This window comes from Thunnus maccoyii, chromosome 10 (genome assembly GCF_910596095.1).
Source record: "Thunnus maccoyii chromosome 10, fThuMac1.1, whole genome shotgun sequence".
Classification (NCBI taxonomy): domain Eukaryota; kingdom Metazoa; phylum Chordata; class Actinopteri; order Scombriformes; family Scombridae; genus Thunnus; species Thunnus maccoyii.
In genome coordinates, this window is record NC_056542.1 from 27481008 (window position 1) to 27588468 (window position 107461).

At 40.2% G+C, this 107461-nt stretch overlaps 1 protein-coding gene across 1 annotated transcript; it reads left to right on the forward strand.

Moving 5' to 3' along the window:
• The first annotated feature begins 18088 nt into the window (after positions 1 to 18088).
• Positions 18089 to 106873, forward strand: me1 (malic enzyme 1, NADP(+)-dependent, cytosolic). The gene is made up of 14 exons (XM_042425140.1): positions 18089 to 18644; positions 48469 to 48602; positions 52155 to 52304; positions 80557 to 80632; positions 83726 to 83887; positions 92147 to 92250; positions 101307 to 101416; positions 101538 to 101635; positions 102455 to 102568; positions 103225 to 103330; positions 104940 to 105082; positions 105211 to 105384; positions 105904 to 106002; positions 106163 to 106873. The coding sequence occupies exons 1-14, from the start codon at positions 18516 to 18518 to the stop codon at positions 106328 to 106330; spliced, it is 1767 nt and encodes a 588-aa protein (XP_042281074.1). The 5' UTR covers positions 18089 to 18515; the 3' UTR covers positions 106331 to 106873.
• Positions 106874 to 107461: the final 588 nt, after the last annotated feature.

Sequence of the window (107461 nt, forward strand, 5' to 3'; positions counted from 1 at the left end):
CAAGGTCAAAGGTCACAGTAGAAGAGTGAAACAACCGAGAGAGAAAGAGAGAGAGTTGTCTATGCTCCCAGCTCCGTGGCTTCCAAATAGAAAAGCAGTGAGTGATATTTCTGGTTGGGGTCGAGGCTATACAGTGTGGATAGAGGGGCTTTTGTGCCAGGTGTCACACCCTCACGGGAAGTGCTCCCTTTGCGCTCTGGTGTGGTAGATGGAGGATGCTTATTGGTTAGAGCTAGGTTTCAGGAATTTCATTAGTTGTGTTTGGGTGTAGTGGATGAGACCATGCCCACCTTCACAGCAGTAAACCAGTAAATGGGTGCGGCTCTGAAAGGAATACACCAAATTTTTGGGATAGACTTAGTGGTTAACTTTCATCCTTGATGAGCCATCTGCTCTGAATCACAGTATCTGAAAATGTAACTGGTGAGTTATTTTGGATTCAGTTTAATGATGTATTGTCTTGAAGACACTGGGTAACCATGACCTCCCTGATTTTTTTTTAACTCAAATTTCAGAGAGCACAAAACTTTTTCCCTATTGAAACTCTATCTCAGAGGACCTCAGTGCCCTTTTTGTGGTATAGCAGTATACATTAAAGGCTGCCTATTTCTCTGCACAGACCACACTAATAAACCAACTCAGAGGGCTGCAGTGACCCACAGCTCACTTCCACAGGCTTTATTTTGACAACTGAATGGTCTTTTAGCTTTGCTCGCTAAACAGACCACCATTGATATGATAGGAGTCTCTACCTCACTGCTTCTCTCTCACACACAAACATATAGTAAATAGTATAAGCAGTAATGGGACAGTTAGTTAAAGGTCTCGCTTAGATCCACATACAGTTTATAACCTTTTTAATTGTAAATATTTGGCTAAATGGTTAGCATGCCAGGTTTCAGAGAAGAGACTGTACATGATGAAAGGCTTGACTGAAGTCATACGTGCTCCTTTGAATCTCATGTGCAAATGAACAGACACACCCAGTCCTGCAAAGACGGACTTGTGAAGGCTGGTCAGAGAACTGCTACCCTCGAAAAACTTTGAACTTTCAAGAAACTGAGCTTTTCAGGAACTGAAAAACAACTGTCAAGTTTATGTCTGTGTGATGCACATGAATTTGAAATTATACAATGGATTTGAATGTCTCCTAAATCGATGGTATCCACAAAGACATCCAAAACACAGCATTCCTATCACTTACATGTTAACAATCTATAGTCGTGCTAGCGGATCTGTGAAGCTGTATTCATGGAAAGCAGGAACTACCACGGCTTGAAGCTGAAGCCAATGCGGAAGTACCTTAAAGTGCAATGACAGCCACAGCTGGCTCCAGTTGACTCCCATTCAAGAAATGTCAACTTCTCTCTAGAAATACTAACTGAATCATTTTTTTCAATGAATCATTATGGTCTCAATTGCTAAATTTGGGCCCTCTAATAAATGTGCTGGTGATCATTTTGGAGACTATTCGCTTGCCTACTGCTCTCCCCGGCTCAGGACTTGCACTAGTTGGACTATTTTGCCATATTTCAGTAAATTTAATGTTACTTGATTATGATATCTAAAATGCAAAAACTAGCCCAAGTGTGCACCACTCAGTGTACTCAGTAAGCTAGTGTTTGCTTTGTTCGCTAGCTTTCAAAAAGGCAACACTCTGTAGTCCTTATTTGGAGGGTTCTGGGTCCAAACGGAAAAGATGGCACCAACCATAAGCAGCAACTCTGGGCTTCAAACCAGCTCCAGTGACCTCACACCTCACTACGTCCATCTTTATATACAGTCTATGATTCACGCACAGAGGTGCTGAGAGCTAAAGGCTAAATTCAGGATGCTAACATGCTCACAATGATAATGCTAACATGCTGATGTTTAGCAAGTATAATGTTTACCATGTTCCATCACTTTAGTTCAAACTTGTTAGCATGTTAACATTTGATAAAGCACTACACACAGCTGAGGCTGATGGGAAAGAGATATCTCAGACTGGGCCAAAGTGGTTGACTGACCAACACAATCCCCCAGGAACAGCACCGGTCCGTTTGGTCCAATCACATTTCGACAGTCTAGAAGAGCTGCACGATCTAATTGTTTTATCCCCATTCAAGTTAGCCGGAGGGCTAAACCGGAAGTAGCTGGCTCGGCTGGCAAAAGTTGCTAGTGCGCTTGCTCTATGGGCCCAATGATCCCAGAAGATCCAGGTAATTTTATACCCGGAAGTCAAACTTTCTTGCCTTCATGCACCACTGAGCAACTTTCATAGGAATGAACGGGGCCCCGCCTCCAATGCTGTATCCAGTTCTCTTTATATATCCATGGACCAACAGAATGACACCGCCATTTCTAAAAACCTTGTCCTGGAAAATGATCTCCTGGGTTGTGGACTTCGGTCACTATATCAATTTGTTGGTATGGCTAAACAATTGAAATCCAAAGATCCAGTCACCATAAAAAATAAAAATACACAGATGCTGCTAGCCATCCATGTTTTTGTGAAATATCTGCTTAGTTTTTGTTTGGCTGTGTGATTCACTTGCCTGTTCTACTATTGCAGGTGATCATTAGCGCCTGGGAACACCTGAGGGGGTTCCCAGCCGGGTTATTTATGTCCTGGCTGCAGCACAGCTCACTCTCTCCCTTACTCCCTGCAACTCTCACTGTTTCGGTTCCGTTATGCTGTTTTAGTTTATCTTAATGTTTGGTTTTGCAACCTACAACACCCACACTCCTGCCCTCTTGCACATCACATACCAGTGGCTCTACTGATTTCCACACTCCATATTTGTAAATATTTAGTTAGCTTTTTCATTTGATCTAATTTGGTTGAGTTAATAAATTTATCCTCTGTTAAAACTAAACCTAGTGTGTCTCCTATGTTGTTGTGGCCAAAGAGCCGCATCATAACAAAATGGGGCTTGTCCACTTATGTTGTTTTGGTGAAGTTTGTTCTGTTTGTTTGATGTGGTTGTGCAGCTGATTAGGTGATTTGGTCCAGCTGCATGCTGGCTTTTGGGCTGCGTGTTTTGTGGCCAGGGCTGTTTTGGTCTTTGGTTTTGCTTTGGTTTTGCTTTGGTTTTTGGGTGATACACCATGTGCTTGTTTGTTTTTTCTTTTTGTCTCTCTGGAAGCATTGGTTTCTGACCCAGTGTCGGATTGTCGTGTGCCATTCTGACGGTAAGTATTATTATCCTGATATGCTGTATGCAGAGATTTCCACATTTGGCTCCAGTGGTGTTTCCCCTTTGGGTTGCATCCATTTGTTTCTTTTGTACTGTTGTGGTTAGTGTCAGCTGTTTTCGGACAGCTATCTTGGGGGCACATTTGCGTGATTTTCTGGGGTTGCCTGCTTGCAGCTTGTTTTACAAGTCTGTTGGTCTTCAGTGTGTAAATAAGTGCCGCAAGCCACATGAAGACTACGGGTGAGTTATTAATAAGTTTTGGTTAGGCAGTTTAGGGCAAATTCTCTGTTGAGGGTTGTCATTTTCCCAAGTGCGTGTCTTGCAGTGAACATGTTACTGTCTGTATCGGTAATTTGTAATTATGGCTTCCTTGTCAGGGTTTTTAGGGGTAGCTACGGTGGAGTTTGTAAATGGCTGTAATAAGGAGCAGCTAGTGCAAATAGATGACCATTATGGCATTATTGTTGCAGAGAAAAAATGTAGGGAAGAGATAAGAAATGAGGTTTTGTCATCTTTGTTTGAACAAGGGGTGTTACATAAAAGTGAGCTTTGTCCAGCTGTGATGGAGCCAGCGCCTGTGCTGGTGTCTGCACCAGCAGTTGTGCAGACAGCTGGTTTTACTTTTGAGTAAGAGAAGGAGCTGTTAGCCTTGCAGTTTGAGCAGGAGAAGTTACGAAGACATGGACAGGGAGAAGCTACAGTTGAAGAAACTTTAGCAGGCAGAGAAACTTGAGTTAGAGAAACTTCAGCAGTTGGAGAAGGACAAGGAGAAGTAGCTTGAGTTGGAGAGGTTGGAAAAGCAAGTTGAGATGGAGATAATGTGGCAGAGCACTGAAAAAATGAAAATGGAGTTAGAGCAGTCCGAATTGCAGTTAATCTGAGACGGCAAGCTTTCTCCCGGTGGGTCAAGTACAGAGAATTCTGCTTCTGTTGGTTCTGGTGTTGGTGTTGTTGTTAAGCTGCATTAGGTGCTGAAATTTAATGAGCGAGACCCTGATCCTTTTTTTCACTCTTTGAACATGTTGCAGATGTGAAAAATTGGCCAGATTCAGCCAGAATACTCAAGCTTGAGTGTGTCCTCACTGGGAGAGCTCAGGAGGTGTATTCAACTTTATGTGCTGAGGATGATTTGGATTATGCAACGGTGAAGCCAGCTGTATTAAAAGCAGATGAGTTGGTTCCTGAAGCATATTGCCAGAAGTGTAGAAATTGGGTGAAGTGTGATAAGCAGACATATGTGGAGTTTGTCCATGATTTGGCATCCCATTTTCACTGTTGGCGCTCAGCTGCAAACTTTGACCTTGAACTTTTGACTGTCTTTGTGAGCTCATTGTGCTAGAACAGTTTAAAATGCTATCCCTCAACATATTGCTACTTATGTAAATGAGCAGAAGCCTTCTACCATGCTTAAAGCAGCTGAATTGGTTGATTTTGTATTGACTCATAAGGGTAGTTTTTCAGAGACATGCTCCTGGAGTGATAGGAAAAAATGGGGATGACCGCTGTGGTAACTCCCTTGGTGGTGCAAAGTTTTTGCCTGGTTCCTTGCGTAAGCCTGCATTTATGGGGTGACCTGAGGGTGCCAGAATATGTAATTACTGCCACGGGGAGGCTCATTGGAAGAACGTGTCCGCTGTTGAGAGGTAAGTGTCAGTCACCGTAACCTCCGCATCATTCACCTTTGTCTTCATGTCGTTCACAGTCGTATGCTCCAGATGCGCTATGCTCTACAGTTTTAGAGCAGACATTGTTGTGTGTGGATTTGAGTACTGGTTCTGGTTCTGGCCTAATTCCAAAAACTGGTTCTGGTTCTGAGCTGTTCTTCGTCGATACTGTTGTGTCCTTGGTTGGAAGTGACAAGCCAATTAAGAATTACCCATAAAGCTGTTACATGACACGGGTGCTAAACACTCATTTATTGTGGAGTTGGTTCTGCCCTAATCTCCTGCTACAGAAACAAGGGATATTGTACTGATGAAGGTTATGGAGCTGGGCTTAACTTCTGTGCCGTGACTATATTGTGCTGGATTGTGAGCTGGTACAGGGTATTGCTCCTGTTGGGGTGTGCCCCTTGTTGCCACTTGATGACGTGGTTATGATTTTGGGCAACGACCTGGCTGGTAGTGCTGTGTGGGCTGATGTGCCACAGTCTCCTGTGGTTATTTCCAAGCTGCTAGCATCTGGGTAGCCGGATGAGAGTGGTTGGAGTGATGCAGGGGTTTTTCCAGCCTGTACCATGACGAGTGCGCAGAGCCCTAACGTGTCTGGCTCCAGACTTGCCTGATCCAGGTGTTTACTCAGCCTGCTCTGTGCCATGGGCTGTGACGTGTCTGATCCAGACCCACCTGTTTCAGGGTGTAGTAAAGGTATGGTGTTTGATGAAAATGTGGTTACACTGCCTGATCTTGCTCTGTCTGTTTTAATGGAGCATTGGGTGATGAGTCAGAAGGCTGATTCATGTCTGGTTTGTGGGATGAAGCTTTGCCGGTTGAAAAAATAAGAGACACTGCTCATGGTCATTTTGTCCAGGGAGATTTGACTAGAGAAAGTGGGTGCCCTGTGTTGGTGACTTTGGTTGTGAAGCAATTATTCAGACTGTTGTGCCAAGGAACTTCCGTGATGTGGTGTTGGAAATGGCGCATGGTGGTTGTGGACATTTGGGGATAAAGAAAACTTATGATCGTGTCTTGAGCTTTCTTTTGGCCATGGTTAAAGGGTCATGTATCCACATATGTCAGGACATGTCATACCTGCCAGCTTACTGTGGAGCCGAGTCAGGTTGTTGAGCCTGCTCCGTCTTCTCCAATTCCAGCCATTAGACAGTCATTTGGGCATTTGATCTTGGAGTGTGAAGTGGCACGAAAAGATTTGGAAGTTACAGAGGCTGATGTGAAAGATCTGTCTCCTGTACTTGTGATTGATTCTGTGTTTGCAGATTCTGAGGTTCCTGCTGTGCATTTGGATGGTGAGGGACCTAAAAACTCCTGATCCTGATGTTCTTGTCACATGGATAGTTACAGGATAAGAAAATATCACTTAACGCTGCTGGCTGGGATCTGTGCCTGCCACCAACTGTTAAAGCCTCAGGTCGTCCAGTTGTTGGCCAAAGTTTTTGTTCCAACTGGAGTTGAATAGTTGGCCTCAGTGGATTAAGTGAGGGATTGTTTAGTTTTTGTTAATTGTTTCTGTTTTGTTTTCTAATTTGTTTGGGTTTTGATTTAGTTATGGGATTGGATTTTGGATTTTTGGATTGCCTCACCTTGCTTCTCAGGTACCAGGGTTGCTGAGGATAAGTGGGGGCAAGTGGCGGTCTAAGGCCAGGAAGTTATGTGTGGATACTTTGTGTGTTTTTCTGTTTTACTTTATGAGTATTAAGTAAGTCATTTAGTTTAGGTTAGTTTGGCGGTGATCCTGTTGGGACCCTGTCTTAAAGTGGGGGTGGGGTGGGGGACGACACCCAGGATATCTTTTTGTTAGCTGGCTTCACTGAGCCTAACATTAACCGTCCAGATAACCTGTACTATGAAGCTGTTTATCAACTAGCTCAGTCAACTCGGGGTTTTCTTATCTAGCTACGAGCGCGTTCATGTGGAAGAGGCGGGGTTGTTAATTAAGAGCAACATCATCAGAACCATGAATGAAGTAAGAACAATTCTGTTTTAGGGACAGCAAAAAGTCATATTCAATGAATTGAAATGTAAACGATGGCCCGTAATCATACAACAAAATAAGAAGATATAGAAACACTAGAAATAATTTCCAAATATTAAAAGTAAGCTAAGTCTTAAAATGCATGTAGGTATTGTTATATATGACCTAACTATAGAGTGAATAATTTTTGCTATTTAGTTGGATGATGAAGAAACCATTCTGAATATGTCACATAAAAAACTTAAACGTAATGCCAGACTGTTTTTGCTACTGAGCAAAGAGTGGAAAAGTAGTTAATGATTGATGAGGTCTATCTGACTGAAATGTTGCATTTATAATTATGGGAACCAATTAACAGTGTGTGGATTATTTTTCTAATAAAAGACAATATTTTGTTTTTATTTACAGTTGTCTCATGTTATTCTTAGCTGCAGTGATGGAATCAGAGTGTAAAATCATTCACACTGTCAGTTATCACTCTGAGGATAAAATCAAGTTTGCACAGTTAAAATGCAGCACATCATTATGTGTTTAGTGTCGTTAACAATGTCTCTGTTTGTTAGAAGCTCTGTTTTTAAAACCCGAGTAGGAATAGAAAGTCTGGAACAATAAAATGTTTCTACTGACCTGTAGAAACATTTTGTCCTCCTTTTTACTTGTCACTTTATTGTAAACTCAGGACTTTTGTCCATGTCGGGATCCTATAGGAATGATGACTCTTAATTTCCAGTGAAATTGTTGTGATCCGATCTTCTGAGGTTAACCTGCTCCGGAGCAAGTTAGCTGTTCAGTGTAAGTTACCACTGATTTTGATTACTGATTTCCACAATACATGTGAATATTTAGTTAGCTTTTTAATTTGGTTAATTTGTGTTAATAAACATATCTTCTGCTTGGTGTGTCTCCTATTTTGTTGTGGCCAAAGAGCCGGGTCATAACAGGCAGCCAAACCGATAAGCTAACTACCATGAAAATAAAACCTCCTTGACAAATGTAATGAGCAGCTCTTTGATATGCAGATTAGTACACTAGACTGAGCCTGTCTTTTAAAACAGATCAGCATGTACACCATTATCATCATCCAGGAGTCTCTCTGTGTGTGGCCTTATGTTTACACTGACTGCCTATAATCCCTTCCTGCAAGAAAAACATAAAAATATCATTCCACATCACAAGCCTGCCTGCACCTGAAACATCCACTACAGATGCTGTTAATCCTCTCTTCATAAAAGCCTCCTGTCCTACAGGTAAGAAACAGACTGCCTGTTTGCTTTTTTCATGATTCAGGATAGTATTTGGACATTTGAGGTTTTTAGCCATGATTGATGGTCTTGTAATTTGTGCTCAGGTACAGTATGGTTGGTTCAGAAGCCAAAAGCACATGAAGGAAATTACATTTGGGAGATGAGCCATCTTTGAAAAGGAACTCAACTAAAAATAGTAGTCTACCTCCGTGCTCTTTTACTGACCCCTCTCTCACATACAGAGATCTTCTTATAATGCTACTGTACATACTGCACATGGCACCACTGCCAAATGTTCCTTGAAGTTCTAAGATGACGACTCATGTTTGAAGCAGCTCTTAATTCATTTCTGGTTAGAAACCTCTTCTTTTCTCATCTAGCCAACCATTGTCAAAACATTTAGCACAGCTGAGAAATGAGTGCTTGAAAAAGAGGAAGCAAAACAAACATCACACAGACCAACCCTGTCTCTTATCATGACAATAATGTGCACACACCAAAAAAGTCATGTTTTAAACAAAAGTTGCATAACAAGTTGAGCACATTAAATCAGTTTCTTCATTTGAAATAACCTCAACATTGTACACCAAACATATATTTTGCAGATTATACAGTAGATGCACCATCAGCAAGCCTCATTTGGCAAAACAGAGGAAAATGGAACCAACAATTCACGCCTGTTATTGAGCCGAGGGGAACAGATCAGTGCACCGAGATGAAACTGTTTGGACGCAAAGACACAAACAAGGAGAAATGTGACATTTATCTCTGACAGACCTCCTGTTTATAGTGAGGATTTGGACAGAGGAAGTGTTTTCATTTCACAGCGTGCTGCCAGAACTGGAGACATGTGAGAGGAGGGAGGCGTAGATAGATAAAGGTATTTGTTGAACTCAGATGTTGCAGATGGAAAACGGATATAATCTAAGAAGAACCATAGCTCATCCTTAAATGCAAATATGCACTACTGAAGACTCCCTCAGAAAAAAGCTCATTTGAATTTATTATTAATTTAACATTTAAGAAAATATAAATAATTTGTGATAAATTCACAAATAGACCTGTGTAGTTTTTGAACATTTGACATGTAATTAATCCATGTATGTGGTTTTTAACATTTTATTTGATAGAATTTGGGACATTTCTGACATTACATTTCTGTACAAACATGAAATTCACATGTGTAAGGCAACACGCACATGCAAGCATAAGCATGCAAACAAATGCTCTCATGTTTGCTTTGGTAGCATACAATAAGAATGAAGTGAGGAAAGCAGAAAAGAGTCTGTGTGTTTGCAGGGTGAAAGACAGAGGGACTCACATATTCTGCGAGGTCAAAAAGGTTACATAAACACACTGTGTGACTAGGTTAACACACTAATCTCTGTCCTCTTTCCTGGAGAAGAAAGGGGGTTTTGTTGAAGTGCAATGATGACGCCTCTTTGGCTCATTCTGCCAAATGCCATTTAGTTTGACTGGAGAAGCTCCGCTGTCTCTTTGGCCGAATCTTTGCTCTGTGATGTTCAATGCCTTGTTCAGTTCTGTTTGGCAAACCTTGACCTGCCTGCTGTACTGCTATTTCACTCTGCAGTTATACTCATGTCAGTGGCACACCTTGTTTTGTGGTTTCAGTCATTATTGAAAGCGAAAACACCACACGTTCATGCATGCAAGAAACACACACACCCATACTCTGTGCCAGAATAGGTCGACTTATTGTTTACAGGTTCAACTACGTTGTGAAGTTACTTTTAAAACAGATATCTTAAAGTCAAAATGAAATTTATTTCTCCTTACTTTTTGTGAAAGTAAATATAAACTATAATGATACTTAATGATATTTCTCCATTTTAAAATGGAGGATAAAACTGTTTTCGGACATATTTTAGTGGCAAAACTTCAAGCCCCTTGGATAGTTTGTATTAGCGTTTGGCCTTTAAGCCATCAGTCTCCTCATAACATTCAACATTTGGGATCTATTGTACAGCTAAGTTTGTATTCTGCTCAGAAAGTGGAAGCTATTAAGCTAGGCTAACTAACTTCCACTGGGAAGTGGAAACCTAGCTTGCCTGCGTTAGCACTGACTCCCACTCAATGTTATTTTTTATTCATGTTATAAGTCATCAGCAGCTCCTGCACAGCTCAGTGCTGTGTTGGTCATATATTATACAAAAAAAGGAGTCTAGCTAGCGTTAGTTGTCTTTCTTTAATGGGTTGCTAACGAGAAGTTCTGTAACCTCACTTTGTCACTATGTTGCCCAGTAATTCGAATCTCAATACGGTGGAATTAACAAACAGAGTCACAGAGAAACATAGAAAGCGCTGAAATCACAGATATGGCTTAACAACGACTTGAAACATCAGCCCCAAGCTAGTTAACTACCTGTGTGGCTATTGGAATTTAAGCGATATTACAAAATAATATTGCACCAATCAGGGAAAACTTAATTGATCTTTTTGGTAAAGACGATTTTGACCAAATATGTACACAAGTCAAAACAGGCAGCCCAACCGACAGCCCAACACTGAGGATACACATTATATACTGATTTCTTGGATGAAATTAATTTAAAATTGCCAAATTTAAAAACATACTGTACTGTCTAGTATATTGCCGTGTCATTGTTTCAGTCTCTTAGTTTTTTTTAACAGTGTTCCAATCTCTTATCAGCATGTTTGTGTGTTTCCAATTGCAAGATGCTGCAATAGTTGGACTTTCCTCTACTTTTTTAATTGCAGAAATTAACAAAATATGAAAGTAAAAAATAGAGAAAAAATAAAAAAAACAACAAAAATCTTTTTACGAGACCTAAACAAGTAACATGTGTAGTCACCAGCTGCCATAAAAAAACTAGGGCAATACCATCACACACATTCTTACAGTATGTAGTCTGTTAAGGCTCAGCAGCACCTTCCTCAGGATATGTTGAGGGTTTCCTAAACTCAATCTGGCCTATTATGATCAAGCTCCTTCTCGCAGTACACATATGTCAACTCAGCTTTCTCTAATAATGCAAGACAGAAAGGCTGCAGCTTAAAACTCTCTCTTTTTCCACCTCCCCAAATATCCATGGGCTCAAACAGTGGGTCATTATGGAGAGTGATCAGTGAAAGGGCCCATTGATTTGGGGGGCTGGGGGAAGGTCATGTATGGACTCAGAGGAGAGAGAGAGAAAGCAAAGGGCTGAGGGCAGTCATGTATGTATGGCAGCGGACTTGGAAGTGCAGCGTCCCTCAGGAACTCTTCCAAAACATCCACCCATTTCCTCCGGCGATACTGTAGGTGCTCAGTGGGCCCAACGCCTTTCAGCTTTTTTGTGTGTGTTTTGTTCAGGGTCCAAACAACAACAGTTATAGCTAAATAAAAGTACCTAAAGGGAGGAAATGTGGTTCTTGTTCACATTTTCCTCTGCCAGCAAACAAATGTGGATGCTGCCAGTTCTTTTTTGAAAACCTCAGGGAATTGTGGAATGGTTAACTATGGGAAAGGTTGTTCTGTGAACTCACTACGGAAATAAATCACACAGCGTTCATTGTAGATAGAGTTTATTGATCCAAGGTACTTATAATTTAAGAGGCTGAAAGGTCAAAATACCCTAGAGCTCATGGCAGGTGAGCACACCTTCATACACGTGAGGAGCTGTTTCACCTCAAGCTCTCGTGTTGCATTGACCTTTGACCTTTGTGTCTTTTCACCCATTGGCTCTATTTTCATCCTGCAGTCTGACTCCTCATAGTCTCATATTCATGTTCCTCAACTGGAGTTTTTCCTCCAACCACTGAGGCAAGTTTCACATTTCTATTCCTTTTTCCAGCTGTTCTCACTCTGCCAACTTTATGATGCAGATATAAACCCGCTGAAGTATAAGATTACATTTGTTTCAATACTTAAACACAAAAGAAACAGAGTGAATGAAAATTGATTGAAACATAGAGAATGATTTCAAAATCAAAACCTACAATAAAACAATACAAGAGGGCCCCATATGATTACAATATTCTCCACTTTCATTTCACTGATTGGGATTTCTCTTTTGCTGTCACTTTTTTTCCATTTCGCTGCTCCAGTTTTTAGTTTCTGTTCTGACGCTATGCTCTCATGTGAGCAAGTGCTACAGGATTACGTCCCCATCAGTCAACAGCTTTTGAAGTGACAATCAATGGCCAGGAAGTCAAACAGAGGTGCACCTCTATTTACCTTAATCCTGTTTTTTATCACTGGGCACAAGTACTGGAGGATGTGTGGCTGCGACAATAGCCCTTTACCTCAGGTTACAACAATCATATTTAATCATACATATACATCTGCTTTTAATTTTGTGGTAATTTCATGGTTTCACATTATTTTTATTCACTTTTTTCATGTTTTTGGGGGGTTTTTTTATACTTGGGATATTTTGTTGAATAATACTGAAAAAAATTCTAATCCCAGACCGCAATTCAAATATCAAAGCAAACTGACCTTTAATTAAATATTGGATAACAGCCAGTCATGTCGTCCAGTGATGATGGAGGTTCCTTTCTGACAACAGCAACATAAAAGTAGTGATAGAGTTTAATTTTATTTTTCTTAGCAGCACCCACCCTAAAGAAGGTGCGAGCTGCTCTCTCTTCATATCAGCTGAAACCTTCACATGAACTCTCTTCCCTATAGTTTATGCAGGCGGATGCCAATGCAAACAGAAAGGTATGGTTTCTCCATAGAGTCTGGCTGTAATTACATTTAATGACCACCTTTGTGAATCCTTTACCATCAGCTACAGTGCAGGAAGTATGACCAGGTGTTGCCATCAGTGTGTAGCAGAATAAATGGAGGTAAGAGAGAAAACCATGTGTTTGTGGCTGATTTGATTCTCAGTAATTGTATTTGTCTTTGTCTGCTGCCTCTTCCTCTTCCTGACCAGAAAAGCCCCACAGGGATAAACAAGAGTCAAAATACAGACGAGAAAAAAAAGATGGCTGTGTATGATGTGTGATCTATATGTGTGTGTGCGTGTGTGTGTGTGTGTGTGTGTGTGTGAAAGAGTCGGGACAGTGTCTGTTATTAAGATACCATAACAGGAGATTACAGCTATAAAACATCTGGTTCAACAGTGTCATGAAAAGTTGATTAAGAGGGATGATGAAATCAAAGGAAAGCTGCATGTAGCCTCACTAGTCAGCACATTTATTACATAATCACCAGTCATTCTGTTAATATAACAGCTAGATATGGCTGGAGAGACTTTTTTTTTTTTTTAGATTTTTTCCAGGCATTTTTGCCTTTATTTGAGAGTTTGTATGGCGAGGTGGGAGATGGGGGAGGGGAGGGGGGTGTGACTTGCAGCGGGGGGCTCATGGCCGGGAATCAAGCCGTGGATGTTGTGGTTATATGGTATTTGCCTCAACCATTAGGCCACCACGGCGCCCCGATTGGAGTGCCTTTTATTTTATACCATTACAACATAAGTAATGGCCATGTTTTATGTTCTCTTTCATCACCTTTCATCAGATCCAGCAGTTCAGCTCAATAGTAATCCTTGTCAGTGTTTCAGATCATGGCCTTGACTGTTGGCCACTCACCCACTGAAAACCAAGCCAGCTTCCATCATTACTCAACATGCAATTGAAGCCTTATCACTGCTGTACCTGTGCAGCAACTTTTGATTTCAAATGGAGTGGCTGCTCTAGAAAACATGGGGTGGCAGGAGGTTTTTGCAATGGCGAGTTAATATACTCAACTTATATGACAGTTATATGATCTCTTCCCTCTGTCACTTTGTCATCCTTGATTTCTCCTCACCAGTCTCTCCTGCCTCTCACTCTGCTCTCATTTTACATTTCTCTCCATCGCGTCCTCCTCTTCAGTTTTCAGTATTTTTTACTAAAGAAAAAGCTGGAAATATCAACACTTTTACCCTTCCCTTTCATTTTCTATCGGCAGGCTAATCCCACTTCTCTGAAAGGATCTCTTCTTCTACATTGCAGGAGCATATGTTTAATCAATCAACAGTGAGTGATATTTAAACTACTAAGTTGAAGTTTGTGCGCAGACTCCTACTCAAATTAACAGATGAGTGTTAGAAAAATGCTATATATTTATTTGATAATCAGTTTAAATCAAATGATCCTCTGGTAGTGCAGTTTCATGGCTTTAAGCCTTTTCAAAAAAAAAAAAAAAAAGCAAACACTCCTGGATCACATGTAATGGAATAGTTTGTTTAACACTGAAATTACGAAACTGCAGCTCTTTGATACTAAGACTGAGACTTAGTAAACTGCAGGCTGTTGAACTTGAAGTATGACTGAAAATTATATTGGTCTACAATTACACTTTTAGTAGCTGGAAAGCTGGGGGTGCAAACTCCATGTTAGGGGTGGCAGGTGACAGTAGAATTCAGTGCAGTGTGGGGGTAGAAATGATCATACAAAGGCCTGCACTGGAAGATCTCCTGGGTGGGTTTTTCTTTTGATTTACCTGCCTAAACATGGTGCTGTATTTTGCAAAATGGGGCCTGTACGTGGTTCATGAAAGCCTTTAATATACATTTGGTGTTCTAAACACCTGTCGTCTGGTAGTCCCGTCCTTGGGCACAGGAAGTGAAGGCTTTTACATTTTCAGCATCAGTGGCAGCTCTTAAACTGAAACGAGCAGAGGAGAACTGAGCGTGATCAATAATTGCTTCCACGTTTCAACTGATTTTCAATAAAATTTCCAGTAAAACACACCACAAACTGTTCTCCCTGTTTTACTGACAGATTACCTGTGGAGAAGTGTAGTTTTAGCCAATTTCTTGCTGTTGATCATAAAACCGTTTTAGAATCTTAATTTTCTCTCTCACTCTGTACAACACACGGACATTATCCTCAGGTTGACTGTTCCAGTGCTGTGACCACCTCTTTCCCTTCCTTGATACCAACATACTGATTTCATTGGGTGGACTGATGGTGCTTCCCAAACTCTCTCAGCATTCCTCGTGCCCTCCCACTGCCAACTGGCGTCCTGCCTAGACTTCAAAAATAACTTCCAGCTCCTGATACACAAACAGATGGGAGATGTTTGTCATCCAGATGAGTCATTCAAACACACAATGAAAACCTAATAAACTAGGAGGGACTGCTGCTGTATCAGGGTCCACTTTGGCTAGACTGCTTGATCAATATCAAATACTGACTCCTGCTACATAGCTGCCACGGTTGCTTTTATACCTTCATTATTCAGCCAATGATACCGTTTTCCATCTTTCCACACTAAATTGTTTTCAGGTTTGAGAAATTTTGTAGATAATGTGAAGGCTTACACTTGAAAGAACCTTTACCAGTTAGGACACTGCTCAAATGTTCTTTTGTTCTCTCAAAACACAATGGGTTTTTTCAAAAATGCACCTCCTTTAAAGGCCCTGAAAACAAGACTTCTCAATCAAATTGGATCCTACATTATTACACAATCGTCTGCCAAATTCATTCAAAAACAGTTTTGATTATTTCTCATGAACTGAGTTCTGTCTGTGCTGTTTCATCTGTGCTATTCTCACTGGTTTGAAGTGGGCAGGGTTGGGTTGAAAAAAGGTGACATCACCTATTTCCAATCAGAATTTGGCAACATTTTAATCACAGTGTGATGACAGGTGGTGGTGGATTATATGCTGATACTTGTATTCCACTATCAATCAAACCTGATCATACCACACAAACACAGGCCAGATGAAGCAGATAAACTCAGTTAAACTCTGGATAAATAAGGATGTTTTCCATCCTTGACTCTGACTTATTTAGTTATGAATATTTAATGTAATTGATTAATGTAAGCAACAGAAAGAGTTTTTGGCGATTAGACTCCGTTGATGTGAAGAATCTTCATAAAGTGTAAGCCCATATGAAGATAGGAGGTAGGACAGGATCCCGCTGGAGTCTAGACCCTGATGGTGGTGGAGTGAAGATAGCAGATGGTTGATGAACAAGGTTTTCTACATACTATGGAGGTCATAGTGGTGACTGGGAGGAGTTGGGTTGCGCAATAGTATGTCTCAAAGACTAAACGGCAGAGGTGCAGCGATATCTAAAGAACGGCATCTGGGGACTGATTGGCTTGAGGAACACGGGCAGAAAGATTATTGGTCAGCTATGGTGACGTAAGAATTGTGCATGAAAGGATTCTGACTGCGTGGGACAGCAGAAGAGACTGAGAGAAATAGAGCAGGGGGAAACACACTGCTTCATAGAGAAATACTTGAGGTTTGAATCCAAATTTTCAGTGGCTGTAAAATATCCAAGCCCTACTACTACTTTGTCTTGATCAGAAGCTGCTGTTGACAAGAGATGAAGATGGTCTTCCAGAGCTCAGTCAGGTCTGTCTATAACAGCAGCAGCAGCAGCAGTCTGATGTTGACTCTGAATCTGGAGAACAAAGCACCCTGCCACTGAGGCTGCTATCAGAGGGAAGCAGCGCAAACCCCATGTGACCCCATAAAAACCTCAGCAGCCTGTTGCTACTGCATTGGTAGCTTATGTTACTGATTCCTACCGGTTATGTATTTCCAGTGCAGCTGAAAAGAAGTTGAATAGGAGAATTTTTTTGAACAATCCAAAAGATTCATAGAAATATGAAGGCTTATCTTTATCTTTATCTTATCTGTAAACCTGCATGTTCAAAGGTGCATGGAGAAATTTATCAGAGAAAAAACAGATATCAATCTCTCCATTAATAGCAGTGTGACTACATTTGAAATACAGCCACATAGCATGGCATGATTTATTGGAAGAAAGGATGTCTGCTGCAAGTTCAGACATTTTCTCTGCAGTCTTAGAAATCACTGTTGGGACATTGCAGACTGATTTAAGATAAATGAGGGAGTAAGACACACAAAACAGTCTGCTGTAAAACAGTGTATGAAGAGCCAAGGCTGGATTTTTTTTTCTTCAACTACCTTCACAGTCTCACTCTCTGTTCTGCAGAGATGACTTTATCAGTCCGATCATCTTTACACACTTGGCATGAACTCAACCTTGACATAAAACCATACTCCAGACGTGCTGACCCAGGGTCCATATATCTCCCTTTATCTGAGTGACACACACTGACAGGGAATCCTTGGTACTGAGAACATGCCTCAAAACAATTTAAAGAAATCCAAATAAGTAAATAAATTGAGGAACTAAACTTAAATACTTGTGGTTCTACACAGATAAGATAATCCAGATGCAGGAGAAATCCATTTCCCTTTCGCAAATTCTCTAACAGGCCACAATTAAACAGAATTTATTGATCCTCACAAATCATCTGGTTTCAAGTGACTTTGTAGCAGTCACCTCATCAACACGAGGTATATAGACTGAGGGTTGGATGACCTTTTTCCCACTCCCTCCAGAATGACAGCGTATTACAGACACTCAAACTCACTGCTGCCTAATGTTGCATAACTCTCCTGCTGTAACAGTTTGAAGGCTGAAGGCTGACCTTGGCTTCAAATATCCTCACTCCTGTCACAGCCGTCAGAAACACTGCGCCATAAAACCATCTTAGTTACGTGTTTGTAACAAGTGTCATGACTTATCAAAAACTATTTGGAGTAATCTCAATCATGTATAGTATAAAAAATGTTTGTAAACCTACCAAGTTTACTCTCACTCCTGAGAATGTTACTTGCTCTGCTACTCCTGCTGCTTCTATTACTTTTGCTATTTGTAGCCAACTGCTATTAATATTATACTTACTGCTAATATGATATATAAGGCTACTACTACTACTACTATTACTACTACTATTACTACTCCATTAAGCAAAAATCGCCTACATGAATATGAGTATGTGGTTCAAAAAGGAAATGGTATGTAAGATCACTTGAACTCAGTTAAGCTATATATGTATGCTATTTCTTTTTCTGTCAAACCCCTTAAAATTATTTATTTTGGAAATTAAATGATTTCTCATATGGCTATTAGGAGGCTTGTAGTCTTATTGAGGCACTGTAAGGTTTCATTTAATGGATTTTAGAGAGATATAATGGCTATTTTCACATCAATAATCATGCAATCCATATACAGAACGCTTACAAAATCCCTAATAACTAACTACTGCTCCCATGAATCAACCAAATTAAGCCCTTGATACAAAATCCTTACAATTTGAAATAATATCATTTAAAATTATTTTTTAATCTCGTTTCAGTTGAGCAAGTAAGAGCACTTAAAATAAAATATTATGTATTTTAGTTAGTTTAGGCTGCTCCATACACTGCTCCCACCTGTTGCCAGGTGACACCACACGCAGGGACTTTGCTCATAGTAACTCTTTCAATGAATTATTGGGAACAATAAAACAGCCTCATTGATAAGGAGACTGCAGCTCTTCTTAAATACAGAGTCTATAGGCAGGCGCGCGGTCAGATGTGTGGTTGGACCTGCGCATCCACTTGTTGAGTTCACAACAGTTCACCGTCGCTCTGTTTAAAGAGGCAACAACATGGCACACGGTCTGGTCAGACGGGAGTCGGTGGAGACGGAGATGCACAAGTCCGAAGACAAAGGAAAAGCCTTCGTTTACACCAAGAAGAGGGGCTACGATGTTACCCGAAACCCTTACCTCAACAAGGTACGTGTGGTTACACCATAGTGATAGTTTCAACTTGTTTCTGTGAACGACTAGGTTGACAAGCTAGCTGCTGCCTTCGGGGACTGTAGGAAATATGAGAATTTTATGCAGAAGCACGGTTTAAACACGAACCTGGATATATATACATTTTCTTTAGTAGTATAATTAATGAGAATTAGCTAGTTTTTAGGAGATTGATACGCTCTGTCAACTAATACTGAATTAAAGCCACACCACAACTTTATCCCAGATGTAGTTCTAATGTTAAAGACCTATGCTATTGATAGCCAAGGGTGTTACATGTTGCCTCCAATTTAGAGACGTTCCTCTTCACCTTAGTCCATAAGCAGCAACCATCAAAAATATATGTTATTACTACTTCTATTTAATACACAAGGCTTCTGTTTGACTTATCAACTCCCGTGTGCGGAGTTCTCGAGGTGTAAGTGAACGCAGCATTAGCTAGGAGGTTTAGGTATCAGCTTTAGACGCGGTTATATTTAGATTTAAAGAGACCAAACGCTGCTGGCACTCAGAGGGGAGCTTTTGTTTGTGTTACACTGTAGCTGTGTAGTCGTTGTGTATTATTAATAATGAATGGTGAGTCAGGCCCATCTTCCCCTCCACAAGCACTGCAACATGTGATTCAGCATATTCTGACAAGCTGCTGTGAGCTCACTGTGGGAGCTGATATCATATCAAATAAATGAAGTCACCACTGCACTCATAAACTCTTTAAATATATCAGTTTAAAGCCTGCTTTTTACTTTCTCCTCTTAATGTAAAATGAGGAACAAGTGCAAGAAGTTGCTTAATCATGCAACTGAAAATACAGCTTCCTGGTAGATCATGAGGTAAGGGGATGACTTTGCATTTTGTGGGGAAAAGCCTGTCACTGTAGTCTGCTGGGATTTCTAATGTGATTACTCTGCCCAGACTTTGCTGTTCAATCAACCTGATGTATCCCCTCACCCCACCCTCACCCCCCTTACTGTAAATGCATCTATTACAAAAGAGCCTCTGGCAGCTTTTGAGCCTTTCCAGTGTTTTCTCCTGGTTTGTGTGCAGGGATGGGGCCCCAGAGGTCACCGGTCCAGGCTGTGGTGATAGGGTCTGGTCTCTGTCCATGGTGCTGACCATCAAAAGAATGGGTTGGATTCGAGCAGGGTCACTCTTACGTCAAGTGTGGCCTGCAAACAATGAGTGTAGTCTGGCGCTCTTAGTCAAAGTCAGGCTAATTTTAGAACCCTTGTACAGTCTATTTTTTTCCCTTCTGAGCTGTTTTCTGCTCTCTGACTTGCAAATTTTGTTTCATTGGAGAAAAATAAGTCTAGTTCTGGATAATCTATCAGTTATTGTGTTAAATTTTATACATGTTTCCTTATAAATTCTCAAAATCAATAACCAAGATGCTGCAGAACCTACAATTTTGTCTTTTTGTTCCCACTTGTTTCTCTATCACTTGTTCAAATGTTTATCCAGAGTCCAATCTTGCAGTTTTTTAGTGTAAAAGCTGTTCCAGTCTGATAAATGTTGCAGTCTGTTTAGGACAGCCCATGGAGCTGGCAGCTTGGGCGGTGTCAACACTGAGCTGATAAGTGAGATAGTGGAGTTCAAACTGGACAGTGTCTGTGGGGTGAGTGGTGGCGAGCTGGTGGCTGTACAGAGCCCTGTTTGTTAGCCAAGTTAATGACTCCACCCCTGAGACCACTGCATGTTGCGAATCAACCCAGTGTGTTTGTTTTCATGAATTTAAGTGTGTATAGTGTTGCGAGTGAGGTGAGGTGTGTACACAGATGCTGTATGACTAATCAGAACAAATTAAGGAAACCTTTGTTACCCAGGTGTGTTCAGAGAGAGAGATAGTAATGTCATGCTCTGTTGACCACCAGGTTTATTCTTCTTTTAAACCTAAACCTGAATAAAAATGAGGAAAAACTCTGGCACACTGTCTCATTTACTGGTGGAATATTTAAGTTTATGGCGTTTTGGTAGGTCTGACAAAACACCTAAAGGAATTTTAGACAGATATTATATTGCTGTGTATGGTGAGATGGTGTATGGGTTTTTTTTTCTCATTTTTATTCAAGTTATATTTCCCTCCAATGCACCTGTCACATATTCAGGTGTGCAGAGAGTCTTCAACTTTGTCAGTACACTAAACCTAAAATGACGTTGCAGAATTATAACATTAGCAAATAAGTCATTTTGCAATATGTTTGCTAAAAACAAACTGATAAAACAGACACGTCCACATTACATTTTATGTCGTGTCACACTTAGCAGTGTGTCAGCTGATTTCATTCAGGTACAAAATAGGTGGAGCTTCTGTTGTTGCAGCATAAATAGAGCAAATAGAGCAACAGCTTCATGGGAAATGTGGTTCCAATATGGAGACACACTAGCCTGCAGTCATGCCTGGGTTTCACAGTTTCTCTAACAATGACATACCCTGCACAACTTGCACAACTTCATGCAACCATGAAGTGCAATGCCTAACAGGTCCCTCTGCAAGGCTCTGTTTATGTTTGTTGTAATTCTTGTTTGTCTGTGATGCTAAAAGGTCATTGTTTTGATGTTTTGAAATGCACACCAAAAAAATCTCTTGTTTGTCATCTGGTAAATCCAGTTCCGTAAAGTTGTTTTCGGTTATCCTTTAATTTTCTGTTGATAAAGTTTGAATTTGGACAGCATTTTTCATCTGTGTTTGTCCTAACTGATCTGATGTGAAATAGTTTCTTTTTTAAACTCTCTCTTCAGACTATGAGGACGGCTGTTTGTAGTTGAGGACAATCTGGAAGCCTATAGCTTCGGTGCTTAAACCTGGCCCAGTAAACTGTTTGTTTACATCTCAATTTACACCTTGGGGCCCTGAATGGACCCAGTGTACAAGAGGGCTCTTAAAGAGGGCTAGATAGGTTGACCTAAATTCATGTGGAAGCATGACCGGTCTACAACTTGGATGTTACATTATGTTTTGTCTCTTTTAATGAAGGTCTGTTGTGAGCTTAGCCCCAGACATTCAAATCCGGGGGCTTTAGAGCACGACTGAAGTCATTGTTAAGTCTTTTAGCGTCTCTTTCTTTCTCTTTTCTCTTCCTCTGTTTCCTCAGTCTTTTTTGCGAGTGGTGTTTAAGAGTGAATATTACGAGAGCAGTAGGTCTTTGTTCTTCACTTTATGAGGCGGCTTTTCATCTCATTTTAAAGTTAGCTATCCTAATGAGCTCGCAATTTGTATTGTTACATTGTTTTGGAATAAAAGTGGAGTTTAATAAGATTAATTACATGAGTACAAGAACTGGGCTTTAAACTTTCGGCAGCGAGGATCTTAGGAGCCTGCTTTGATAGTTTGTACTCAGCACACTTGTTTGTTCAGACAGGAAAGGAATTATGAGGGGGAATTCTTAAAACCACGACTCAGTGCTTTACAAAAGGAAAATAATGAGTTTTTTCTATTGATTTTCTATATTTTGACAAACTTTAAAGTTTATGCCATAATTTTACGCAATTATAAAGTTACGCTGCCAAGCAGACATTTTGCTAATCTTGGTTGGTGGTTCTGTCTGATCAACCTGGCCTTTTCGTCAGTCAGCTAAAGCGACCCAAAACACAGGCTCCCTCAAATATACAGGGTTAGAGTAATAGCAGAAAGAAAGGTTTCTTATGCGGCCAGGTGAACCATCCACTGTCAGCCCTGTGCATGAACCGGGGCGAGGAAATTGGAGAAGAAGGTAGGAAATGACTGCTAAAGCATGTTAGTGGCCAGTCACAGGCAGGCTTCTGTGGCGCAGGCAGTGGCACATTGTTGCCCTGCTTCTGATTTCAGCGAGCCCTGGGGATGAGGTGTGTTTACCTCCCTCAGCTGGCCCACTTCACCTCTAACAGGAGCCAGTCACAGCACAACCTGCTAATTGATGCTGAGGGACGCAGCGCTGAAAGCAGCTTGTCCTCACATTGACAGGCTTCGATTTCCTTTTAATCTTTCCACTCCCACACACTAACACACACACACACACACGTTTACATGCGCAGCAGATGTATGTGCATACAGCTTCACCTTACTCTTTGATTAACACCGCCTCCTCCCTCTCCAGAGGTGGAACCGGATATTATAGGTGTGTTTTGTGTGTGCTTGCTGTGCAATAAAGAGATGAAGTGGGGTGCATGTTGTAGAAAGGGTTCTCTGTGGCGAGGACGAGAGTGCTGGCCACGCTCCACAGACGTCCTCTGTCTCTCTGCTTGATCACACATTAATGAGGCATCTGTGTGAATCCCGGCCCTCAGTGCGTCTCTCTGACGCTGGTTCCGCCTGCCGCGGCCTTGAAAAACAACAACAACAACAACCTCTCTAAAAACGCTCTTAGCACCCAATCAGGGATGCTGTTTCACCTCAAACACTGAACTGAGCAGTCGGTGTGTCGACGACCAACAGATGCCCATTCACTGGCTCTGTACTGTAGGCGAAGGTAGGTGCAACAAGTGCAGTCAATCATAAAGGTGAAGGAGAATGAGGGCTGGAGCTCCTGTCTGTTTGCTATCCTGTTTTACAGTTTCACAGCAACTGTCTGGCAGGCGCATTTTACTTGTTTGCACAGACACGTCAGACTTTACAGTAATGAATAGTAGACTTACAAAGACTTGCATTAAAAAACAGATGGCCCCTGAGTGAGAAATGGTGCTGTCATTCATGCTTTTAATGCTAAATCCTGAGAAATCTCAAATTGATCCCCTTGATTACACAGTAACAGTTTGTTTATTGAGGTTTATAAAATCACTAACATTATGCATCATTTGAACCTACGAATGGTAAATAAAATAGTGAGCCCATGTCCAGACAGCACTGCAATTGGATGCCCCATTTGTAACCACAGGCTCCACATATGACATTGTAAGAGGGCCTCTCAGATGAAAGACTTTAATTAAGGATCTGTGTTCTTGGCGAGTGCTGAACAGCAGTATATCTGACTGGGCATTGAGGATGTGCTGGTATGCCAAATGGCGACGGTCCTGATAACCCTCTGTAGCAACTGGAAGTCATTAGTCTCTTGTTAGAGTTACTCTGGTTTGGATGCTACACTGATTGACTTTTGCCCCCAGAAAAGATTTTTTTCCCCTCACTAGATTTGCATTTTCCTTTAACCAAGACCAAGATAAATATATTCAGCAACAAACAAACAACAGGCAACAAATATGCCTAGCTTTCAGTTCTAATGAAAATATTTCTGTGTGGCTCTCTGAGTCTTTGCCTTTGGGTATGTGTTATGCTTTGTTGGTTACCATACAATGACTGGTCTTCTGAGTTTCTTATGTAAGACATAATGTGCTCCAGCCGTTCTGCGTCACTGGTATGGCCTGATAAGGCCTTTATAGCAGCGCATGCACTCTAATAGAATTAGGTCACAATTGGTAAAAGGTGCAAGTGGACTCAAAACAGCTTGATGACCTGGCGCTGACTTTTGCCAGTGCAGACTGAGTCTGCAAGTTTGATTCCCACTGAGTCACAGTGTTAGCATGACATGAAGACAAAGTTTGTTTTCTGCATAGTCACAATGTTAAAAGCTTTGCTCTGACAGTTCTCACTGTTGATTATGATCTGTTTGTGCTGGCCAAGGTTCCCATGGACCTTTGGAGGTCCTTCTAAATTTATTGTCTCTCAACTTTCGGGCTCCCATACCCATCATACAATCAACATTTCACAGTGTGGGAAAGCCCTCTGATGGATGTTTGTGCTAAAGAAATGCTTTTAAAATAATTTAATTTCTTAAGTCTGAAGTGACTTGACAAAATCAGGCACAAACATTAAGCCCTTAATGATGTTAATTTTGACGAATGTCAAGTTTTATCCCAGGAGTCCTCAAAGGATTAGTTCAGTATTTTGGGAAATACACTTATTGGCTTTTCTGCCAAGAGTTAGATGTGAAGCTCAATACCGTTCTCAAGTCACGAACGCAGCGCGACATGTCTGTCATAGCATGGCCACAGCAGAACGCTCTATTTTTTTTTCTGTACACGCAGCTATGTGGCCCTCCAACAGGTGAAAACTATGTAGAACTGTGTAAAAAACGAGTACAAACTGTTTAAAAATGATTAAAATAAATACCTCAATGTACCAGAATGCGACGCAGCAGTGCAACCTTGTGGGTTTTTTTTTACATTGCACATTAAAATAAATCAGTCAAATCAATTTGTATCCATGATCTTGTAGTTGAAACGATCTAGTTAATTAATTCAGTACCAGTTAATATAGCCTACGCTTCCAAACCCTGCATAACCAACTGCATTATCACTTGGCAAAACTCAATATGCATGCAGTGATGGAGACGGAGTTGGTATAGCAGGTAGAAAACCTCGCCCTGCCCTGCCTACGTAACGTGTCGCGTGTATATCTGGTGTATTTCAGCTCTTAGCAAAAAAGTCAGTATGTGCATTTTCCAAATGTTAAACTTTTAATCAACACCTTTAATAGATTTCAATAGAATCTGATACCCACACGTATGTGGAAACATTGGTTACGTTGCCACTCGATTTTAATCTCAATCATGTTGTTGTGTGAGTGAGTTTACACAAAGAAGTACCATTGCACTAGGGAGTCTGACATCACTGCACTGTCTCTGGGCTGGGTAGAAATCTTGTGGAAATGTCATTATATGTATGTGTATTACAGGCTGTTTAAAGGTGGATGACAGTGGTTATGTGAGGTTGAACCCGATGATGTTGACAGTCAGATTACAAGCCTTCGTTTAACTGAGCGTCGAAAATGGTACAAACGTCTCTCTGTTCAGGCTTCATGCAGAGCAGCTGCACTTGTCAAACCCCCTCACTAGGTGGACCGCAGAGCTCCATGGAAATGTGTGTATAATATATGAGTATGTGTGTGTGTGTGTGAGTTGTCCCAGGTGTGGCCAGGTGTTTCAGGTCGACCGCACGCATTGCTGGTGACCAGACATTCCTCTGATGGACTGGAGTGAATCGGCCAGACAGAAAGAAAGTGCACCCTCGTTCCCCTCCAGTAACCAACCTGCCAACCCGAGAACACACACACACACATATATATACACGCAGGCACACATACATACAAACACATACCGTGACATGCTCATAACAAATAGATTGTCAACCTGCAGACACATACGTACTTTATCAGTGTTTTCTTCAAGGCTGTGTTAAATAAACTTGAGCGTAATATGATCGAACAGTCAATTCAACTGTCTCTGCACACACACTAACTTCTGATGCTGTTTATTCAGGAGCAGTTCCATCCACATGGCCCCACCTCCTCCAGCTCCGATTTTGTGTTTTTTTGTAAGTTAGCTCTCATTCATGTGAGGACAACGGAGAAGCCATTAGCCTGTCTCAGACAGAGAGATGGAGACAGTCTGCGCCTCATCACCTTACTATGAAGCTCTTCTCAAGCATCCCACCTCTTTCAACCCCTCCTGTCTTTTTCTCCTCTTCTCCTCAATGCTGCTTTTGTCTTTAATATTAGAGCAGTGGAGGTCTTGGCTTGTTTTAAGAAAGATACAGCAGCAAGAATTTAAGGCAGTATTTTGTTTCAGCGTTCTACAACATATGTATAAGCATTACGTACAAATGGTTTTCCCAAGGTCGGAGGGATGGCTATCAGTATGAATGATCCCGTGTTGATTGACATGTTTTGTGTAGTTGCAGCCTCACAAAAAGGAGAAGGAGGTTAGAGTTAATGGATGCATTATGAAGGGATCTGCTAATGGTCAGTATGAACAGATGGAATGATTACAGCAAGAAAAACCTATTTCAATGTTCATTAAGGCACCTGACTATTGTTTCAAGACAGACTTGAAAAATTGTGAACTCGTCCTTTAATTCATGTCGTTTAACAGTTTAAGAAAACATTACCATCAGCCATGACCTAACTCTACTAACTCTACTCTCATCACTAACAGATCCAACACAAAGAAGAAGCAAAATTTATGGCTATTTTTCTCTTAAGTGAAGAGTTGGACCTTTACCACTAAGCATGAACTACAGCATTACTGGTGACAATGTTACAGCCTTGTCCTGCTTTTCAACAGCAGAGATGTTTGCTTTGTGAAGAGATGGGCTCTTTTCTTTCACGTCTGGTTACATTCACTGGGCCAGCTGCCATGTAGGTGGTCATCTGGACAGCAGAAATTTCTGTCATCAGAGAAACTAGCAGTGACAACAGGGAAATACATTTCAGTGGGGTCGTTACCAGTGATGTGGCATGACTTTTCCATGAGGTGGGGCTATGGCCCCCAGGTAGCTCTGTGTATTTTGGCCATGAGCATGCGTGGTACAGTGTAGCAGAGAGCCAGCTGCTGGTGGCTAGCGGCTAGGCTAGCGGTTTCTAAAAGTTTAAAAAAGTATCTTTTGTTTGCCACTTAACTGCTTTCAACTCATCACCACAGTGCCACCACAATCTGTGTACGTTTCGCCTGCCTTCAGGGGGTAAATGTCATCTAAAAAGGAAGCAGCAATTGAGCCAAAAATCGCCCAATCTGACAACATTTTTTTGTAAAATTTTCCTCCCTAGATCCAGTTATTTTTGGCATGCGGTATCAACCAATCAGGTGCCACCAGGAAAAGCCAAACATATGACACACATACTGTTGTCGGGCAGAGAAAAGAAGCCTACGCTCTTCGGCACACAGACAAAGATTGTAGCCAGCACTTTTTCATTAGTCATCACACGTTTCTGTAATTATGTATGATTTATGTGAGAGTAACAACTGAAACACACACACACACACACACACACACACACACACACACACACACACACACACACACACAACTATAACAAAAACAATTTTTCATTAAGATATGTATTTCACAATTGGAATTGTAGCAGCGCCCTTAATGGACTACACGCCCCTGGTCGTTACAGTGTCACAGAGGTGAGTGGGGTGGACAGTAAGAGGAAGCTGTTTTTCCTGTTAATATGGAATTATTAATTGCCCTCTTCGGTGAAATATCCTCGTTTTTCTGAGTATTGACTACAGAATTAGACTGTTATTTTGAGACAGCCTCTGAAATTGGATTGGCTTTCTGTGAGACCACAAAGAGATTAATTGGAGATTTCCTCTGCTATTAAGACAGTTCAGCCAGAGGAGACTTCACCGTGCAAGTAAAGACATATGTGCTGGTTTAGTTTGCTCATTTTTTATATACTTGTGTTAGTGACAAGGATTTTACGTTACGTTTAGTTATTTTGTTTTAAGTAATGCTCTCTCCACATGACTCAGCTGTAGAATATTGTTGCTCCAGAGAAAGGACAGAATTAGGAGAGAGTTGTGACCACTTGTAATGTCAAACAGGGCTATCGAGGCATAAGCTGTCACTTAAACAAGGCAAACAAATGCTGAAGTGACATTGGCCTAAAGTAAGTGAACGTTAGGATTGTAAGCTTCACAGATTTGCTGATTTCTTCAGAGGCTTGGACACTTTCCCAGCAACACTCAGGCTCCTAAGGGACCTGGACTGTTGAGAATGAAAAGGCTGCCTCAAGGGGATCGGCTGCATTTGAGGAGTCCTACATGTCTGCTACCTCCACCCACTCAAGGCTGCCCACCCTAAGTCAACAGTAGCTCAGTTTTCAAGGCTGTTTGACCAACAAGCGTGTCTGTACATTCACAAGTTGACACCTCCTGATTTAAGGAGCCCTGCGCTTGCATATTTGCTCAGGATAAGGAATTTAAGAAGCTCCTTTTGGTCAGTCTTGGAGCTTGCTGTTGCTAGGGCGGTTTGGATAGCATGACTCATGAAAATGAGGAGTAAATTAGAGGAGGAATTGCTGTCTGCTCTCTAATGGCAGATTTGGAGATTTGCTGTAGTTCATCTTGAAGCTTTCTAATAGATAGCAAGTGAAGTCAGGGGAACTGACACACCAAACATCAAACACTTGTGGGGTCTTTCTTTCTCGTCATGCCGAGATCGCTCAGTTATTTTCCCCAGCATACATGCCCTGTTTACTGACCATTCTGTTTACTGAAAACAAAGAAGAGCAGTGAAAGTAAAAGTAAAGCAAAAATAGATCTAAAGTACAGCAATATGGCAAATATGCTGCAAACATACAGTCAAAAATATGGCATACAGCAAACTTAACTTGGTTCAGAATTTAAAAGAATTAGTTATTAGGTACAAACACAAACACATACATAGAAGAAGTCAACTTAGTAGTATTTCAATGGATATTCCCTTTACAAAAGAGTATTATTCCTCTACTTTTCTCACTGTTAGCAACAGCAGTGTTCAAGGTAAAAAAAATTTGCCATTATAGACCATTGATTTATTTCCTGTTGCCCCTGATTTCTAGATAACCACATATCAGGACTGCAATAACAAGGAATTTAGCTTTTTCTGTTACCTGGCTTTTTCACCTGGGTATGCTAGTGTAACTCAGCACACTGATATTTGCAAGCTCCCAAAAGTTTCTATTGATGCAATGGCCTGTAAGGTTTTCATCAGCTTGCAAATTTCTGTGTTTTCTGTGGACAACCTCTCCTTTTTCTTTGTTAGCTGCTTTTTGTCCTGTACCTGTAACCAGCTGGGGTTGGATGTGCACACTATTGACCTTTTTTACACTAATGGAAGCCGCTGGAAATAACCGCTAATTGCTGCTATATTGCATCAAGTGCTTAGTCCCACATTGGCCAAAAAGGTAACCTTGTCTACACCAAAGCAACAGCACTTAGCTAATATAAACTGAGGCAAACTCAGTCCCTCGTATACTCACAAATGGAGTGTGATGACATTTTTTACAAGAAGAAGACATGTAGACTTCTAGTTAGATTAAACAAATGGTAGACTAGGGGGTCAAGCTCTTTCTCCAAACCAAACATATAAAATAAAGTTAACAGCACACAGAGCTCTATTTCTGCCTTGACTAATCCTCATTTTGTTTGTAAGCTATTTCTCAGGGCTCTATCTGAAGGGATTATTAGCACACTGCAGTATGTTGATAGAGAAAACATTAGCTATCTTTTGATTAATGCGTTTGGCCCTCTGAACAAAGTTCAAGCGCCGTAGTCCGCGGCCTGCTAATGACCAAATTTGTTTAGGAATGAGAGTGCACATGCAGGCCTTACACGGCACATTTACTGAGAGGCATTCATTGGGAAAAGCTTAGTCAGGCTGTAAGATCCTGAGAAGAGACGGATGGGAGCTGATGTTGCTCTTTCTCTTCCTCCTGAGAGGAAGGGATGGATTTAACAGGCTTTATTCACAGGGCAATCCTCTTGAACCCTATGCTGCCCCTTTTAGCAGGAAACAGATGGGGGGCATCTGGCCTTTGCTGTGAAAATCTACAGGATTTGAACACAATAGTGCAACATGCTACTCTGTGGCTTCACACTGAATACCTACATATTCAGAAATAAGAGCTTACATGGACAGATGAATGACACTGACCAATCATTTAGCTTCATATTCAGTCTTAACAAGTCAGAATACAGCAGATTTTTCTACTACAAGCTGGAAAACGACTTTTGATTAAACAAAAATTCTTAAACAACATGATTCACATGCGGGGAAATGCCAAATTTTCATATCAAAGTGATTTTTATTTGATTTATCAGGTGCCAAGTTGTATCTTTGTGTTTAGCACAAGAATAAATGACTTGTGAGGTCATTTTTCAGAGTTACATTCCAGTTAGCATTATCACACCTTTTATTTTATTTATTATTAGTCATTTTCCCTCAAATATTTATTGGCATGTGGCCTTTTGCTGAACCTTACCATTATCTTTTCTTCAGAAGCAGATCGAGATTAGCCATTGTGAGACATGTACTGTACCGGAGTCTTGTCAAGAATAAACGCAAAATAACTTGCAGACAAATATTTGCTGAACTCATTAGCCTGCATTCTCCTTGAGGCACTGAATAGTTTCTATACTGAGGTGTTTCCGTTCTGCTCCACAAATGATTAATAGTGTCTTTATGTGTTTCATGTGACGTCCATACCCCATACGTTCCTGCAATTTCTCCTGTGCTTTTTATGAAAGATGGACAAATAGTGAATGTAAAGATTAGACACGGACTGTAAATTCTAACCTTCCTTTAGCAAACAGGTTCAAATCATTGACCCATGATTTACTGTGCAAGTATGGGGATATTGTAACCCAGACCCACTTTTCACTAAATTAATGTACAGGCCTTGTCACATACTGTAGGTTAAACACTGTGTACTGTATCATGCATTTATTCATGTAAAAAAAAACTTTTACTTTACATTCAGCCTATGCCTATCCACTTGTTTTTTCTCTGGTGATGATGATCATCCTCAGCACCGTTGTCTCACATCTTGTACTGAATGACCCATTTGTCTGATACTTCATACAGGTGGTCTGGTGTTTCTCCCTCTGGCAGGTTTATTGAGCTCAGTGTGCAGTCCTATCGGTCACTGAACACTGATGGTCTACTAACATGAAGAGGAGAAAGACAGGAGATAATGAGCTGTCTTTGATTGCCTCTAAGCCACTGCAGGATATAAGACACTTCAGTATGTCATTATGGAAGAGAGGCTAGATGGAAAAACAAGAACTATAGTTCACTTTAGTTTGTCAAAGGCCACTAAAGAGCAGAAATATCGAATAAACAACAAACACTTAGATTATTTAAAAAAAATGACTGTCATTAACTAAACATGTGGAGTGAACCACACATATACTGTTGAGCTCAGTATTGTTGGTTCTTTAGTCATTTGTATTATTACAGATGTCAATAAGACATTATATCTTTTCAAAATGTAGTAAAATAGATGACCTAATAGATGGGTGAAATTTATAATAAAAGCTGGTAATGTAATAATTACCTCATGTGACACATAACATCACGTCATCATAAATGACTGATGACATGAATGGCTGATACTACACCTCTTTTTTTTCATTTTTTTATGTAAAACCACATAATCAAAGTTCATTAACAGTATCCCAAAGCCCATTTTCAAGCATTTCCTTTGCCCCACTACTTTACCTAACCCTAACCCTGCTTATATTTCCATTTAAACATCCGTTGAACCGTTAGCACAATGCTAAGCTTTTAAAAAAAAGTCACTACTTTTAAAACTTGAAGTTCCTGCAGGGACCTGTGGTTGAAAAGTAATACTTCACCAAATCCCCATGTGTGTCATGGCTGTTCGTCGACACTCTCATAGGTTAAAGATGTTAAATGGATTGCAGAAACAAAAATGTCATCTCTCTCCCTTTCATATGGTGGTCTTTATGGCACTTGAGGAAACGTTTGAGTAACCATGAAGTCGTTACAGGAGATTCATTGTGGCCATTTGTGATAGAATTTCCAATAGAGAGGGAACTTCCCCTTTAACAAGATGTAGACCGGCTTCAATGTAGCTCTGGAGTGTTTCAAGGTTCTCCTCAGTAAGCCAACTGAACACACACACGCACACATTCACATACTCACTTTCTCTTATACACGCAAATAGAAGAGGCATGCACATTCAAACTAATTTAGACCAGGCTGTGCAGGGTTTTCCATTCTTTGATGTTGCACCTGCAGGCAGGAGCCACAACCCATCGATGAACCTCCCCTTCACTTTCTGTATACAATTAAGACCATTTAACAAAACCTTCACTCTTAATTTTCAATGAGCAAAAACACTTTACTTCAAGGCGGCCTTTATGAAATGGTTAGAACTATTGTCACTGTGCGGTTTGTTAGTTTTAGGTCTATCGTCGCTCTATCGTCACGACGATAGATGAATTGAAAAGTAATGAGGTGACAGAGGAGTGGTTTTTAAGGAAAATGGTCAGCACTGGTTGGTAAACTGTTGCACCTGTCATGTGTTGAACAGAAAGCCAGAGGGAAGGGGTCAGTCAGCGTATGATTCTTTGGCATGCGTTGAGTTTTTAAAAGGAGGAGTGTGTCGGGGGGGGCGGGAGGGAGGGGCCACTTGAAGGCCTTTTTGCGATGCCTTTAGGATGTGTGACAGTGCTTCACCTCTTTGGGAAATGAAGCACACACGTCTCTGACCTTCATTGTCACATCGCTGCTTCAGACTCTTTCAGACTCTTGGATGTTGAGACTGAAGCTTGGTATGCTCAGATTTGCTTTGACTGAAATATACTGAAGTATATGTCTAACTCAATTGACTTTTCAGACACTTTTGACACATTGTGTACATTCTCGCAAGTTTATAAGCATTTTTGGAAGCCGTGTGCTTACATTTGTGTTTGACCCGTTCTGACGGACTCCCAGTGAACATGTGCTAACCGTGTGTCGGCCTAACTGTTCCGCCTGCTCCTCTAAATAATCTGATGTGCTTTCCTGGCTCTACTTTTACAGGAATCCCTGATTGAGCTGTTTCCAAAGCAAAGCCACACTTACGATTCTATTTTTCATGCTTGTCCCTGTCTTAAACTTAAGCAGATATAAGATCAGCCAGCACTGTAAGCAAAGGACATGTATTTGTAGGGGAGTGGGCCAGAGAAATCACTGCTGCATGGGGAGGCGATGGGCATAGATTTAAAGCTGTTCGACAACACAGATGTGAAAAAAGTGACAAGCAGCCAGGCAGCAGAATTGGTTAGTGAGGTCACATCCCAGCTGAAGGGTCCAGGGTGCCGTTCCGCTAAAATAACCTCAGGAAATTACTTAACCTCTACTCAACCTGGCTGCAGAAGGTGAATTCTCAGTTGGGAAATGAAAGTATGTAGAAAGCCAGTGCAGTAAAAAGTTGGAATCAGCAATAATGAATAAGTGTTTAATGTGTCACAGTTGATGATGAAAGATATCCTTAAGATTATTAAATAATGTACTTCACAATTTTGTAATAACAAGAAATAATATAGATAATGACAGACATCCATCAAACTTCCAATTTCAAAATTTTAACAATAAGAAAGCAAAATGTTTCCGTTCCAAATATTTAGTTATTAACTTATTTATTGTTTGGTTGTTTTGTGCGATGTTCTGGAGCTGTCTCACCACAATTTAAAAAAAACTTTTTACAGAGCTGTGAGTTGCTCTTCCATCTTCATCAGGCACGCTAAAAAAGCAAGCAAGTTCAAAGATACAACTTGGGATACAACATGTGTATTGCTCCGCTGCGAAAAATAGTCCCCAACAAACACATACATTTACTCCAGTTTCAGTAACATATGCTAAAAACTACAGTGCCCAGCTGTTTTTAGGATTTTTTTTCTTTAAGCATTTTACTAAAATAAAACTATGTATGTGCAACACATTTTTAAAGATCTACATCCAGTAGTAACAAAAGCGGCTGGAGGCTGAGTGCCACAGACAGGGTATGGAAGTCAGAGAGTGCTGAGAAACAGACTGTTGCCATTATTAGCTAGATTAGTCTTTTCATGGGATTTTTTGACAACAGGAAAAAAAAACTAACATCTTAGAGTATACTTACTTGGCACAAAAGTCTAGAAAGAAATGCAGAATGGTAACACTATTTTGTTCATAGTTTTTGTTCATGCAAAATACTTTGTTACACCCTCAGCTCTACTGTATGTGATGAACATTATTTTCTCAGCATGAAACCCTGGTTAGAATCAGTATGTGGTTTGGTTTTGAGACGCAGCTCAGGTCACGTTTCTCTGAAGCCATATGCAAGTTCTTTGCAGCCGCAGCAGGATGACTCTGCTACGAGATGGATGGCCTTCTTATGTTGCTACTGTTTCCACTTGATTGCTGATGCCTATAGAATTGATATAGTGTAGGATGACTGCTATGACCATTTGGAACAATGAGTGCAGTGAGGCCATTGGAATTGCTTCCTCAAAATCAGGAAATGCATTCCTGTGAAGCGTGGGCCCAATATGTAGCTCTTTAAAAAGATGTGGTTTAAGTTTACCATGAAACCTGCAGAATTTGACTTTTTGAAACCCAAGAGCATGTGCAGGAAGACTCCATATGGGTGTATAATTTGGATGATTGACACCGACACCGATCCCGAGACCCCCCATGGTATGAGAGATATCCCATCATTCAGTGGATGATTGACGGCGACCGCGCTCTCAGGCGCACACACTGTCTTTCTAAGTGCTTCTTAGAAAAGAGAGGGGGTGGATGGTTGGAGGGGCTGTAAGAAAGTAGAGACAAATATTTCTGGGACGGGTCAACGGTTTGAGCACGAGAGTCAGTATTTGTGTTGGACAGGAACCAGTCCACCTCCGTTCAGAATCATGGTCACTGTATGTTTTGCAGATTAAACGCAGAGCGAGCATGAACACACATGCGTGCACAAACTGGCATGAATGAATGCATTCATTTCTCACTTTTATCACCCCTCCAACACACACTTACCCACCTACTCTAATGTAAAACGAAAGAGAACACATGAGAACACATCCTACGTCACTGAGCGGGGTTAGAGTTGACTGTCTCCGCTGTGCGCTGGAAACCACTAAAGACACTATTGACATTTAAAAACTTTGCTCTTTCTTTCCTTTCTCTCTTTCCACCTCCTTAAGAGTTTGACCAATATGGGATCTTGAAGGCCAACACCAACATTTGGGATTGAAGCTGCTTAACACATATTCAGCTTTTATAAACATTTTCATGTGGGAAATTACAAAAGAATCACAAGGATTCATTGATTACCTCAGAATGGTTGTTTTTATGTGATCCTCCAAAACATCCACATCAGAATCAGGTTGATAGAAGGGCTTCCCATAAAGAACCAATGTTGTGTTGATTGATTGTGCAATAACGTGTAAGAGGTGAAAGACACTGACAGGAACAGATCAGGTTCTTGATAAAAGGCTGCAATCTGCCCAAGCTTCATTCGTCTCTCCTCTTTTTAACTCTCATTCTCCACCTTCCCTCCACCTCTCTCCCCTCATACACTCTTGCTCTATCACCTCTCACCTCCGCAAAGCTGCAATAACTAAAAAAAAAAAAAAAAAGTTCTGTTAATGTTTTACGGTAATCTGTGAGGGGGCAGACCAAACCCTTCTGCTGTGGATGTGAAAACAGTGACATAGCAGCTCTGAGCTGGCTGTTGTGTTCAGTTGAGAGGAGGCTGGTTAGCTAGTGGTGAAAAAATAGACTGTGATCTAGCTGGTGTCATGTGTCTCCAGTAAAACTCTCTTGGGCCTCTCAGTTTACAGCCATTTATGAAGTGTTGATTTGTTGTGAAATCTCTGAATATTTTTAGTATTTTTCTCATGTTTATACTGGGATTCACTGCCACAAACAAGAAACTTGGAAAAGTAGCTGCATCTGCACTAAAAGTGAAGCATCATTGTCTCATTTTGTATCAATAAACCAACCTTTATTTTTACTGTAAATTAATCTGCTGGCGTTGGCGGTCTTGTTTGTTTTCAGTAAGTCTCATTCCTATCATAATGATTAATTAATACTAAAATCATGCAACATTTCATTTGTAGTAATTGTGAATAAAGGATGACAGCAATCCCTAAACTCACAGGGGTATTATCAGCACAAGAACTCCACTCTGGACAAACCCAGTGTTGTTGTGTTTAGGTGTCAAGGTGTCAACCCTGCTTCCCTCCCCCCATGTTCCATAATGATCAGTTCAAGGTCATTCAGTTCATTCTCTCTGGGCTATCCTGCTGAAAACACGGGATGAAAACAGCACTATATCCTGTCACATATACACTCGCATTGTTTAGAGAAACCAGTAGAAGACTAACTAACTATAAGACTGAATGTACTGTAGAAGAACTCAGTGACACACACACACATAGCACAGAAAGAGTTATGTAGAAAGATCTTTTTTGATAGTAGTATCAATTCGTTTCCTGAATTTCATGCAGATTCCATTTCTGACAGGTCTTTATTCTTTAATCAGACAACAATATTTGAGGCATGAGGCAGTCCATGGTAGAATAATGTAGTATATCCACAACACCGGAATCTAGTTGTTTATGTGGGATGGAAATTTGGGAAATGCTCTCCATAGTTTGTTGATTGGTCTGATACATATCTAACCGGGCTTGAGTGGTTGTTGTTGGATATTTGTATGGACTTCCACACAGCTCGCATGACAAACTGTATGGTATTCTGGCTGTGTTATGACAGGGGGCCCAAAACACAGAAATCAGTTGATATGACATTGATGAAATCTGAACTTCATATCGTTGGGTCCAGTGCGGATCGAATGTGCAGGGATGTAAACGTGTGTCGGGGTTGGAGATACTCAAAACGTTCATCGATGATTTGGAAAGAATGCTCACAGGAGACGACAGTGTCATTTCTTTTTATTGGTTAATGGTTCTTGTGTTCTGGGAAGATTACCTGCTAATAACTTCACTCCGTGGCAGATATGTGCATGATATACTGGGATACTCTTCTCGGTGCAAGTCACAGTTTCTAACTTTTACAAGTAAAGCTGGCCTATTTTTACCAAACAATCCTGCCTAGTTCAGCTTTAAATGATTCCTTTGCTCACGGCTCAAACCACATTTGAGCAGGAAACTGCCTCTGATAGATTCTGCTGCACTGTAGATCTGTCTTTTCTTTCTCTTTCTCTCTCTACGTGGCAGCACCGTACAGAGGCTGAGCTGAGTGTGGTGGTGAGTGGTCTGGTGGTTTTGCTGTTATATAACAGCCTGATCACAGCCTAAAAGAGCCGTGAATAGTGGCCCGTTACATCAAGTGAACCGGTCGCCCCACCAGCCAAACACCGGCGGCCTGATCAGTCTTTCTATGGCCTTCATGAAAAAGCGACCCTGCCTCCCACTCCCCACTTTGTTTCTTTCCTTCTTTCCCGCTCTTTTCTTTGTTTCTGTCACTCTTCTCCCTGCTGTTTCTCTCATCTTTGGATCTTATCCTCTAATCCCAGCTATGATAACTATGGGATGAATCTGTCATTCCACTGGGCTATCCACTCTCTTACCCCCACCAGCTGTTTTCACAACGTCTAGACACACATGCCGCTATTGATAAAACAAGAGGAGCTGCTGGACAATGAGGACGTCGTGCGGTTCTTCTTCTGCGGCAGGATTAAATAGACTCACAGCTCATCTATTTACACTCTGAATCAGGACACAAACAGGACAGTTGTGTGTGTGTGTGTGTGTGTGTGTGTGTGTGTGTGTGTGTGTGTGTGTGTGTGTGTGTGTGTGTGTGTGTGTGTGTATTTATGAAGCAGCAGAAGAATGCACCTGTGTATACATTGTGTGACTGCATTCATAAGCTTAAGGCTGCATTTGTTTGTGAGGACTTGACTTAAATCTGCATTAACATCACTATTTTTTTTTTTTATTGTGTGTATATGCGGGCGCCTGAATGTATGTGTGTGTGTGTGTTTATAAACACTGGAAAGGGGATGGAGGCGTAGAGGCGTATGACTCAGTCTTTCCTCCAGCTGTTGGCCAGAGTCTCCCCCAGTGTGGGTCACCAAACCAGTGAACTCATCAGGAGGCTTCCTGTGATAGCAAGTTACTCATTCAGATTCTGCTGACTCTCAATATTTACCAGTCTCCTGCATGGTTTAGTTTCCAAAATGAGCTTACTTTGCATGTCTGGGACACATATTGTATTCAGAGTTAAGAATAAAAATGTTTACGTGGGCATGAGTGAACCTTCCAATCCAAGAAACTTCTTTACTTTCAGGCCAAATCCAAATTCCTATCTCTATGCGTGTTTGTTTCTTGTTCTTGCATAGATATATATTTTTTTCTGCTGATTGCACCTATTGCTTTGATTAACTGAGATGCTAATATATGCTGCACATCTCGCTTGGACAAGCAGTCTTTTTGCTGGAGTCCTGTTCGCAGTGTGTGGAGAACACGTGGCAGTAATCGCGGGGTAGAGTAGATGGCGCTGATGGCAGTGTTTATGGGAAGAAGCTCAGCACTCCTCTGCTCCCTGTTTGGTCAGCTGCAGAGAGAGGTTGCTGGTCTGAGGAGGTCTGACATCACTAGCACAAGTGAATCCAGATACAGTGGTCTATGGCGTAACAGCAGTGTGGGCGAACTCTACCAGTATAGTCGACTTTCTCACAGTCCTGTTGTCCGCAAATTTTTAGCCCCCCCACCAGTTTCATTTCAGGTTTATTCAAAGTCAACTTTTGTGTTGGCAACCATCGGAGGAGCTCTATATTTTACTGCCAGCACAAATATTTTCTGCTGTATACCCTCCAAATGACACAAAATGCAGTACAATTAATCTCCTCTGACCCAAATTATGTCATTGTAAGTGACAGTTGAATAAAGGCAACAAATGAAGTAACAGGATGTTATTTTTCTGATAGCATAGTGGTTTCTTTTATTTGGGGAACTTTTGCCTCCTGATGTGTTTTAGTTGTTTCAGAGATTTGCAATCCAAACAGCTCGTCAGTGCAGCACTTTCTTTAAAACCTTGTTTGTTCAGTAAAGGAATAGTTTGAGTTTCAAGGATATAATCTTATTTACTTTCTTGCCAAGAGTTAGATTAGAGGATCTATACCACTCTCATGACTGGTAACAGGGGGAAACAGCTAGCCTTGCTCTGTCCAAAGGTAAACAAGATATATTGTGTTAATTAGTGAAGTTTAGAGGTTCTTGTAGGCTGATTTTGTTACTTTTGGACACAGCTAGGTTGTTGCCACCAGCTTCCAGTCTTTATGCTAAGATAAGTTATCAACCTCCTCATCTAAATCTTGGCAAATAAGTAAATGTGAAAGTGTATTTCTTAAAATGTGGCTTTCTGTGGTCCTAAATCATGAGATATTTCTTGAATATCCACAGTGTGATTCAGGGATTTGGGATCTTGCCTAAAACTAAAGGTGATCTTCTAGCATTTGAGTCACATGTCTCCAACTCTCCTTTTTCCTTTCAATGGATGTACTTTTATTCAATCCCACAACAGCCAATCACCTTGTGCCAGTAAGAGGAGAGGTGTGTTTGGCAGTGTAGACCAGCAGACAGACATCATCACATTCAGATATAAATATTTTGCTGCGGTCAGTAAAAATCAGACAGTGAAAAGCAAAATATTAAGCTCAGGAATGATTGTCTCTGTGTCACAGGGATAACACACCAAGACAAAACTGATCATGCTCTTAAGTTCATTTGAAAGTAATAAATAACTTTTTTTTTGGAAAAACATTCATTACTTCTGTAAATTTACAACATTAACTATCTGTTTAATAACAGAAAACATTTTGGTGAAGCGTGCATAAAAAGGTTTACAACTCCAAACACAAAGTTTAAGACTTGACTTGGTACTTTCACCAGGACTTAAAACTTGGACTTGTCCCATCTTTGTCCTCTAGACTGTGGATCAAACTCACCAAGAATAGAACAATTTCCTGTCTTTAAAATAAATGTTAATTAAAGACCTGCATTAACACTTTTTCAACCACTTTATTCCTTTTATGGCTTGTCAGTATGCCTGATGTGGTTTACCTACTTTTACTGTAATCTGCTTTTCCATTTACTTTTTTTCATTGTTCTGTTTTAACGTCATAAAACACTTTGGAACACTTTTTTTATTTAAGACGCCTCATAAATAGAGCAGACGTGAACCTGAATTATTAGGTTCAACGTTGAGAAAAAAAAAAAGCTGTGGTGGCACTAATGTGATGTGAATGCAATGCAGATAAATGAGGGGAAGCGGGGTTAAGATGGCTATCACTATACATCACTTTCAGCAAGTGGTTTTACCGATAAACAAGTCATACAAGAAGGCCATCTCTTGTAGTGCTCCGGCTCCCCCTCTTATGAAAAGAAAGCACTCCCTCTCCCACACAGCATTGAATAGAGAAGTGCTCTGTGGCCACACACATCTCTGCCAGGCCGTATCTCAGTGCCAAACATTTGAACCCTCTCCCTGTTGAAGGCCTGTGGGCTTTTGTCTCCGTGTCTGATCTGCGACTGTGGCTGAGAGTGGCTCAATGGGGAAAGGCCTCCCTATCGTGTTAGCTCAGGTCTCTCTCAATAGGGGCTGTTTCTCCCGGTGCAGAGGGCATTTCCATTGAAGAACACACAAGAAAAGAAGAGGGGTGGAGTGAGGGGAACATCCAACACTTTGACAGATTTTTATTTGGGAGTAGGATTTGTGTGTTTGAGGCTATGACTATGAGTAGGAAGGTCCCCTCCTCCCATTTTATCTGGGAATCTCACAAGCTCAATCAATCATGGCTTTGTGTGGAATTACATAATTTTAGAGTTTCCCAGAAAGTGGAAAGGTTTTTGAGGGTTTAAGATTTTGGTTCAAGTTTTTCTTTGTCAGCACATTGACAAAACTGTCCATTGAAACCAGTTATTTAGTCTCGTAGTGAGTCACAAACCATATTTATATTAAAAGAGGACAGAAAAATAACTGCTAAAGGAAAGAGATGATTTCATGTACTCCCACTGTGCTTAACTGCCTTATATGACCTTGTGTTTCCCTAAGATACTACCAAAAGTCTCAGAATTGCATTGAAAGTAGGGTTTTTTTCATTCAATTTTTTTTTCACTTGTCAACTGGTAGAGATTTAGTGTTGTCAGGTTTTACGATAATTATTGTTTGTATGATAATTTAGCCTTTTGTACAATGTACAATCAATAATTCTGAAAACTCCTCAATGTACGATAATTCAATAATAAAATCAGTTGATCTTTTCCATAATGGTGAAATTGTACAGAGCTGATTGGAAACCTGCCTTATTCATTACATATTAATTATGCCTGTAACATATAAGGTTGGACCCAAAAATTTCCCAAACTGTTACAAAAAACTATTATCATAAATCTTTCAGTAGTACCTTTATAATCCCCTTCAAAGTATGCGATACACTACCAGTTCTTCTCCCACTCCTGGAACCATTTCCTGTAGCCATCTTTTGTCATTGTGTCCAGAGCCTCCTGCGATTCTTCCTGGATTTCTTCCATGGCGGCAAATCTTCTCCCTTTCAGTCCCAATTTTACTTTCACCAAGCTGTAGGTATATGCAACCTGGTGACAAATCTGATAACTACACCTTACTACTGGAGTCTTTGTACAATTATTTTGATTTCAGCACTTGGAAGCGTTGTAAAGATTTTGTCATAGTGTTTATTACTGACGTAGCTGTCCCTTCAATATCTCTGGTTGCATTAGGTCGTCATAGGAAATTCTGCTAATCAATGAGCAAGCGAGATTGGCAATATTGCATTTACAGGATTTTTAGCATCATTATGACCTTGATTTGTCAGGTATATTGCTACGTTTGCAATTTCTACAGTTTTTGACTAAAGTCAGCATTTTTATGTCCTATAGAGGTATGCCAGCAATTTATTATTACTTTGCCACAAAGTAGGGAGACTTGCGAGCGACATACGTATATTAAAAATAATGGTCAAAATTGAAGCAGCAGAGGCAGAGATGTCGTGACTTTTTGTCCCTAGTACGGCTTGCATTCTGAAAATGTTTGATCCTACATTTCCCATAGTGCAAGCATGATAGCATCTTTTGTTATGCTGTGGTCACATCATAAGGTATGGATGGTAGAGAGAGGAAAGATTTCGATGATTACAACTTGCGAAGGTTCAGGTTATCAAAAACTCAACTTTTATGATCGCAGAGTTGGTTTTGTGAAAAACACTGCATTGAAAATATATTACTACTATATATACCATTTATATATCTATATCATATATATCATTTATATCTATGTCTTATCTATATTATATATCTGTATATAAATTTGGGTTTAGTTTCCTTGAATGAAGGACTTTTGCTGACATGAGGCATCTGTGTTTGTTTGGTTTTCATTCTCTTCTGTATTAATAAGTGCAAAGTCTGATATATTAGAGCTTTCAGGCGTTCAGTAATAATTTGTAGATAACCCTGATGACATCATCATTTCACTTTAGAAAGAGCATCAGGACCCATAAAACAGCTGTTTTCACAGACTGAATAGTAAACTGAACTTGTGTAAAATTGGTGCAGTGCTCCTTTAATGTTAGCCTATATGACCGGTCAACGTATAGATTTTTTTGGTGCTGTAGGAATTTGCATCAGATAAACTTAATACTTTTCACACAGAAAGTGAAATATGAAAAAAACACATCAAAGGAGAAAGATGTGTGAGAAAAGTTTGAGAACAGTGTGAATATTGTGATAAGGAACCTACTCCTTTGGGTGAAGTTAACCAAACAGTGGAATTAAGGAATTTAACTCTTTCCAGATCGGGGGAAACTGTAGCCTAACTGTAATGAAGGGAGTGGCTGCACTGTGAGCCTCCTTACAGGGCCACTGTTAGACAGAGCTATGTGTGGTTGTGGCACATGGAAATTAAAAGGTTGAGGTAGCAGAATGTTTAAGTTTCTAAACCTTTGCACTGAAAAATTGCTACAAACTCACCCTTTGAACTCCCTGGGAAGCACAGAAAGGCATTTTATCAGTTTCAAAGGACGTGTACTTTCATCTTTCTTGTTTAGCCATCTGGTGAACTAATTGGCTGTTTCCTCTCCTCCGAATGTTTGGGTTGGGCATGGCAGCAGTCCGAGGTTAAGGGGTGGCACTGCCCAGTGGGTAGATTACAGGTTTTGGTTGTTACCACGGCTTCTGGAACATGAAGCTGCGGGCGTCACATGTGTTGGCAGAGGGTGCGGGCACTTCAGAAGTGGTCAGAGACATGTGGAAGCTTTCTTGGGTTTATCCTGCCCAGCCCAGTTTAGGGCTCCCAAGGGGAGAGGGAGCAAGCGGAGCAGCAGTCGAACATTTGAAAACCTGTATTCAGACAAACAAACATAGGGATGGTTTGTGTGTATACATGAGTGTGTGGGTGTGTGTGTGCACTTTTTTGAGCTTTTGGCTGTGGATGTGTGGGTGTTTGTTACCACACTAGTAGAAGAAGATATATCAAAAAGCAGAGTCATGGAAAATGTTGGTGTGCAGTTTATTTTTCATTGCTAAAAAGCATTGATAAAGCTAGAAGGAAACTCTTTGAGTGTTGTGTTTTTGGCTTGTCGGGGTTCACACTTCCCACTTACAAGCCAATGAGTGACTGTTGACAGAATTAACAAGGAGTTAAAAATGTATACAGTATGAGTGGTGGGTTAGAGACTTTTGGTTCTTGGGGAGCAAGAACCAAAATGCTTTCATTTCTAACAAACCACATTTCAGTAGCAAGAGAAGTGAAACTCACAGTTCTTAATGTTTAGGAATTATTATGTGTGAGTAAAAATAGCATTGCTTGTAACTGGTGAAACAAACCAAACTAAAGGATGAAACATGCCAGAGTTCGAATGCACCGCTTCAAATATTCTTGGTTTGAAGCTCTCTTAACTTTTCAATAGTAAGATGAAAGTCTTGGATTACCGTTCTTGCAGTGTATTTACGCTGGCCGATGTTGAGAGAATGTCCTGTCTTGATGCTTGAGAAGGTTGACTGACAGACACGTTGACTGAAAGACAAACAGAGGGTCCAACAGACACCGACCTTGGGATTGAAGAGATTGGCAGCTCTATTTACATGCTGAGAACAAGGGTGTTGCAAAGCCAATACCCAAGGCAAAAGTCAGAGACGTCAAAACTGGCGTCAAAGGTTCCCACGCTTGCCCAGCCAAAGTCTATGAACCGTGCACTGCTAATCCTTTCTTGCCATGAAAGCACCCCCCATCCCCTGCTCTTTTCTCCCTCCTCACCAGTGCCCGGCCTTGACCCAACCCAACCAGCCGTATCTTCAATCATAAAGTCACTCTGCAGGCCAGGGTTTCCCCCACTGGACGGCCAAGCTGCCTGCTCCTTTGTGGGGCATGTTAATTGGTCATTTTGGGCCCAACTCCATGGATGGTATCTGTTTCACATGTGACACTGGCAGCCTTTGAGGGCCCATGGAGTTGTGTGGGTAATTATTCTTAATGAGGCATAGTGCGCTCTGGGTTCATGGGTCTATTTGTTCTCACTGACTGGATGTCACATCTGTTTTTATTCTCTCTATCTTATATCTTACTCTTATATTTTTCCTTTTTAGACCACATGTTTGACATAAAGGAAATTTATTGATTGATTGATACAGAGCCGTTTCTGACACAGTGCCTTGTCTGTTAAGGTAGAAAAGCGCTATATAAGTGCTGTCCTTTTACCATTTAACTGAAGTACAATATTAAGGACTTGTACTTCATTTGAGTATATTCATTTTATGCAACTGCTCTATTAATCCACTTAATTTCAGAGGAAATATAGTACTTTTTATTCCACTACATTTTTGACAGCTGTAGTTAATGGTTGCTTTTCATATTAGAATCTTACATAAAAAAAACAAATTAAATTCATTGCTCAATATTAACAAAGTGGTTGGCTTGTGAGGAAGAAAAAAAAGTATAGTTGTTGTCACATTTTATATGTCTATGAGTTATTAGCAATTCCATCAAAGAGATATTTTTCCTCTTAACTTCTCAGACGGTTTCATTAAACTTTGAAAAAAAAAAAAAAAAAAGCAAATATTAGAGAAAAGTAAAAAATAAATAAAATCACAAATGAATCACAGATGTCTTTTTTCCAACCCTATCAATCATATCATGACCCATTAGATTTACTTTGTGACTTTTTGGAGGCGCCCAACCCCTAGGTTGGGAACCATAGGACTAAACTACCAAACTGTATATAATGTAGTTCAAACTAGCTCTACGTTATTGCATCAGCTTTAACCATCTAATAATGTCTTAAATATATAAGTCACAGGGACCAGTTTTCTGCAGAGTCAATATGACTCTAAAAAGTTTAAGAACAGTTAAAAACACTTGAAAAGTAAAATGTAGGCAAAATTGTGTATGTGTGCTAATTATAGAGTAACATGTCCATGTCCTGCATAATAAGGGCTGTTTCTCTCTAAGGAAATGAAAGTGAACATGAATAAATTGAGTTTCTGCTGATTAAGGACTCATGCGTGCCCATTTGTGTGGGTGAATGTGTCTGTGTTTTGTTTTTTTTTAGCATCTTAGCATCAGTGTCCAAATTTAAGTTGTGTCAGAGACGGCCATTCCTCACACATAAAAAATTAGACAGAGAGAATGTCAGTATTCAGTGCTACTCCGAGTATATCTCAGCTAATGAAAGAGCAGTGTGAGTCTGTGTGAGGACTGAATCTTATTTTATAGCCTCATATTAAGCTCAGTTTGCCTCGTGTATTTTAAGACTCTTCTCTCCCATCTATCCCTCATGGTCAGCTGCAAGAGAGCAGAGCGGTGGTGCATCGTGGGCAAGCTGCTGTGCCAAACGAACACACAGTCTTAAGTGAACAGCTGGTTCTCTGGAAAATAGAAAATTTTTTGTGATAATTGGGGAAGGTTGTAATTCAGAGCTGCTTCTGTCTATTTGAGGTCCGTTAAGTACAGAGTGCGTTGAGCCTCAGTGAACGGCGGACGGATCGGGACTCGTACTTCAGTGTCTGAAATAACCAATGCTCTTGCTGCAATCATTCCCAGATAATTTAGTACTGTCAACTAAAAAATGACATTGTTTGTGTGGTTTAATGACATGTGGTTTTGTGTTAACTTATGCAATGCCATCCAGTACCTCCTGCTAATAGCTTGAGGACAGTAAACAAACACAAACTCATTTCTTTAAGATGTTGTGCCAAACAGGAAATGGCATGTTTTGGCTTGTTTCCATCCCCTCATTCCCTTCTTACTAGCCTTATTACCATCAGGATTCATTGAGATTTAATCTAAAATCACCAGTTTGGAGGCCGTATGTTTTTTTTTTTATTTAACATTATGTAACTCTTATAAGATTTGGAAGTGTGTCTGTGGTCAGCGCTGATGGTTTGTCTGACGTCAAGACCACCAAACTTAAATTCCAAACGCTTTAATCTGTGTCGTATGCTTTTCTACTTCCCTCTAGTATTGCGCCGTGTGTGATTGAGCACATTTTTTACAACCTCAGAACGGTTTTAACACAACCCGATACACTCAAAAGTGCCAGTGGCTTGGAAAGGCTGTAAATTGTGGTGGCCCGGACCAAGCATCCCTGGATTCGGTCCAAAACAGAGACGTTCACAGCGTGGCTTTACTTCTGTCTCGCCAGTCAGCAACAGTAGCTGGCATGTTGAGGGTGAGGTTTCACCGGGTCGCTGGTCTTTTATGGAGAGAGAGAGGATGAAAATGCCCACCATATCATGCCTCACTTGCAGAGAATAGAAGGGGATGCTGTGCCCGTTTCAGATATGGACAATGCTAGTGCTGGGTGCTTTTGGGATCAATCTCCCCCTTTTAAAGCAGAGGAGCTATAGCTGAAATACCTCAATCTCACACTGTCACCACTTTCTTGTGTCATATCAACTCACATCACCTCTCCCCAGTGGAGACATTGTCTTCTCTATGGAGTAACCGCATAGGTCGAAGTTCAGACTCTTCAGGGTTACAACCTTGACACTAAACATGTGCATGTTTTTCAATATTCCCTTTTGGTGGTCAGGGGTGACCAAGATAAAAGCCAAAGTAAAGTTAAGTGAAGCAGGTTATTAGTCTGGGCCTTGTTGCGTGTGTGTCTTTGAGGATGTGCATTGGTGGAAGCGGACATCACGCCAGAATACGAGCTAACAGCGGCCTCTCTGAACACAGATTAGCCGAGAGGGAGCCCCTCTGAGAGCAAACACCCCGGCAGAACAGAGGACATTTTTGACACGCTGCTTCTCTCATCAGTCAGGAATGTTTGAGTAGAAAGGATTGGTGGATATTTTCCTCAATATTCATTTGTTCAAAGTTCAGACAGAGTTTTCAGAACATAGCTGAGCGAGGGGTGTTAAATACCAAGAGAGCAACAAGAATGAGCATTATTAGGACTGCTTTACCACAAGGAAATTAAATATCTTGTTACCAAAAGTAATAACTGATCAGAAAATATAAAACAAGTTTTAACAGAGCTAAGAGTCTACAGTCATGCTAGCAGCTCTGTGAGGTTGTACTTAACAGTGCTTTGAGCTAAAAGCTAACATGTTCACAATGGAAATGCTAACGTGCTGATGTTAGGTAGCAGGTATGTTCACCATGGTCACCATTTTATTTTAGCATGTTCATATGCTAACATCTGCTAATTAGCACTAAACACAAAGTGTAACTGTGGCTGGTGGGAATGTCAAAAGTTTTGCAGATATTTGGACATAAACAAAAGTATTGGCCAGATTAAAATTTGGACCAGATGATAATGCTAGATGAAAAGTCAGGGGAACACTGAAGTGATTAGGATTCATCCTCTGGGCACAATGGATATCTGTACTAAACGTCATGGCAATCCATCCAAGTATTGTTGAGATATTTCACTCAAAACTGTAAATGTAAACCTGGTGGTGGCATTAGAGGAAAAGTCAAGGAATCATCAAAGTCATTAGGATCCAGTGAAACTAGAGGAATAGTCAGTTCATCTTGTGGGCACCGTGGATATCTATACCAACATTTATTGCATTCAATCAAATAGTGGTTGAGATATTTCACTAAAACCCCAAAATGTCCAAAAAAACAACCAAAAAAACCCCCACATAAAATGACAAACAAGAAATAGTAAATAGAAAGTAAATAGCAAAACTTGTGTAATTGATCTTGCTTAGAATCTTTTGCACCTTCAAAGGATATCAACAATTGCAATGACTGATCACAAGTCACTACATCCTGTCATTTCAAATTAGCCTCAGATTGTGTGACCACTGTACAAACATTATATTAAAATGCTCCACAGTCCTGTGTTGTATATCACCCTGTCAGTCATGGGGGAGACTGTTGACTAGAGGTCAGTGAATTGTATTGAGGCTCACTAGCTCAGACACAAAATCAGCTGGAAAACACAGTTGGCATTCAAAACACAACTGACCCAGCAAGACTAGCAAACACTGAAACCATTAATAGTTGATTGAGCAAGTCATGGTACCCACTGTGGGTATCCCTGTACATATTAGGATGGTGAAGGATATCAGGGGTGTTTTGTGTCTGTTTGCAGGGCATGGCATTCTCCCTTGAGGAGCGTCACCAGCTGGGGATCCACGGCTTGCTTCCTCCCTGCTTCATCAGCCAGGACATCCAGCTGCTCCGAGTGCTCAAGAACTACGACATGAAGAGGGACGACCTGGACAGGTGGGGCTGACGCATAAAACACAGGCAAAAACCTCTACACGGTGCAACTACCATGATGTACTACCTTCTTATCTTCTGTCAGAACAGCAGTCTTTGCAGAGTTGAATTTCAGCATGAACCCGTAGAGGATTCCCCTGCCTCCGTGCACACTGAGAGATCTTACATCTGGAAGCCTTCAAAGCACGAGAGACAGATTAGCGATCAGCCCTCAGAGATCTACATCCGTCTCCTAACACCATATATTTTACTGAACAAATCTCTATTCCTCTCCTCTGTTCCCCCTCCAATTTCTCCATCTCCTCCCTGTTCTCCTTCATGAGTGTTTTTATAACCTCCACAGTGACCAAATGAAAACTTCAGCTCAGTTTTGCACGCTTCATTAGGCACTTATGAGTTGTAGCTGTTAGCATTATGAAATGAATGTGCCACATGCTAACATTTCAGTCTGGGCTGTTTGATCAACGAGGCGCCACATGGCTGTATTGGGCCTCAGACTGAAGTCATAGCCTGGTTCACTGTTTTGAATTATGAGTCCAGTGCTGAATATTATCTGTCTGCGAAAGAGCCTCTTATTCTAGTCGCCATCTCTCAGACAGCCGTTCCATCAGCTGTCATTTCCAATGTCAAAGATGAGGGATTGCTTGACAGGAGACAAAATTTAGAGTCAACAGGAACTGGATAGCCTCTTTATAGCCACTTAATTTTCCAGCATAGCAACACCACAGCGTCAACATCTCAAGACTGTCATTATGAGCTTGTCAGTGTCATTCCCATGCCCTATCAGTGTCACTGATAATTTGTCTCTGGGCCCTAAGTGAGTTCCAACTTTGGGCTTTGCTCTTGTGGATTAAGGGCCGCTATTTGCCTGCCATTGCTCAAATCCAATGTGTTTACATACAGTCTGCTCCCCAACTCTCAAACCCTTCTTTGGTATTTACTGCTGGGCGCTGTCATTTCTTTTTTATGAGCATAACTCAAAGCTTTCCCTGCTTCCCATTTTATTTTCATCAGCTATCTAGACTCAGACTTTTTTCGCTGTTAAAGGAATTTTGTTGTGGTTTTTGAATTATTGTGACAAATTATAGCAAGCAGAACAGCACTACAAGTTCATTATGGTTTATGATCTGAGATGATGGAGTGACTCAAGTACCTACTGTGACTGTGTCGTCAACAGAGGAAATGGATGTTCCGAGGCCTAGCCAACTAAAATACTGCAGTATGTAAAATGGTACAGCGACAGGCAAACCTCGTTTTCAATGAGGTTGTTAGAAAACAGTAACAAACTTAAAATGAGCCTGACAGAGCACAGTTGGTTGATCACTCAGGCTAAAATAGAATATGATAGGGATAGATTATGTCCTGGCTGCCACAGTAGGCTGACTATAAAGGAAACATTGCACTCAGTAACACAGCAAATTTACAGCTTTACAAGCAGTGTGTACTCTAAATAATCCTGTTTCCTAGGTGTGGTGAGTGTTCACGCCTTTTAAGGCTAAGAAGGGAGAGGGAATCTTAAATGTTTGCCAGCTCAAAATCAAACAGCATCACACTGCGGTAATATGTCAGGACTTAAAAATAGTTTTGTTTGATGAGTCAGAACAATGATTGACAGTGACAAGTGAATCAGTGTTGCAACCAAGTTGATCTGAGAGAAAAAATCTTGCAAAAAAAAAATCTAGCATTGAACTCAAGCCAGTTGTCAACACAGTTCAACCCTTTTCTCTGTAATATCTTTTTTTACGTTTTCATTCTCAAGTTTGTTTAAGGAACTGTACTGCATCATAAAAGGCGACTTTAGTGTATCCTACATGGCTATTTTTTCATGTTTCATAGGAATGACAGTGAAACTCTCACATTCTCTGTGAAACCATCTCTCCATTTTCTGCCTGGTTGTCCTGGCAACAGGCCAGATATCCCAGATAGTATCTCTCTTCAGCCATGTTCCTCAGGTCTACCTGGGTGATCCCAAAATGTTCCCAGGTCAGATTGGATGAATACAGTAATTCCTCCAGCTAGTTCTTGGTCTACCTTGGATTCTCCTCTCAGTTGGCCTGGATGACCTCCAGAGGGAGGCACCCAGGAGGCAGGGAACTTGGTAAAACTTAAAGATCCCCTCTAGCCATGTTGTAAGATGTAAAAAGACTCTGTTTTAAAGAATAATTTGTATCTGATATGGTTTTCCCACAAAAAAAAACATTTACCTGGTTAGAATTTCTTTAAAATTACATCTACTCCTCCACAATCCACAATCTATGAATATGCAAATGTATTTAATTTCAGAAGTTTAACTGCTGGACGCAAGATGTCTCCTACTTCACTGTAAAGTCCATTCTCATTGTATGTGCGCTGGAGGCCTCAAGTGTCTAAATCACATGAATTAAGTTGCATACTGGACCACAATTGGCTTCCAAATTAGTTGTGATGTCACAAATGATGCTTGCATGTACACACCTTAAACTCAGATTTAACTGAGCTCAGAGAAACTTTCCCTCTTCAGCAGATGAATTTGAAAACAGCCTTCTAGTGTCAAACTCTGCACATACATCATTCAGCATGGTGAAGAGCAAACATCCAACTGAAGGGACAAGAAGAAAAACACATTTTCTGAATGAAGGGGACTTTAATAATGTAGTGTTTCACAAAGTAAGCAAAAATTCAACAACTTAACTCAAGGTCCACTTATTAGCTTTTAATTGCATCAAAGCCTTCTTCAGTGGATGGAGTTTGCCCAGTTGTCTTGGGATAGCTCAGTTTTCATTTCCATGACAATGTGGGTAAAAGCTCCAGAAAAGTTAGTCAGTGGACCTTGAAGTAAGAAGTAATACTTGAGTGTATAATCTGTGGTAAAATTAATTTCACCTCCTTACAGTAAGGCATACAGAGACCCCTCATGTGATATATTGCATGTGGCAGAAGCTAATTTGGTTCACCAATATGAAAATATTTCTCTATAAGAGCTGCTGTCACCACCGTGTATTGTGCAGCTGCTGTGGCCTCACCTATAGCAGAGAGGGCATGCATGCTTTTCATCCCCTCATCAAGAGGCACCTTGTGCTCTTGGCTTTATGGAAACTTCTCTGATTAGGAGAAGTCTCTGCCTTTCTGGCGTACTCTGCTTAATTTGGGTCGTAGCAAACCTTCAGTTCCTGATCAATCTACAATCAGAACAAATAGTTTGTTGGCTATCTGAGAGGCTGAATTTTAGTCTGTGAATTTTTCCAATCATTTGGAAAATAGGAAAAAAAAATCGTAGTTATTGTACACTCAGAGCAGAGTTATTTTCTTCTGTTTTCCTTCTTCCACACTTTTTTGCAACCCTTTTAGGGGATTTCTTTACCTTTACCCACCATTCCTCTCTCTGTTCTCTGACATATTCTCCCTCAAGTGTTTCCTTACAGTTCCTCTGATCTTGCCTGGTACATCTTGCTCACAAACACAGAATTTAACATCTGACTTTAATAAACGCCTCTGTGGTTCAGCAGGTATGAATCCTCAAGATGTTTAAGATTAACATACAGTGTTTTCCTCCCTGCTCCTCCCTGTCATTCCCAGATATGTCTTTCTGATGGGGCTCCAGGACCGCAACGAGAAGCTGTTCTATCGGGTACTAATGTCCAACATCGAGAGGTTTATGCCCATCATTTACACCCCCACTGTGGGCCTCGCCTGCCAGCAGTATGGCCTGATATTTAGAAGACCAAGGTGAGAGACACACACACATACAATTTTGCCCTCTTGAACTATCAAATACTACAAAAAAATTGTTTTGGCTCATTTCACACTGCTGTGAACAGGCAGCAGGCCTAAAGGGAGCTGCTGATTCTGTTTTCCCTCTCTGTTTCCACCCAGCCGGTCTTCCGCTACTTATTTATTACGTGTTTTATGGTATTGGTTGTTTTTCTTTTTTGTTACTGCACTTTGTATCAGCCAATATTTTCTTATACTTCTGTGGCCCCAGTATTCCACAGTTTTTCTCACCCAGAGTACACTAAAAAGCACCAAGAACATATTGAACAATGGAATTTTTAACAGTTCAAAATAGTGGACCAGATTCAAAACAGGCCAGTGGAGGACTTACCCAAACCTGTTATGCATAAATAAATCTTCAAAAAAGAGAGGGACAATCCAAATAGACTAAAGGATAACTAGATCCAAAATGCAGGTCCACCTGAACAGACCCTATAGAGAGAGAACACAAACACTGATAACAGCATGATGAATTATAAATTAACAGGTGACCATTGTTAAAAAGACCAACAATATAACAATATTGTCCTAAGAACAAATGTAAAGTTATAGAAACTAATACCAAAAGTAACTACTGTAATATTACTGTATATGCTTCAAAGACTAATTCATAGAAGTAGTTAAAAGTCCTATTTTACTCTTCTGTACCAACAATAAAACATTTTGCACCCAACTGAGCAATAGATAGACAGAAGATAATAATTTTCTAACCAGTTTAGTATCTGTGAAACAAACTCTGGTCTCGGTTCCACAGAAACAAGTGGACTGTACAGTACGGCTCTTCAAGCAGATCTAGTAAAGCCAGCAGCAAGTTGTCAAAAGATTTTGATGCATTGCAACAAAACCACAAGCTCAAGGACTCTTAAAGCATGTGTATGTTAAGTTGGATTTGGTCTTTGATGCTATGAGATCTGAACCAATTTTAGAGGTTGCGGTAGCCCTTTTTAGCTGGAGTTGTGTTAGACAGCTCAGCTGCAGGCAAACCGCTGTAAGCTGTTGAAATCAGTTCAGGGTTCACCTTGAGTGGATCTGGCTCAGATCCTAGCAGACAGAGGTTCATTGGTTTCCTTTCCTCGTCTTCTGTAAACACACTTCCACACACACTCTCTCTCTCTCTCTATCTCTTTCTCTCTCTCTCTCTCACACACACACATCTCTCTGCTGGTATCTGTTTTCCCTCAAATAAGTTCATCAGGTCCAATCTCTCATTATCTGACAGCAACACTCCCTAAGCAGTTACTAGTAGATATTGAATTGATAGAGCCTTCATTTTCAGTGCTGCCTTCAAGGCCACACTCTGTTTTGCTTGGCCCTGCCTCCCTGCATTTAACCTTACTCAGGTGGTTACAAGTGTTCAGTTTGTTTTTACTCTAATAAGACCAGATAGGAGGAAGACCACCCTGGTCAACTGCCCTTCACAGGCTCTTAAGCTCACTTACTGCTTTTAGCTATGTTCACTGACTCCTTTAAGAATCTAAAAGGATACGTATAATCCACTAATCCACACGCCAACCAACAGAGGTTAGCTAGCGTAGTTAACCACCAAGCATTTAGCTGTTTGGCATTTTTACGATGAAAGAATTTGGTAATTTTGTTGGAGTGATATCAGCCTATATCAGAAAGATGTGTTTGTCCCGGTTTCATAATGACATAAAGAGCAACTATAAAGTTCTGCTGACTATTTCCCCCTGTCGTGCACCCACTCTTCAGCAGTGCCAGAATTGTCCAAACACTTCATTCAACGATGGCTTCATTTGTATTACCACCACTGGTGTTTCTGATTAGCTGTAAAACCCCTGTTTTCCTAATTGTGTCCCAGCAGTTTTATTATAAATGCTTACCTTGGGTATATTTAAAATACTTGGAAACCTAAGTTCTCTCATGCACATAACTTTGTTACCCAACAGCTCCCCATTTCCCCATCCCCGCAGAACTATGTGGAAAATATTCTTAGCATGCTTCCCTTCCTCTCACACTGAGTTGGCTGGAGGAGTCATTTTATACACTCCCTGAGTCTCACAGCACAGTGGGCCAGGACCTGCTGCCAGAGCCCCTGGATTGGGAGTTGGGCCTCTAGGAAATGTGCATCAGGGGGTCTTCTACAATATCTGTGATCTATTTAAGTTTTCAGCCAGGCTTTTTTCTCTCTGCTAACCAAGCCTATGAAAAGGGAAACGCCACGGACCATGACACACATGAGCTGCCAGTGTGGCTGTAGACTCTGAGTTTCATATGATCTTGAAGGATCAGCTTGTGTCTCTTATCTTTGCTGGGTGGGTGTAAAGTATTGTTCTGTTTCCATTTAAATCTATGGATAGGGCTTATTACTCACCAACATTCTCTAGAAATCCTCATAATGAGTTACTGATGCCACTGTGCGTGTGTGTGTGTGCATGCGTGTCTTCTAGCCGGACCACCATAGCAGCAGATTAGGTCTCTAATCACTGGCTCTCAGGTATAAAGGCTTTCTGTGTGGAAGCAGCAGCCTCTCCTTGTCTTGTCTGACTTTACCAGTTAATCTGCCTCATGGAGACTAAACACTCCGACACCGGGCTCTGTACCAGATGCCAAAGGTCAAGCGCCATTAAGTGTCAAAACACGGCTGATTCACTGATCTTTAGATGGGGCAGAGGCAGGAAGGAGAGCTGGAGAAAGGGACACATTCACATCATCAAAAGATTAGCGGACATGCTTAATTTTATTGGTTTGTAAGCTCATGAGCGGATGCAGTGTTTGGCAGAGAAAGTTGGTCTGTCTTCATCACACAAAGTTTGTTTCTGTTTTCACCATAAATGTGTGTTGTGTGCTTTGCTTGACAGCTAAAAGTACTTATTTGTGATAAATGATAATGTTTTGTTGCAGAAAAATGATCCCAAGTGTTGCATGAAAGTAATTAAGGTTTACCTCAGTCATTTCCAGTGTCACCGTGCCCTCTGTGGTGCATTGCTGCAGAGTGTCTAAATAAACTAGTAATAAGCCCTTTTAAAGTAAGTCCTGCTGTTCAAGGGGCTCTTGAGGTAAGTGACATAAACCAATTCATCTTGCTGATGGAGATAGATGATCATTGGTAGCCCATGAGTGGATTCCTGGTTGAAGGTCAAGGGTCAGTAACTCTGTGCTACTACAGCTGTCTGTCAGGAGCTGCAAAGTAAGAGGTAGGCATTCTTAAACTCCCTCGAGAGGGAGGGTAAAGACCAGATGCTGTCTTTTTCTTCTTGCATCTCTACTGTATAAAAGCTGTGCATTTTACCAGTGGTGGAAGACATATTCAGAATCAAAAGTACCAATGCAGAAATTTAAAAATACTACATTACATAAGTATTTGTAAAACTTGCGCAACACTTATATGTGAGTACAAGTAAAAGTCCTGCAAGAAAAATCCTACTTAAGTGAAAGTACATAAGTATTATGAGCTTGATGTAGTTAAAGTATTGCAGTAAAAGTAGTAGTTTGGTCCCTCTGACTGATATGTTATTATATATGACATAATTAGATTATTAATACTGAAACATCAGTGTGTAAGCAGAATGTTACTGTTGTAGTTGCTGGAGGTGGAGCTAGTTTGAACTAATTTATATACAGTTAGCTTGTTTACTCCAGTGGTTCCCAACCTAGGGATCGGGCCCCTCCAAAGGGTCACCAGATAAATGTGAGATGATTAATGGGAGAGGAAAGAAGAAAAAACAAGATTCTGATACACAAATCTGTTTTCAGTTTCTGGACTTCTTCTCTAATCTTTGATTTTTGGTGAAATATTGCATCATATGAACATTCATTAAAATGAAACCATGTGAGAAGTTTTGAGGGAAAAAATCACTCGTTTATGGAGCTGTTAACAACTCATAGACATCTGAAATTTGACCCCGACTTTTTGTAAGATGTCGAAAGCCATAAGGGGGGAAACCACTGGTTTCATCTTTAACAATGTGTTGTATTTTAAAAGCTTGTTATATTATCCATTGTGTCAAATCTTCATCTGAAAAAGAACTAAAGCTGTAAGATAAATGTAGTGGATTAGAAAGTACAGTATTTCCCTCTGAAATGTGGAGTGGAAGTGTAAAATAGCATAACATGGAAATATTCAAGTAAAGTACAAGTACCTCAAATTTGTACTTAAGTACAGTACTTGAGTAAATGTACTCAGTTACTTTCCACCTCTGGATTTAATGCCTAAGATGCAAATTTCATGTTATAAACGGGCTGCAGCTACATTTTGTACTTACTTGTCTGTTTTATGCTGTTAATGTTATTTTATTTTTTTAAATATGGCATGTGTGACCAATTTCTTGCAACCAAACCAAAACAACAACAACAAAAAAAACCAACCATGGAATACATCAAGAGATAAGACATACTTGAGACAAGGCCTAAATTTCAAAATAAAAGTTGATGTAATCACTGATAATTATTCTGGCAGATTTTCACTAAAAGTTACACATAGTACCAGTTGCCAAACCTTCCACGTCTCCCAAAATACAGAGGATATGACCTCAGTGACCTTAGTGGTAGTTACAGACTGTGTGCCTTTTTGTAATTTTTCTGTGCATTTTTGTATGTTTCATTTGAACTGAAGTGACATCTCCACTTTTCCAAGTCCCAGAGCACTGCCAGGCAACTGATTTAGCAACTGCCTCAACTCAGATTTCCACAAAAATTGAGATCAATGGACAGATTGAGTGAAATTTACAGCCTTCCCAGAGGAGTCGTCATACTTTTTTTTAAGAGTGTTTTAAGTGGAATGTTTGTCCACTTATGTGCTGGAACGTTTTGTGTTGATGTTTAGTACACGTAAAGTCAACACGTAATTGTGTACATTGATTATACCCCTTATCCAAGCAAATTGAGCTTATTGAGCCTTGCCAGACCACAAAAAGTAAAGCCTAATTGTACACTGGCTCTGCAAGACAAATTTTTCTTGATTCATATCACAAAATGACCATATTGGTATCATTAGCACCCTAGTATCATGCTGTATCATATTAGTATTTACCATGTATGTAGAAAACCATAATATATCTGTGTGAAACCACACAGAAGTAAAGCTGTGTTTGGTTCATTATCAACTAAATAAAAGATGTATTGTAATATAACCTGAATACAGCTGTACTTTGAGAGGCTGGTGTTTGATTAAAACACAGGATAAGCTGCTGGAGGTTGTAAAGGCTGAATGAAAAGCATCAGTTGAAGCCGCCCTTGGCCACCTCTGAAGTGGCACGTGCTGGATGATGAAGCGTTCCAACCTTGCAGATTAAGGGCTTTTGAGCGTTGACCTCACACCACTCAGGCCCACACACAGTGTTACACTGCAAGTGTGAGACAAACTTTCACTTGGATAGATGAGCATTCTCGCCTTCTAGATCATTAATCTACAGATAATTGGTGAACTGTGATGACCTGACTACAACCATGAATAAGAAACAACCATCCACATAACTTTAGACCAGAGAGAGTTTGTTCCCTCATTGTGACTGATTGCATGACTTTCACTGATGTATTTGTTTACCACATTTTTAGTCTTTGGTAGACCATGAGAGAAGCTCAGAATTTGCCTTTGTTGAATAGGAGAAGCCTTGGAGGAGTTGGGAGGAGAGAGACGGAGTGGAATTACACTGACCTCATGAGAAACGTGGCAAACATTTGGGATTAATTCCACCCTGGACTTTGAGGACCTTGTATAACAATATGGAGCTCATGTCCGAGGTCTAAGTTGTAGAGCCAGTTAAAGCAAAGAAACTTTAGGGCACAGTAGACCTTTCCTGCTGTATCCCTTAGTATAATAAATGAGTGTATTAGTTGATTCCCAACTTAAATCCACAGCAGTGTTACGGTTTACTGTGTAAACATGGAAAGTAATCAAACTAAATATATGTTTTGAATAACTGTCTTCTTGACTAAAACTACCTGGCTGAATTGCCTGTGACCCACAGTGCCACTGCTAATTCAAACTGCCATAACTTTCCATGATTTAGAGTGGTGTAGCATGCCTGCAGAGCAAGGTGGTTGGATTTGGCTCTCTGGGAGAAAGTCCAGTTTGTTTCATTGTGTCTCTAAGGAACAACCATGAAATCATTGCAAACATATTAATTTAGGTTTTGGTTGGTCTAACGGCTTTCAGTCTAAAAACGGCTTCCTGCCCATCTGGCAGCTTCTGTGTCTCTGTCTCCTCATCTCAGAGATGTTTGGCCTTAGTCAGACTCCGTTGGTCTGATGCAGACAGGTTCCATGAAAACAGTGGATGTCACGTCCCAGCTTCATCAACTGACCTGCTGTCACTCAGGTTGAGATTTTAAATGAGATGAATTGAGTATCTGCTATTAAAAACATTACATAAACCCTATGAATGCCAGACAGGCAGAGAGTTTTATTGAAATTGCGTAATTTGCATTATCATAATTTAGTTGTCTCTGTTTTTCTGAGCATGTGTGATTGCTCCAAAGTCCAGCTTACATTAAACTGCATGTTTTGTGTCTGTTCCAGCATAAATATCTGTTCTGCAAATCTCGTGTCTTGTGCTCTCCTGCATGATGGCGCCCCCTATCTTTGCATTACTCTCTTGACAAGCTGTTTTCCGTATACATAGATGGAGAACTTGTTTTCATAAAGCCATTCGGTTGTGTCATTTTAAATCATACATGCATAAAGCAGTAACGTCACCGTTCTATCATAGGCAGGCAATCAAACTAACGGCCAGACAGCAGCCTGCTACACAACACAAGAGCCATAGACTTCTAATGCCTTCTAATGTGTCCTTCTTATCTGATGTACCAGCAAGGACACATGTGCTATCCTGCACCTTAACTTGTTGAACGAGCCACCAAACTAACATTCACCTGAGAAAACTACACTGCTAACATCAGTCTATAGGCTAGATAGCCAAAACTTAGCAGCTAATGTAACTTTTATCAGTTTACATGCTCAAAGTGAAGTACTTGTTGGAAGGTTGAACAGCATGTGAACCCCACCCAAACCTTTACAACTTTGAAACTGGGAGGTTGTGTCTGGCAATTTCTGTAACTTGTAGAAACCGACAAATTGACGTTGATGTCCACTGCGCAGGTGTTGGCCACTTGTGTCATTTTTTGTGTGTACAAGTGAGTGCAACACCATGAATGTCTTCCAGGAAAGACTGTCTGACAGTGTGCACCGTTATTTCCATATTTAAACAATTATCATGTCTCCTTCCTCTCTATGACAGCAGGTTTTTCGGTGAGTGTGGCCGATTGGTTTTGCTAGTTTGTTTCAAGCATATACCCACCTATAAAGTTTGTTTACTTTGTCTCTAGGCTGCTGCCCCTCCAGAGGATGACACAAAAAGGAACATTTCTAATATTTCCCCCTCCCCCCCCTTTTTTGGACTTTAAGACAGAGTGAACAAGAGCCGCTGAATGATGCATGAATACAAAACTCTCCATCACTGCTAGAGACCAAATTACAGAGCACAGTTGTTTGGCTGCTATCTCCACATGGTCTCCACTGGTCAACTTTTGGAACACGGTAGTAATATTTCACCAGCCCACTCTGGAAAATGGGACTTGCTGATCTTCCAGTGAAGCTTATCTGATACTCTGTAAATCACACTCAACCTGGTTTGGAGCTTTAAAGCAAACCTGAAGGTGTTGTAGGAGCACATAGCAGAAAATTCATTCAGCATATGGCACACAAGTTGGCAACAAAGTTAGATTGTCTCTAATGGCTTTAGCCTGAATTTTATTGTGCATTAGAAGAAGAAGAATAAATTAGAGGAAGAAATTTGATGGATTGGATACTCATCATAACCTCAAAATGCAATCATTTGTACATTAGAAATACAAAAGCTGTCCTCTACAGTCATAACCTGAACTAGTATGGATGTAGCTTTCATTTCCCTGCCTCGAGTAACTGTGGTAGAGCTATAAAACACAGAAAGATGTTGGTGAGTTAAATACAATGCCTTATGGAATAACCCTGTGTTTGCAAATGTTGGCCACTTCCACTGCTTTCTTCTTATGCACTCTGTATGTTTTAACAATGTTATCTTTTCCCCACAATTACTGCTGCGAGGTCCCTAAAACTCCACAAAAACTACAAATTGAAATGAAGCTATATCATTTCTTTATTATCCCTGTCAAAGCTGAAATGTGTACGTATTGCTTGGGTGCCAAAGCACATGTTAGAGTGGCTTTTTAAAAGCTAGTATAGGAGGGTTGCCAGAGGCTCAGCAGTCATTTCACGCCACTGACCTGCCCTGGCCTCATTCCTGTGTGACTTATAACATCCAGATGGGTGTGTGTGATGTAATACAGTGTATGTATGTAATGCATAGGTATGTGTGAGGGGTATGGAGAGTCACACACACTGTCGGAGGTCGGATCTTGGTCATGTGTGGACAGATTTGTGGTTAGAGGTGGGTATTGCAACGTCATTATCAGTAGTAGTAGTAGTAGCAGCAGTAGTAGTAGTAGTAGGGGTAATTGAAGATCTAAGTTTGAAGACCAAATTTATCATAACTTTGGACAGACTGCTTTTCTGTCACAACAGTATCAAAATCCCATTCCTGTGTTCAGCTGGGACTAACCATTATCACTATAGAAAATTGAAGGAAACACAAGAATTGAAAATTTCCATGAATAACAAAAGTGACATCAGGTGCAGTAAGACACCTGCTGCCGGCTGTAGCTCACCATTTGTTAAAAAGCGATTCCCTCACACTCACAGCTCACCATTTTTATTAAAGGAATAATGTGCATGAAAGATAAAAGATTGAGTTAAAGATTGATAACATTTAGAGTGGCAAATCCAGTGCTACATCTGCTACATCTGAGTTGTACACATACAAACACCACTACCATCATGCATGGAAAAGTGCTTCAGTAATTTGTTAAATCCAGCTTTGTTTCCCCCTGGATTGAATGGAAACTTCAAACAAGAAATTCCCCCAGTCACAGTCCAACCTTATTGGCACGTTGTCATCTACAATCTCTGGTGTTCATTTTCTCCTTTGAATGGGGTGTAAAACACTATAACAGCTTGATGCAAATATTATGAAAAATGCAACAACAGCCCAATCAGATGCAAACTGCTGCCACCATGTAATTTCAGTAATGGCACGATGGAGCTGTTTGGACTGTGTGGATTAGTGAAGATGATGAAGCTTGACAGTTTGTGGTCATTGAGCCTAACTGCCCATCTGATTTACTGAAATGCCTGTTTTTCCAGGTGTGGCAACTTCAAGCCCCAGTTCCAGATGCAACTTTGTTTAGTTCTGTTACCAAGGATTACTATGGGAGCCAAACAGAGAATGAAGGAGACTTCACAAATTAGATTGACTAAACATGTATATCATGTCAATTTATGTAGCTGTAAATTATAGTAAAACAAAGGTGAAGCTGATGCTTTGGGTTTAAAAACACTATTTGGTAACAACTTGTTTTTTTGGGGGGTGAAATGCACTTGTTAGCTTTCTTCCCGAGAGTTAAATGAGAAGATCAATGTGTCTGAATACTAAGAATTTAGCTGGAGCCAGGAGGTGATTTGCTTAGCTTATCATAAAGACTGAAAGTAGGGGGAAATGGCTAACCTGGCTCTGTGTCAAGGTAAAAAAAAAAATTGCTTAGCAGCACCTCTGAAGCTCACTCATTTATTTGATCTTTTTCTAAATTTAATATAAACACAAACAGAAATTAAAAAACAGCCAGACCAGCTGTTTCTATTTGCTTTCAGCCTTTGTACTATACTTGGCTAATCTTCTTCTAACTCCTGCTTAGTGTAGAACATAGACAGATAGCAATCTTCTCATCTGTCTCCTGGCAAGAAAGCAAGCAAGTGCTCCTCCAAAAATGTCAAACTATTATTTAAACCTAGTTGTTACCAAATAGTATTTTTAAACCCTGATCTTTTCTTGACCTCAGTGAAGTCATTTTTTGCATACATCTGGCCAAACCTTAACCAAAGTGGTGGAGGATCAGAAAATGCTTAAATTGGTTGTTGTGAACAAGGTACTTTGTCTTTTAGTTTTGAGGACTTTTCGTCTTTTTTTGGGAAATATGGGAGTTTCAAAGAAGACATTTTAGAAAAAGCCATTTATTAAGTACATGGAGGCATGATCTATTTAGGCCAGTTTCACCAGTATTTTTCAGAGTTCTGAAACTGGGTCAGCCTCATATTGACATGGGACACTCCTCAACGCTGATAACAACTAAGTCAACAGATCATACAGCAATCACCATCCAAATGCACCACTTCCATATCTGCAATTAGATAAGGCCATAGTTCTGTAAAAGATCTCCAGTATCTGACACTAATATTTCTTAATGGCTCTGCCTCTTATTTGTCAGTTCTCTCCGCTTAGTTAATGCATGTGGTGAGAAAGCTCTAAAAACGACCTTAATTAATTTTAGTTTTGACAGCTTCATCAGCTCACAGCTCAGATTTGGCTGTGAACACTTGCAGTCCTGTCATGCATTTGGCTTGAGGTTAGAAACTCAACACGTGAAGATATCCATCTGCACTCACAGGCAGTCTGAATCAATCAGAAAGTTTCCAAACACGTTTCTTGAGCTCTACTTCACTTGAGCTCTAACAAAGACAATCAGGGAACTGTTTGTTTGTTGAATAGTTTATTGGCTTTATTCAAGTGTGTAAAATACATCAGTCTTTGTTATTTTGGTTTCTTGCTCAGTGGTAAGTCTTCTCTCTGTGAGAATGCACGCATATTAGCTGCACTCTGTGACCTGTTCTTGTTAGTTCCTCTGGTGCTTACATTAGAGAGCATTGTATATATCCTCAATAACAACACGGCAATACATATAACTGGTGGAAAGTCAAACAGTTAATTTTAGTAGCTTGTGTGTGCTGGCAGCTTCCCCCCAGTACTTCCATGAATGGGAATACTGATATCTGACATACAGGAAGTGAGATAATAAAGTGCCTCAGACAACTAATACTTCTAATATACTTTTATACTCATTTCAAAGGAAACTAATTACAGTCTGCTAATAGATGATCTACTAAAAAGGTTACAAACCACCACTTTGAACTGTATATTAAATCACAAATTGCATGCTTTATACAAATAAAATACAATAATTCATATTTACTGGCATGCATTATTATATTGTACTTCAAAAGCCATGTATATTTTGTTTTATATTTGTTTGACCATGTTTTAAATCAAAGAATAAAGAAATAATTAGTCTGTTCTTTTTCATGTGCTGGAAGGATTTGCTATTAAAAGGTTAAATTTGCAGAATATTAATTGCTAATCCAATAAGATTTTTACAGGCTTTGTAATAATGTAAATGATTAAATAAATCATTGTGTACTCAAATTCCACTGTACAATGAGACTAAACACACAATAGGCTTATTAGGCAGGGGTTCAGATGCTAAGACCTGCTCTCTCTGTGTTAAATACATTAGTGCAACAGCAATGTTTCCAGCACAGCTTCTTTCATAGTGAGTAGGTCTGCAAATTTGTGGTGCTTGTTAGCAGATTTTCCATACATGAATAGGGATATTTTGGCAGAGCACATGGCATTTTAAGTCAGATCACTGAAACTATTCTGCTGTTTCGTAGTATTCATATTTCCACTGGTGCATGGCGTTGTCTGAGGTCAGTTGGACTTTTATGTTGTGTAAAATGTTTGTTATTCAGACTAGAAATTCATGACATGGGATGGTTGACAGTTCTGGATGTACATTTAAGTTCATGCACATTATTCCACAGCGAGCATGCAGGGTTTCACTGTTACTTTGCAAGACTATTAATAAACACAATGGCTCTTTGGAAAGATAAGCACTCCAACATTCTTGTTATGTCTGATCTCACTGCGTGACGATTGTTTTCTTTTCTGTGGTGATGCAGAGTAGTTTACCAGCCCTCTGTCTGACCTCTACATGAATGAGGTTTGACCCAAGGTGACTTCCCTTTTTGACTCGCTTTGATCTGTTTCATTACGTGAGACCTGACCTCTCCCCTGGCACCCTGAACATTCACTTTAATTTAGGCCTCAGCATTACATCAGTGAGAGCTACAGCTCTAGTTTCCTTATAAGAGAGTAGAAAAAAGTCACAGTCAGGGCAGTTACATGTTAACAGGGCACACATTCTTCTCATATGATGGAGGTAGAATCGTAGTAGAAATCATTATGAACCTTTTAATAATCACACTATTTTAATGGAATGAAATGAATTCTTATGTAAATGTAGAATATGTACAGTGTTGATATTTTGCACTTATAGGCTTATATTGACCTTGTCACTCCCCACAAAGAAGCACCAAGCTCAACATAGCAGAGATTGGAGAGTGACAGTGAGTCAAAGTAACTTTTTAGCTCATGAAATCCTCAAAATTGGTTCATTTTTACCTTGTGCCATCCAATATGACCTAAAACCTACCCCTGGTTTGGGCGCTACAGTCTGTTTTATGTATTCCTTGTATTTGTATCCTTAAATTAATTTGTACATTTTAATATGATAAGTGAATATTCATTTTATATCACCAATATCCCATGAGTAATGTTCGTATTCAATATGATTGTATCCAGTAAAAAAACTGTAGTAAATGAGCCTCAGTGTCCAGGAGGAGCTGTTACAGAAAAGCAGGCCTGACATTCAGGTTCTTCAGACATTTATTCAGATTAATGGATTACTTGAGTGTAACAAATGATTACAATGTATGTATCGATGTATGTGAAGGCAACCTGGGCCTTGCAACCTACTTCAATGGTCATGGGAGCATAAAAATGTACAGTAAATTACACGTATTTTAATACTGACTGTCTGTATTGTAAAATATGACGGTTTTAGCTTCTCACATGGTGTCATATAGTACATGAATTATCTCCTCAGCTATAAGCCATGGAGAATATGATAGTCTTAAAGCATTTCTCAATCTGTTTTACAGTTGGGACCAGCAGCTCGCTTGTTGCCACCCCAGACATCTCTAAAATTGAATCCATATTTTTGTGTGAATGTCAAAGTGAGTACAAAAGGCTATAAATCATTGTCATCCATACAGTTCAAAATGATTTTACAATATTCTTATAATGTGTCTGCCATTTTCAATGAGCTCTGTGTCTGTTTTCCATGAAAGGATGACCTATTTGAATTTAAGAGGATATATAGTTTTCCTTTATATGCATTCTGTGATCCAGCCTGGACCGCTGTTACTAATAAACACGCTAATACTGCTTTTCGTACAGTCGCTTGCCGAGACTAAACCAATTTCTTTTGCAAGTGAGTTTGCATCCCACACAAAGTCATTGGCATGCTCAAAATGTTGTTGACGTGTGTGAAAAGGCGAATGAATGGAAAACCTGGTTGCACAAGGCTGAAAATCATCTAATAGCCAGCTGGGTTCATCAGGTCTGTGGCTCTGATTCCTTTAGCAGGGCCTTTGTGCTGGAACGGGGCTTTTCCTGCTGCTTCTTGACCCTGAGTTATGTAAAGATCGCTGAGAGAGAAACTTGACATCCACAGCAGTTGTCTGGACACCCGACTGTCTCTCTTTCACCCAAACAGCTTCAGTAGACAGCAGGTTTTGAACCCCCAGAATCTTGCACTGTCTGGTTGCTATTTTCATCATCGGCAGGTTGGCGTGTGTCAAAGATTCCGTGTCTTTTTATGTTTTGTCTCAGCATGTTACCAAAAGTCATGAAAAGCCGATCAGATTGGCTAAACTGTGTTCATTTTGGCCTCAAAGTCTCTTGAGTTTCCCTTCTCCTTCTCGTCTGGAAAGGCTTCACGAGGGGAGATTAGTTGTTGTGTGGAAGCCTGGGCTGATTTCAGTGGGCTGCAGTGGAATGAGATGGGGGTGGGTTATGGTTTTCTGAGGCCAAGGACTGGAACTGGTTCTCACTTGTGTAAAAAGAGAGGCTGATTCAGGCAACGTGTTGAATACTTGCAAAGTGATGGAATAACGTCAAAGTCAGAACGTGCCATGGAGAGTGGGAGGCAGAGGAAGAAGAAGAGTGCATTGTCTTTGGAGGGTCGTACGGAGAGGGGAGGGTGTGAAGGGAAAGGAAAGAGAAGGGACTGGAAAGAGAATTCCTGCCCGTCACGTTTCATTTCCAAGTGATGAGAGCTCTGTGTTGAACAAAAATTACTGGGTTGCTTCTCGCTGCTATGATAAATTCCTTGAAGAAATACACAAAAAAACACAGCCCGCAGACATCCTACTAAAGCGTCTTTTTCCTGACTGAACAATCAAGGCTTAAATGTGCTTATCCAGAGAGAAACATAAAAACAGAGAGGTGGATTATGGGCTGGATAATTGTGTTTGTTGAGTTGATACCAAATTATTCACCCACTATTCGGATTCCTTTGTCGTTGCTATTTTTTTTTTTTCTTTTTGTGTTTACAGAGCACTTTTTCCTATTCCCAGAGCTCTGTTGCATATTTAGTTTCTTGACAATCATCTGTTCCATTGCAATTAGTTATTTTTAAACTGGGCAAGGTTTGCGTCAGCTCAGGCTGTGGCATGAACATGGTTATTGATTGGTACTGCCAGGACCCCGGTTTTCACTGAGTTTTCTTCTTCTCCTCTATTGGTTTAGTCAGTTGCTTGGCCGCTTCCTATGTACACTGCAGCATGAGTGTGTTATTTGTGATTCCAACAGCTTTGGCCTCACTTCCTTAATTGCCTTGGAAATGACTAGTATGAACAAAACCAAGGATACAAGCTAAGTAATAAAACTGACTCACTCTCTTATTATATGGATACTTCTAGCTTAAATTCACTTGGTCTTAAAATATGTATATGATCAAGTCATTGCAGTGAAAAATTGTCGTCTCTGTGGAATATAATCTACACAGAAAAAAAATGTTTCCATGGAAAGGCATTAACGTATTAGATACCACTCAGGAAAGGACGCAAGAGAGTTGAAACCAGTGGTCTCATTGCTTAAATATTGTGCTGTCAGTCTTTTCTGCAGCTTGTGGTCAGATACCACATCCAGCCATAGAAATTACTGCGTCTCCTTCTATATATATGTGTGTTTGTGCATGTGTTGGTGTGCTGGGCTGTCTCACTTTGTGCTGTGTTGGGCTTCAGGCACTTCGCTCACCTGACAGGAAGACAGAACTATGTCTGTTGACAGGGGAAAGTGTGCTGCTGAAGTTCCATACAAGTTAAAAGACAGAGCCAAAACCAAAACACTGTTTATCCTCGTATCATGGCCAGATATGAAATGTTTGGTTTACCTTGACAGGGGTTTGTCCAAATTGTTTATGCGTTCTGTGCAGTGTAAACAGGACTCCATTGTTGCCACCGAGAAGCTAAGATCCCTTGTCTCTATTTGTCCCTACTTTGACTGCAGAGAAACCAAGGTGGAATTAAAGTGTTGATGGTTGTTATACATGGTATTAAGTACATGTTCCCACGCTCCTTACTATAACTAAACGTGAGAACTAACTCAAAATCAAAGGACTAGAGAGGCAGTGATGTACAGTCAGTGTTGATATATTACATTTTAGTCTCTGGCATTGTCACTCCCTGCAAGGAAGCAGCAAGCTCGGCTCAGTACACCAGGGAGTGGGGAGTGACCATAATAAGGTGATGAAATCCTCAAAATTAAAAAAAAAACTGTTAACCTAATCCCTCCTGATGTGACCCAAAATGTATTCTAGGTTTGAGTCTTACAGCCTGTTTTTGTATTTGTTGTATCTTGAATTAATTTAGACATTTCAACTAGTTTGGGAGTTGAAGAAAAGTTTGGAAAGTTTTGGTTGGAAGAAAATTGAAAATGTCCATCCATAGTTCTGTTTGTCTGTACAGTATCTCTGTGAGACCAAACTTTTACTAAGAGCAGATGTGTTGTTTAACTGAATGAAAGTGTCTCATCAATCAGTTTGTTTTTAATCCACTGATTGGATGCCACATCGCAAGATTAGTAGAATTGATACATTTGAATTTGTGCAATGATCGAATTCGTCAAATATTGTTATTTTAATTATTTGAAATAATATTTTTAAAATGTATGATTTTGAAACTGTCAGACTGCATTAAAGTTAGAGTCAGTGATTCTAATCCAATACACTTTTTTGTCAAATTCAGCGAATATCTCCTCATGTTCTGCTAGCTGTCCATTCTGTGTGTGTGCTGAAAATAATCTGGTGTTAATACCCAGCACTGGCTCTGTAAATGGGTATGTAAACACAGTGGCTCAGAGCGAGCCACACAACGCTATTCCAGCCAATCAGCAACAACGGGTGCTCATGCTCATGCACAGGACAGGGGGAAGTCATCAGAGCAGCTGTCTGTGTGAGGTCTCCCGTCTCCAGCACCTGCTGAATGATGGGGTATGGCTGGCAAACTGGAGAAAGGGAGGTCATGGCCAATTCACATAGAAAGTGTTTTCTCAGGGAACAGATACATTTCTTGCTGTATATGTTTTTAACTTATTAACCATATCAATAGACCAATGAATACAAACACTGTTGATTTCTTCCCATAGGGCCGACATGCAAACTATTTTGGTTCAGTAAATTTCTGCCGTCAGTCAGCCTGGTGAAGGCAGTTTGTCCGGCCAGTTTGTCCATGCTCACATAAGATGAATTTTTTTCCCGCTCATGATAATGTGTGAGAGGAACAGAAGTGACTCTACATCATTATCACTCTATTTCTCTTTTGTTCGTTGCCATGGCAATGCGTGTCCATGAATTTGGGGGGGGGCGGAGCTTCCGAAGGAGCATGAAGGGAAGGGTGTATTTATTTGGATGTTTAATTCGAATATCAACATCTTCCTCCAGAATGACTGACTCTGCCTTTAATAAAGCCTTGTCCGAAGTTTTTACACAGTTTATAAAAGGTGGACAGAACACATTTATTGGTAACACATGGTGGCACATAAAAATTTGTGGTTTCTTATTGTGTTTCAAACTCTTTTGTCTTTGTTTGTAACCACTTGAACCCTAACCAAGTGGCGAGTTTAGTAATCTATTCTAATGAAAGTCTAAATATTCATGTCTTGTTATTGGCAACTACATGTTTTTGTTTCTGTGAAGGTCAGTTGAACTTCCCAGCTTTAATGAATTAATAACTCAAATATCCCAGCAGCTGGCCTGGCACAAGGATCCAGTGTGTTAATTTTGGAGTGATGCTCCAGTTTGAACCTGTTTTGAAAAGCTATGGATCTCCACAAGGGAGTTCTCCCATTGAATAAATGTGTTTCTTTTTCTGTCAAATACAGAGTCTATCTTGGAAATACCTCTGCTGTTATATACCGTAAGTTTCATACGGTGTTAGGAGTTATTAATAGAATATTAATTCCATGTTCGCAGCACTAGCTTCTTCTGTTCGTGCACCCTACTGTGGAAGTGCTAATTGAGTGAGTGTGTATCACTAAGACAACCCATGAGAGTGACGTGGGATTACATCACTGAGAGCTAAATGTGTCTCACGATCACTGTGCGAGTGACGGTTGGTGTACAGTTACTGACATACCTCCATCTGAGAGACACATAGCATATGGTGGCTTGCGTAACCTTTCTCGTTGCATAATCTTTAAGATACAGTATAGTATGTCAACAATGTCCAGCGGCTCTGAGTTAATGAGAAAGTAATTAGTCCAACAGTAACAGTTTTCTGGGTCCAGACACAGCTCCAGCTGGCTGATGGCTGGTACAGGTACAGAGATAAACTACATGTCTCATTGCTATTTCTGTCCACAGCACAGTTAATTGTAAAGTCTGAAGATTTAAAATTGTGTAAGATCCAATTATACTGTGTTGTAACAGAAATAAACCCTATAAATTGACTTAAGGTTTATAGTGTACAAAGAAATTGATTACATACTACACGACTCTCCTCAGGAGTTTACTCAGTTGTGGAAACGTAAATGTGCAAATGCCCCGGCTAAGTAATAGTTTTCAGTCTTTATGCTAAGCTAAACTAACTGGCTGCTGGTGGTAGCTTCTTATATAGCATGCAGACATGAGAGTGGCATCGATCTTCTCATCTAATTCTTAGCAAGAAAGCAAATAAGCGTATTTCCCACAACGTCAGTCTATTCCTTTAAGGACCACAAGTTACGATGAGGGGTCACAAGTGCAAGTTGCTTACTTTTAGGGGCTCAGAAGCCAAACAGGCTGGGAACCAAATAATCTAATAGTCTTAGGAGATGATGGGCCGTATTTTCCTGAAATAGGGTGCAGGAGCAGATTCAAGTCTTAATTCATGGCATATGGCGCCTGTGGGTGTGACCAACACATTTTTGCAATTTTCCTGACTATCAGCACTGGCGTACTCTGGGCTCAGCCAGGCGCAACGTGAACTGAATACAGTATTAGTGGGAGGAATACAGAATCAGCTGGAGCTCCTTTCATTCCCTCTCAAGGCATCAACAGGTGAAACGCAGGAGAGAGTTCACCTCTGTAAAGCACCAGAAGTTCCAAAATACAAATTCAGGACACCCCAAATATTACTGTACATCAATCCAAATATGATGTCAGTGGTAGAAAGAAAATAAAACTGATGTGTTCTCAAGTGTCCCACTGCATATTTTGTGTAAACAATTAATATAGGATAATTTATACATTTCAAACTCTGCACTTCTACTCCTCTGCTTATTTGAAAGCCCTCACTTATGCTTTTTAGTCTATACAATATTCTTAAATAAACATACAAAATCATGTTTGGAAATGTGCTAGTAAGTGTTAGAAAACTGTGCAAATTCTATCACTGTTCATGATGATGCACAGCCCCTCTCTCAAATGAGATGACCCCACAATGAGATGAAACACGTGTGTCATTCCAGCTGCTGTGTGATGACAGCTGTTTCATAAACATGGAAAAGATCCACATTCTACAAGTTGTTGTTTGAAAGTCACTCATCCAACAGACCGTATTTCTGAACTCCAGGTCACCAGATCACACTCGTGGATGATATTATCAGTAAGAATCTCCCTTAGAAATTGTGTTTTGATTCTCATGTCAATCTGCAATAAATGAAAAAAGCATGTAGCAAATTGAAAGGGTCAAAGCTTAAGAGAAATGGAATATGTTTTGTGATTTTGGAGACATCTGCGTTCATGCACCTCTGCCAACACAAACCAAGGTAATTGCCCTGCGTGTGTGATAAGAGGTGGTCTGAGTAGGTTTTATCGCAAACGAAATTTCATGCCAAAATGAGCACCAAAATTGCAACGTGCTGCCTAATCTGCATAAACACAGCCTCAACTGCCCCTCTCCTTCCATATTGGCACAAGCGAGCTCCTTTGGGGCCAGGGAATTACCGAAAGTCACACAATTATTAACAGTCACAGACAGTCAATCTCCTAAAAACTTTTGATATCTAATATTCCTTGAATATCCAATAGATGTTTCATCTTTTGTTTTTATTTTCTTGATTCTAGAAAAATACTATAGCTTAATAAAAACATGTGAAGACCATAGACTGTAAACATAGACTGTAGCATCACTCATTGGTTTGTTGACTCCCGTTTTGAAGGTTGCCTTTTGACTGTCGTCATCTTGGATTTTTGGAGCCAGAAGTGACCACATTTGGACGAGAGGGTGGAGTTGACCCTAACGCTAGCTGCTAGCTTGGTTAGCATGGTGCATTTACAGTCATGGTTAACTGTGCTAATGCTAATGCCAATGGTAATTTTTTCCAAGCTAAAAACAGGCTGAAAACCATTGAAACAAAAAGTAATTACCGGAAAAAAACTGAACATCCAATCCTTAGAGTCTTTTATTACAACCACACACTGAACAAGACTTTTTTAGGTGCCCAAAATGTTACAATTAACTTTCATGAACTGAAAACACACTGAAATAGCGACGGCTATGGTCACGCCTATACTCTTTGAATCTGGGGTTACACCATGGTTACGTTACCTAACCAACGTTGTCGCTGTGGCAGTGACTTGCCTGTGATGGCACCCACCTGTCACTCAGAGTGGCCATGTCCTTAATTATGCATAACTTTAACCCTTAATTAAATTGAAATGGGTGAGTTATATAAAAATTTACCCCCATGCAGTTGTCATGAACAGAAAAATTAGCTATAGAGACCAAAACTGTTTTTTGTACAAGGCTGTAAACATGTTTATTTCTGCTGTAAAGTTGGGCATTTTAACATGGAGGTCTATGTGGACTGACTCGTTTTTGGAGCCAGCCTCAAGCCATTCGAGGAACTGCAGTTTTTGGCACTTCCGCGTTTGCTTAATTTTTCAGCTCCAGAGGTTGCTGCTCGGGGAAGACATGGCTTTAATGTAGCCCATAGTTGGGATAGTCATATTTCTATTCTTTTGTTTTGTTCTATTCTTTATTCTATTGTTGTAATTATTGTCGTTGTTGAGCTTCTCTGTATCCTCCCCCCCTTTCTCTCTCAACCCAACTGGTCAAGGCAGATGGCCGCCCACCTAGAGCCCGGTTCTGTTTTTCCTTGTTTTTCCTTGCCACTGTAGCCAAGTACTTACTCATGGGGGAATGTTGGGTCTTTGTAAATAAAGAGTACAGTCTAGACCTGCTTTATGTGAAAAGTGCCCTGAGATAACTTGTATTGTGATTTGGCACTATAAAAATAAAATTGAATTGAATTGAAAATTGAATTAGAACTTTGGCTTTGCTTCTAGACAATTAAATTTGCTCTCTGTGACATTTCTGAAGCATTTGCAAAATCTCAGGCATTGGTAGGCCTACCTCAAGTGAAAAAGTTCAAGTTACTCACAGTAACAAAACATAAATTGTCTGTTATCATAGTTGACATTTACCTCCTCCCTCTGAGCAGAGTCACACTGCAAGATGTTGGCTCCATTCAGCTCCAATTAGGCCCTTCCAAATTTAGAAAATCAAGGAGAAAATACCTTGTCATATTTTTTCTCCGGGGACACAGACCAACAATAAAAACTTGTCTGTCATGGCAGATTTGGAGCTTAATTAGTTGGAGAAATCTCATAGTGCGTGACTGTGACCCTCAACACTATTTTCACAGTCTTTTCTCAGTGATTTGTGTCCATTGTGTCAGTTGAACCTTATGTGGCTTGCTAAATGAGGGTATCCAGCGCAGTGAAGATTAAGTTTATGAGATGGGGGTGAAGAATGGTGACTGGCACTGTTTTGTGTGGACACGGGTCAACGATTGGAGGCTGCCTTCCTCATGGGGCTCAGTGTGTTTTAGGGTCACAGTGTGGAAAGCAGCTTTTCCTCCTGGCAGCCCCCGCAGCCTTTCCACAGTCTCTGGGGTGTGTTTTGTGTTGGGCTGCAGGTCAGCGGTAGTGCTGTTTCAGGCCATCAGGTTGTTTTCTTTACCCTCTCTGTTCTTACCACACTCTCGTACAGGAGGAGCCAGACATGGCTGCTCAATGCTTTGTGGTCCTCCTCTCATCTACAAAATGAGGTGACTGCTAGTCAATGTTGTTATTTCATCAGCAGCAGTCTAAATCACATGCACACACACATTTCACCTATTAAAAGCATCAGTATAAGGGGAAATGTCTTGTAGTACATTGGTTCCTAGCATGGGGAACTTCTACAGTTGCTTGGGAGTATGTGGTGGATAGCTCAGCTAATTTGAAAAAGTAGAAAATAAGATTTGAGTAGAAAATATATCTACATATTAAGTCAACTGTAGCACCTGAACACAATATCAGTCCCTTCAAAAATGTTTGATTTTGCACTGGCTTTTCTCAGAAATTGTGATACAATTTGCAGTGTTTTACGTGTGTGTGATTTGTCCGTCTTCCACCTGAATCCTTGCTGAATGTTTTGGTAGTGTAGATGTAGGTGTAACTTCTGACAAAAGAGGTTGCTACTGTAAAACATGAAGAAATGTGTGTTTCTCCATTGACAGCAGTCTATAGACTAAATGTTACACAGTGCATGTAATTTAACAACCCTGGGGTGAGAGTAAGATGAATGAATATTTGGAGAGCTTCAAAGGTTCTAAGCAAACTCCCTGCTGAGGCCCTGGGCTCTTGGCTCAACATTAAAATCCCAGGTGCCTTCAGTATTCAGTTAAAATAGTCAGCTAAAAGTAATGTATAGGTTCAGTAAATTAGATTAAAGTATGGATAAATGGTTAAAATAGACCATTATCACTAAAAGTAATGGATCAGTGGTTGAAATAATTAGCTAGAAGTAGGATAAATGGTTTTGGCAGTGTAGATGTAGGTGTAGGGGTACTTATGACTTCTGACAAAAGAGGTTGCACATGAAGAACATGAAGGAATGTCAGTTTCTCCATAGACTAGATGTTATGCAGTGCATGTTGTGGTTTTGCTTTTTGTAACCCTAAAAGTATTAAGAATCAGAATTTTTCCTTTAACGCGTCACTCAAATCCCAACCCTCAACTATCCATAACCCCTTGAAGAAGTGCAGACAGACCGAAATGACTTCATTTCACAACAATGTTCTCACAACAAGTATGCGAAACACATCTCTCTCTCTCTCTCTCTCTCTCTCTCTCTCTCTCTCTCTCTCTCTCTCTCTCTCTCTCTCATCTTTCATTTTCCTCGCTCTCTGACTCACACACAGGGCCATGTTTACAGATTGTGGACAAAAAGCTTTCATGTTATACACGTACCCTTGACAGCTGCTGTATACTGTCAATGAGCCATTAAGATTTTTCTTCACTATGGCAAAATTCTTGCTCTGAAACTGCTGCCATTATCTAACAAACACTGATGATGGATTTAAAACAGCATCTCCTGACATTATGAGATACTGTAGATAAGCTCTCTGCTGCTCTGGGTACTGTACACATGTGTTAGAATTTCTGTAAGGAAGGAGTTGGTTTTTGTGTATGTTTTTTGACTTACAAAACACTCAGCCCTGCAGCTCTACTTCATTGTACTTGACAGGGTCAAAGGTCATGAGGTCGACGGATCCCCTGAATGCACAGAGTGGCAGAAAATGAGAATTGGAGTAGGAGAGGGAGAAACAGTGAGCTGAACCTGAACTGTTTTTGGTGACATTCAAGTTGAGTAAGATTAGGAGTTACCGCCAGCCTGCCTGTCTGCTTTGATCTATCTCATAAGGTTGTTTTGCAACAGTCATATTGCGGGGTCAATCTTTCAATCACAATGTCGCTTTTCCTCCCAAAATTCTGTGCTGTTGCTCCGAAAATAATGCTGTTGCTGGCAGAGGCTCATGTCCTCCTGGCTCCAAATAAACACACACAGCAGGCCACACATTAAGTTAAAAAAGTTAGGTACAGTTATTTTCTTTTTTAACATTAATGCATCGTTTTTTTAGACTTAACAAAAAGTATGCATAAGATTGAGGGGCAAACTAGGTTAACTAAGAGATTACTGAAGAATTTAGAAACCCAGTATGTGCTAGGGACCTAGCCAAAAGTAACAGGAGCGTATTGTGCTTCACCAGTGCATCCCTTTTCAAACAGCATAGAGCCTGCTAATTCTTTTGAGACTTTACAAGAACTGTTGGGGTTTAATAGCATGTTATCCAATCTGAATCCAGTACCAAATCCCTCATTGAATCTATTTATGTTTAACATTCTACTTTTGAAAGGAACTGAAATCTAAAATAAATAAAACTCAAAAGATTTAGTTGAAATCTGTTGGCTAAGAAGTCATACATGGTTTTGAATGGCAGCCTAAATATTGTTAACAACCTGCAGTTACAATCTGAAAATGAGATAAGATCGAGTTTAATTAATCCTGAAGTATCTTTTTGTGCCAAAGATGCTCAGTATACTGTTCATAATAGAAATACATATAGACATAACAGCACAAAATGTTTGTTTAAGATATATTGGACACATTGAAATAACAGGTGTAGCCTTCTAAATTTATCATGAGCAACTTACTCCAAATACCTGAGCTCCTAGTCCAAACTATTAAGTTGATTAGCTTATATTATTGAAATAATCTGAATTACAGTTATGAATATATGAATTACAACTGGGAGATTCTGACCCCTGACATGACAGACATGACATGAAAGATTTATTACTCTTTTGGATTTGTTGGAACTACAAAATCACTCTTTGGTTGAATCTTTGGCCAAGTACAGACACCAGCTTGCAGAGAAAACACAAATGCAGATGTGTGTCATTGTACTGCCAGAAAAGTTAAAAGTTGTGTAAAACGTCAGATGCCAGATGTCTTTGGCCTAGTGACCTCTATATGATCTGCAGAGCAGGGAGAAATGAGTCACTTCTAAACATTTCACAACATTCATATCCATTCTCACAGTTCTCTAAAGCTATGTCTCTTGCTATATTCATGTGTTTTGCACTTAAATGCAAGCACTACTGTGAACATTGGTAGTAACAGAGAAAGCAAAAAGGTGTAATGAGTGTGACATCACTCTTGTTGCTATGGGAGATGTGGCTTCTTTGCATCTTTCTACTGAATATTTTTTGTCCAAAAGATAATACTGCCTGTTTCCAGGACTATTATCACACTTTATGTGGCTTATAGAATAGAAAATAGAATAACCAGAGTTAAGAGTTGTTCAAACTGAAAGCATGGCGTCTCTAAATGCTGAAATGGCTGAGAAGGCACCGTCAAGTTCATAAAAGTATGTGAGCTCATCCCAGTTGATTAGAGATCAGAGAGGACACAGTGTTTACCTGTGGAAAGCAAACATGCGGAGCTCTGGGGCCACTGACAGACTGCCCATCAACTGTGCCCATACACAAACACACACACACACACACACATTTGGGCAGCTATCCTTGTTAGGACATTGCATTGACTTCCATTCATTGTGAACAGCCTAAACCTAACCTTAACCTAACCTCAATTCACACCTTACCATGTCTTTCTACTGAACCTAAGCACTGTAGAGTTAAATGTTTTAAATGTTCTTTTAAAATTTCTCTTCACTGTATTTGGATCATCATTCAGTATTTCTTCTAGTTTTATGTGGCTGCCTGATGTGTACATGTGAAATGTCCACATGTGAATTTTATATTTTTTTTCTACCATGGCTCCGGGTGTTAAGTGGAAACCCATGCAGACAGTGTACCCTACCTCATCCCTGAATTATCAAAGCATTTTTATGTGACACTTTTATGTCTTTCCTTTCAGTGCACTTTATTTTCCTCACACTTTTAACAATGTTTCATACTGTTTTCATTTGACGTTTCCCTATTGTTTTCTCCCTCTGGTATTGACCTGAGGTGGGTTTTTACTTCATGAACTGATTCTTGCAAATAGTGATGTTTTTACTGTCAGTGGCACATGGAGGAGATGCTGCCCTCATACTATAACCAGATGGGTTTGCTGGGAAGGAAAGACGCTGCAGCTGGACCCCACACATACAGATTATCTTTTTATCCTGGGATTGTCCTGGAGCAAAGGACATCGATGCCAGGGAGTAAGAAATGGAAAAAGGAAGGAGGGTGATAGTAAGATGAATGAATATTTGAGGAGCCTCAAGGGTCCTAAGCAAACTCCTGGCTGAGGCCCTGGGCTCTGGGCTCAACATTAAAATCCCAGGTGCCACCAGTATTCAATTGAAATAGCCAGCTAAAAGTAATGTATAGGTTCAAGAAATTAGATTAAAGTATGGATAAATGGTTAAAATAGATCACTAAAAGTAATGGATCAATGGTTGAAATAATTAGCTAAAAGTAGGATAAATGGTTTTGGCAGTGTAGATGTAGGTGTAGGGGTACTTCTAACTTCTGACAAAAGAGGTTGCTGCTGTAGAACATGAAGTAACGTCAGTTTCTCCATAGACAGCAGTCTATAGATGAGATGTTATGCAGTGCATGTTGTGGTTTTGTAATTTAACAACGCAAAATGTATTAAGACGCAAAATTTTCCTTTAACCCATCACTCAAATCCTAACCCTAAACTATCCATAACCCCTTGAAGAAGTGCAGACAGGCCAAAATGACTTCATTTCACAACAATGTCCTCACAACAAGTATGAAAAAAGAAATTTAGCACATCCTATTTATCATGAGCTACTTATTCCAAATACCTGTGGTCCTAGTCCAAAACTATTTAGTTGATAGGATTACATCATTGATATGTTATGATTCAAGTTTAGTGGGAGATCCTGACTCCTGATCTTGGAATGACAAAGACTTATCACTCTTTTGGATTTGTTGGAACTACAAAATCACTCTTTGGTTGAATCTTTGGCCAAGTACAGCCACTAGCTTGCAGAGAAAACGCAAACTCGACAACAGCAAAGTTTTATTGTGGTCTGGCGTCAAACTTTTCTTGGAATTAATGTTGATTAGCAAGTTTTCACATTTACACACCAATTGTCACCCGGTTTTGCAAGCAAAATGCTCGCAATGTTGAGCCCTGCTGGCCATGGTGCATCTCAGGCAGCTCGTATTTGTGTGCACAGATGAGATGTGTGCAGATGTGTGACATACTGCCAGAAAAGTTAAAAGGTGTTTAAAATGACATATGCCAGATGTCTTTGGCCTAGTAACCTCAATATGATCTGCAGAGCAGGGAAAAATTTGTAATTTTGAAAAGTTTTACAACAGTCAGTGTTTTTGATCAGTCATACTATCTTTCTGTCTCTTCTATCCCTTCTTACACATTCTTTATTTCCCTTTATTGAGTCCAATGCGGAACATTTGTATCCATTCTTACAGTTCTCTAAAGCTATGTCTCTTGCTATATTCATGTGTTTTGCACTTAAATGCAAGCACTACTGAAATGCACTGTTAAAATGCAAACACTACTGTGAACATTGGTAGTAACAGAGAGAGCAAAAAGGTGCAATGAATATGACATCACTTTTGTTGCTATGGGAGATGTGGTTTCTTTGCATCTTTCTACTGAATTTTTTTTGTCCAAAAGATAATACTGCCTATTTCTATTTCTAGGACTGTAATCACACTTTATGTGGCTTACAGAATAGAAAATAGAATAACCAGAGTTAAGAGTTGTTCAAACTGAAGCCTGAGCATGGTGTCTGTAAATGCTAAAATGGCTGAGAAGGCATATTCAAGTTCATAAAAGTGTGTGAGCTCAGCCTAATTGATTAGAGATCAGAGAGAGGACACAGTGTTTACCTGTGGAAAGCAAACCATCTAACTGGAGTCATTTGGCCACGGCACTGTCCATCAACTGTGCCCACACACACACACACACACAAGTTTGGGCAGCTATCCTTGTTAGGACATTGCATTGACTTCCATTCGTTGTGAACAGCCTAAATCTAACCTTAACCTAACCTCAATTCACACCTTATCTTGTCTTTCTACTGAACCTAAGCACTGTAGAGTTCTTTTAAAATTTCTCTTCACTGTATTTGGATGATCATTCAGTATTTCTTCTAGTGTTACGTGGCTGCTTCTACTGTGGTTCTGCGTGTTAAGTAGAAACCCATGCAGACAGTGTACCCTACCTCATCCCTGAATTATCAAAGCATTTTTATGTGACACTTTTATGTCTTTCCTTTCAGCGCACTTTATTTTCCTCACACTTTTAACAATGTTTCATACTGTTTTCATTTGACGTTTCCCGATTGTTTTCTCCCTCTGGTATTGACCTGAGGTGGGTTTTTACTTTATGAACTGATTCTTGCAAATAGTGATGTTTTTACTGTCAGTGGCACATGGAGGAGATGCTGCCCTCATACTATAACCAGATGGGTTTGCTGGGAAGGAAAGACACTGCAGCTGGACCCCACACATACAGATTATCTTTTTATCCTGGGATTGTCCTGGAGCAAAGGACATCGATGCCAGGGAGTAAGAAAAGGAAAAATTTAGGGGGGTGATAATAAGATGAATGAATATTTGGGGAGCCTCAAGGGTCCTAAGCAAACTCCTGGCTGAGGCCCTGGGCTCTGGGCTCAACATTAAAATCCCAGGTGCCACCAGTATTCAATAAAGTCTTGGTCAGAAGAAAGGCAGAAAAGAAATAGCAGCTTAACTTCAAACAGCCTCTGAGGTAGAGCTTAAAAGCTGTTTTCCTTTTAAATCCTAGATAAGCAGTTATTAAAGTAAGTAAGTGTTCATGAGTTGAATTCTTGTGTTGCTATTGTTTTTGCAAAGATTATTTCAGTGACATTTTACTTTATTGGATAGCTGAGATAATAGAGCACGACAGGAAACCTTTTAAATATGTAAAATGTGTGGTCTAATTTATTTGCTTTTATTTGAGAATCAGTGAAGCGAGACAGGAAGCAAGGAGGGAGAGAGGGTTGTGACATGCAACAGGGGTCCCCCAGCTGGGAATCGAGCCGTGGAAGTTGCGATTATATGGTATGCGACTTAACCATTAGGCCACCAGTGCGCCCACCTCCTAACTTTTTTCTATTTGTCACTCTGTGTTCCAGGGGACTGTTCATCACTATTCATGACCGTGGCCACATCGCTTCACTGCTCCAGAACTGGCCAGAAAAGGACATCAGGGTAAATCATATCACTCAAACTGTGGAATAATAATATAATATTCATGTTGGTGCAGCACTCCCACATTACAGATTCAGTCTATCTATGTTTTTCTTTATGCAGAATCAAAAGTCCTTACAATACCTGAAATTTTTGGCCTGTTGGTCAATATAAATGTTGAGGACAAAGATACAAAACTAATCATGTCTCAAGTAAATTATATATATATATATATATATATATATATATATATATATATATATATATATATATATATATATATATATATATATATATATATATATATATATATATATGTATATATATATATATATATTGTTTTGTTTTTTTTACACACAAAAATAAACAGCAGGATACAAGAAACACATCAAACTTCAAAATAATTGTTTGCAAAAAAGTGAAAAGTGAAGCAATAGAAGTGCACAACACATCCAGCAACAACACATATTACTATGATAATGGAGTTCATAGAGTAATGTCGTATCCAACAATATTTCATTATTTCCTGAATGAGAGGTCAGTCCTAACCCCTCTCTCAAAGAACAATGGAGGCTTGGAGCTTTTTTCCTATCTTTATTCAAGTGTGGTCTTTCAATTTGAGAGCATAATTTATTGCTTTCACGCTCAGATTTTGTCATTCTTTCCCTCAAAACCTTGCCCTCACACTCAGATAGCCCCTGCTTTTGATTAGATTTGCTCTGCTTCTGCTCAACCTGTAATCTTGCACTCAGATATATTGTTGCTTGCACAGATTTCCTGCTTCAGCTTCAGCCCTTCCCCTCACACTCAGACTGCTTCTGTGCGCTCGTCAAATGTCTGCTCTCAGATTTCTGCTCTGCTCTCAGATTTTTTGTGCAACAACCTTGTCAAAATCCCCCGACCAATAGAATGGCAGATGTAGTGCTGACCAATGAAGTGATCTCTGCCTCCTTGCATGCATCTTTCTTTACGACTTTTGGAATAAAAGCATAGTTAATGTATATACCAGTGTTTTCTTTTACTTAATAGTTACATATAATAGTAGTCGTTTAGCACAACAGCCTCCTGTCGGTGTGCTAAAGGAGAAAACGACGTCACCTTCATGACTCAGGAGTGTGAGTCTAGCGGATCGCCAAAGTCAAGGACCTCGTTATGTTTTTTATTTAATGATGCTATTACTTCCTTCAAATTTTAATGTGAAAAAATTCAGATTTTTTTGGCTGTCAAGTGTTTTATGTTACGTGAGCACTGTTGCCAGGCAACTAACTAAGGAAAAGGGCTGAAGCTGGAGCAGGAAATCTGTGCAAGCAACAATATATCTTAGTGCGAAAATACAGTTTGAGTGCAAGCCGAGCAAAGCTGCGTGCAAGCGGGGGCTATTTGAGTGCAAGGGCAGGGTTTGAGGGGAAGAATTATAAAATCTGAATGTAAAATCAATAAATCATGCTCTCAAATTAAAAGCTCTTGACTAGATAGAAAAAAAAGCCCCATAGGAGAGCCTCACGATTTCACATGTCAAAGTTTAATTAGATGAATTCTGCGTGAAGCAAGAGAGGCAGGTCAGTTCACACTCAGAAGGTTCCACATACAGATGTGGTCTGGCATCATAGCTAAATACTCAGCTAAATACTAATGTCAGTATGCTAACTGGGACACAATAAGAATGCTAACATGCTGATGTTTAGCAGGTTTTAATGTTTGTCATCGTCCTCTTAGTAGTGTATTATTGTGCTTACATTTGCTAATTAGTGCTAAACACAAAATACAACTGAGGCTGATGGGAATGCCATTACAGGTATTTGGTCATAAATCAAGGTATGCAACAGTTTTAAATTGTAACTCGATAATTGGGCTAGTTGTTGAGATATTTCACTCCAACTGACATTTCCATTGCTAGAACCACTTCGCTAGTGTGGCTAGAAAAGTACTGAAGATAGTTATCTAAAATGACTGAGCATTCCGTTTAAACTATCGGTACTTTACTCGTTACATTGTGAACTGAAGGCAGTTGACTATGGAAACACTGTAGGATAAAAGCATAACCCTGGCTAGCTTTTTTGATTTATATTTAATGTTGATAAAAAACTCTATGTTTTTATTCCTAAAAGCTCAGTTACCTCACACCAGATTGTCATTCACAATAGTGAATGTACCAGTGATCTCGTGGGGACATGTGGATGATTTTGGTATCGGTTCTCATCACTGTAAGGGTAAATTGACCTGATGTATTGGCCAATTTCCCAAAAGCCTGAAATATTCTTTTAATCTTGTGTATAGAGCAAGTACTGTATGTGCAAGACATAATCTAGTCATATGCAGAATGACGAAACCAGCAGGCATTCCTGGCATGTCAAATATACCTGCAGCCTCAGCCACCTGTTCACAGCTGTCAACAGCAGGGCATTTACCTGAGCGCTGACATGCTGCCTCTCATTGTCAGGGTGGTCTTATCGTAAATTCACCTAATATGCCCTACTTTTAACATTTCAATAGAGAGAGGGCAAATGGGAGCCAAGGTAGTCATCCACTGATAAGCCTTGGCAGCCTTTCTGTCACATATTAACAGAGTCATAGTTAAAAAAAGAAGCTGCTAATGGTGTTAAATTATGGTCATTAGGCATTTTAAACATTCCTGTGGGAAAACTAATGACACTCTTAAACCCTCTTAGATTGTGAGAGGAACAAGGCTGTAAATTTATTGAGCCAGATCTATCTGCGTCACACTGATTGTGGAAAAACAAATTCAAATCAAACGCTTCTGCTGGCGATATTAAGTGTTACACAATTGATTTTTTTCATGCTGTGGAGTGAGTGGAAATCCAGGAGTGTGTAGGAGGGCCTGGCTTACTCTGAGGAAAAAAACATGTTTCTGGGTAGCTGGGTGGACTTGTTTTGGTAAAGTTTTGAGTTAAAAGGACATGGAGACAGTGCTGTTTTATTTACCTCATATTTAAATAAATCTAATCTGATTATTATTAATGTGATATCTAAATATTATTAAAGGATTGCTCTGATTTCCTCTAATCAACATGACACAGTTTTCTAGTCAATTGATGATTAAGGTTGTTGGTGTGGCTTCTGCACTTGATGGCTGACCGTTTGGTTGATTGACAGGCCGTGTGTGTGACGGATGGAGAGAGGATCTTGGGACTGGGAGACCTGGGCTCCTATGGCATGGGCATCCCAGTTGGCAAGCTGGCCCTCTACACAGCCTGTGGAGGTATGCCACCACAGCAGTGCCTGCCTGTCATGCTGGATGTGGGCACAGACAACGAGGTAAGAGCTGAAGTCAAAATAAGTAACAGACCACTTACAGAACTTTAAAGGATAAGGTGCATCATTTTTCAAGTCCATCTTAAAACAACAGTCTTGTGTCCATATGAACAGTAAAAGAGGTTTTCCTCGCTGTAATCGTTCCTCCTGTTCATACTGGCTAATAGAAGATCAGCTTCAAATGTGCTTTCAGTGTAAGTGATGGGGGCCAAAATCCACAGTGTGTCCACACAGTCATTTAGTGCAAAAATGCATTTGAACATTTATCTGAAGCTCATATAAGGCTTCAGCAGTCAGAGTTAGTCATATCAAGTGGATATCTGCCACATTTACAGTCTTTTTAGCATCAAATTCCCTCTTCGGGTTTCCTCAGACAGTGTTTCCCTGTTGAGCTGCGGTGGAAGTATAGTAACAAAAAGAGACTTTGGCACTAAAAAGACTAACATTGAAAGATATCTACAGCAGCAACAGAAGGAAAACTGTGGATTTTGGTCCCCATCACTTATATTGTAAGTACATTATGAAGGGATCTTCTAATGGTCAGTATGAACAGGAGGAATGATTATAGCAAGAAAAACCTAATTCATTGTTCATTTGGGCACCTGACTATTGTTTTAAGACAGACTTGAAAAGTTGCTTAAAGAACCCGTCCTTTAAGCAACTTGTTATATTATGTTATCTTTATAGAATGTCATCATTACATATTACAAGCTATAACGCTTAAAAAATCCAAACCTCATTTTTGATACTATTTACGTTCATTTATGTTCAACATTTTCTCTGCAACAGCCACTCAGTAATTATGTCTCTGTGGAGTAGTTTTTATTGGTAGTGACGGAGTCCAGCATTCCTGTGCTGGATTCAGATTGCTTACCTAAGCATGAGGTATTCACAATTTCATCTCATTTTATTTCAGCTCCAACACCTCTTAAGCTCACCAACACCTAATATTTTGTTTGTTGAACATGTACACAAAGCAACTTGAGGTTACTCACCTGGCCAGGAATTAGTCTGCTACATAGTCCACCATAAAACTGCAATTTGTCATTTTTACACTTAGGTTTTTATAGAATGTTAATTAGTGAACCTTTATTGGTGCTGTTAAGTTTTTATGGAACATGTTAAGTAGTTGGCCTTTATAGGTGCTGTTAGGCGGGTTTTGTTACCTTTGGACGCAGCCAGGCTAGCTGTTTCCCTCTGTTTTCAGTCTTTATGCTAAGCTAATCAAATTGGCTGCCGGCTGTAGCTTTATGTTTACCTTTCAGACATGAGAGGGCACGATCCTCTCATCATGTTTTTTCAGAGAGAAAGTGTGTTTTCCAAACTGTTGAACTTTAAATACAGTTGGAGTGCAGAACTTTTAGTCGTAATGTAGTTTTTGTTAGTCTGATAAGAAGTACACTGAATACTTTTTTGTATTATTTTTTGTTTTGCGTTACTTTTTTCTTCCTCATCTTCCACATCAAGGTCAGAGATAGAGTAGTAACTACAGAGAAGCTGGAAATTATCCCTGTGGGGCAACTGGCTCATTATTGCCCCAAGCAGTAATGGTCAAGTGTGCTTAGTCTTCTTGCTCACCACTTAACTCCACTGCCCCAGACCTTGAAACTCAAAATATTGCTACATCAAATTAACATGCCACGAGTACATGATATGCCAGTTGGGAAATTCTCTTAATCCAGTATAGCCAGGTAGGCTTTGCCTCAGAAATTAGCCAAGAAAAAGAAAACAAATCTCACACTTTACAACCAGGAAACACCCTTCACATAAGTGAGGTAAGCAGCTCCGTTGATGGATGTCAGCTGGGAAAGCACCTCTCCCCTCTGCCAGCCAACAGAGCTGTAGTTACCCACCTATGGTCCCTGTTCTCTGAGTCTTGGACAGATGATCCAAACTGCGGGCAGGGCAGCACGTGTGTCTGCAGCCCTAAACAGACTAAGAATAGTCTGTGCACACTTCTATATACAACTCTCTGTGTACTGTATCCATGTCTTGTCAGCCTCGGCCAAGGGCGTGGCAGCCTCAGATGCCTGTGCGCCCGACACAGCTAAGCAAAGCCTGTCAGGAGCAGTCCTTTATTTTCCAAGACGGTCTTCAGATGACTCAGACTCTGGAGTTCATTTTCAATCCAAGACATGTCTCAAGCAGATTAAGGATGAGTGATGTTTCTGAAGTTGGATGAGTTTTCTAATAAAATAAAACCAGAAATGTAAGGTGCAGAGAGAATATGGAAGAATAGTTAGATTGCGCAGGGACCAATATTAGGTTTGTACAGTTAGTGGCATCCTGGACAGCCTGGGTCACTCTCAGACAGCACTTACCCATTACACACTTCATCAAAGTTCTCGGGCTCACAGCAGAAATCTTTTTTAGTATAAATAAAGAAACACTGCACTCTTCCCGGAAAGCCCATAAAAGATATTACATTAGTCCTCTTCGTGGAACTGGATTTAGTGAGCAAAATTGTCTCCCACTCATCCAAGTCCTCCACCTCAACTCTTTATCTTTAAAGGCAGACTTACTGCAGCTCTACCTTTTGACCTCTTCCTGTACTGGCATCTCTAAGCATTCTAAGTTTCCATGCTGAGTCTACTGCTCTGTTTGAATGAGTGTGGTTTAGGGTGATAATATCTGCAGAGTGGCAGATTGGATTCTTGGGTGCATGACAGCAGTTTTAGACATTTATGGCCATCACAATACAACTTTAACAAGCTGCCTTAGAGTCTTTGATCAATACTTGCCTGTGCCCTCAATCTGCTTTATACCGGCTGCCAAAGGAGGAAGAAGTGTGTGTGTGTGCGTGTGTGTGTGTGTGTTAGTGAGCATGATGCAGAGCTCATGGATGATCAGTCAGTAGCCATAGCAGTAGCACTGATGGACTTCAATTGTAACTTTGAATATGTTGAAATGTTAAAGGAATAGTTCAGCATTTTGGGAAATATGCTTATTCATTGTCTGTTCTGTGTGTTCAGTGCAGAGCTAGAGGCACAAGGTGATTAGACTAGCTTAGCATCAGGATTGGAAGCAGTGAGAAACAGCTTGCCCAGCTGTCTTCAGAAATACAATAACCAACATGTCTAAAGCTCACTAATTAATATGTTATATAAATATAAAATTATAATTTGTGGTTTTAGGACAGGTTACCTGCTATCCTGCACTCAGTGAGTGAATCATTATACTGTAGCTGGAGACGCTTCACAGGCGTGTATGTAAGGTGTGATTTGCTGGGGGGGATGGTGGGGATTATCCCCCCTCTGGTCTATATATCCCTGCCTCTGCTGAGTTATTTTTATCCCTTGTGGGGACAAAAATGTATCCCCCTCATAGTCATTTATGCTGCTTCACCCAAAGACCATATAAAATATCTAAAATAAAAATAGGCTATTTAAAAAATAAGTAAAGCACAGCAATGTGAGGATAGTCATTAGTGCAAACAACAATAAAATCATAAATTGACTTTCCCTGTCAGTGCTCATGTGACAGTAGAGATGACACTGCTAGGTGATGATGCAGTAAATGGAGCAGGGGTTGCCTCCTTCCCTGCTCAGAGATTTGCAGAGATGTGGGTAAAAGAGGGGCGACATGCTGCGGATGACCCCTCCACAGGAAAGCATAAAAACAAGACAGTAGTCATCAAAGCACGCTGTTTTCTTAATTGCAGATTTCTGCAAGGTGTGTACAGTCAGTGCCTTACTTTAGTGGATCATAACATACCGGGTATGGAATTAATCAGCAGATGCTCCAGTTCAAGATGAGACCAAACTTTTCCATTGATGTCAGTTTTTGAGCCATGACAAAGGCCAAAATATGGCCTGCAACAGACTAGGTAAGCCTTGTTTTTAGCGCAGCTGATTGCTGGAAATGCATTTGCTATGTCATATTGCATATCTTAAAAAGGCGAGGACTGCTGCACATATGCACAGGGACAAACTTGCCTGCAAGCACACACACATATGCATGTGTACTATTGCTGCTTTTGCAACTTTTAAGAAACTAGCTCTAAAAGAGATTTTACTGTAGTCTGCCTGGCTGTGTCTTACTTTCCATTTTTCTATTATTCTAAAGAGATGACAGGCTAAATGAGATGTAATGGGATAAATGGACCGGCTGTGTGTGTATGTGTCTTAAGCCATGTGGAGTGACTGGCTTCATATGGGAGGCAGACTAGCCCACTGCCCCTTGGTATCCCGCCTCATTCTGCAGCCCTGACTGTGAAGGCATGATAGGAACAGATGGGGGTAGAAGGCTATGAGGAGGTAGTAGTAGCTCAAGATAATTATTAAAATGACTGTTATTATGGGATTATATTTGTCCTTGAGTGGATATGGGGGTAGAGAGAGAGGCAGGCAGGCAGACCTCACGATCAAGATTAGATTAGTGATCATTACTAGCTAATACACTAGTGGGTAATTATATGCCTGCATCATTTGTATAAGACATTGTGTTTAATCAAATTATAGCCCATAAAGAGTTGAAGTCTGTTTTTTATATATGTGAAATATGAAAAACAGTCAGAATTATTATTGCTTTCTTGCCAAGAGTTAAATAAGAAGACTGATACCACTCTCATGTCTGTGCAGTAAATATGTTGCTGGAGCTAGCAGTCAGTTAGCTTAGTTTAGCATAAAGACTGGAAGCAGGGGGAAACAGTTAGCCTTGTCCTGCCAAAAGTAACAATATCCACCTAACAACACATCTAAAGCTCACCAATTAACACATTATTTTTTATTTGTTTCACCCCTACAAAAATTCATAAAAAAAAGAAGTGTTAAAACAACACTTAGTGGTTTTATGGGGAGGTTATGTGCTTGTTTCCAGCGTCATATTTATTATACAGACATGGGGGTGGTATCAATCTTCTCATCTAATTCGCTGCAAGAAAGGAAACAATTTTCAAAATGTCACATTATTCCGTTAATCCATTATCTGATCATGAGGAGGCTGAACGCCTGTGAAATGTCTGTTTGGTTTAAGACGTTTATGAAGCGAGCGACTCTTTAGTCGTTATTTCTTCTGCAGAGGAATGTGGCAGCTGTGTAATCTCATGTGAGACACAGCAATAAACTTTCACTACCTGGACAGCTCTTATCTCTTTCTCACATACAGTGCATATAAAAGACACAGATGTATCTGCAGGGAGAGAAGCACAGAGACGCTGCATGTAGAAAAACTTTCTTCTTCAAAACACGTTAGCAGGAAGTCCAGTTTTTACTGCAGCATTCTGTTATCTCCCTGGACTCTGTCTGTCTTTGTATCCCTGGGCCTGATGTCACCTGGCGTAACCTCAACACACACACACTTACTCATGCTGAAATAAGAGCCACTGATGTCATCCTGGACAATATGCTGTTTGTGTGTGTGTGTGTGTGTGTGTGTGTGTGTGCAGTGGGTGGGCTTTCACAGGTCCAGGCTAGTCTTGATCTCTGGTCTCGTTTTACTGCTTCTTTAATTCATAATTAAAAAAGGCTGCAGTTATATTCTTAGCTCAGAAAGTTGAGTTTTATACCCTCTCATCAAAAGTCTAGTGCCACAAACACAGATTATATATTATTTTCCTGAACTTTAACAGTCATCGGTTCGGAAAAAGGTGCAAGTGGAAGGTGAAAACGGAGCTTCTGTGTCTCCAGCAGGCATGAACTGTGAAGCCATACACGAGGACTAATCCCTTCTGATAGAAAAGGGGCTGTACAACACAAAGGACAGCTTATCCAATCAACAGTAGATAATCTGGGACACAACGACAACTCATGTCAACAGTTCAGCACAGTGTCAACGAGGTCAGTCCACTTGAATCTCCTTCGTGAACAAGTCACTTACAGTGCAGCTCCAAAGGCAGTTTAGTCCCACAGTTTCCAATTGAAGACACATTAGCAGCATGAGATGAAACTCCACCGCAGAGCTGAGCAACTTCTCATGACTCTTACAACAGTTTTGTTCTTTCTCCTCACATGCTGTTGCATCATTTTGTGAAATTACCACCAAGCCCTCTCTCTAATATCTGCCCACTTTCTTGTGGGATCAAATGCAAATGTTTTGCTTGTTTTTGTAAGTTTAATTTAGCCATCTCCTGACTATTACTGTCCACTAACTGCCTGCCAGGAAATGAGACATCAGCTTCAAATAAATATTGCTTTAAATAAACATTTTAAATAAACCTTCTTGGACATGGCAGCTCTTGACCCTGCCATGGAAAGGTGGCTGCTGCCTTCTCCAAGTCATGCTCATCTTAGTGGCACCCTGTAATTATCCATCGTCAAAATCTCTGGGAAGTAAAAGTTGCCTGTCTTAGTGAGGCATGTCAACAGCTCTCCACCCTTTGGGATCGAAATTCCCTGGAAGCCAAAGTTTGCAGAGTGCAGCAGATTAATATTGTGAGTCTATCTATCTGCTTGTTGTACGGTTGAGACACAGCCATGTTATGTCAGGCAGGTGCACCATGTCAAACATCTGATGAAATAAGTACAGACAGCCTAAAGCAAAGTCTGTAAGCAGTCTATCAATGCTAGGAGGCATTTACTCCCACCTAATTCATCAGTCTTTCTTCATCTCTGTGTCACACACACACACACACACACACACACACACACAGACACACCTTCCCATCAACCTCTGTTCTTAATTTTCTCACTTCCCTGCTGCATCCTTCTCGTTCTTCAAAATACTGTGGTGCAAAGGTCAAAGTTCACTGGTGCTCCTCCTTCATCCCCTTCAAGCTGAGTGTTAGTTCATCCTTTGAGGGACTGCTTTGTTGATGTAAATGTAAAAAACAGTGCCCCAACCTTGTTTGCTACAACCTCTATAGTCACATATTTACATTCCTCATTCTCATTCATCCACCTGTAGAAACTCAATGAACTTTCCTCTATTTTGGCTGATGGAGTGGCGGAAATGTTAGAGAAAAATAACTTTTGAATAAAGCCAGAAAATGTTTTGTTTTCAAGGAATGTATGAGCTGTGAATGTTGCAAAATTATACCTACTACCAATTGTTCATTATTACCAGAGATGAAGCAATGCACACATCCAGTGTAATGGTGATCTCTCCTATAAAGCACGTGAAATTGATTGACATTACAGTAAAAATAACATTTGCATCAGGGTAATGGTTTGCTGTACACGGAGACGTGTCTGCAGATTGTGTGTGAACTAACAGGAGCAGTCGGATCACACATGTGGTTCACATTATAGCAGAGGTCTAAGGTCTACAGAGACACGGGTACATCTGTGTGAGGATGTGCTCACATACTGTATATATCTCTCCTCTCTCTTTAATTTTAACATCTATCAAATGTCAAGACTAGACACAAAGCACAGACACAGACTCTTCAATCTGTTTCATTCCCTGAGTTCTTCTGTTGTTCCTGGTACAGAGGGGTTTCTTTTCTATATGAGCATGCATGAGATCCACAATTACACACACCTCATTTTTTAATTGATAGATTGATCATTGATGTATCTATCTTTAGAGTACAATACAATAATTTGATTCCTTGATGTCATCGGCCTGTAAACTGAAGTGGGCGGGAGAGTACAGGGCTAAATGAATCTTAAGGATAGAGTGACTGACCTCTGACCTTTCTCTCAGAATAAGGCTAACAAGGTTGTTTCAAAATAAAGACGTAAAAGCCTACGCTGCCCACAGGTTTAGGTTTCACAGGTTTTTTTATTATGCACCTGCAAGATCCTTGAGCAAGATACGTCACCTACCTGCAGAAAAAAAAGCCTCACAGTCCTCTTGCATGCCCTGGTGTTTCTTTTAATTGGTAAAATGTGTTCAAATGAACATGAGAGGAAATTATGTCATGTTGGTAGTCACAGCTTGCATTTCACAAATTTAGTGAAACAGGCCTCTGGATCTTTACCAGGCAGGAAGGATTTTATAAAGAGATGCTTTTGAGTTGCATTATGGGAAGTAAGGGATCCAGTGTTTTTGGATCTCTCGCAGTCCCACAACTTTATGGAAGTGCAATACTAAACTCCAGGACTGCCCTTTTTAAGTCTTAATTTTGTTCCCTATTCACTTGAGGTTCCATAAAAAGGCTTTACAGTGCAGTTGACACGCAAGAGCGATACAATTCAAAGTCTTAAAGGTTGATAATGAAGTCTAAATATATGTAAGCACAGTTTGGTAAATTTAGTGGTCTGTTTGCAGTTCACTTACATTACATTACAGACTTTCTGTGAGATTTTAAACATTTCTTCTTGTAGAAACATGGAGTCTCACATCTGTCAATCTTCCCTCTGCCTCCATGTGTTTTTCCAGGCGCTGCTGAATGATCCTCTCTACATCGGGCTGAGGCACAAGAGAGTGCGAGGCCAGGCCTATGATGACCTGCTGGATGAATTCATGAAGGCTGTGTCTGACAGGTATGATCGTATTGGTCTTCAATTCATCATTTGCCCACTTCCTTTAGGCAATCTGTTATTGTAATTCCAGTACAGACAGCACATGGAGCTCTTAAAAGAAAACATGTTAAGCAGTTTAGCATTGTTATGCTTGCAGTATGATGCAGCCAAATCTTGTGGGAGTCATGGGTCTGGAACGTAAGTCACCGGTAATAGTTTCATGGCAACATCGGCTCATTGAAAAGTGATCAGAGTGTCTTGGTAACCATCAGAGCTATTGATTTCATTGGCATGAATCTCTCTAGACAGATGTTTGAGGACAGCTAACCAGCTATTCAGAGGACTGTTGAACTGTCAACAACTGTACCACTTGTATGAGTTTAACTCTTGGCAGCATAAATTTATCTCTTCTGAATTTGTCAACAATGATCTATCAATAATATGACTTGTTTATTAGTTCACATAAGTTGACATTCTTCGGGGATGAGATGATTTGCTTCTCTATTTGTTTGAAACAGGATATTTAGGGATGTAATACTTGATCAAGCATTGAGAATATGATCATGTAAACTGAGATAGTTGGAGGAATAGTGGGGGAGTCATGGTTTGTGGAGGAGTCTGTTTTTTTTATCTATGTTGACTCCAGTGGTTCCAGTCCACAAGAACGGTGGATGCATAATTCAGACTTGTGATGTCATGTTGACATGCTAAACCCTGGATCGCAATAAGAGGTTAGCTTTGCCTTGTTTGAATTGGAAGCACGGCAAGGTATTCAAGTGTGTAATATTCCATATTTTCTCTCATTTGGTTTGTGTACACTGATGTTATCTTTTCCTTTTCTCTGGGATGAAATTAGATGAGTCACGTAATGTACTGTCCCTCAGGGCTCGTACCTTATGAGTTTATTACAGTCCTGACCTTGATGAAACTTGTGTATACCTTTGACTTGCTTGCATGCAGACATGTCTTTGTGTCCCTCTCTGTCATGGAACCATCACAGCCACACACACATGGGCTTGGTTAAGCCTCATCCTAACCCAGAGGGACCGGAGTCCAGAGGGAGAGGCCTGGGTCTGGGCCCCCTCCAGCTGGCAACAGGAAGCCATGACTCTAATAACCGGGTGGCTTCTCAACTACAGGGAACAGCGATGCTTTTTCCCAAAAGCAGCCAGATTGGCGGAAAATGAATAATTATGGGCTCAGAGATTGAATGAATGATTACAGCTCTACAGTCTTTTAAGTAATATTCACATTTAGTTTTCTAAGAAACTAAACATGAACTCAAATACTCCAGATTGACTCATCATCAGTAAGCAGAAGCCTGGAGACCTTTTTAATCCACCATTCAAGAAAACCTCTTAGCTGAAACAGAATGGTTAGTGATGCAACTGCGCGTTTGATTTCAGGCCAGGGCCCATTCTCCAGTAAAATATAGTCAACAGGTGCTGTCTTCTGCTTTTGTCTTCAGACAGAAATGAATTATCTCATAATCTTATAGTTCCCAAACACACCCAAGACACTTAGAGAAGGATGAACGAAGGCTCAACATTTTGTCACATTTCGTCACATTTAATTCCCAAATGCAATTTTGTTGGATTTCTCTGCAAAGGTGATGATGAAACTGGAGGGATGTGCTGGAACTGAAAACCCCACACAAATAGTAATTTACAGAGCAGCAGTGCTTTAAGTCACATAGCAGTAACACATCAGCGTTTTTTTTTTTGTTCTAAATGCCTTTCTATTTGTTTCTAATATGGCTTAGTTACATAAGTAGGAGCATGCAGTTTTTAAATCCCTTGGTTACCTTTATGTTTTCAGCTTCACTAGTGTCATGAATCTGTTTTGAACCCATATTTTAACCAAGGAGAAATCCCCAACACATGTGTGCAAAGTGCAATTTTACAGTTTTTATTGCAGAATTTTCCCAGCTGGTCTGGAATTTAAACCAATAACTTTCCAGTGACACTTTTAGGCTCCAGCTAAGTGTTCAGAATAAAAATATGTTAAAGGATTTCACCTTTCTTGCAGAGTTAGATGAGAAGATTACCACTCTCATGACTTTTCTGTTAAATATGAGTAACAGCCAGTACCTGGTTAGCATAGCTTAGCACAAAGACTGGAAGCAGGGGAAACATCCAGCCTGGCTCTGTCCAAATGCAACATCATTTGACCTCCAGTACCTCCACAGCTAATAATTTAACATGTTGTATCTAGTTTGTTTAATCCATACAAAAACCGAGTCTAAAAATATAAACTTTTGGTTTTACAGGGAGTAATGTGTTTGACGAGTATAGCTTCATGGATTCTGGTCACCATGAGGTTGCCAGGCAACAAGCAGTATCTCAGTACCCCTGTTTCTAGTCTTTATGCTAAGATTTGAGGGCTGCATCAATCGTCTCATCTAACTCTCAGCAAGAAAGCAAATAAGTATATTTCCCAAAATGCCAAACTATCCCTTTAAAGCATAAGACATTCTATATTTTTCTTGTTGTCATCAAATCTAATGAAAACCAACAATATATTTGTCCTCTCACTACTTTCTGACTTCTCTACCCTGTCCGTGCCACTCAGCCCCAAGTGCATTCCTTTCTACTGAATATGTAATTGTGTGAAAATAGGTCAGAAATACTCTACATATTTTCATTGTTGAAAAAGGCTAAGTATTAAAAGCTGGGCACTGTAGGTTTCAGCAAACACTCTAAATTTGTGGAGGACTATATTCAGCTGGAGATTAATGCACATTTGGTGCTCTACTGAGTGTTTAACAGCAACAGTATGGTGTACTGTGTGTGGCACTGCCTCAAAATAAACTACAGTAACCATGTTCATTGTACTGAGGGAACATGTCACCCAGTCCAGTGATGTGGCAGTGGAGCTTTATGGCACAGAAGAATTAGCAATATCAGGCTTTGGCTAGTTAGTGGTTTGTTAGCCATTTGTGGTGATATAACATTGTCAGCTTTATTGTTTAAAGGAAGTGTACTTAAAGTATTTGTCGAACTTATGTTGAAGCAATCCATCAAAAGTATTGTTTAAGGCAGCAAAAATGTGCTTTACGTACTAGCTGAAGCACATTTCAGTCACTTTCAAAACTCTGTGTCATGATGTCACAACCGTTACTGTCATAAATGGTTATACAGTATTTGACAGAAAGTGTGTTCTCCCATACAAATCTGAGTAGCAAACAAAGACTACAGGAATGCCATCAACTATTTTAAACTCTTGGCACTGAGAGAATAAGGAACAGACAGACCAACGGATAGATGGATGGATGAAAGGAGCAACAGAGGAGAGGAGAAAGAATGCAGAATGCGTCATTGTCATTAATGACGGCTCAGGGATTTGAGAAATAATGTGTGCTGAGAGATGCTGGCCCTCTGGAGAGCGAGAGGGGGGCTGGGGATTTATTAAGGCCTCAGCCCTGAAGCCCCGTGGGGATGGCGGTTAACAGACAGCCTGTATGTGTACACAAACAGGAATATGCACACAGGTTCGACAGCTGTGTTTGGACAGAGCACCCTTGTCTGTGACCTTCTTTGCAGAGGTCCTCCCTGGCTCACTGTGGCCCTCATGAATGCACTCCAACGAAAAGAAAAACACTTCACTCCTTCTCCTCTGTGTCTAGTCTCCCCCTCAGTGCCGGAAGTATATATGACATACACCTACTTCCTATTAGCTGGAAATTCAGATTTCATCAAGTCTCAGATGAAGCGATTACGTTTCCTGAAGGAGCTGGGTCACTCGTTAACTCCCTCGTCCTACAGATTGGCCCAGACATAACACCAAATGTCTGAGTGATTTTCCACATGGGACAATGCCTGTCATCTCTCTTTTTCATACTATCAAACATTAATAGTAATGTCACAAGCATTTACACTCAATATATTGGACTGGTTTGGCAGTGAGCACCAGAAAACCCCCCCAAAAAACAGTAAGTACTGCTCCATAAAACAATGAATCTAAGTATTTTTCTTTCATTCTACACCCATATTATTGTGGCAAGTCATAAATCACATAAAAATAAAGGTTTTAAGCACAAAGGAGCTCTGTTGTTCTGGAGGCATTGATCAGATAGTTTTAACAGACTCATGGCAGAAAAGGTTTGACTAGTGTCTTGGCTGCCCGTCTGGTTGTTTTCTGTTTCCAGAGGTTTCAGGTGTGCAAATCTATCCATTAGAATACCTGCTTTCATATGATCATCTAATGTGAATGAATAATGATGAGTGGAAACTGGTGCTGTAATGGAAAATGTTACATTAGTGTAAGAGATGATATGCTCACAGGGGAGGAATTGCAGCTCATAATGAGGAGGTGACGAATTGCAAATCAAGAACACAAGGAGAAACAGTAGATGTGAGGTTGCGTGTAGAGTTGCAGTGAAACAATGAGGCTGGTTTTATATGCTTTTCTGAATGTATATACCATGCCTCCCACTGTGGGACAAATAGGTTTACTATCAGTAAATGATTAAACAAGCATTTAAATGAGCTGTTCGATAATTGTTCACAGCTAGTTCACAGTTCAGATTGTTGTTGCTGATGGTTTTGAATTAAGTCTCGATATGGTTGATGATGGTGTCCCACAAGGATCAACATTAGGCCCCCTGCTACTTACTATAAATAAATAATATTTCCCAAATGAGCATTACAGCATCCATTTTTATGCTGATGATATCATCTGTTATGTCACCGGCTATATTTCAGTCCATGCCTTCTCCAGGTCACAGTCTGCTTTTCACAACCTCCAGACCTCTTTCATTCATTTCATTTGTTCTAAAACACAAAAAGATAAAATGATTGCATTTCACAAGAGGATAAAACTTTAAAGTCCCCACTCTAATCTGTGGTCTCAATGGAAATCGAATGTAATCTCATCATGTATTTTTTGTCTCATTTGTTTTGTTCCCTGAAAGTGGGAAACCTGAGTGGCTTTATCAGAGTTTGTACTGGGTTTTCACTGTCACTGTTTACATACTTAAGCAGGTGTAGGGAGCATATTTCTTGCCTGTTCTCTCATCCCAGTGACAGATATGAGCGCTTTCCCACCGGGCCCTTTTCAGTCTCGCAACTCACCGACCAGACACTGCTGTTGACAAAGCACTGGACAAAGAGACGGAAAGTGATCTCACTGCCAAATCTAGACAGCAGGGTTAGATAGTTTCTTTTCTTTTTTCATAACAGCCATGAGAGATGGGACTGTTTTACAGTTACAAGACTGAAGTCTTGACTGAAGTCCCAACCAGTCCTGAACTTTGGTTTATAGACTGAAATCATAATGCACTCATTGCCAAATTTATGTAAATTTAAACTTCTAAAAATGTATAATTTGTAATAGTAATAAATAAACAAAGTTCGGATAAATAATTTATTTACAGTCCACCAATCAAACCTATGGCATAGGTACTCATGATATGAGTCTCCGGTTTAATCTATCTGTTTTACCTTTTACCCTTTACTGTATCAATTAAGATATTAAATAAAATACATTGGAATAAAACAGTTTCTGCATTTTGTTTATTGCAAACTATGGTACATTTTATGTGAGCTGAATTACTCTCTCAATCATTTATTCTTGTTCTCCCTGAGTCTGTTCTCTGTCCACTGTTCAGATATTAGTACATTTCTGACAGCACAGTCAGGAGTAAGGTCTGTGTTTTTCATCTTTTGGGTGTGCCCTGTCTTGCTTGGGTTACTGCCCTTGATACTTTAGCTTAGATACAAAAGCAAATCCTGCTTCTTTGTCCAGGGTTTTTTTTATTCAGCTGGCAAAGAGGTGCTTTGTGGGATTTTGGCGATCCATTCAGAAGGTCGTCAAGGAAAGACAACAGACTTTCAGGCAGAATAGGGACCACGAACACAAATGGCCTCCAAGAAGAGCTTTGTTCTAGGCAGTGCACACACACACACACACACACACATACACAAACACACTGTGTAAAACACTCCCCCTATCTTTACTGGCTCAGGCCAAGGACCAAAGAGCTTACTGAATTGGGAAGATGTTCCTTTCTTTCTGCAACCCCACAACCACATATAGTCACTCTGTAGTTTATGGTCAGTGGATACCCATAAATATGTGTGTATTCACAGCTCAGTCATTCTCCAAGTCATGTAAAAAGTCTCTGATCTTTTTCATCTGTCAATTTTCTAAAGGAGAACTATGAATTCAATGTCTGACAGTCCACATTCTGTAATCCTGTCTTTGCTGTATGATGAGAATAGTTGCAGCATGTGAGCATGACTCTTGTGTTCTCATGCACTCTCACATCCACCTCTTTGGACTTTAGGCATGAGGAGATTGGTTCTGCATGAACTGGTGTGACCTCTCCAGTTGCAAGCTGCACCAAACCATACCAGAGAGCACTGCACTGGCAATAGGGCAAGGCCACATCTATCCTCGCCTGTCTCCGTCTCCTAAAGCCCCAACACAATGAAAAGTTTATAGCTCCCTTCTTTGCCTCATTATTCCTCCTCTTCGCACAGGCTCCCAGTGCTTTAGTACTGCTCTCTGCTTGATAGAAAACACATTTCTCCCCTCAACACCACTGCTGTGTTGGCAGAAAGTCAGCCAGGCTGTCAGTCTCTGTATTCGGCATTGGTGTCTTGCAGTGTGGCAAAGGAAGGATAAACACTGACCCAGTGATGGCACTCTCTCATCAGGACATTAAGTTTTACTACAGCTGAACTCAGGTCACTTCTCATCCTCCATTTCTTTTTTTTTTCCTCACTTCCTCTCATCTTCATCGTCCTGCAGCTGAAGATTTAAGCAGTTTAGCAGCCACTGTAACAAGTGGGAAACCACTTTAGAGAGTTGTACAATAACAGTGCAAACGAGGTTCCTTTTCCCTATGAGATATGAGGTGGGGTTTTATGAAAAGACTGAAAAAATAACACAAGTTCCACATAAACGGCAGTGAACTGAAGGAAAGCATAAAAGAGAGCAAGCAACCTCAACTGTGAAAAACAAATGTGATGAAGGATTTCACCTCTCTCTGTTCAGTTAACTGACAGCGCTGCAGGTGTGTGGGGGTTTTGGGACAGCTTGCTGTGTTTGCTTGGCCTGTCCCCAATTTCCTCCGTCGCTAACTCACTGAAACATGAGCTCTGGTGTTTTTAATACAGGTTTCAGCAAACCTCGCCCTCCTCTCATTGTTTCTAGCTGAGAAAAAGACTTCATAAAATTATACTGCTTAAGTATGTGGTACCTATAGTGTCACATCATCCAAAGGACATCAACGTAGTCATCCCACATATCTCCTGCTTGTATTGTATTAATCTTATTTTTAATGCAATTTGTACAAGAATTTTCCTTAAACAGAATACCTTGAAGTTGTTTGATCTCTTCAGCTGACTATGCACTAACCCCGCCCCCCCACTGAAACGGTAGCAACCATAACTAGTCACAGCAGGCAAGCTTTAAATTTCTCTACATGCTGAAGCGATGTGAATGGGGCTGTAGTACCAGATAATATAAAGAGTTTAATGGGTAGTGTCTTTTTTTAGCCTCTCCAAAACAAAAACAACAAAATTGTAGGGAATGGATTAAACTGTGTGTTTGTCTGCTCGCTTCACTCTTTATTGGATTTGGAGAAGTTTACAGTCCACCAACCCGTGCTAAACTCATTACCCGAGATAGTGTTATGTTTGCAAACACACTAGTTAGTCTTAAAAGCCTTTTCTCTTGTAAGTTGTAAGTTCTCTTGCAAACAATGAAAAAATCTGACCTCTGTCTTGCTTGTCCAAGTATGTAAGCCATGCAGCCAAATAGGGTTACGCTACATTACAAGAAAAAGTCTGATCTTCTATTATTCCTTATAATACTTAGGCCTTAGGTCTTAGGTTACTTGGGTCTAACTAGCTCTCCACTGCAATACGAGAACAATGCTGTTTTTCTATTTAAACGCCTTCCACATGAATCATCAACCAGTGAGAATGCTGATTCTTTTTTTGCCTGGGACATGCATCTGGCACGATATCATGTGAATATCGATTGAATATTTGGCATTCTGTTTTCATTGGAGTCAGCCGGAATGATTAAAAAGTCAGCCTGAGACTGCATTTTCAACTTTAGTTTGTTTAGATAACTACAGCTGATCAAATCTACTAGTGACATTTGAATGAAAAAGTGTGTCCAGACTTTTGACTGGTGCTGTATACAATAGCCATTGTAAAAAATCTCCATTAGCTTAATATGCAGTATTTTTCTTGCATCTATTTGCCATTAGCTTTTCAGTCAGAATCACTCTGCTCACCTTCACCCGGTCATTCTTTCCTTTTCTACTGCTGAACACCAGGCTTTCATCTTGTAGATAGAGCAGCAGTTGCTCTGCAAACATCCAATAAATTCCTGAACAAAAGTTCCATCTGTTGAAAGCCATGGGAACTTGGAATTCCTCCTTGTCGCTGCTAAATCTAATTTACAGACTCATAACGCTGAGCTTATTTTTGTTGTATAAGGCGTTATTGGCATAGGCTCCTGTGTTGCTGTATTGACTATATATGATGGGTGGTCTTAAGAACATCTCATAAAATTGAACACTGCTGGTTTACTGGGAGACTGGGTGGGCTCTGTGTTCTTTCCTTCAAATTTTTCAAATTTTGAGTTTTTGTGATTCTGCTCTTTTGTGGAGGATTGACCTCCCTCACTGAAACTCCATTGTGAGGTGCTGTCATAGAGCTGGAGAAACAGGTGTCTGCTTGTCAAATGTCTATTAAACAAAAACTGTGTGCAGCATTCTGTAATGTTAATTATCACTTCAAAAACCAAAACCACCAAAGAGTGTTTTGTTTTCTATTTCATTTGAAACTAGAGACAAGCCAGCATCACCCCTTTTCATTTCTCGTCCTGTGCTGCATAGTGCAGTGGGAGAGCACCCTCCTCAGGACTGAAACAAATACTTTGAAAGCAGATGCTCTTGCTTGCATGTGTGTACTCCTGTGTGTCGGCCTGTGCACTAAAGTTTATCAAATTATCCCTCACCTTTTAAGATAATTAGGCTCATTATCTCCTTTATTTTTCCAGTCTTTTCAAGCTCTCTGTTGGTTCAGCCAGATTAAATGTAACTCTTCTGTTTTCAGGTACAGCATGGACTGCCTGATTCAGTTTGAAGACTTTGCAAACATTAATGCTTTCCGTCTGCTGAGCAAGTACCGCAACAAGTACTGCACATTCAATGATGACATCCAAGGTAACTCCGCACACACACACACACACACACACACACACACACACACACAGTCATTGAGGAAAAACTCAAATTTTGGTACCAAAAAAATTGTCATTTGATGTTGCTCTATAATCTCCTTCAGGTACTGCTGCAGTGGCAGTAGCTGGACTCCTGGCTGCCCTCCGCATCACCAAGAGCAAAATGTGTGACCATACTATAGTGTTCCAAGGTGCAGGGGAGGTAGGTGTAGCACACTTAAAGGAAGACTATTTAACTTTTGGTAGTAGCATAATGGCACCCTGGTGGACTAGGGCTATATATACAGATGGGTGACAAATTAAAGGAAAAACCAACATAAAGTGTCTTCGTAAGGTGTTAGGCCATCACGTGCTGCCAGAACAGCTTCAGTGCGCCTTAGCATTGATTCTACAAGTCTCTGAACTCTACTGGAGGGATGAACACCTTTCTTCAAAAAGATATTCCCTCATTTGGTAATTTGATAATGGTGTACTGTCTCAGCAATTTCAGTTACACAACAGGTCTATATTAAGTTTGCTAACTAAATTTTGCTACAAGACCAGACCAGACCATACCAGACCGTACCAGGTCATACCAGACCAAGTAAGGTTAAAGCAGTGAAACCCCTGAGTGTATTGAGTTGAGTGAGGGTGTGCTTGTTTTGGTTTTTCAAGTGTTTTTTTTTTTTTTCCTCCTCTTCTTTCAAAAGCTGCTCATGCTCTCAACATGCTCTCTCTCTTCTAACAAGAGATTCAGACCATTAATGGTGGTGGAACATACTGAATGCTGTTAAGAAAATGTTTTACCATATTGTATTTGTATGCAGTGGAATGATTTCAGTTTATAATTACATTATATTTATTGTAGTGTCATTACTCAAGGCTTTCTTTAAGATGTGTATATGAGCAAACTAATATAAAAATAAAAAAAAATTGTGATTTAGGATCACACAACCTTTGATAATTGTGCTTGTAACTGGCATGCTAAAGCTGTCAAAGCTGGTGTGAAGTCATTATGAACAGCTCATCTCTCTTCTTGCAGGCAGCAATGGGGATTGCTGAGCTGATCGCCATGGCCATGGAGAAGGAGGGATTGGCTAAGGAGGAGTGTTTGAAAAGGATCTGGATGGTTGATTCCAAGGGCCTCATTGTCAAGGTGTCTTAATAAAATAAAGCAAACACACACACACACGTATAAACACATGTTCACATTCACACATAAATACACTAATGTGATCTGACTAGAATAAACAATCCAATAATGTTAGAGTTGCTATTATGTGTCATGGAATCTTCAAAAAATGTTGCAGGAAGTAGAGTGGAAAAGGCAAATAGAAAAAAGAATTAATCACAAAAACAAGTCCCGACATGCACAAAACATCACAGATTGGTTAGGTTAGGAATATCTGAGGATGGATTTTCCTGACCAGTTTGCCATCGGAGCTAATTTGCCATGGTTCATTAATTTATATGACTGAGGTCTTTCCTTGGATTCACTGCAAAAAGCTCTCCAGAGGTTGAACATTAGCATCTGTTATACCTCTGGTTTGTTCACATTATCCATTTTATCCAAGCATCAACTGTCTTTCTCATCCCTCGATTTCTCCTCTTCACTCTCCTCATCTCTTCTTTCTGGGTCCTTTTGTCACTATGCCAATATGAGCACTTACGAGAAATGTCAGTGCTAAACATAATTGTGAGCAAAAACACAGACTCCACACCTTAAAACTCAACCATGTTTCCTAAGTGTCTGATGTTTCCATAGATGGTCTTTAATGTCCTCCTCTTCCTCTGCTCTCTCCAAATCCTTAGGGTCGAGACCACCTGACTCATGAGAAGGAGAGGTTTGCTCATGAGCACCCACAGATGAAGAAACTGGGAGATGTGATTAAGGACCTGAAACCCACAGCTATCATTGGTAAAACATCAAGCATTAATGTGATCATAAGATCCAGTTTGACATTTTCACAACTGCTTGTTAAAAGGATTTGTATTTCAGAGATGACACTGGGTGGGGCTCATGTCATATCAGAGTTATCACTGGAGTTTCAAGATATGAAAGTGGATATCGTGTTATATTGTCACTACATAGTATTTTAAGCCTCATTCCACCAACTCTGTAATAATAGATGCCATGAACGCTCGCAAATCGTAAAAATGGTAATCTTTCCCGTCTCTGAACATCCACTCCATATGACATGAACGTGGCATTAGCCCCAAGAATGAAAATAGCCTCACCATAGCCCACCAAGAATTAGAATAAGCCCAACGGCAGTCTCAACAAGAAATTAACAGATTTTTTTGACAAATCATGTCTGATTTGCTTGTTTTGTCCCATTCTCCAGTTTATCTGGTCCAGTTGTGCCCCAAATTACCATTATAACCTATACACTGAAATTACATGGGTGAATTTACTGTTTGTTGCTCACGTTGCTGAGTTAGCTTTGGTTTGCTAGCAGTGTTATAAAATACATACATTCACCATCAAACGACCTCATCAAGAGGAAGAAACTTATGAAAATGAGACATTGAAGACAGGCAGAAAGAGAGAGGATAGCGGAGGCAGACCGCCTGTGACAAGCTACAGTAGCTTCAGTGCTGCCCACTCCTGGCAGTGCTGTTAGCCATGTTAGCTGGTCGGTGTTTCAGATTAATGAGTGGCCTTGTTAACTGGTGACCGTTGGCTGAATGCATCCGTGGTTGATTATAGTTGAAAACAGGAAGAAACTGCGTACATTAAGTGGTCACAAGTTAAACAGACAGTCGGCAATACACCTTTGGTAGCTTCTATGGCCATGTGTTCTTACGCAGTTCGTACAAAATACAGGCAGCTTTCACACCGTGTGATTTCACAGTGGCAAAATAGCTTAATGATTCAAATATGAGCCACTTTTTCTACAGTAATGGTATAAAATCTCTTATCTATAGTTGTTGTATTTCCCACATAAATAAAAGTGCCTCTTGCTGAAGACACAGTTTCACATACACACTTACCTAAGAAAACACTGATGAGATAATTGACAATTTGATTAAAGTTAAGGGCCTTCACTTGGACACCTAAAGTTTGTATTCTCTTCTTGTTTTCAGCAGCTGCTGTCACTACTGAACACACATGAGTTCTATCTTCCAGTCAGATTAGAGTGCTGAATATTTTTTTAACTAAAAAAAGTGTGCACAGCAGGCATACAAGAAATTGACTTACAAATATCACAAGTAATAAAGTTCTGTATTTACCACAAAATCCGTAGCCCCAACAATAAATAAATAAGTCAGTATAGTAGCCCCAGTAAGAAAAAATCTTTGGTGCTGCCTATGGCAAGTGATTGTTGAAAGGAGAGGGTGATAGTACATTCTCAGACTTTAAGAGAGACTTTAAGGTCATGTGCAAAGTCATTTACTTAAGACAACACACCCAAAAATGTTATATATATCTAAAGTTCAAAGATGTAAGTTAGAAAAAAGTTAGAAAAGAAAAAAAGAAAAAGAAAATATGGAATGTATTGCATATTGATGGCTTTCTGTCTCAGGTGTGGCAGCTGTTCCTGGAGCTTTCACTGAGGAGATCATCTTGGACATGGCGTCTTTCAACGAACGTCCAATCATCTTTGCTCTCAGCAACCCGACGAGCAAAGCCGAATGCACTGCTGAGCAGTGTTACACATTAACAGAGGTACTCAGAGGACAGCTGGTGTCTCGTTATATCACCATACTTGGCTACAAACAAATTCTGTCATTCATCTCTATTGAAAAATGGATGAACAATACATTTATACATTACTATACCACCTTGTGCTGCAGGGGAGGGGCATCTTTGCCAGTGGCAGTCCATTTGACCCTGTCACCCTGCCTGATGGGAGGACATTCTACCCCGGTCAGGGAAACAACGCCTACATCTTCCCTGGTGTGGGCCTCGGCGTCACCGCTTGCACCGTCCGATGTATCACTGAAGAAATATTCCTTACTGCAGCAGAGGTAACACACTGGCATTTACACCACAGACACATGAACATTACATGAGTTACATCATCGATCACTCATGCTGTCATCCAAACTCTTTCAGGCCATAATAGAATGAAAACCTTGTGTGCCTTGAGCCCTTCAGGGTAGATTATTGATGACTTGTTACTATATAAGTGGGTATAAAAACAACAAATAGCTATAAACAAATGAAGAACTTGAGCATGTTTACGAGCACACTAATGCCACCGTCAGACTGATCTCTGAGATCATATTTGAAACTTGTTATGTTATAATAATCTCCTCCGCCATATTTAAACCTGCATAATTCCTTTTTCCCATTTTGGTTCACCTATAATCCTTTAATTATCTTCTGAGCCAAAATGTGAAATTCTCTTCAGACCACCAGCCTCTCTGCATCAGTCCATACATTTAGCTGAGCAGTAAATTTGACTTGTGCAGCACATATAAGCATGTTATTGAATATCCTGCTCTATCATTTGTTACCTGAGCTGTGAGTTTACTGTTTCACAGGCTCTTGCTGAACTGGTGACAGAGAAGGACCTCGCCGAGGGAAGACTGTATCCTCCTCTCAGCTCTATCAGGGATGTCTCTCTCAAACTGGCAGTCAAGGTGAGAGCTCAGCAGACACACACTGAACATTAGATTTCTTTCATCATTTCAATTTGAGTTGATTTTTTTAGAGGATTGTGTTTCTTAACTGGTTAGATTACAAATATTTCACCAAATGAAGCTGCAAAAAATGTAACTGTCCAAAACTTGTGCATTACAGATCATTGAGTACGCCTATGAGCACAACATGGCGACACTTCGCCCGGAACCGTCCGACAAAGAAGCATATGTGCACTCGCTTGTTTATAGCACTGACTATGACGAGTTTGCTGTGGACTCGTACCGCTGGCCAGAGGACAGCATGGTGGTCCAGTCATGCAAACTTTAATTCACTTGACAGAGACAGAACGTGCCCTCGAGGGGCAAGATAACTACTGACGTCCAATATCACCACGAGACGTGATGTTGGCATTTGAAAGAGGATGTGTGTAGAATTTTCTCTTTAATATATTACTGTGAAATTAATGATGACGACACATTTTACTGGAAGAAAAAGAGCCAATAGTGTTCACCAGTGATGTTTCATGCTTCTGGTGGGCCTTATGAAAGAGGTATTCAGCTTTATGTCTTGTAAACCCCCCCCCAAAAAAAATAGCAATGCACTTCACTAAATTAAGTTATTAAATATTTCATAATATATAAAGTACAGACAAAAGGGAAGTTAATGAAATGTGAAACAGATAGCAGTTTGCAGAACTTATGAAATATTGCACTAATGGCTGTTATCACATTACATGTTGCAATAATATATATATAGGGAAAATCCTTCACAGGTTACTTTTAATTGTACTGTAATAGGGAGTTACTTTGTGACTGTGTCAACAAATATCCAAAAACTCATTGTGAAATAAAAATGTTTTTGATTAATGTTTTCAATGACTGATTATTACATTTGTACTGACAAAGGGAAATGATGCAGTGAGTATTGGAGTATTGGATAAAGATATTTGTCAGTTTGTCTCACAGATGTTCCTCTTACTGACGTACACTTTGGGAATCTTTGTGCTATTTTTTGTCATCTGTGTGAAACAGAACTTACAGACAATGTTTAGTCTCCCATTGGCACCATTTGCCTTGATTTCCTATTACTGTCTTGAAAGACAAACCAGAGGCCAGGTGTCTTAAATGCATCATATGGTGCTCTAGCTCCCTCACCAGGTCAACCTATGTAATTGCAATACAATTAGCAAATTACTTATCATGTGACCTTATTATAAACTCTGCATATGCATATTTGTGTTGTTTTACCAATTTTATACAGTTGATTTTTATCATCAAATTTAAAATTTTAAAACCCCTAAGAAGTATTTCTCTACAACATAAAATTCTTAAGCAACAATTCAAGTCCAAAATGTATTAACACTCTCAGCTAATCTACGTCATCAGTAGTGTTTGGGTGTGGTTCATCACATTTGATTGACGTATGACCAAACAACATGTCAACTGTCATCAGATTATG

What these genes read in the sequence shown, in the direction of transcription:
- me1 (XM_042425140.1), top strand. Translation starts at nt 18,516, where the DNA reads ATGGCACACGGTCTGGTCAGACGGGAGTCGGTGGAGACGGAGATGCAC. An exon ending in GGCCAGAAAAGGACATCAGG is followed by an intron (nt 80,633 to 83,725) that starts GTAAATCATATC and finishes GTTGATTGACAG; the next exon opens with GCCGTGTGTGTGACGGATGG. An exon ending in ATTCAATGATGACATCCAAG is followed by an intron (nt 101,417 to 101,537) that starts GTAACTCCGCAC and finishes AATCTCCTTCAG; the next exon opens with GTACTGCTGCAGTGGCAGTA.